Here is a 144,179-nt window from a genome sequence, read left to right as displayed (position 1 = left end):
TGGGGCATATTTTCTTGGACAGTCATAAAAATGTTAGATGGATAAGTTTGAATGAAAATGGTTAGCATTATGAGTTATTTGGAAATGTTGATTGACCCTTGTTTGTGATGGAAAAACAAATCTTGAAATGTAAATAATCAAGCATGGATTGGAACTGAATTCTGAGTCCCAGATACTGCATTTTGCTAATGCTGTACTCACTATAGGAAATCAGGATGCTAATGAATAGTGTTGTGAGGCCGTATAGAATTTTTAAAAATGGAAATGGAGAAAACCATGTTGTTTCTTATAATTGAACATAATATCTCAAAGACAACTGGCCAGCAGTACCAACATACATTGACCCAACCTCTGCCTGTTTTTCAAACAGTTTGTGTTGCAAAGCCTAGGGATGTTAAATGAAAATATTTACATGCAAAAGTCAGTCCCCAGCATTCCAACACACTCTAATTCCATCATCACACTCTAGAACAGAAGTAGCCCTCAAGATACTGTTGAACTCTATCTCCCATTAACCTCAGCCAGAATGGCCAATAGTCAGGGTTGAAGGGAATGATAGTCCAGCAACATTAGGATGGCCACAGGTTAACCACCCTTGCTCTAGAATGTCCCAGAAAACAGAGTCCTGGGTAGAACTACACAGATAGGGATCAGCTTGGTTCTCAGAGGCTTCTGTTAGGTTCTGCAGGACAAAGCAAATAGGATGGTGATAGGAATTGCAGTTAAGAGGGAGCAAAACTTAATCTTTTTGCAATGATAACATGGACATCGGGGCGGCTTTAGTCCCACCTAGTGATGAAGTGGCTCACAGTTTTATTTTCTCCCTTATAAGTGAACGGCTGCCATTGATTCCTAATGGGGGGAAGTAAAATTATGCCCCTTACTTGAGGAAATCACTGTGGTGGAAACAAAACCATCCATGATACTGAGTGGCCCAGGCAATGTTTTTCAGGGAAGCAGCAGTCCCTTCACATTCTCCTGAAACCAGCTCCATGAGTGCAAGGACTAGCTCAGTTGGTTAGAGCATGATACTAATAATGCCAAGGCTATGCAGGTTCAATCCCTGTATGGGGCCACTGCATTTTCCTGCATTGCAGAGGGGTTTGATGATCCTCAGGGTCCCTTCCAACTCTACAATTCTATGATTCTTTTGGACACATTCCTACCAATGACAATAAGGGATTGGAAAGAGGGGCAAGCGGAAGGGAGTGCAGAACTCTCCATTAAGAGTGTGTCAGGGATTTAAGAATATGTGAATGATTGGCTGCACTACCGTCAGGTCAATGAAATGTTTAAACAAGATTTTAAAGAAAAAGGATTTGATGAAAGTAGATCAAAGTTTGAATCAGAGATATTAAGTAATGATTGTAAAATTTTGTCTAAAATGTATAAATTGCTGCTTGAGTAGCATTTGAAAGATGAGGAGGTAAAGTCAGTTATGATTCATTGGGCTAAAGATTTTGGGTATAATATACAGCTGAGTGATTGGGTAAAGTTATGGAAAGAAGGTTTTAAATTTTTCTGCATGCAATGCCTTGAAAGAAAATGTGATGAAAATGATGTATAGATGATATATTACACCCGTCAAGTTAGCTAAAATGTATAAAGTTAGCAATAAATGTTGGAAATGTGAAGAAAAAGAAGGGACATTTTATCACATGTGGTGGGAATGTAAAAAGGTGAAAAGCTTCTGGGAGATGATATATAATGAGATGAAAAAAATGTTGAAATTTACATTTATAAAGAAACCAGAAGCATTTTTACTGGGCATTGTAGGAAGTGATATAAATAGAAAGGAATGTAAGCTCTTTTTATATGCAACAACAGCAGCAAGAACGTTATTGGCCCAAAAATGGAAGCAAGAAGAATTACCGACGAAAGAAGAATGGAGGATGAAATTAATGGACTATGCAGAATTGGATAAATTAACAGGAAGGATTCGAAATCGGCACGACCAGAAATTCACAGAAGACTGGAGTAAATTTACAGACTATTTGAAAAGTATTTGTGATGATCAGACTACATTTGTAGGTTTGCAAGAAGTTTTGTGAGGAGTATTATTGGAATTATTGCAAAAATGGATAAGGGGGAGGATGGTTAGTTAAGACAATTAAAGGTAATATGAATTTAAGAAATGCATAAGAAGTGGTTAAAACGGTGGATCATCAGAGGAGCTGATGCAAGTCCAAAAAAGATTGTATAAGAGATGAAGTTTTGTGGTATGTACTATAATTTATATGTTAAAATTAATAAAAATTATTATAAAAAGGAGTGTGTCAGGGATTCTAATGAACCCTAAATCCCAACCCCAAAACAAGCTGCTTCTGAGGGATTCAGGGGTTGTCCAAGGTGAAGTGGAATCTGTAAAAGGGACTCCAAATGAAAGCACCTCAGTGACTCAAGACACCAGAAGTTGCCAAGGGCTACCAAAAAAAAGTCCTCAAGGGCCACATTCGGCTCTCGAGCCTTGTGTTGGACCACCCTGATCTAAGACATTTTGGTGGCTGGTCACATGGACCAGTGTGGTGGCAGCTACCATCTCCATTATCTTTTCAGCACCTATTGAGGACCTTCCTTCGCCAACAAGCCTTTTAAGTAGAGTTGTTGTTTCTCTCCCAGTCTGCATTGAAATTGTCTTTAAATATGGTTTATTATTGATTATTTCATTGCTATATTGCCTTCAGGTGTTTTAGGAGAAGTGATTCATCATCAACGGAATTAGCACTGTTTCAAATGCCGCATACCGGTAATACCCGTTCCACATTTGTAAGAAATTGCTCTTTCAGTGTGGCAGCACCCACACTTTGAAACTCCCAGCCTATTGATATCAGGTAAGTGCCTCGACTGTACTCTTTTCAGCACCCGCTAAGAACATTTTGGGTTTAGGCAAACCTACCCAGGTATTTAAGGGACACGGGTGGCGCTGTGGTCTAAACCATAGAGCCTAGGGCTTGCCAATCGGAAGGTCAGCAGTTCGAATCCCCACGATGGAGTGAGCTCCCGTTGCTCGGTCCTTGCTCCTGCCAACCTAGCAGTTCAAAAGCACGTCAAAGTGCGAGTAGATAAATAGGTACCGCTCTGGTGGGAAGGTAAATGGCGTTTCCGTGCGCTGCTCTTGTTTGCCAGAAGTGGCTTTGTCATGCTGGCCACATGACCTGGAAGCTGTCTGCGGACAAATGCCGGCTCCCTCAGCCTATAGAGTGAGATGAGTGCACAACCCCAGAGTCGTCTGTGACTGGACCTAATGGTCAGGAGTACCTTTACCTTTACCCAGCTATTTAGAAAGTTGGTTTGAGTTTTGATCTGTTTTTAGTCTATTGTTATTTTAACTTTTGGAAAGTTTTAAATTATTGTTAATTTTTCTTCATGATAATTTTATAGCTTTATCGCTTTCTTGCAAACCTCTTTAAGGTTTTTTTACATTCAAGCTATGTATAAATGACGTGAAACGAATAATTAATAAATAAATAAACAATTAAAAGTGCAGAAAATCTGAAGAGCACCTCACCTTTACACTAAATTAATACAGGGCATAATCTACTGGGGAGCTTTTGAAATAAATGAGAATTTCTCTTCACAGCTCCCCCTCATTCCAACAGAGTTTGTATTATTTTTTAATAATATGACCTTTCATAGACACCTGAAGGCAGCCCTGTTTCAGGAGGCTTTTAATGTTTAATGTTTTGTTTTGTCCCTTTATGCTTTGTTGGAAGCCACCCAGAGTGGCTGAGGCAACAGTCAGACACGGAGTACAAGAAATATAGAATTACTGCTACTACTATTATTGCAGGAGGATATTGTGATTCACAGCTCAGATCATGGGTGCCATGTATGAGGGGCCTTGGGGGCCAACACCTCCGGGGAAAAAATCCCAACTCACAGGACCATCCACTGACTTATTCAGCAGCCATGCACACATGCCACGGGTTACCCACACAACACGTTATGCATGCACACACACCATGGGGCACACTGACATCACGCAGCCCCGAGCCCCCTCAGTCAAGGGGGCAAGGTGGCCTGCATGGCTCAGATCATTGATCAGGCCCTTTGCTGCCCTTAATGGCTCCCTCAGGCTCAGGTAGTGGACGTTGAGTGCCATTTAGAGCAGCAGCAGCCACCTTACCTGGCCATACATTAAGGGTGCCTCTGGCCATGCTTCCATCATATATGCTGGGATGGAGAATCTTTTCTAGCCCAAGAGCTGCATCCCCTTGTGGGCAAACATCTGCATGCCAATGGTGGGGACAACCAGGGGCAAAAGGGTGGAGCAATGGATATTACTCTTACCTTTCCTAGGTAGGCTACATTCCAGCCATGCAGAAATCAGAGGTTTCTACACACACACACCCTACGCATCTCTCCATCCACATAAGCAAGAGACATTATCAGAAGTCAGGGTCACAACCCAGCCAGGAAACAGCATTTCGGGAGCCACTGAGAGGTGTGGCTTGGAGAGAATGACCTCAACAGAGTCCCAAAGGCTGGATATAACAGTGGTGGAGCGTTCTCTGCGGCAAAGCAATCCCTGCCTTATGGGGGCAGCGCTGGGCTCTCAGGGTGCCTGGGCTGCTGTGTCCTTCTCAAGCGCCCTCCAGCTGGATGCCTCCCCCCAAAACTGTGCCCAGGGCAATGGTCCCCCTAGCCCTACCCCATGCTATACCTCTCCTCTGGATGTAGAAACCTCAAAGGCCTTAGTTGGCATCCAAGTTTGTGGTTCCCCACCTCTCAGAGATGGATTTAGGGGAGCACGACCTGTTTAGTCGCAGTGGGCACGTGTGATGGCCTGGGACTCAGGCTCGGACTCCGAACCGGAGGAGTCTCAGTCCGCACTCAGTCCTCAGGCGGCATCTGAACTGAGTCTAGAGCCTGATTCTGAAGAGTCCCAGTCTGCACAGGTTCCCCTGCAACAAGCACCAGTTGGGCCAAGTCAGGGGCCTGAGCCTGCCCTGGCTCCAGATGCGGGGATTACCTTGTTGCCCTCTGCTGGGCAATCAAGTACAGCTGCTCCACTACTAGTTGGGTCAAGAGAGGCTGAGGCGGCCTCTGGGTCTAGTAACCCACCAACATCTCCCATACTGCAGAGACTCAGGTCTGAGAAAAGGAGACACCTGAGTACTCTCAGGAGGAGTGCTCGCTTTCAGGCAAGACAAGGCTGTCGACCCTCGCCCCAAGTTGTGGGAGCAACATTGCTGCTTGCCGGAACCTGCCTGAGACCCTGTGCCCAACCTAGCCTGGTTTCCTGCCTTGAGACTTGCCTTGGCCCTGTTGGACTGACCCCTCACAGAATCCTTGGATTCGGGACCGCACCTGGACCATGTTGCTCGGGTTAACCCCCGGACCCAGCACAGCATGGACCCTCAGGAGGTGCCACAACTATGAGGTAAAATTGAAGGCGAGAGGTGGGAGCACCTAATTTTGGCATCGCATAGGGTGCCAAGGTCTGTCACCACACCTCTGATAAAGACATTATTCCCTTCTGGAAATGGCTAGGTGTGCTTGCAAGTGCTCTGATCTCAACATGCACATAGACACACACACACACACCTGCCCTACTCCTGACATCACATATTACACAAGGCAGTGATGGCCATCAGCTTAGGTGGTTTTGTGCTCTGCCTTGGAGAATGCTGTTATGCTCACAATTGTTCACAGGCATCTGGCTTGCCACTGAGAACAGGGTCTGGGACTAGATGGGCCATTCTCCTGATCCCATAGGCTCTCCTTATGATGTCAGGTGTGGGGCAGGTAACTATGCTTTAGGGATAGCCATAGCCTATGGAAAACCATAGTTTGACCTCACAGGCCAAACTGGGATCTTTGTTGGAGGTTCTGCACCCCTGAACTATGCCACGGTTCTATGTTCACAAGTGGCCAGCGAGATGCTTTGAGAAGAAGGCAAGCAGCACATCTAAGAAACCACAGCTCTGCCCCATTATTTACCTCCAACAGAACTACAGATTCTGAACTATTTAAGACCATGGGGACTTAAGAGATCAGACCAAGGAGCCATCTAGCCAAGAATCCTTTTTTGACTGTGGACCATCAGGTGCTTTTTGAGAAGCTTGTAAGGGGAGATAAAGGCAACAGCCCTTCTCTGTTGCTCATTTCCAGCACAGAGGTAGACTGCTTCAGAACATGGAGGGTCCATCTAGTTCTAAATGGCTCCCTGCAGCAGATCCATCATCTGTATAACACCCCCTCTCTCCCCAGACTAAATGTTCCTAAGGAAAAGACAATGAATCTTTTTTTCTTTGATTTCAGATCAACTCTCTCCCCCCCCCCATTAAAAAATAAAACAGAAGAGCTGGGCAAAGACCGCTTCCATTTTAAGGATATATTCTTGTGGGAGGGGTTGTTTTCCCTCTTGAGTTAGTTCCCCAGGCTTTCTGTCTCTCTCTTTTTAAGGGAAAAATAGTAGCGAGGATTGAAGCGAGGAAGCAATCCAACCCCCCTCCCCCAAAATGTGTAAAAATAAAAGAGAGGACCATGCTTTGACTAAGCAAATCACTATTATTAAGGCGCTGGCCTCCAAATATTGTTCCTGATCCACTCATTGATCGGGTTCCTCCTTGTCATTATGGGCAACGCCGGTTTCCCAGTCGATCCAGGCTCTTTTGGAATCGCAACCAAGAGCAGCAGCGACAAAAGTCCTAAAACCGAAGGAATGAAAGCGAGTGGGGTTGGAAGGAGGCACTGGTAAGTGGCAGGACATAATGGCTCCTTTGTGCTTCTCCCCGAGGGATTTGGGCTGGGGAAATGGGCCGACGTCAAATCTGATTGGAAAATTGATAGTCTCCGGAGAATATATTGCCTAAGTCCAAAGGAACCGCTGAGAATGGCTATTCAAGCCCCCTGCTTTGGGATTCCGGATTTTTTGGGGGGAGTTAATTGGGGGGGGGACCTCATTGTTTGCAGGTTTTCCTGGAGGGGGGGGAAGCGAGCGCCTCTGGAAACGCAGGACACATTTTTTTAAAATGAAGATCAAATGAACAGATGAACTAGGAAGGTAAAATCTGAGTCAGGGCTCACTCGCGTATTGGGGAGGGTTGAGGGATGAAGGGACGAACGCCTCCCCCGCAAAAAAATATGTTGTCCACAGCCACCAGTTCAGTCGCCCCCATTGGTGGAAGCCTCTTTACTGGATGAAAGAGCATTTCTCACACCTTCGGGCCAACCCCAAAATGCATTGTGCTCTCCCCAATTTATATACAGAGAGAGAGCGTTATATTCTTTGGGGAATCTCTTTTACAGAGGCGAGACTCATAAGCCCTCATAAATGCGAAGGGGGAGAATCCAAGCAGATACATTACCTTTGCCTCGCCACTGTGTAACCTCCACCAGCCCCGAGGCGTCTGAGATTAGCAGAAAGGTGGGGGGCGGTGAATTCTACTTAGGGGTGAGAGCCCCGAGGACGTCTCTGAGTCAGAAACCAAGCGCTGCCAAGTGGCCGATGATGACGATGAACTTTCCTTGGCAGCAGCCAAATGGAGATGGAGATGGAGATGGAGATGGAGATGGAGATGGAGATGGAGATGGAGATGGAGATGGAGATGGAGATGGAGATGGTGGGGAGATAGAAGCTCACCGGGTGAAGATTCAGTTTGCAATCCTATACCCACTTACCTGGGAGTGAGTTGCTACTAGACTTAGAACATAAGAAGAGCTTGTTGGGTCAGGCCCATCTTCTCCAGCGCCCTGTTCCCACAGTGTCCAACCACATGCCTGTGGGAAATCCACAAGCAGGACCCGAGCACAAAAGCTCTCTCCCCTCCGGTGGTTTCCAGCAACTGGCATTCAGAAGCATTGCTGCCTCTGACTGCGGGGGCAGAGCAGAACCATCAGGTCTGGTAGCCACCGATAGCTCTCTCGTCTGTGAATCTGTCTAATCTTCTTTTAAAGCCATCTTGGTTGGTGGCCATCACTGCCTCCTGTGGACGGGAGTTCCACAGGATAACTATGGGCTGCATGAAAACGTACTTTCCTTTATCCATTGATTTATCGAATTTTAAACAGACATATGTAGCGTTCCTCTAGCAATCTATATCACGGTCTGGGAATTAAATTATTCCCAACCCGGTTTGTCGTGAAGGGAGAAGAAACAGTATTACCGTCCCATGGATGGTCTCGTTGTGACTTAAACCTTCCCCTCTCTCTTAGCGCGGAATGGGCTTTTGCAAAAACATGCTTCTGCCTTGCTTAGTGCGTGGCCAAACAAATCCGACCCCTTGCTCCGTCCATCTCAGTACTGTCTACACGGACTTGCAGCGTCTTCTCTCCAGGGTTTCAGACAGGATGCTGGAGGTCGAACCTGGCACTTGGTGCTCCACCACGGAGCTGTCGGCCTTCCCCAGTAAATCCAGAAATTTAATCGGAAGGTCGGAAAGAATGGAAGATGCGTCTAGAAATTGGCAGAACATCTACAAACAATTCCTCGGGACTAGTCACACAATTGCACCCGCCATTTCTGTGTCCATATATCTTATTCCGCCCCTAGTGCGCCTCCCTTACTTCCGCGGCAACGCACACGTGTCGCTTCTAATATCAGAGCTGTTGCCCGTCCTCCCATTCCTATGCACGTCGGAATGTGCGCTTGGGCCGGCAGCTCTCAGTGCGCTACCTAGCCTGGTCTGACCAGCTCCTCTGAAGATTAGGATCTGGTTTCTGAAGGTCGCGATCAAGGCACACCTATGGATCAGGGCACATAAACTGCTCAGAGCAGTTGGAAAGTGAAATCGGAAAGCTAAGGCTGCGTCCCAGTGCTCGCTTACTTGAGAGTAAACTCCCTTGAACACTCGTCTTTAACACAGGCGGGCTCCGGCTAGTGAAGGTCCTGCGGGTGTCTACCCACACACGGCCCTGGTTATTTTAAATGGTGGAACTGGGCGACAGGATTAAGTGTGCTGTATTTGTTTTATGAGTCTATGGGGCAGACTTCCAGTCGGCGAAACCCTTATTCAGCAGACCTCTAAGCAATTGGGCTCTTTGGATTGCTCCAATCAGCCTAATGCTCTTTCTCTTTCTCTTTCTCTTTCTCTTAACAGAAAAAAAACTGTGATCTAATGCCCATTGAACAAGCTTTGGCCTCCCATCTGATTCCTGATTAGAAACTGGACGGTCCTGATACACTCCTCCCGGCGCTTCTCGCATCCAAGGGAAATTGCGCGCTGCAGGGACAAAGGCCGGTCTTCGGTGAAACCCAGCCCAGGGCATTGCTTGTTCCGTCGGCATAAACAGAACTGACTGCCGTCCACTTTCACTCCATGAAGGGGAAGGAAAGGCGGAGAAGGGGCAATCCGGACCCCTCTCAAGCCTCCAGGGCTTGGGAAATATTCTGAAGTTTGCCAAACACACACAAAAGGTGGGCTGCTGAAAGATGCTTGGCATACCAGCTGATGACAGTCTCTGGGTTTGGCAGCCATCCCTCGGGGATAATGGCTAGTGTGTCTATCAGAGTGGCGAGAGAGAGCTGCCCTACGCGCGCGATTGTGTGCAGTCATCACAGTTAGGTAATCTTAGACTCCAGACTTAATGGGCTTAAAGTGGGGGGGGGAGGGGGTCGCTCTCTACATGGTAATATGTATTACTTCACTGACTTCCAAGTGTGGTTTGGGGACTCTCCTGCTCATTCTGCCAAGTGAATCGGGGCTGACCGAAAGCCCCCCCCCCCCGACGGCACCACTTGAGAATCAAGGGCTTCCTGCGTGTGTGTGTCTCGAACTTCTCATAAGAACGTCAAAAGAGGCCGCTGGATCAGGCAAGCGGCCCAGCCAGCACCCTGTGTCCTCACCGTGGCCAATCAGCTGCCTGTAGGAAACCCGCAAGCAGGATTCTGGACCTCTCGCCCTCTCGCGGCTTCAGAAGCGTTGCTGCCACCAGCTGTGGAGGCAGAGCCCGGCCACCGTGCTAGTAGCAGCCACCATAGCCTGGCTTGTGCCACTCCCTGAATTTCCTCTCTGATCCTGAGGAAGTTCCCTAGCAAGTCGCTCGTGCGACTGAACCAAGGAACATCCCACCCAGGGGTGCCAACTTGAATAAAATATGGGGAGGCACGGGCCAGGTAAGCCCCGCCCCGCATAATCGACCGCATGAAGAGGTGCACACACACCATTTGAATGACAATGCCCATCAACTTGGGAGACACCCCTTCAAATATTTTATTGGGGGGGCGGAGACTCCTCGGCACCTAGGACTTGGCTCCTATATGTCCTACCACCACCTCTGCTTGCAAAAGATGAAATAGGCGGTGGATCCTGGAAATGAGACCCCCAAGATCAGTGGATCCCCTCCGCCCTTCTAGAGGGGCCCTTGGACGGCGCTGCCGGGCCACCAGCCAACCCTTCCTTCGCGCTGCCGCGACGCATCTCTTCTGGGCTTCGGATATGAGGGAATGTTTTTGCTCTGCGTCTCTTGTCCCACCCGTCGCACCCGCGTTTTAGCGAAGCCTCGTTAGGCAAGCGTCCACCAGGAGCCTCCTGCGAGACAGCAGCACGTCTGCCAGCGCTGGCCCAGCTCAAATACAGCTGCACGGGCTTTGTCTGGGGCTCGCTGCCTTCTCTCCACACACACACACACCAGCTTTTGTGTGCGCGCGCGTTTCGCTCTCCCTCCCTCCGGCCCTAGACAGGCAACGAGTGAGCGCAGCATGATAATGAGCTCTGTCAATTGCCCAGCCGGGAAGCGGGAGGAGGAGGAGGAGGCGCTCTCGCTCTCGGGCTCCGCGCTCGGCTCTGGTTTGCCGTCGACGCGCCCGTCGCAGCTCGCCAACTTCTCTCTCTCTCTCTCTCTCTCTCTCTCTCTCTCTCTCTCTCTCTCTCTCTCTCTCTCTCTCTCTCTCTCTGCAGCTCGCTCTCCCGCCGCCCCCCGACTACACACACAGACCAGCGACGGGAGGGAAAGGGAAGCGGGAGAAGATACGCCACCCCTTTAATTAAGGGTTCCCTCCCGAGAGGGGGACGGCAGCATTGGGGAGGGGGAAGTGATGGCTGTGTTTGCTGCAAGGCACAAACAAATAGGAGCCGGATTCGGAGTGGGGGAACCTGACCGAGGCGTTTACACTGTCAGAATCAACGGGTTGCCCTTACAGAGGAAGCGTTGGCACTGTCAGTGGTGTTGGGACGCCCGCGCACACCCTGAATTTTCATCTTGGGTTTGGGGAGAGTCCCCGTCTCCATTTTGGGGTGAAGCCCAACTTTCAAGGGCAGAAAGGCAACACTTCCACAGGCCCTTCAGTTTTAGAGCACATGTTGGGAACTGGGCTCATGAGAGAGCCTCCGTCCAGCAATTTACTCCCCCTCCCCACAAAGCAAAGTTGGCAGATCGGTCCGTCAGCCTGGGAGAGCTGCGTTTTGCTTTGCATTAAAGCGAGACCAACGAAGTGGATGGGAGTTTCTTTCTCTACGAAGTGTTTAAGTTGACCGGCCTAACCGTGCAGCTGCTTTGAGCTGGCCAAATGTAAACTCACCCGCCTTAACTAAAAGGAGAATGTGAGCATTGGCTGAGCTCCGAGACTTTCTAAATGCATCTTGGAACGAGAAGAGAACAAGTTGTTCTGTTTCTAGGCTCCACCAGAAGCCAACCCCGCTCCACGGATGAGAACTGGGATGTGCACAGGAATGGGATGGAATTTCTTCACTGGTTTTCCCGGGCGGGGGGGGGGGGACCTGGGCTCTTCTGCAAACTTCTGCCTTCATGATACAATGCAAAGCGCCTTTCTTCCACTGAGCCCTTCCCCAAATGCAGTGGCGTAGCGTGGGTTGTCAGCACCCGGGGCAAGGCAAGTAATTTGCGCCCCCTAACCCGTGGATTTGCGCCCCCTAACCCTAACCCCCAGGTGTTGCACCCGGTGCGGCCGGCCCCCCCTGCACCCCCCACGCTACGCCAATGCCCAAATGCACTACATTTAGGCGGGCTCGAGCCTCTTCCGTTTCAAAATTAAAATTAAGCCTCGGACTACTGATTCTACTTTTCCAGCCAATGCATTCTAGCACTAACAAGGCACACACGAGACACATACGAAAGTTGTTGAAAATGGACTCGCCTAGGCTGATTCACCACAGTAGCAGCTTCATTTCCACCGTGTTCCGATGAAGTGAGTGGGTGATCAGGACTGAAGATAGGAGGTGTTCTCCTTTGGAGGTACATTTCGACTCCGGGGGCTGGAGAGACAAACACATCAGCTTTCATTTTAGAAAAGACAAAAGACCACGTCTTTAGGTCTTTTGATCTCAGGGAAATGATGGTAGCCATCCTTCTGGCAGTCTTTTAGATCTACAAGGGGTTTCGCGCTCCTCCTCCTCATATCATTCCTTCCCCGCCACAACTCTGTGCACCCACATTTCACAGCCTTGAAACTTTCGCTGAAAACTTTACCAAAAAAAAACAAAACAAAACGGGAGATAGTTGTTGCAGAAGAGTTATTGGCTTTTTTCCTTGTTTTGCCCTATGCGGTTTACTTTGCTGCTTTATTTCTTGTTACTTGGTTTCTACCTGTGATTCTCAATTAGCTTGCTATTGGTCGCCATTCTTTTTTAAGGAATCAGTTGTAAGCCGCCTTGCGACTGGACTAGAGGAAAGGCGGCATATCAACTATCTATCTATCTATCTATCTATCTATCTATCTATTTATTTATTTATTTATTTATTTATTTATTTAGATGAAAGAAATAACCCCCTTCAGCCCCGCCGCCATAGGCTCTTACTCTCTTTTGTGTGCCTGGATTTGGAAATGTCTCTTGCCAGGGTGGCCTTTTTCTTCCATTACCTCAATTATTGAACCTGGTTTGCCAGCCACAATTGTAAACAAAGCCTTAGGCTGCCATCCAACCCACATTTAACTGGGATGAAGTCTTACTGAAGCCACTTGTGATTAGGCACGCCTAGGATTGCCCCTTAAGTAGAGTTAACTCGCTGCCTTTGCTCGGGTTCCTCGTTCGTTGGACTGACGCCCGACCAAGGAACTCTTATTAGAATTATCCTGCGACTTTGAATCGAACGATGAGTTCGTTAATCAATTTAAATCGGATATAAGGGAACGAACAATCGTTCTAAAGACAAACTTGTTATTGGTTTTTAGATGGTGTGGATTTGTGGAGCAGCGGGTATTGGCTTAGGAGAGACATGCCCCCTGTTTAAGATATAAGGTGCTCTTACCAATTACACATTTTTATAAGTACCTGAGATTTTCAAAAGTAGCTTTCGATTAATCTGGACTAAACTAAATGGACCAAACGTTGCAGCCGCGTACCTTAACCTTGCCTATCCTTTTCCTCCCTTTGCCCTCTTATTCTAATTTGAATTAGAACAACTGTCTCTTGCTCCTTGCAGATAAGAAGCAATCAGAGTAAACTGGGGGGAGGGCGTCTCGCCAGATATTTGTACTACCACCACCCATGGGCGTAGCCAGGATTTTTTTGGGGGGCAGGCCTTTTGTTAGGGGGCAGAACCTTAGTTTGCTACATATTTTTTATTGATTTTTATTGATGGGGTGCAGTTGCCCCTCCCCGCCTTGGCTACGCCCATGCCATCACCGCCAATCTGACCTTCCTGCTCCGATCCTCTGTGCTGGCTCTGGTCTCCGGAAGTTCCTGCCGGGCCTTTCATACAGCGCTTTACAAACCAGTGTTTAGCGTGTTAGTCCTGGACCCCAACGTCGTATTTCGCTACGGGGGAAATCGGGGCAAGTCAAACGCCTAAAAATGCATCCTTTAGGGGGCGCTGATGCGACAGAGGACAGGAAACCTAGTTCTGTGCGGAAAATTGAACATCTTTAGAAGATAGGCTTGGTTTACATTGCTCTGGGAGGCTAAGCAATATTGCCCTGGATTTTGCCCTAAAGTAACCGCACTCTTTGATTGCTCAGCTTTGGGGCCAGGATTCTCTCTCTCTCTCTCTCTCTCTCTCTCACACACACACACACACACACAGAGAGAGAGAGAGAGAGAGAGAGAGAGAGAGAGAGAGAGAGGCGCCCTCTTCAGGTGGTTATGTTAAGGCAGGGATGCCAATGCGGTGCCCTCAAGTACCACTATCACTGACCATCAGCCATGCTTGTTGGGGCTGATGGGAACTGTGGATAGTCCAACGTCTGGAGAACACCACCTTGCCTACTCCTGAGTTAAGAAGAATATGCGAGCGAGTATGCAGTGTGGTCTAGAGGTCAGAGTGTTGGACACCTGAGGAACTGGAGTTCAAATCCCATCTCAGCCATTAAAGTCATTGGGTGACCTTGGGCCCGTCACTTACTCTCAGCCTAACCTATCTCACAGGGCTGCTGTGAGGATATAATAATATAATTTTATTATTTATACCCCACCCATCTGGCTGGGTTGCCCCAGCCACTTTGAGGACTTCCGACACATATAAAAAAAAAAAACTTCAAACATTAAAAAAACTTTCCATACAGGACTGCCTTCAGATGTCTTCTAAAAGTTGTGTGGTTGTTTATCTCCTTGACATCTGGTGCGAGGCCGTTTCACGGGGAGAGAGGAGAGCTATTTAACCACCTCGCGCGCTTTCGAGAAAAGGTGGGCGATAAATGGAATAAATAAGTAAATATTTCCCCTTGGCCTCAGCCTTGCAGGCGAGTTCTCCTTAATTGTGAGCATAATTCCACATAGAGAACCTTGGGGTCAGCAGCATCAAGGGAACTAGTGCCTGCCCATCATCAGCGTTCAGATTTTCATGCCTTCCTTCCGACGCAGGCACGCACGCACAGCCATCACCACAAAGGCAATCCTTTTCAAAGAAAGCCCATTCACACGGTCAGCCGCCAGTCGTCACGTGCCGAATGTGATCAAAGGACGACGCGGGTTGGCATGAAAATGCGCCGGTTCCTGATGACTTGGGAAAAATCTCGGGTCTCTGAGGTGACAGAAAAGTTCCTTTCTGCGGGAGTTAGATTTGTGGCAGGTTCCTGGGCCACACACGCAGTTCGAGACGGAGTCCTTGCTCCCATGATGAATATGCATGTGTGAATGAGCCCACCTCGGGGTGTTGGAGGGCAGCCTGTGGGAAAACATGCCGGATTTCGCTAATATGTGCACCTAATATCCCAACGGGCGGGGGGCGGGCATTGCCTTCAATGGATATGAACTTTATCCTCGATGAATCTCAGGTGGTGCGTCTGGGATGATCCCACGCGGTTGGTGGGTTGATCCTGACTTGACATCCAATTCAGGTTGCAGTTCACTGTCTCTCCCATTCCTAGTCGAGCCATTGGCGCTACTCTAGAGCAAGTGACATTGGGACAGCGAGAAGCTTTCCTTTCTGCTCTTGCGAGGGAGAAAACTTGGACGGTCCTCTTTTCTTTCTGGAAAAGGAAGGGGGGGCAGGGCCGGGAGCCGCTAGGTTGTCCGGGCCAGAAGCCCCCTGCCAATTTTCTAACCATCTAGGAACCGACATCGTAGGCGAAACAAGGAGCTCGGCTATGGAAAGGCAGAGGCCCACTCGCCTCTCAGCCCACCCAATTGATAGTCCGCCACTTCGGACAAGCCAGAAAGAAAAATGTTTGGCAAAGTGAAAGGCCGCCGTTGCAGAGCGGAGGAACCCAAAAACAAAGTTTGCAGATAGCTGCGTCCTCCTACCTCCTCCTGAACATTGCCTTAAAACTTCTGGTTGGTCCTGTATGTTGAGCTTGGGACGGGGGCGGCTGTGCCCCCTTTAGAGAGCTGTGTGAGGGGCAAAAATACCCCCCCTTTTAAAAATGGTAATAATAATAATAATAATAATAATAATAATAATAATAATAATAATAATAATAATAATAATAATTAGTACCCCGTCCATCTGACTGGGTTGCCCCAGCCACTCTGGGCGGCTTCCAGCAAATATAAAAACATAAAAGAACGTTAAACATTAAAAAAAAAACAAAAAAAACTTCTCTATACAGAGCTGCCTTCAGATGTGTGATGTCTTCTCATCAACAGAAACACACACACATCCAAGAAAAGCCTATTAGGCAATAATTTAGAATAGCCTCAGTGTATTTTCCCAAACTTTTTGGCCTGTTTTATGAAATCATTTTGAACTGAGAAAGAGAGCGAGAGAGAGAGAGACGCTGAGGGAGCAACTCTCTAGGCTCTACTCGGAAGAAAGTCACACTAAGTCCCATGGGGCTACTCTCAAGTAAGCGTGCATAGGATCGAAGCCCTTGCTCAGTTTTTCTTGGCTTCGTTATACCGAAGAGCGTCAAGCTGACGGAAAGCTTTTCGGCCACTAGATGTCGCTGGTGCAGTTCAAATGAGCCGTGCTTCACCTGCGCTAGCCGAGCACTTGGGGGGGAGTTTTTCCAAAGCTTTGCAGAACATAAGCATTTGATTTGTAACAGATCGCATTATCATTTCCTGAAAAGAAACTTTTTTATTTCAGGTGTGTGTGTGTGTGTGGAGGGATGCTTGTGGCGTGTTTTGAAAGAATTAGACTAGTTTCCTCTCTGCTTCTATGGAAGCTTTGGTTCTGGTTGGTATCCGGGGTCTGATCTCCAGCTTCGCTCTCTTACGGCGCAAACCAATACACGTCCGGCACAAGCCTCAATGGCGCTTACCGCCAGATAAGTGGGTACAGGATTGCAGCCACAAATGAGTAAATTTAATATAAAATAAAAAAAACCAGCATGCGTGGTCTCTTGAAATATTCGCTCCCCTGGTAGGCAGAAAAGAACGATCCGTGCATCCAGGTCCTTTCCAAAGAAACGCGCGCTACTGTGAACGTAAAGAAGAAGGCGAAGACTCCAAAGCTATTGAAACACAACAGGCAAGACCTTCTGCAATTCTCCCCTATGTGAATAAATAATTGGGACCGTGGGGAGTGAAGCTGGAGACCGAGAGCTCAGCAAGCTCGATTCCTTGCCCAAATTTCCGCTGCTTGTGGGTGGGTGGGGACAGCGGGTAGAGGACTCGGGCTCCCTCTAGTCCTAGGAAATGAGGGTTGTGGGGAGGGGGCGCCTGGGAAATCACGTGGGCAGGATGGGAGTTCGAGGAGCCAGGGCTCCCTCCCCCGCCCTCCCTCCCAAAGTGTCCTCCCACCATCACCGACGCCCGCTCTGGCTCCCCCGCCCCTCCTTACCTCCCCACGTTGTTTAGCGTGCCTTGGGACCAAAGGCAAACAGCCGCGAGCCGGTCCTGGGAAAGGCTCCAGTGACGAGGAACATTTTTTTGTTGTGGTGTTAAGTGCTCGGGCATTAGCAGCCCGAACACGTAGAAAAGGGCTAACATCTGCGGTTTAATAAAATGCCGGCAAAAAATTATAGACTTGTTCGTTAAAAACGAGAGCCAAGGGCTTGGCTGATCAGACCCAGCTAGTACGCACAAGCACACAAAAAGGCAGGTTGTCGTTGTTGTTTGGGGGGGGGGGAATGCTTGTTAACAAGGACGCAAGGATTCGAAGAGACATAAAAGGAAGATGTGTTAGTTTAATGCAACAACCGCGTGGTCTTTTTCCTAATTTCGGTCGATTTGGAACGCTCAACTCTCGAAGTTTTCAGATAAAGGCAAACTGTGATGACATGGGAGGCTTTTAAAACAGGTCTTGGACAAAGTGTCTAAAACTTTGGGGATCGCTTTCAGATTTGCACAGAAATGTTCTACCTTCCTCCGCCCCAGTTCCTCTTTGTACAGGTTAATCCACTTTGCCCCCCCCCCCCGCAAATAAAAATTCACCCGCAAGCGAATGAAGCTTAGCACCATCAGAGGACATGCAAATCAATGGGACTTGATATGAAAAGAAGTGAAACCTCTAGGGCCAACCTAAGGTGTTTTATTTGGAAACGTCAAAGATCTTTGGGGGTTTTTTCCAGAAGAGAAATAGGAATTTGTGTTTTAAAAAGACCAGAAACTTTTGCATCCCAGAATTTCGTTAACTTCGAGGGAATCACGCTGAAAGAGCCCATGAAGGAACTTTACCTATAAAACCGTTTAATAACAATAACAATAATAATAATACTATTTGGAAACCCTTCAGAGTTCCAACCCTCCTCTTCTTTTCGCTGAGAAAACCTCAGTTCAGACCAGCTTCCAAATCTTGCAAAATGTGGCTAAAACACTACCTAGTGCTTTTACTTTCCAGATTGCAAATAGAACTAAAGGAGACTCATAGGTACAACCCGGCCACAAGCGAAATAAAATAATTTTCAAGCTGCTTTTGTTTTTGTTACATTCTGCTCCTATACTGTTTTAGTTCTGTGTTCTTATGCTTCCGAATCGCGGGAAATTAAACCGAGTTGCCGTTTTACGGTCAAACATCTCACACCATGAACTATGGGATTTGTAGTTTTTACAAAGACTCTAGAAAAGACAGACCTGCCTAAGAATCTTCCCCAAGTTCACCAACCGAACTATAATTCCCAGAGCTCCTTGAGCGGAATCGTGCCCATCAAAGCGGTAGCGTGGGTGCGGCTTACGTGCATGTGCACCTGTATGCCAGGGGTAACAGGGCTTTGCTAACTCCTCTATGAAATCTGTACTGTATTCGGTCGCCTTTTAAAAATGGGTAAGAACGTCAAGTGCCCGTATGCGCGTAAAAGAGTGTGATGGCGTGATTTAAAGCATCGACACTCAGGGTTTAACCTCCCTTCCCAGCCAGCAGTCCTAAGAGTCGTTAGAACTCCTGAATAAGACCAGAATATCTTTTTCTCCCCCTTCCACCCAAGCAAGTGTTGTTGCTGTCGCTGTTGTTATTAAACTTCGCAGATCCATGCCACAGACATGGGAGGGGCTTCGTACAATCAGATCTGTAGATCACGTCAAGTGTTAACAAACCAAGGCAACTCCAAAGCAAATATTGTGATCATTGTTATTTAGGAGCCCAATTTAAGGAGGAATATTAACATGGATGTGGGGTCCTTCTCGGTGATTGGCTGTAAGGGGGAAAGGATAGGGACCTTTCCCTGTAGGTGGCGTCCTTTAGGTAGTGACTAGCCGAAAGGCGCAGAGGTGTAGTCAAATCATTTCCCTTCCAATACACACCAGAGAGAGAGGGAGACAGAGAGAGGGAGAGACAGAGATTTAGTTGTTACAGAAAGGGCGGAAGGGTGGGTGAAAGTCATCGATCGCTCCCCAGCAAAAGTATGTTTCCCCCTCACGTGGTTACAAATAAAAACTGTTTGAATAAATAAGGTTTTTACCCCCTTCTTCATCCTGAGCATTTTGTTGTCAAAGTGTTAAATGTTCCCGTCATTTTTATTCAAACACTAACATGATTACGGCCAATTATATATTCACCAGTGTTCCTTAGTTTAGAGTAATTGTACTTGTCACTAATAAAACAGACATAATGGATCGCTCCTGCTCTGGATTTTCAAGCAATTTTCTGTAATTTGATTTGAATTATACTTTGTAGCTTTTTTAAAAATATATATTTTCTAATCCTATTCGCTGGGAAATTGCCGCTCCGTTCCTTTTGGGGGGGGGTGTGGAAAGGAACGTACACGTCCCTAACATTTATAAATAGAATTCAGCCCTTGGGGGGGGGATGGGGGGAATGCACCCCCTTTTAAAAAAAAACCTCTCCACCTCACACACTGAGATTTCGAAATCCGAAAGAGAAGCGCACGAACAGGTTTGTTTTTGTTGGGTTCAAGAAAGGAGAGCGAGTAAAAGGCGCAAACAGAAAATATTACATGCCTAATCATATGGGGTGACTATTGTAATGGGTTTGTTGTTCCTCATATTCTTCAAAACATAAGAACATGTCGAGACAGGCAGTTGAGGGCTTCTTTTTAAATATATATTTATCAAGGGAGAAGGGGTATACACACACACTGCTACAGGAAAATATAACGCCAATTACGTTCCTCGAAGCAATTAAGCTAATTATCTACATACTGTTCCTATGTTCTTTTTGGAGTCGATTACACAGGTAACGACCAACAGTGACTTAACTCTCTGGAGGCGGACAGCCTCGATCCAGAGATCCCAGCCCTATGGCTTTGTCGTGGGCATCCGACGTGCCAGCAAGCCAATCCAATGGGCAACTAGGGCATTGTTCCAAGTGGCCTTCTGTGTACTTCAATGGGACTTGCGCGCCCGCCCCCTTTGGCTTGGTCCACTTACAACTATGAACTCTTTAAGTCATGGATTGAGCTAACTATACCCCCCCCCCGCAAAAAAGCAGATTTTTTTTGGGGTGCCGGGTCCATCCGCTTTGCCCGGCCCTAGGAAGACGAGACGCACCATTAAGGCTGCGATCCTATGCATACTTACCTGGGGGTAAGCGCCTTTTGATGCTATACGGCTTACTTCTGAAAGGACACATACATGTTTGGATCTCTTTGTATTACAAACAACACACATACCTGGGTTTTCCCGAAGGCTGGCAAGACCCACCTTCGTAAGACTACCCTGAGAACTCTCTAGGTCCTGGATTCTGAGACTCACAGCTTCCAGCCTTCTTGAAGAAGCCGTCCATAAGTAGGCCAGGGCACCGAGGGCAATTCTTTATTGTTTGTGCCCAGGACCTGGGATTCAGAGGTAGACTTCCTCTGTACCTAGAGGTTCCCTTCCGCACCCATAAACCATGGCTAGGCCCTTCTGCCACAGATTTCTCCAACCCTTTGTTCAAGCCATCCACGCTTCTGGCCCCTGTATCTTTGTTATACAAGCGGGTGGACAAATTACCCTGATGGTCCCTAACATCCACCGTTTTAAGGCGGGGAGGGGGTGGCAGGGGGAGAGAGGTGTCTTCCTGGCAAAGTTTGTATTTTACTACTAAACCATCAGTTTCAGCAGGTGGGAAAGCCCCTCTTCTTCCTCCTCTTCCACTGCGGAAGGATAGAGGCATAACAGGCAATGTACACTGACGTGGACGTCATTAGACACACTGGGCCTTAATGCTGAGTGAGGTTTCTTCCCTTTCTTTACCCAACAGGGAAGTGATGATCTGGGATGGAAACCGATTTTGTACCAACCGAGAGGCGGCCGTCGAATTCGACGGCGCACCGACTCTGCCTGCGTCGATGTTCTGGCTACTCTTTCTGGGAAAGAGACGGAGGTTTCCGCATTGGAAACAGAAACACGCATGTAAACGAAGGGTCCATTTTAACCCCAAGTTAACGTCTGAGCAAGGGTCAGGTGGAGCTAGAACCGTGAGAACGACTCCTTCGCTTCGGGTTTTCACTCATAAATTCCTTCCCTTACCAACCCTTAGGTTCTAAGTCCTCATTTATGAACTGTGGAGCCAGAAAGTGGCTGGAATAATCTTCCCCCTTGCTGCTCTGTCCTAGACGCTCCTATACAGAATTCAGTCCCTCTGAATTAATAAAGACCGACTCCCGACTAAATGCAGACTTAAACGGCGTTCCAACGAATGGGGATAAAAACACGGCGCTTTGCAAAGCGGAGCGGCGACGCTTTCAGCCGGCATCACAACTCCATCTCCGACGCTTTTGCTCCTCAGCCAATTTAATTTAGGGTAGCGTGTTAGTTAGGAGTTGAGGATCGGGTGCAAATTCTCGTGATGAGGTTTCAACACTTAGAACTAGTCAGGCTGTCTCAGAGTTTTGACATCTACAGCTAACGCACCATTTCTCAAAACAAAGGGAGTCAACGAGGAGGACTCCCCCCCCCACACACACGCATACACACATTATTATATATCTCAGTAGGGAAAGCTTAAGCACATACGAGCAGCCTCACTGGAAACAATAGTTCTTACTTCCGAGTAAACATGCACAGGATTGCAATGCGCAATCCTTTTTAAAGTCTTCAGTCATACACCGCCCAACCTTTCTTAGTCCAAAGTTGTGCTAGAACCAGGGAGGCTTATTTTTTAAAAAAAAAGTTTTAAGGGTAAGAAATGAGCGAAATGTAAATGATGTTTTAAATGATTTATACACACTACGCAGAAAGAGAAAAGGGGAGGGAGAGGGAGAAGAAATATCAATACCCCCCAAGGATCGCTTTGTTTTACTTGGGTTTCCCGGGTTACAGGGTAATGTGGTCCTGGAGTTGCACTTTGTAGGAAGATCTCGAAAATAATAATCAATAATGTCCCACCCTCAGTGTCTGTGTTGATGTGCGTGAGAGAAACTGTTGTTATAATTGGCACGCTAAATAAATCCAAATACACAAAGGATTCTGGAGAACTCTGGATCTCTCTTCTCAGGCGTCAGTGCCCGGAAGGAAGGGCAGACTACAGGGACTTTATCCACCACTAGACGTAATGTGTGGCAAAAGAGGGAGGAAAGAAAGTGGAGCGTGGGTGGCGGAGGCGGCGGGGGAGTCTGCAAACTTTCCGTTCTCATCCGTAGGAGGGCAGAAGAACTTCTAGGGCAGACCTTTCCTTTCCTCCCTCCCTCCCGTTCTTGTTTTTTTAAGATTTTTTTCCCCCTTGCAAATTCCAAAGCAAAACAAATCGCATTTCTCCCACTGCGAGGGCGCGAGAGTGGGATTTTTTAAAATTCCATTTTTAAAGTAACATTCAGAAAAGATCAAGCTTTGTGTGTGGAAGTCTTGCTGGAACCGTCCAAGGAAGGAAAAAAGAAAGACAAAAAATAAAAAACTACCTGAACGCCCTCTTTGTTCTAAAGTGCCCAGAACAAGTTCGTTTAACTCTTTGGCATCCTCACCTCCCCGAGGGTGTTCCCACCCGAAGGCAGCCCAGGCCACCCCGAGGCTGGCCCCCAAGCAGAAGCCCCTGGACGGCTTCAGCCTCCCTCCGTCCATCGCCCGAGGCGCGCAAATCGCCTCCTTCCTCTCTTGGCGTCGCCAACCTAGGGCGCCCAAAAAGGGCTTCAGTGAAAGAAATGAAAGCTGGACGAGTGTTGTGTTGTCTTGTTTATCTGCAAGCATAGCGACACTCCGTTGCTTCGGGGCCCGAGCAGCCACAAGCTGAAGGAAAATGGGATCTCCTCTCCCAGTTTTCAAAGCAAGATCAAAACAGGTTAATTCGGAGTTGCTGCACTCCGGAGAGGTGGGGAAAGAACGCTTCGCTCTCGAGGTTCTGCTACTTGGCATGGAGAGGCTTAACCCGCTACAGGAGAGGTCCCTAATGGAGCTGTGCGTCCGCCCCGCCATTTTCGCAACAACTTTTCCTGTACTAGTGCGTCGTCACCATCCTCAGCTCCTGACAACGGAAATTCTGCGGAGCAAGAGAACCGACACCAGAGACAAATGTTTAGAACTGGGCCCCAGTGATTTCCATAAAATTAAATCGGTTTTGGTTATGGATGGGGAAGAAAATAGCCACACCTTATGAGTTGTTGTTGCTGTTGTTTAAAGGGAGGCGTTAGTGTTTGCCAACGATGGAAAATTAAAACTTCGTCTTTCTCATGCTCCAGAAAAGACGGTTTTAAAAAAAGGTTGGGCGAATGCAACTCAATTAGAGATGCCTCCAGATTTGATGCCTTAAAATTATTGTTATCGTTTTCATTGTTATTATCATGAGACACGGTCATCTAATATTTTGGTCATTTTGGATACCAGAGATTTAGAAGGAAACGTTAAAAACTTTTCCCTGAGTGGGTGTGCATTTGCTGACTAGCCACGGTTTGAAGTACAAACTGAACAACTTCAACTTCTTCTTCTTCTTCTTCTTCTTCTTCTTCTTCTTCTTCTTCTTCTTCTTCTTCTTCTTCTTCTTCTTCTTCGGAATAGTTCTCCTTTGTTATGTATATTGCCTCCGGAATCAGTCGGAGGGGGGGCGTTGTGGTTTTGGGGCTTTTTAAGGGTTTTCATAGTGATATCTACCGACCAAAAGTTTGACTGAAATATACTCCATAGGATTCATTTATGGAAAACATTTCACACGATCTATATGACTCTTAGGAGGTGGAGGGCCCAATCCCATAGCAATAACTCGCACAAATAGGTTTGCCATCTACTTTTACTGTTCACAGAACAAAAAATAACAATCTTAAAATGAAAGGGATACAGTTGATCGCCTAATCCCGCCATCTGCTCCGAAACAGGATTTGCCGCGCATTCCCTAGAAATCCTCAAGAAGACGCAGAACTGTACACCAGAGATCCGTGATTCCCATGCCCACAAAACATTTGCCAAAAGAACGCTCACCCTGGAGGGCAGATTTGGCTAGATCTCTTGGCATTAAGTGAAATACACACACAGGAATACACACGCCCGTACATTTGTGTGTGTGTAGGTGTGTGTGTAAATATTTCCTGTTTCTCCTACAACTCTAGAAGGGTCTTTCCCGACCAGGCACGACAGTTACTTGTTTTTTAGGTTTCTAAAAAAATAATAATAAGCAAATAGGAAGCTTCGATCGAAAAACGAATGCTTTAATATTCACACCCTTCGACGTAAATGTTGCGACACCGTGGCGCCCCTCCAGGCAGAGAATTAGCGCGTTGACGCCGTTCTTCGTGGGTAGTAGCTACTGCCTTACATTCCCTCGCTGCCTCGTTAGAATTGCAAGTGAGTTTGCGGAATGCCTTCGTAGGTTCTGGAGCGCGCCCGCCGTGGGAAAGTTTGATCACCCGGTCTCTGTCGCCGCCTCCTCTCCCCACCGCACCCTTCATCTCCCCCACCCCTTCCCTTAACCCTCACAACATCAAGAAACGCGTGTTGAACGTACACACACGCACTTTGACCGCCCCAGTTTTGGGGTGTTCTCTTTTACTAGCGATCCAGACACTTCGAACTCTGCGCCTGGGAGGTTGGAATGGAAGCAACCGGATGGACGGTCGACCCCGGCGCGCGTCTCTCTTCGGAAGAGAGAGCGAGAGAGAGAGCTCTGCGTGACTCGGCAGCTTGCGACGTTCCAATGGATCCGAGACCCAAGCGATGACGCCAGCCAAAGGCATCCTACCCGCCCGCCCCCGCCCTTCCGGAGTCCACGGCTGCAATATTTGCGCGCTTCATTGGGAGTAAGCCAAGGAGTAGCGTCGCGGGGGACTTACTTCCAAGGCAGCGTGCAGAGGACCGGACTCGCAGGAGGACCCAGACCCTATTCCCCTGGTTCGGGATTGCTTCTCCAGAATTGACTCTAGAAACCTCAGCATTTGCGCCCGGCCAGGACTCAGTGTTTAACAGCCAAAAGCAGGCGCGGGGGGGGGGGGGCAGAGATGGGTACTTAGTAGCCAGTGAAGTCAAGTGGTCGGGAAAGGACAAGGAAGGCTGTGGAGCTGAATCCGTCCCCCTAGTTTAGCTCCCAAGAGGGCCGCTCGCGCGGTCTTGGGCGCCGCGTGCGCCGCCGCCTCCTCCTCCTCCATGCCAATGAGCATTAGTCATCCGGTGGGAACTTGGTGTTCCATACAGCGCTAGCATTAGGGGGAGTTTCCCGAAGCCTGCTGGAGAGAAAGTCTGTCTGGTGGGCTACCCCCCCCCCCCAAAAAAAAAAAAACACACCACACACCCTAGAAATGATTTAGAATCTATTCATTCTCAACCCACCCCACCCGCCACCGGTTCCCATTGCCCACGTACCTGCTTGGAGAGAGATGTACAAAGAGTTTCCACCGTCTCTGGAGGCCCTTGGGATCTCGCCAGCGTCTCCTCTCCCTCCTCTGTAGAAGACAATCCGGAGCAAACAGTTCTCAAGCTCCAAGCACACTCTTTCTTTCTTTCTTTCTTTCTTTCTTTCTTTCTTTCTTTCTTTCTTTCTTTCTTTCCATCTCAGCCTAGGCTCTCTCTTCCACCGATTTTTTTTTAATATTATATATATATAGATATACATTAAAAAAAATTTTTTGCTAAGGGTTTCAAGCAAATTTCCTCTTGCCACAATGTTATGATGGAAGGGATGCTGAAATGACAGGCCCCGTAGACGCTTGTCTTCTTAATCATGTGCTTCTCTTAATTTAGTTTCAGCGCCGGGGCTTTGGGTGTGTGTGTGTGTGTGTGTGTGTGTGTGTGTGTGTGTGTGTGTACGCGCGCACCCGTGTGCGCGCCACGAAAGGAGAAGCCGCTGACAACCTGCGGCTTCCTAATGAGTGACGAGGCAGGGCTGCGGCGGCAAAGTAACACTTCCCTGGTGTGAAGACCTCTTACTGGGAAGTTTAGTTCACTACTGTTCTCGCCAACCTAATCGTAGAACCTGTAACCAAAACCCGCAGAAGAAGCCTACAACACGCTAAAGAGGGAAACTTCTAATCACTAGATGTTCGCGCCGTTCCCAGCTGCTAAGGGTGACACCAGAGTTGGCGAGGGAGGCAGGAGACCTCTCTGACAGCAGAGATGGGGGAGACTTTTTTTGGAGGGTGGCGGCACAGTCCTAGCTCTTTCTCTATGTGTGCATCTTGCCGTCGAGAAATCATTCTTTCTTCTCTGTCTAGGTTAATATCTAGCTAACGTCCCCCACCACACTCGTGGCTCCAATCATCCAACTATCTCCTTTGAATTTCCTTTTTCTTTCTACCTCGCTGGCATCTGCCTCTCTCATCTCCGTGCGCGCAACCACCATTCCTTATCCACCTCACCCCCCTCTAGTCCCTACGTTTCTCGGTGTAGTCAAGAGCAAGTTGGGAGGCGAGCTAGCAGGGGCAGAGCGAGGGGTCTCTCCGCCTAGGACCACGTCTAAGCACTAGAAAGCATCTGTTTTGCGTCCAGAAGGTCCCAGGTTCAATCCCCGACATCTCCAGGTAGGACTGGGAGAGGTTCTGTGTCTGAACTGGAGATATTGAGCTGGGTTTGACTTTGTAAAGGAACGTTTGCTATGTTTAGTGTAGTCTCTCGACTCTTCGGATCACCCCAGTGACACCGCAGCTTAGGCTACTCAATGCCTTTAGCAGTGAATTTAAGAAGCCTTCATTGCCTTCGCAAGTTAAAGGCAATGGAATCCCATCGTCTAACGCCTATCTTGACCCAGGGCAGGCTCCGTCACCCTTGGGGAGCCCCCCATACTAACAGTTTGCAAAGCTGTCTGCTTACACATTGTACATTTTAAAAACACTGTTGTCCCCAAATATTTTTGGGAACTGTAGTTTGTTAAGGGGTTGGGGCAGGGCTTTTTTCCAGCGGGAACTTGCCAGAACTCCGTTTTGGCACCTCTCAGTTGGGCGCCATTGCCATTATAAGAGAACAAGGGAGGCATTCATGGTGAGTTCCGGCACCTCTTTTTTTTCTAGAAAAATAGCACTGGTTTAGGGAATTGTTAGTCTGTTATGGGTAAGCTACAGTTCCCAGGATTCTTGAGGGGAAACAAGGAACTTTAGGTGCATGGCGTACAAGGCCCACTGAATTCCATGGGACTTGCTTCTGAGTTCTGTATAGGATCGCGCTGTCAAGCAGAGCAATGACGCTGTCTCATCATACTTTCGAATCAATTTAGTGTAGATAAGGTGATTGGTTTTCTGAAGACCTGGCCCTCCAGATTCATTTTTATTTCACCAAGATCGTGTGTGAAGAACCCTGGAAGCTAGTAGAGGGGGTTGGGAGAACTGTGTGGGGATTTCAATCCATGACCTGTTGTTGTTGTTTAGTCGTTTAGTTGTGTCCGACTCTTCATGACCCCATGGACCAGAGCACACCAGGCACTCCTGTCTTCCACTGCCTCCCGCAGTTTGATCAAACTCATGCGGGTAGCTTCAAGAACACCATCCAGCCATCTCATCCTCTGTCGTTCCCTTCTCCTTGTGCCCTCCATCTTTCCCAACATCAGGGTCTTTTCCAGGGAGTCTTCTCTTCTCATGAGGTGGCCAAAGTCTTGGAGCCTCAGCTTCAGGATCTGTCCTTCCAGTGAGCACTCAGGGCTGATTTCCTTAAGAATGGATACGTTTGATCTTCTTGCAGTCCATGGGATTCTCAAGAGTCTCCTCCAGCACCATAATTCAAAAGCATCAATTCTTTGGCGATCAGCCTTCTTTATGGTCCAGCTCTCACTTGCATACATCACTACTGGGAAAACCATAGCTTTTACTATACGGACCTTTGTTGGCAAGGTGATGTCTCTACTTTTTAAGATGCTGTCTAGGTTCCTACTAATTGCAAAGTGGGTTTTGCTTCCCTTTGGACCATAATAAGCAGGCGCACGGAGTTGTCTCCGTTCCAGAAAATCAATATGGGCAGCTGAAGGGACGAATCTGTGTCTCCAAGAGTTAAGGGCGGGGGCAGTTGTAGCCTTTTCTATTGCTTTCTTCTACCAGCCATGTTCGTTTGCTTCGGATCAAGCATCTGCTATGTCGTTCTTCTTCACAGGCACATTCTCAAGCTTGACGGGAAAGTCTCTTTTCTAGACTACCCCAAAGAGGCTGCAGATTCTAGAGCTGCGCTCTGCATCTCTCATCTAGAGCGAAGAGCCATACAACCTCCAGACGTCTTAAACCTGGAAGGGTGAATCTGTGGCCTTCCAGTTGCTGTTGGACTACAACTCCCACTATCCCTGAGCATTGGCCTCGCAGGCCAGGACTTGATGGGAGATGGAGTCCAGCAACATCAGGAGGCCCATTGGTTCCCCAATACCCGATACTAAAACCTCCACAGCCTTCCATCGGCTGTGGGACACAGATGCACTTCTGGTTGGGTTAGGAGGACACACACTAATGCCGTATTTGGTGGGAATTTTGTTGTTGTTCCTCTTAGTTCTTTGCAATGAAAGAGGGCGCGCAAAATAGCAGGCAAGGAGCATAGCAACCAATCTTAGGGCTCCATTGCTTTTAAATGAGAAAGACTTAAAGGGCCGGTTCGAGTCGCTCATTGAAATCGATGTGACTTAGACAGCTCAGTCATGTAAGAAGTGAGCCCCTTTGAGTTCAGTGCTTAAGTAGTTACAGGATTGCAGCGCCAGGGTGCTTGACTTTAGCTCCCATCGCCTCCCAAAATAATGCGAATTAATAATTCCTGCTGCATGTTAAACACTCTGAGCGATGAAAGGACGAGGGCTGTCTTTGTACCTTTTCGACTCATGTATAATAAAGACCAAAATTGGGGCGGGGGAAGGAGTCCTCATCCTTCCTGGTGTTTGCGACTGGGCAGCAGCCAGAGGAGTGATCCTTGGTTTAGCCCAGATTTATCAACCCCTGCACCTGTGACGCGAGGCTTTCCCATTTAGTTGGTGGGTGAGTCTTGGCGTCACAGCCATTCGCCTGTGACTGGCGTGCGTGATCAGTGGGAAATAAAACAGGCATTGTAGCATCGCAACCTCAGAGTCGTGGCTGGGGAAGGGGACCTTTGGGAAAGGGCTCCTGCTCTCTTTCCGGAAAGAGAAATCCACTAGGCTGGCCACTAGGCTAAGCTGACGAGATTCCTGCTTGTATAGACTTTCGCTCCATTCGGCGCCCGATCCAGAGGGCAGTTAAGGATGGCGCACAAATAGAGTAAAAAAATTGGGGGGGGGGGCGTTGAACCTCAATTGAAATCCGACCTCTTGACTTTCATTTTTTCGTTCTGGAGAGGTGGGGGACAGTTGATAGGTCATCTATTTAATGTCCATAATTTTGGAACAAAAGGGATTTAACTTGTCAAACTTTGACCAAGGAATAACTACTGTGGGCCGGCGGGGGCGTTCTGCTACTGTCTTTGTTTGTTTGCTTTTCTTTTGTGTGTTTTCCCTGCTTCATTTTCACGCCGGATCCCAAGGCAGTGTAAACGCAGCTCTGACCTAAGGAACACCTCGGAGCATTAAATTTTCATCAGGCGATGTAGTGTTACAATAAACAAACTTTCTCCTTCCGTTCTGTTGCAGAGCAGGGGCTTTGTTGGAGGGGGGGGACCATTCCATGTTAACAAACAATGCCCACGTCGGGCACTTTGTGTATTAAATGGATCAAAGAGCTTTGATAAGGCACAATGGCCCCGATTGTCAAGACCTGATTGAGTTAATATCATATCAGCAAATTCGACAGCCAAAGGAATCGGTTGCTCCTCTTTGTGTTCCACAACCAGCGCAGATTACAAATTTTAATGATCCGAAAATGTTTGGTATACAAAATCATGCTTATTTCAGTATTAGCAAAAACACAAGAATTTTTGCAACACAAACACCCAGCTGTGTCTATTTTAAAAGCAGTTCAATGACAGCTTGCACTTATGAGCATGCAATCAGCTAATTTCGCTTTTTTCCCCCTTCTGTGTTAATCAACACTTTCCTTCCTGCATATCATATAGTATCGTTGCTCCACATCAGTAAATGTTTACCTAAGCTGTCCTTTCTCCAGAATTCGATTTCAGAAGGGAAAAGGCGATTCAGGGGGAAACCGTGGTTTAAAAAAGCACAAAAAATGGTGCACCAACTACCATAGAGTAGTTGGTAGGAATAATAATAATAATAATAATAATAATAATAATAATAATCTAACTTTAAGACAGTCCTGCAACAAATAGTTGGTTCCAGCGTAGTGCTGTATGTTATTGAGCAAATAATATATTATATTTTGGAAAATGCAATCCCTTACTCCTTTTGGGGGGTTGTTTTGGTTGCTTATAATCCCTTTCATCTTTCCCACACCTCCCCCAGCCCACTAACAACTGCCTTTTGCGAGGTAGTGTATATAAATGCTAGTGAGGCAAGGTCATTCGAGGTTACCCCAACCCACAAAGGTCACGGCATCTCCCAACTGATAGGGTTGTTCCTACTCCCCCTCCCTCTTAATGTTGGGATCGACCACCACCCCTTTTAAGATATTCCGTGGTATGTATATCTTTTTAAAAATCGCAATCACTCTGCATTTGCAACAATGTACGTGGAAAGTACTGGTGGTGTGATGTGGATTAAACAGAAACTAATGGGACAACTTTGCTTTAAATTTGATCCGGATATTCCCCGCAACGCCCACCCCTGCTGACATTTTGCTCTCTGATTTTTGGTCGTCCCCCCGCACGACTCATGCAGCAAAAGGCTGCATGTCTCGCGCCTGCAGAATGGAGAGGATTTAATATGGATGAGTAACAATGAATTATCGTCCGCAGGAAATCCTCGCCGAAAGCTCTCCTCTTTCCGTTTCTATTAACTAAAAAAAAAAAAAGTGGGGGAGGGGCTGGGACCAAATCGCGGGACAAAAGTAGCCCCTTTATCTCCCACCCCCATCACCTAGCTGGTCTTTATTTCCTCCCCTCCCCCTCCAGAAACCCATTCCCACCAAGAATAAAAACAGCAAAATAAAAAAGAGAGCAGGAAGATCCCAGAAAAATACAAACAAAAACCGATGCACGGCATTTGGCATATATTCGTTTCCGTTTCCACTGCGGAAGACAGATCATACACAGTTGGAATTATTTTTCTGGCTTAAATTAAAACGCATTTTGTGCTCCTGAGAGGTTCCCAAACTGGCTCCTAGCTCGTATTTTAAAAGAAACACCTGAGGTTCTGCTCGCTTCTCGTAAAGCAAGCCCCGGTTGCACAAAGCGGATCTCAGTCCCGGGTAAACCTGCACAGGACCCGTCCGCGATGGCGGGAGCTGAGGTTAAGTCGGTCCAATTCCCCCGGTGGGCAGAAAGCGACCGGGAGTCCCTGGAAAGCGGCCCGAGAGCCGAGGCCGCAAAGCCTTATCAGCCGGCCGGTCGCCCGCCCCACCTGGCGCCTTCCCTGCGAGGAAACATGCACAGGACCCGGGGGCGAGAGGGAGCGCGCGCGAGGATCCGCGGGTGAGAAATCACAGCGCAGCAGAGGCAAGATTCGCGGGTGGGGAGGAGGGCGGAGAGGGTTGTAGGAGGAATGGGGGGGGGAGAGGAAACAAAGATAGATTACCTTGAGTGCATTTGCTATTATTATTTTTATTTATGGCCTTTTGACCCCCGTGACTGCGGAAAGGACAAACAAAAACCCAAGGAAATCCCGAAGCGCCCGCCGTTCTCTCTAGACGTCGTTCATCCTCTCTTTCCCTGGCTGTCCGTCCGTCCTCAGTTCCGCTTCCGAGACAGGCCGACGCCAGGAGGAGCGCAGGGCCTTCCCCGCGCCCTCACAAGTCCACTCTCCCTCCGGAACCGCCTCCAGGACAGCCGCCTTTGCCCTCGCCCGCCCTGGCCGGCCCTCCCTCTTCCGGTATTTCAGGCGCAAAACAAGCCAAGGAGACCCAACTCGGAACGAATCCCTCTTGGAAGCAGGAGGCCTTTCCCGCTTCTGCCGCCGCCCTCCCCTCCCTCCACAATCCCAACATCCCATAAAGCGGCTCCCCCGTGAGGAAGAAAACACCACGACGAGCCACTGAAGAAGCCAGAGACGGAGGGAGCGCGAGAGAGAGAGGCCTACAAAATCCTGCCTCAGCCAAGGCACCACGGCGGTGGGCTTGCGCAAAGTAGTGCCTCTTTCCCCCTCAGCCACCATTTCCTCTTCCCTCCTCTCTCTCTGCTCCCCTGACAGGAAATAAAATAAATAAATATTTTTAAAAAGAAAGCGTGTCAGAATAGATACCTATCACACCCAGTCATACATAGACACCTATAGACACAGACATCTATATATATACATATACATACACAGAAAGACATATACACATACATATATGGAGAGAGTGGTTTTTATGAGGAAACGTGTGTGTGGATTTGGGGGTGGGGTGTTGCCAAGGAGGGGGAGTGGGATTCAGAGGAGGGGAAAGGTAAGCTGCCGCGGTGATGCGCCTGCCCCCTTTGGTATCCCTGCGCTGCCGTCAGGGCTGCGAAAGGGTGAAAGGGAGGCGGCGAAAGAGAGAAAGCGCGAGGGGAAGAGGAGGAGAAAGCGCGCCGCCGATTGGCCGGCCGCAGGGGAGACGTTCCTGTACGCCGCGCGCTCTGATTGGGCGGCCGGTGGGAAAGGTTAAACCAAAAAATTTTTTACAGCCCTAGTGTGTGTCTGTAGCTCTGAAATTAATTGTAGCTAAAGCTGTCTCGGCTGCTCTGATCCACGGCCCCGGCTGCCGGTTTCCCCCCCGCCCTCCCTTGCTCGGGTGGACTAGGGGGGCTCCAGGCACCATGAAGTAGTTTTGGACAGAGGGGACTCGGGGTTCCGTTTTTTTCAAGGGGGGCGACCATCTTTTCCTCCCCTTTGGAAAGCCCCCTTTTTACCCTTTCTTTTTCCTCGAGGGGGGGAAACCTTTCCGCGCCCCCCTTTCCTCCCCCACCCGCCCGTTGCCTTGGCTTTCCTTGCCTGGCTGCTGGGTCCCTCATCTCTTTTTTTCCTTCCTTTTCCCCGACTGCTCCTGCGTCCTTGCTACATGCCTTGCCAAGCACGGGAGCTGGTGGTGCAAGTGCCTGGCTGCTGCTGCTGCTACTGCTGCTCCCGCTGCCTCGCTCCTGCTGCTGCTGCCCATCGCTGCTCCTCATCAGCCTCCAGCCTTCCTGGACGGACCGAGCAGCGCCCCCCATCATCATCACCAGCTCCTGCGGCCACCACCACCTCTTCCTGCCGGCTGTGCAACTTTCCCCCTCCGCCTAGAGTGTGATGTTGGACATGGGCGATAGGAAGGAAGTGAAAATGCTGCCCAAGTCGTCCTTCAGCATCAACAGCCTGGTCCCCGAAGCCGTCCAGAGCGACAACAACCACAGCCACCACCACCACAACAACCACCACCCGCACCACCACCACCATCACCACCACCACCACCACCATCACGGCCAGCAGCAGCAGCAGCAGCAGCCGCCCCAGAGGGCGACCCCGGATGAGGACGACGACGAGGAAGAGAAGAACCAGCTCCTGCTGCAGCCCCCCGGGGTGGGGGTCGGCGTGGCGGCCGCCGCCGCCGCCTCTGGCGCCGCCGCCACCTCTGGCCCCATGGAGGTATCCAAGGGGGACCTCTTGGGCGGCAAAGGGGAGCCCGGCTCTGCAGGCGAGCTGGACGACAGCAAGGAGAAAGGAGCGGCGTCCGAGGAGAAAAAGGGCCCGTCCGAAGGGGCCAAGGACGGCGGCAGCGACGGCGGGGGCAAGGAAGGCGAGAAGAAGAACGGCAAGTACGAGAAGCCGCCGTTCAGCTATAACGCGCTCATCATGATGGCCATCCGGCAGAGCCCCGAGAAGCGCCTGACCCTCAACGGCATCTACGAGTTCATCATGAAGAACTTCCCTTACTATCGGGAGAACAAGCAGGGCTGGCAGAACTCCATCCGCCACAACCTCTCCCTGAATAAGTGCTTCGTCAAGGTGCCCCGGCACTACGACGACCCTGGCAAAGGCAACTACTGGATGTTAGACCCTTCCAGCGACGACGTCTTCATCGGAGGCACCACGGGCAAGCTCCGGCGGCGCTCCACCACCTCGCGGGCCAAGCTGGCCTTCAAGCGGGGCGCCCGCCTCACCTCCACCGGCCTGACCTTCATGGACAGGGCGGGCTCCTTGTACTGGCCCATGTCGCCTTTCCTGTCCCTCCACCACCCGCGGGCCAGCAGCACTTTGAGCTACAACGGGACCACGTCGGCTTACCCCAGCCACCCCATGCCCTACAGCTCCGTCTTGACTCAGAACTCCTTGGGAAACAACCACTCCTTTTCCACGTCCAACGGCCTGAGCGTGGATAGACTCGTCAACGGCGAGATCCCCTACGCCACCCACCACCTCACGGCCGCTGCGCTGGCCGCCTCGGTGCCCTGCGGCTTGTCGGTGCCCTGCTCCGGCACCTATTCCCTCAACCCCTGCTCCGTCAACCTTCTGGCGGCAGGACAGACCAGTTACTTTTTCCCCCACGTCCCGCACCCGTCCATGACTTCGCAGAGCAGCACCTCGATGACGGGGCGGGCCGCCTCGTCGTCCACTTCGCCGCAGGCGCCCTCCACTCTCCCCTGCGAGTCCCTCAGACCGTCCTTGCCCAGTTTTACCACGGGACTGTCGGGTGGACTTTCTGATTATTTCACACATCAAAATCAGGGTTCTTCCTCCAACCCGTTAATACATTAACCTCCAAGGGGAAGTCAAGAGACTGTAAGTGAACATTTTACACACCTTTACCTTGTAAATGCTAATGGAGCGAGAGAGAGAGAGCGAGAGCGAGAGAACGAGCGAGCGAGCGAGAGACTTAAAAAATGAGCAAAACAGAAAGGAGGAAAAAAAATACTCACCCAGGAAAAAAAAAAGTCCAGGTATTTTTTATTAAGTTTCTTCCCCCATACCCTCTAACCCCCATTTTCTGTACGTTTGTTCAAGTCTTTAGGGTCGTTTCTTATTCCAACCAAGCGAGGCGAGTCAGCAAATGTGCAAAAATAATAATAATGATAATAAAATCAGAAGGTTACATTGTAGACGATGCAGTTTCGGGAAGGGTTTAAATAAATAAATAATATTAATAATAAGATAGTAGAAGGTATATCTAAACTAGTGACTGCTTTTTTGGCCGTTTGGACTCCGCTTTGACACCGGTGTGTTGGGGTCGTTGTTTTTTCCCCTCCTCACGCCGACCCACCAGATTTTCCATGTTTGCAGTATTATAAGTTATCATGGATGTGATGGTGGGTGCAGACCATGAGAGTAAAATTAAAATTTAATCATGATGATAATAAATTGATGAACGCCACGATGCAAAGTGTCATTTGCGTGGTGGAAGCAGAACAATTAGGCAGAGAAACTCAATAATTGCATTTTGGCCCTGGATTCTTTTGTTCTCTACTCCCTCCCCTTTTAAAAAAGAGCCAATTTTCTCCCCCTCCCTTTTTTGTTTTCCTTTTGTTTACTTTTAGACCAAAGATTGGGTTTTTAGAAAATGCACTCAGTGTACGAAATGGTTTTTTTAAAAATAAAATAAAATACAGCAAATCAGAACAAGAAGGATATCATTTCAGTTTTGCAGCACTGCCCGTTCAAATGAATCCGAGGGGACAAAAATTCATGAATTGCCTTCAGTTTGTGTTGTGTATATTTTGATGTATGTGGTCACTAACAGGTCACCTTTATTTTTTTTTAAATGTAGTGAAATGTTAATACCTATTGTACTTATAGGTAAACCTTGCAAATATGTAACCTGTGTTGCGCAAATGCCGCATAAATTTGAGTGATTGTTAATGTCGTCTTAAAAAAAAAATCTTGATTGTGATACTGTGGTCATATGCCCGTGTTTGTCACTTACAAAAAAAATGTTTACTATGAACACACAGAAATAAAAAATAGGCTAAATTCATATATACTCGATAGTTTTTTTGTCTTTTTTAAATCAAGAAGTTTTAGCATCCAAAGGACTTTTAAAACAATAGGAAACCGAAGCTGACCCATAATGTTAGGCCCCACCTCTCAATTACTCCATCTGCCACAATACCCGAGAGCAAATCTGGAGTTTAATGTTTAAGAGAACTGAAGAACTTCCCCTTTAGTTCCGCTTTCAGAATCTGACCCAATAAGAATAAAATACTCGTAGGTGTGTGAGAGTGGTGTTTTTTAAAAAATGGAAAATTTGGCACATGTTGCCTTGAAAACATACTTGATTACTGTTCTATGAGGGAGGGTTTTCGATAGTTTGTGTTGTGCTCTTTTGCGTTTGACTTATTCTTGGAAGGGTTAGTGGTGTAGCAATGCTGGGTTATTATTTAACAACAACATTTGCATGGTCAATTGAATGCGTGCAAGCTTTAATTCCACTCCTGGCCGTTTGCATTTCTATTTCAAAGAGTCCAACAAACCGCTCCAAAGCACATTGCCTTGGAAGCCCTTGACTTTTAAGAGCCTCATTCCTCAACGTATTTGCCCGAAAGTAAGTGCAACGGCCAGGCCTACATCCGAGTAAACGTGTTTTGGATGGGGCTGTGAGTTTCAGGAGTGGGGTGGCGGGTAGGAAGATGGCCTTCCCTCCCCCTTTCTTTTCTATGTGCTTGTGAATGTGTGCCTAAGTTACGGGTGCTCTGCGAGTGCGTAGCTCCACAAACAGCTCTCGCTGCTTCATTTTCTTGTGTTTTCAAAAGCGGGGGGCTGCTTGCCATATATATATATCCTGGAAAAAAGTATATTTGTCGCCCCCCCCCTTCCATTTAAAAATGAACTGCACTCGCGTGCGCCCAAGTTTTGATGGAAGGAATCGCTGGAGGAAATGAAGGGTAGGGAAGGAATACAGCAATGATGTCATGGGTTCTGAGGTGATGTGCAGAATTTGCCCTTTGACGAAGTGCACTGCACTGGAATATATATACATATATATATATGATAGAAGGATAGATAGAGATAGAGTTCTACTGAAGCCCAAGTGTCTGTTTGACGTAAGGAGCTTAAGTTTTCTTACTGCCTGGCCGTTCCGTTTGCTTTTCGCTTTGGGCTGAAGGGGTGGCGTGGCAGCGAAGGTTGGGGGGCTTTTTGTGTGTGTGTTTTTTTAAGGCATCCGGTTTGGGGAAGAATTTCGGGAGAAGGAGGGCAGCGATTCTTGCCAATCGCTTCAGAAAACCCGGTGCAGAGGGTTTCTCGGCTAATTGGATCCCGCAGCGAGTCCTTAGAGGACAAGTTGTTCATTTGTTACAATTGTGTAGTCGGCAAGGGGTTCGGCAGTAATGCAATAAGCCGGCTCCCTGCTCACAATGGGGGGATGAAAAATAATCTCTTTGCTGGAGATGCTATCGCCAAACGCTTTAAAGAGGATCTCTCTCTCTCTCTCTCTCTCTCTCTCTCTCTCTCTCTCTCTCTCTCTCTCAAAAAGGAGTTCTCCTCCCCCCAGAAGGAAAAAGGAGAGAGAGAGAGGAATCGGGGAATACTTTAGGCGAAGGATAGGAGAAAATGTTGACATTGCTGGGAAACAAGGGGGAGGTAGGGGGTTGCTGAAGAGTTGATGTTATTCACGAAGGAAAGAGGGATGGAGTGATTAAGGAGTAGAATTAGGGGTGTATGTGAGTGTAGGGGAAACCTGAGGAAACCTAGCCACCCCCAAGTTCTCCTAACTCTGTAAAGAAAGTGACTTGGCTGAGGTGAAAGTCGCAAAGGACGCTCTCTTGACGTGCCTGACTCCAGCCTCGGGTTATGGGGAATCGTTTGCAAAGCCGGAAATCACAGAAATGTTGGGCGACAATTAAAAAAACAAATATCCTGAGGTTAAAAAAAGAGAGAGGGTTTTTTTGGAGGGGGGAGTTGCAGGAACAGGTTATTTTGAAGACTTCCGATAATAATAATAATAATAATAATAATAATAATAATAATAATAATAATAATAATAATAATAATAATCTGTGCCGATTCCAACATGGAGTCTGTATCCTTTGCCAAAGCCGAGCAAACGAGGAGAGGCGTCTGGTGGTGCAGCTGACAAAGGGGCCGATGTATTATTTAACACTTGCCATGGGTTGCATATTGTGGGGAATCCAGCAGCAGGAATTAAACCTGCTATTTGCAGTGGCACTGGGAAAACAAAAACAAAAAAAACAAAAAAGACGGGCGGGGGAGGAATCCAAACTCTGACCCGATCCTGCATTGGAAGTGTGTAGACGTGGGGACAGCAGGGGGCTTGGTGATGGCATATGGTAGGTTCCAGATTTGCAAGCTTAATAGAAGGTATAGGGGTTCCCCACACCCCCTCAAAAAGCCTTAACTAACTAAACTTGATGCATGGTCATTCCTGAAGAAAAAGAGGTTGTGTGTCTCTCTCTTTGTGTGTGTGAAAGTGTGTGTCTGCGTAAGTTCCCCCTCAAAGGTGTAAACAGGCACTTGGCGTTTGCAACTCCGGGTTTCTGTCACGGGCTGGCTGCACCTTGAGGCGCTCAGGTGATTCCTCCTCACTTTTTTTTTTTACTCCAGGTGGAGGTAGGGAGGGTCACGGCAGAAGAGAAGAGGCGTCTCCTCTGATCTGCCAACTCCCGAGATTGCCTTTTGTTTTGATTACGGGGTTGTACACCGCTTCGGGTGCCATCGCGAGACCTGGGGTGTGTGTATGTGTGCGTGCTGTATATAAATCGGAAAGAGAGCAAGGCAGAGAAATAGCTCTCCTGTAGTTATATCATCCAGGCGTTCATTTATTTACTTTTACCTGGAAAGGCGGCGCTTCTTTTTGCTCTGTTTTTTCGGATCAATCGCTACAATGACCATTCAAGTCCTCCTGTACATATGTTAGTGTGTATCCCAAAGCCATCAATACTCTGGCCCTCATTTCATTTACTTCTGTCTCTCAGCAGATGGGCCACACCATTTTGCTTTCTCATGCACTTCTCCTGGTTTGCCAAGGAACTGAATGCTTGATGGTTACCACTTCAAGGTCTGGACATTACTTCCTTAAAGTTTTCACTTGTGAAATCCTGACGGATTGATTACTATCACTCCACCATCATGTCCGAATAATAATAATAATAATAATAATAATAATAATAATAATAATAATAATAATAGATATCCAACAAAGTCATACTTAGAGTAGACCCACTGAAATCAACCGACTTAAGTTACATTGAGTATAGCTAACGTTGGGTATCACCCCGTGATAATATCCTGGCGCTCTAGGCAACTTTTAAATTTAGCGTTTCTATATCCTTCAAGGCATGTTGGTAGAAAATACACTTTTTTCACTCCACGTGTATGTTTGGTTTTTTTTTAATTTTAAAAATACATTTATTCGTCGGTGGTTCTTTGGTTTAAATTTTGGGACTGTTTGAAAGGGAACGAGGGGTGGCAACAAATGCGCCAGCCTATAAAGGAAATATTGGATCGTAAAAGAACTCAGTAACAATACATTCCACGGACATACTTAATTTTTTGGAAGCCGCCCAGAGTGGCTGGGGTAACCCAGTCAGATGGGCGGCATAACAACAACAACAACAACAACAATAATTAATAATAATAATAATATGTCAAACGCCGTTCATACCTAAAATTCTCCCTAGAAAGTTCTTTTAGGGACATTTTTACTTGCGGAGAAGTTGGCACCGAAAACAGAGAGGCTCTCTTCTCACTATCAAAATAATCATAAGAAAACATTAGGCTTGGCCTGTCAGAAAGAGATCTGATTTGGCCCTAGAGAAAGAAGGGTGCCGGAGAGCGGCGTTCTGAGGCCTTGGGACTCAGGCAAGCACGCTTTTCCTGGGACTGATCGCATCGCACCGTCTGCATCAAACCCGGTGGAGCTCAAAGCTGTCCATGAGAGATTGATATAGATTTTCGAGGAACCCTCCCATTTTGTTTTAGTCTGAGAATCTGTGCTCTTGTTCAACCTTTATGGGATTGTAATTGCCGAAATTGACCTTCAGATGCCCCCTTTCCTCCTCCCTCTTTTTTTTTTTGTTAATAGTGAGCTTCGGTAACTTTAATCCACTCCTTTGTCAAACAGAACTCACCTGGCGTTTACACGGGAGCTATCTGAGTAGGGAGGAAGTTTAGGACAGGAAATTCCACGCTATGTCACACCAGCCCTGTCGTTTGTGCCAGGACGGGAATATAACTAGGATCCCCCTTTCTTTCCCTTCATTTTTTCTAAAATGATGAACTTCTCATATTCATATTTGCATGTGAATGAAGGCATCCCCCCCGCTGTATATTTTTGCAGTGGCTCCCGGGGCAGGTTCCCGTGCCTTAAGCTCAGCTCCTCTAGATTGGAGGCTGTGATGTCCTCGTATGGTGAAGGCGACTTGGTGCGGAAGCCATGGAAGATCCAGCGAGATGTTCTCCAGCCAGAGGCCCGTTGGGTTCAGGTGGTGGTGGTTATGGGGGTGGGGAAGAGGGTCTAGTGCAGGAGGCCTCTGCGGTGGGATCCCTGCGTCAAAAAAGTGGCGGAGCTCTTGGGTTAGCCAGAGGTGAAGGTGAAGATCATTAGAGGGTGTTTTTTAAGGGTTGGCTGGCTGTGGCTCTTTTGGCTGGCTTTGGGTGATCGTGCCCAGAGGGCGGAGTTGCTGCGATTTCCTACCTCTCAGCGGAGAACCTGCCCTCTCGACTCTACGGCAGAAGGACGGGACCTTCTGGGAAGGAAAACAGCTGGACGAAGGATCTCAGCGAGCCATCCTGGCAGCAGTAGCAGCAGCAGCAGCAGCAGCAGGGTAGGTGAAGTTCAAGCCAGCCAGCCCCCATTCCGCCTTCTCCCTAAGGGGGGTGAGGGGTTCAGGAGAAGAGAGATGGGAAAGCTTCTGTCTATATCCATTCTTCGGCCTTCACCCGGGAAAAATAAATAAATCAAATATTATGAATTCTCTCTCCCTCTCTACCTCCATTTCGATCTGTAAATTTGGACGGGCCAAGAATTGGATCGTCTTTTCTACACCGCACAATCCCCCACAATAGCAAGCCCCCCTTCTCTATTCGTTCTTCTTCAGTTTTATTTATATTTATTTGTTATTTTAAGAGTCATGACCTGGGTAAAATGTATCCTGCTTTCTTCCATTGAAACACTGTAGACCTTTGACAACTGGCGAGGAGAAGGAAGACTTTGCCTGCTTTTCAAAGGGGGAGACTCGAGCGACAAAGAGCCAAGGTGACGAAAAGCCAAGACGATTGCGCCGCTGAGAGAGCCTTTGTTTGCCTTTTGAAGCGGGTGGGAAGAATTACCTGCGGCGGAAAGGAAGAAGGAGCCCAAGGAATCCGACCTGCTTGGTCGCCGCCGCCGCCGCCGCCTTCTTCCTTCGGCCCTTTTCGAACTGGTGAGTGCACCTTTGCTCTCTCCTAAACTTCACAGAGCGCTGTTTATATTTCTTTTGGGGTTGCTGCTTGTTTTAATTGCCAGTTTCTCTTTCTTTCATTCATTTGTCTAAACACAGATTCACGATTTAGAAATAGAAGGGTTTTTTTTAAAGGAGTTTTTTGCAATTTCTATCTCTCTCCCCCCCACCCACCTTTTTGCTCTAATTTTAATGCGATACCGTGTTCAGGTGTCACATGTGCCTAAATAATTGTGGGTTTCCTAAATATATATTGATAGGACCCAGCCAAACTTAAGAACCCTTTAAGGCCCATTGATCGCTCCAGCATGAATGCTGCCGCCTCCCATTGAAAACAATGAGATATTAAGTTCCTACGTTTGGTTTGAAAGCGCCTGTGGTCTCTCTCTCTCTCTCTCTTTCTCTCTCTCTGTATATATACATCTGTGTGTATCTATTTATGCAGATCATTTTTTAAAAATTATTTTAATGAGGTTTTCTCAAGACAGCTTCCTTGTCTGCACTGCTTTCATTATGCAAAACGCTTTACTATCAGTGCAATCCTATGCAGATTAACTCATAAATAAATTGAACTGCATCAGTCGCTCTCTTTAGGAAGCGTGCTCAGAATTGTCCAGTGGCTCCCTATTTCATATTTAAGATAAAGAAAAAGTGTCGCCAGCAACATTTAAGAAAGGAAAAGCGATTTATGTAAAGGTTGCAAAAAAAAAAAAAAATAAGGAAAGGGATTATTATTCCTGGATATTGTACTGAGATGAGAAATTAACTGGAGTACTACAAGATAAACTTTTGAAACGGCTCTGGTGTCAAATTTCGGCGTGCTCCTCTTTAAGTGCTTCTATGCAGTTTCAGGACTTATTTGTGCTCGAAACTTTTCAGTCTTCCACACGAGCCCAATCCAGCCAAAGTGAAGCATCCCGAAATCGTTTGGCTGTGGGTTCGGGAGACTCGTTCGCGTGCTTTCAATTCTTTCCCAAGCGAAATCACTGAGCTTTAAGCTTAATTTTAGCTGGATCGCGCGGCCCATATTTCTTTGAAGGAGACCCTCATAAGTCGATGGAGTGAACGTCCAGTAAAGGCTGCCACTCCAAGTCTTGTGTATTTAACTCCTAGGGACAGATATGAGACTTCTGTGTCGCTCCTACTGGAAGGAACGAAGGGACGCTTGAGACGCAGTTTTCCTACGCATGCTTATTTGAGAACAGGATGCATTTAGGAATGGGCCTAAGTCTGAAATCTTACGCACACTTTCCGGAGCGTTAGTCCCGCTAGACATGATGGAGATTTCAAGCTTCCATGTTAAAGAATTGCAGTGGGCGAGATATCTGTATTTGCCTACATTTCGTTCAGTGAGGCTGACTCCCACATAAATTGGTACAACATTGCAGCCTTAACTGGGTGTGGATCGTGAAATCCACTTAACTTTTGATCCCCTCCCAGGTTTTATCTTTTTTAAAATAGTGATGTGATGCGTCTATGCTGGACTGTTATGTTCAGTGCTGGCTTTTTTTGGGGGGAAGGGTTTTTCTTTTCTTTTTAAATCTTCTTAATGGTTAAAGTTGACCCGCTGGGAAGGGGGAACAGAAGAACAATGCAGCGTGCGCCACACTGTAAATTATCTTTCCCCCTAATTCCCCTGTTCCTGTAATTTGTAATCTCAAGAAAATAATTAATTGTTAATACACCAATTTGAGTTACCCAAACGCAGGGAAGATAAAAACACCTGCTGAACGCAATCAGAGCCAACGGTAATGAAGTACTGAGAGGTTTATCTCCCCTTGCAGGAAATGGAAAGAGGGTGAAGTTCATTCTCCCTCCCTCCAAAGGCAATTTATATACAATGAAATTAGTAGTCAGGAGAGAGAATGGATCTACCGGTGACAGTTTTTAAGAAACCTGCCTATGGGATAAATGGGTCAATTTAGATTTTGAAGCGACTAAGAAAGAAAGAAAGAAAGGGAGTCTGAAATGCTGTTTTGGTTACTTAATTTTTCTCCATGGATACGGCACTGTTTCACCTTCCGCCTCTGTCGTGCAATGCTTGCTTACAGCTGATTGACAGAAATAGTCCCTAAGTTTAGGGAGATGAACTGGAGGTTGCTCCGGTTTGAGGAACGCGTGGAATGTGGGCATATGGGCAACGTTAAGGTTTATTAAGTGTGTTTATGCAATAGGATTTATGCCTCTGCTGTTCTTTAAACTGCAGGGCGAGGGCGCTCTTGCCAAGCGCAAGAAACCAAGAGCTCAGTGTTCCCTCCTCTGGCACATATGTTCGAATTTCAGGTGCCTAGAAAATTTGACTGCCATATAGATACATAAGCTTCACCTTCTGTGTGTGTGAGTGCATAGCTGGGTGGGTGGCTGGATAGATAGATAGAAAGATAGACACTGATTCGGATCTCTCAGTGCTACTCTTCTAGTGATAAATTTAAAAATTCTTTCCTCCCTTGTCATTACTGCAAAGGGGAATCTAATTCAGGCCATCTGCCCCGGCCCCAGGCTCCATAGCTTATGGTGTGGAAGGAAAGAACATTAAAGCCCATGGAAATCTCTTCCCCCATCCGAATGTACTGAAGCCAAGAGTTTCACCTCTCACCTTCAATTGACAGCCTTGCCTACACGCTATACTTTTAAAGCACATTCGAAGCACCTTTCCCCCTCAAAGAATTCTGGGCACTGTAGTTTCTTGAAGGTTGTCGGGAACTGTAAGTCTGTGAGAGGCGAGCTACAGTTCCCAGGATTCTCCGAGGGCGAGGACGTGCTTCAGATGTGCCTTAAAGGTACAGTGTCGGTGTCGCTGAACTCAGGCGCGACACTTCGTGGCAAACCACCATCGCGCACGTCGACAGCAGCGGACAGAGACTCTTACACTGAGAAGCACCGGCATCTAAGCAAGCCCCGTCCCCTGCTACTGTTGCCGCCGTCGCCGCCGCCGCTTGTTGATGCTGTTTTTGTTTATCCCCAACCACTTCGGCTTCACCGCGGATCACCCTGTAAGACAGTTTGGGCCTCTGTGCCCTCCCACAGCAAAGGCGATCTAAAGCTTTGTGGGAGGTTTGTGTGGCGTTTCCATGACAACAACGTGAGAACAGGTTACACAAACTCAGCCGCCGCCGCCACCACCTTCCGGTGGGGAGCAAAGAGCAACCAACCAGAGGCGGGGAGGGAAAGCAATAATGAGAATTATAAAAAAAAAAAAAGTTACTGTAATTTATCGCACGGTGCAAATCAATTCACATCCCCTAATTTTAGTTTAAGCTGCTTTCCAAAGCACCGATCACCACTAGTAACCTATTTGCAAATATTATGGGAGAAGATTGCCTCCCTATATATATATATATCGAGAGAGAGAGAGCGGTAGTTTTCTGGACGTGTTCAAATAAGGCACATTTCTACCACAGCTCTTAGATGCGTTTCTCGATTGTCTCGAATCTGGATTTTAATTGGCATTCCACCCCAGTTTGGAACAGATTTCCTTGGAAGGAAGTCTCAATAAACGAGCTTCTTTCAGCTGCAAGCCATGGGCACCACCAGGCCAAAGTTTTTTGTTTTTTTTTAAGTCCACTTTATTTCAGAGGGAGTTGGGGTCGCTTCCTTAACTTGCTTAACTTTCTGCGGATCCTTCCGATGACTTGGGCATGAGTCAAACTGACCTTAGTTGGCTTCTATTCAGACGTTTAAAGATGGCGGTGTGTGAGGATTTAAAAGTTTTATGCTCTTTGCTTTATCTTCATATATATTATGTAGGCTACAGAAAGCCACGAGTTAAACGCCAAAAAGCATTTTCTATATTATTCTGTTATGCCAGATCTGAGAACCATCTCAGGTTGAACCATATGATTCTAGCCAACCTAAGCTGACTCCTTGAAACCAAGGGGGATTTTGGTCGGCGCGAAGAAGGAAGCAGGCGGGCCTGTGGGGCGCACACACGTGTGGGAGAAGGGCCCGTCTTCTCCCAACCTGGTGGGAAGCGCTTGAATGTTTCGGATCTGTTCTTGGTAGAAATCTCGATCTCTCTCAGTTTTTTGCGAATTAGGATTTCAGTGTTGTTGTTGTTTTTAAAATAGATTAGTTCAGATACTTTCCAGGTTCTCGAGCTTCCCTTATAATCTCAAGAGGTAGGCAGAGGGAAAGGAGGGTTATACTTCTGACTTTCTTTGAGGAGTCACTTTCCCTTCTCAGGGTTGATCGAGCAGAAATAATTTCAGATTGTTGGATTGATCATATGGGATGGAAGAGTGGCGTGCAGGGTTAGGGGAGAGGAGGAGGGTCACAGTCCGACAGAACCCTTCAGAAATCACGAAGGTTTTCAGACAGGCAGTATAAGAAGCAACGAGGGGGGGAATGTACTTATTTATATGGGCGTTGTTTCTTTTGAAAAATCGCAGCTCTATATAATGAAAGAGTTTTGCATTCCACAAGAGGCTGCGATAATCTTGTTTAAAGTGGATGAGGGTGGGAACCACGATAAAGGCCCCTAAATGTTCTTTTGGGAGAGAGGGAAAATGTATATATATACTAGAAGAGAATTTCTTCTCCTTTTGGCATCCTTAGGCTCAATATATCTAAAAACGTGGGGGCAGCGAGGATTTGTATGAGAATTATAAGGAAGCGAGTTTACTGCAAGGTTGGTGTCCATTTCAAGAAGCTATCACCCGATTCCAATGTTTACATTTTAAAGAGAGAGCGAGAGAGTGACAGACAGAAAGGAAGAAACCGTGTTATTAAGGCTGATGTTTCTTCCAAGATGCATTTTTTTCGCCGTCATGTTTGAAAAAAAATACTCCCAATTTGTTTTACTACTGTAAAAGTTTTGCAATTGGGAGTGGTGGGTGGTGGTAATAAAACTAAACCCACACTCCCACGGCGGGCGTTTTCCCTCTTCTAATAGAAGAAAATTCCATCCAGGTTAAAATGGAAGCATTTAAATTATTTTATTTTTTGCTGATTAAAATCCGTGGCTTTCAAATCCTAATAATTACCTACAGAGTAGTTCGGAGTCTTGGTTGGCAGGAAGAGGGGGGTGGGATCGATTGTGTCCCCATCAATAGAACAAGCGCTGGCTACTTTGCTATCGATTGGTGTGTTTATTTGCGCCCGGTTTTTAAGTATTTATGTACAGATTTTCGGTCTTCTTTTCTTTTTTCTTTTGCCTTGATCTTATCTTAGCGGCTTGGTGCTTAGCAAAGGGCGGAGGGGATGCAGGCTTGGAAGAGTCCTTCTTAACAGCGCACCTGATTGTGGATTATTATATATCTAACAATCAACTCATACATGCTCTCTTCACGTTGCGAGAAATTAAGAAATCGTTTAGATTTCGCGTTTTTGCTCTCCGTTTTCTTTATATTATAATAATATACTTTATGTTGCGAAAAGTTTGAAAACCTTGAGAAATAATGCATATATGTATTATATACACATTCTCTCTCTCTCTCTCTCTCTCTCTCTCTCTCTCTCTCACTCACTCTCTCTCTCTCTCTCTCTCTCTCTCACACACACACACACACACACACACGAGAAAAAGAGTGAGAGCGGGAGATATTACATAGGAGAATCGAGTAAACATACTTAGTAAACACACTTAATATCAGAGGTTGGGTGGAAGGGATTTGAGCCCAGCGCTTCCTGAACAGCAGTGGCGCAATTTTCGTCCTGCAACCCGAATCTTAACTGGGCTCGGAATCTGACTGCGCGTTTGTTCCTTATAAAATCCCTCTCAGCGCTCCCCCCCCCCGAAGGTTTCCAAAAGCTTTGGCCAGCAAGAACCTTTCGGAAATGCATGATTCTCTATACTAGCGGATTCGTTTCATTTCCGCTGGTTTGAGTAAATGGGCGTTAGGATAGCGGCTTTACGGCGATCTGCCTTTCTTAATTGAAACCACAATATTCTATCTCACTGTGACGGGCGATATGTGACCTGTCCCTGTTAAACCACGAAGGTGAAAGGACACATTTGGCCAGAATTATAAACTCCTCCGGAGAATCGTTGGAAGCGCTTTTGTATGAAGTTCGTCCGTTAAAACCCCCGAACCCTTCATTAGCAGGCCGGCCATCCCAATCCTACTCTCATCGATCTAGAAGTGTGATGAGTCTTGCAGGCACCTTAAAATTTATTATGCCACAATAAATTGGTGAGGTTTTGAAGGCTGCCGGCAAAATTCTTTGCAGTTTTGGCTGCAACAGATTAGTGGGGCAACTTTTCTGGTTGTTGAGTTTTCTGTCCATGTGCCACAATTGAGGGGAAATTCTGACGTTTTAAAATCAAGATTGCTTTCTTCATAAATTCTCATTCGTCCATTTTTTTTGGGGGGGGGGGAAGAAGCAGAGTCTAGCCCCCGCTTCAGATAAAATTCCTGTAGAATAGAAATGCCGGTTGACTGGTGCATTTATTTATTTACCCTAGGAACCCCCTCCTCATTTTTCTACTTCAACCTCTCCAACCCAACTGTTGGAAAATAGAGTCATTCCGGGCCGTTTGTTTATGATCCTGCCGAGCTGTCAAAAGCTATCTTTAAAAGGTACTGTTTGTCCCTAGGTCAGTTCTGTTGGAGCCACTGGGGCAGATTTCCAAGAAATCCCAAACAACGGCATTTTGAGGTTAAACCCCACTGACATCCATGTGCCTTACTTCCGAGTAAACCGCGTCAGCATTGGCCTGCGGATTTATTTGGCATCAGAGAGCTAGACACCCGATCCTAAAACATTTACCTGGGAAGTTATTCCCTTGTTTTTGAATGCAACTTTGAGAGTCTAATGAGTTAAGGATCATTTCCCCCTGGTCTCACGTTAAGCCTGTGAACTCTGCACTTCAGTTTCTTGGAAGGAACCTGTGGATCTTACTTCCAGATAAACTGCGTTTAGGACTGAGGTGTCAGAAATATTATTATAGTTATTGTTGTTATTAGAACATCCGTTCTTTTACAAGTTGTAGAAGCTAGATACCAGCGCACCAGACGCAGATTTGAGGACGGTCTATGCTTGGATCCTATGGCGCTAAGTCTTTCCTGTGAATGAACTAGAAAACACTCGACAGGTCGTGAATAATCGTTTTAATGAGTGTGTAAAGCGTGCGACGGGGTGCACGGAGCTGTCGGGTTAAACAAACAACTTGTACCCTGACGAAATCCGATTGTTAAAGTGCAAAGTGGTGTCAGTCCAATTTTCATCCTAGCCCTAAAAACCACAGATCTAACTCGCGGGAGTCCAAATTTTCCCCATTAAAGAAAAATAACAATATTTTCCGAGCGTAAGTGTGATTTTCTTGAACGTTACTGAAGACCAAAAAAGCATCAATTGCAAGCCAAACAGGTATCTTAAGTATTTTTTAATGGGTTTCCTCCTCTTAGGGTGTGGACCCTGAACACATTTTGTTGCAAGAAAGTGCTATTAATTTTATGGACACTAACTCCCCACCAAATGTAAATGTGCTTGAAATCGAGGTGGAAGGTTTATTTTTTAATACCCGAAGCCTTATCTTAAACAGATTTACGTGGAATAAAAACATCATTGAAAGTAAGTTTCACTGAAATAATTAGAGCTTGGATACGTAGCTATGTTGACTTGTTTTTTTAATACGTTCATGCTATATTCTAAAGCACAGACTCAGTGTTCCCCTAAGCACTTGTTTGCAATCCGTTAGCAACTTTCCTGGGAGTAAGGCCCATTGGACTCAACGGGACTTACTTCTGAGTAGACTCTTCCAGTATTCCTCTGTCAGGCTGCTTCATTACATAGGAATCAACTGTAGCTGAACAGGGGGACGCCCTTTTGAATATACAGGAATGGTGTTGACCTGTGTAAGTACAGTAAAGTCATTTTGGAAATAGTTGTCTGTATTTTCAAACAAAACAGTATGGCGTAATCCGCCTCCCATCTTCTTCTTTTTTTTAATGTTAATAAGGGACAGCGTAAAGCTCGAGTTCCTATGGATCTCTGTAGCGCTTGCGTGCTTCGTTTTCGTCCCGATCCAAAGTTGCATCGCGTCCCATTTCTCGTGCGCTGCGCATGGAAGGCGCCAGTCAGAAAGACCATTTTCTTCCCAACGAAGAAAATGTGTGCCCACAACATAACTGAAAGAAAATAGAACTTGAAAGGTGTTTAAGGAGATGGCTTGGGAATCAGGCATTGTCCTTCGATTTCTTCTGATTCCAGAGCTATTTCCTGTTGGCATCGAGCATCTGACGGATGCGACACTTCTTACTCGCTGGGAAGAGGCCTGTAATGCATCACGTGAGGCTTTGTAGTAGGTAAAGAAAATAGATGGAGGCCCTCCCCCTCCCCGCCACGTATCAAAACAGCCGGATGCAAGTCTAGAAATGGGCTGAAACACGATGGGGGAGGGGAGTAACAATGCGTTCCTAGCATGCAGTTCCAAGCAGGTCTTCTCAGAAGTAAGTACCATTGATTTCAATGGCACTTACTTCCAAGAATACAACCTAAGGTCAGTGGCGTAGCGTGGGTTGTCAGCACCCGGGGCAAGGCCAGTAATTTGTGCCCCTAACCCGTGGATTTGCGCCCCCTAACCCGTGGATTTGCGCCCCCTAACCATAACCCCCAGATGTTGCGCCCGGTGCGGCCGGCCCCCCCTGCACCCCCCACGCTACGCCACTGGGTGGGAAAGAAACGGCCTCTGATTCCAAAGTTGCCGTTATTCCATTTCTTCCGCGTACGGGGTGCGAGGTAGTGAGCCCACATCCGCCCCAAGCCTTCTGCAAAACGCCAAGATACCAATGAAATCGGCAGCAGCCGCATCCACAATAAGGTTAAGAATCCGGCTCAGGAGCGCGCACTGAAGTCTCATAGAAACAAATTGGGGCATAACTCCAGCGTGGCAGTTTCTAGAGTGTTGTTAGCAGGGGTGCCAACTTGAATGAAATATTGGGGTGGGGGGGAGGGCAGGTAAGCCCCGCCCAGCATAATCGATCACATGACATAGTGCACACACACCATTTGAATGGCAATGCCCATAGGTTTTTGTTGGGGGGGGGGCAGATTGGTCAGTTAGTTAAATATTTCTATTGTTTTACTTGATGGGGGGGCAGTTGCCCCAGGGCAATGCTCCTCAACTTTGCGGGGGCCCAGCCCCCTCAAATATTTTATTGCAGAGCGGAAGCCCCCACGGCCTCTAGGGGTTGGCTGCTACGGTTGCAGACGTGAGTTGGAATTGGACCTAAGCCCTGAATCTTTCCATGATCTAAGACCAATTGCCATCTTTCGATCTAAACGGTAACAAAATGGGGAAGACTATGCACGCTCCCCCCGAGTTTCCTTGAAAAGAGCGAGTTAAAATTACAAAAAAATAGATAAATCATTTTTAAGTGGATTTTTTCTTTTGGGGGGGCAGAGGGGGGTGTTTACTGGCTATAGAGAAAATAATTTTAAAGACCCATGCGTGGAGGGGGTGGCGGGATGGATGCACCAATGGGACCAATTTAAGAAGTCTCATGAGTTTCAGATTTGAATCTGACGCGCAAGACTATCTGGAACAAGGCCCATATACTTAGACCTGGGTGGGCAATACGTGAGCTGCTTACGGAACGGTGCAGGAGGGAACGAATCCTGCACAACTGGATCCCTCCAATTTTCAATCCACCAAGAACTTCCAGAACTCCCAAGTGTCAGCCTAAGGAGATTATCATGGAAGGAAAGAAGCAACGCTCAAAAGAGCGACTGTTTCTTAGGTAGCCGCCTAAGTCGCAAGCAGCTACCCACTTCCCTGTGAATAAGCCCCATTGACCTCAATGGGACTTACTTCTAAATAAACGTGCTCTGTAAAGCTGAAAGGTATGCACGGAGGGCCGTAGAGGAGAGCAAGCCACTGTTGGATTCAGCGTAGATCCCTAAATCCACACTAGGATGAGCAGTCCTTGGATCCTAGTCTCTCCCTGGATAATGATGATGATGATTCAGTGGGGCTTACTTCCAAGTAACAGGGTATAGGATTTCAACCTCAGTATTCACCAGGTTCGTAATTCTCAAAGGGGCATTAATTTTATTTCACTGCCAGCATTTTGCCTTAGGATCTACGATTGGGAAAGCAGGTCGTTTGGTGCGCCGGAAAACCAAAGTTGATTCCTGTCTGCTGCTCTCATGAAACGCCTAAACAAACAAACAACAGCCCCCTCGAGGTTTCTGTTTTGTTTTGCCTTCCTCCCTCTCGCAACAATAGCGCGCCTTTCCACTGAGCTCCTATGGATTTCAAGAGAACTTCCCCCCACAGGGGTGCTGGCTGGGCCCCGGCTTCCTAATAGAACAGTGTAAATACTCCAAGATTGCATCTGGATCCCCCTCCCCTCCCCCTCTTCCCTGTTTCCATTTAAGGAAAGGAAGGCAACGCGGGTAACCATCTTCCCTGTTTCCACACGCGATTATGACTCTACCTCATCACAAAGGAGTCTGTCTGCGATCCGTTGGTCTTTTTTTAATGTTTCAGGAAGCTGGGATCTTGTCCCAGCTTAAGTCCATGTTAAAAAATGTTTAAAAACCGAACACCTCTAACGCCCGGAGGAGTTCCTCCAAGAATTGGCCCAGAAGTCAATGCTTCACATCTTTAAACGAAAGTACGCCTGGGCTGAACTCGGCGGTCCTCTGATTCGCACGTGAGAGTTGCAGTCCCAGCATAGGAGTCAACTCCTAGAGGCCGAGGTCCCTTCGCCCTTCCCCCAGTAAAATGTTTGATGGGGCTACGACTCCCCCAAAGTTTATGGTCATTGCCATTCAAATGGTGTGCTTGCGCCGATCGATTATGCGGGGTGGGGCTTACTCCCCCCCAATATTTTATTCAGGGTGGCACCCCTGTATCCCGTTATCGCAACCGTCTCAGTTAGCTCGTCTAAATGCGTGCTCTGTAACGGTCCAGCAAACCCGCATCTCAGTCTGCAACATCCGCCGGATGTACCGGCTCGGTGCTTTCTTCTGAGGCAAGAGGTTGTGAGGGTGAGGGTCTCTTGGACCCGTGTCTCGGCAAGGATACTGGATACAGCCCTCTCTTCCCGCAAAGGTTTTTGTTTTAAAGAAAAAAGAGCAGAAGTTGTGTCCCCGCTATTTTTGGGTCTTCAATGGATAGCCCCCCGCGAAACCCCCGTCTTAAAAAAAGCAAAAAGCGAAGAGGGTGAAAATTGTAGGTGTAACTTCAACGTGGTCCGCTGAAAACGCCGGGAAACGGAGCTGCGTTGGAGGTGGGAGATTAGCCCGTGGGGCCTTTGAGACACATCTGAGGCACGGCGGTGCTTAAAGGAATGTCCAAATCGGCAGAAGAGTGTAAAACCTCAGAGGTTAAGAACATAAGCTCTTTGCCCCTTGACAACAAAAGCATCAACGTCTCCCTCACCCCACTCCCTCCCTCCCCTCTTTCCTGCAAACACCAAAAAAGACCCCAGAGGCTCGGATCCTTCTTAGCTCTTCGGTATTTAGCCTCTTGACGTAAGTGGGACGGGCAGCAGGATTCAAAACTTGGCTAAAGGAGACCTTTAGAGCGATTCGAGTTGCACTGAAGTCAACTGCGCCTTCGCCGGGCTTGAAATCAGTTCATTCGGTCTAAAGTGGTTGATGGGTAATAGATTCACATAATCATTAGCTTAAAATGTTCCACGGCACGGGACGGCCGATCTGACTGGCTCTCTCTACACACACACACACACACACACACACACACACACACACACACACACACACACACACACACGTGGGTGGGTGGGTGACAGAGAGAGAGAGAGAGAGAGTCGTTCAACACGTGAGAATAAGAGCGCCTCTTTCGAAAGCGTCATTCCCATTTCCCCAAATAATGCTTAAGGTTGCCATCCTCATCGATTTTACTTGGGAATAAGCCCCATTGAACTCTGGTGGGACTTTCTTTTGAGTAGATTGCTCTTTTTTTTTTAACCTTTGCTTTGAATTGGGATGAAAAGCGTCCAATGGGTTAGGTGAGGGCGCTTTTAGAAGGGATGCTTCAGAAAGCTTTTAATACGCACCGGGAAATATTCTTGAAGTAGGACTGGAAAAGAATAGGAGGACCATTTGGAAAATGAGTTCCGGTATCAGCCAATGTTCGCTAGTCTGATTCTGTTTCCGAAAAGTGCTGCTTGCGGAACAATCCTATGTATGCCCGCTCAGAAATAAATTCTGTGGAATTCAACGGGGAGGCCTGAATTCCGCAGGTAAATGTGTTTAGTGCTGCCGCATCATCTTACAAACTTCCACTCGGAGGCTCGCCAAAGTCCTAACCTGAGCATCTTTGGGGAACGTTGAGAGACATATTTGTACTAGTATTCGTTGGCCAGGGCTGCCAGGTAAAGATGGGCCCATCTCAGTGAACTTGGTGAAATTTTGTACTGTTTTCATAAGCGGAAGAAGTAGCAGGAATCATGGCCGAGCCTTCTGAAAATATTTTAAATAATCATAATAATATTCACCAATCCCAGTTTTCAGTATAAACTCTGAAATGGCCAGCATATATTTTCAATTTTTTAAAAAGCAGTGCTTTTTTGTTTTTTTACAACTTTATTTCTCATTAAAACATTCAGAACACTATCTCGGATTGTAGTGTACACAAGTGCATTGTGTGTACACAAGTTGTTGTTGTTGTTGTTGTTGTAAAGCGTCCTCGCAACGTGTTTATCTTTGTTCCCGATACTAGACTTGAATGTGATGTTTTAGTGTAGTGCGAGATCTTTTGAAAGCCGATTTGAGGTATTTGTAATAAATAATCACAACAGTTACATCATTGGCCAATGTGCATGTCAATTCCAGGGGAGCCTGCCAGGATCGGCCAGTGTTCCCCACCTCTTGTGTACCTGGTGACAAATACCTGCTTCCGACTTTATCAGTCGCACCTGTGACACAAGGGACACGTCCCTGTCTTGAGTCTTAAATCCGTTTTACCTTAAATTGTTCTGTAAACCAAACGTAAGCCCCCACCATAGCCACTCAGAGCGGTTTTTAAAATGGCTCTATGCTTCCTTAGCCTACGTTAACACAATTCACACTAGTGAGGCAAAAATAGATTTGAGTGGAAGAACAACCAAATGCACTTTTGTGTCAGGTGTGAAAGCTCCCTTAAAAAGCCCGGGGCTTTCTAAAACGTAGCGAGGACGTTCGCACATGCGCCTGGAAAGGTGCTTGCAGGGTCACGTGGAAGCGCTCTTCCAGGAGTTTGCATCCCCTCCCCACCACACTTTAGGATGGCGATTTAAATTTAGAGCTCTCTTTTCGCTGTGAGTGCTTAAACATCCGCGAGCGATTAAAATCTGCTCTGAGCGCCGCTTACTGAACACCAGTTTACTTGTTAGATGTGCCCCCCCCCCCCAAGTATTGGACTCTAGGGTGCATTTCTGACGCCTTCCCTTTGGATCTCCATATATTCTGTTTCTCGGTCTCTACTTGGAAATTTATTGACTTTCCGGGAAGCGGCTCGTACCTTTCCTTTGTGGTCCATTCCTCGATCTGCATCCACATTTCTTTAGAGGAAACGCTGAGAAAGCGTGACCGAGTCGGCGCCCCGCTCCCTCACTCCCCCCCCCCGAAAGAGCATGCTCAGTCTAGGGCAGGCGTGCGCGCCACTTTTGGCCCCTCCAGGAGTTGCGGAACTACAACTCCCATCATCCATGGGCATTAGCCAGTTTTGCAGGGGCTGATAGGAGCTGTAGTTCAGTAACATCTGGCAGACCAAAAGTTCCACCCGCCTGCTCTAGGGAATATTGCGAGGTGCCTGTTATTGGGATATGTCCTCTCTGCTCTTTTCAGGTAACGCGGAGGAAGGAGCGACGATGTTGATGAGCAAAAAGCCTGATGATGACGCCCAAAGCGGAGGGACGTCAGGAAAAACGGAACGAAAGAAATGTCTTTAGCAGGAGAAGGCAGGAAAAAAAATTATTCCGAAGAGCGGGAAAGGCACTCAACGGCAGAAAGCAACAAACACAACGGACACAGATTTCTCCTGTTAGGAGTAGCGTGGAAGAATCTTGAGAGCGAATATAAAAGAAAACATACAAACTGACAAGTGTTTTCCCTCTTCTTTCGGGCGGAGTTTTTGTTTCTTTCTCTCTTAGCTTCCTTAAGTGTTCAGATGAAAGTCTTAAAGGGGACTGATTCCTAGTTTGTTTCGCTATTGTATTTTTATCCCACCTTTTCTCCCGGGAGCTCAAGGTGGCCTGCGCGGTTCTCCACCTCTTCATTTAATCCTCACAACCCCCCTGTGGTGTAGGTCCGGCTGAGAGCACGTGAATGGCCCAATGCATGGGCGTAGCCAGGGAGGTGCGGGAGGCAGCTGCCCCAGTAAACCAAATACGGTAAATAAATGAAAATACTTAACCAACTGAACAACTGTGTCGCAGGTAACTCGGTTCTGCTCCCCACAACATAAAGCCTGCTCCCCCATAAATCCTGGCTTTGCCCATGGCCCATAGTCTCTCAGTGAGCTTCATGGCTAAGTGAGGGATTGGAACCCTGGTCTCCCAGGTCCTAACCCAATACAGTACTCTCCAGTATTTCCCAAACTTGGGTCTCCAGCTGTGCTCGGACTACAATTTCCACCATCCCTGACACTGGTCTTGGTAACTAGGAATGATGGGAGTTGTAGTTCAAAAACAGCTGGAGACCCAAGTTTGGGAAACACAGACTCTTTGTCCTCTCCCGCCATTGCCAAATGAGTAAAAGGCAAAAAAGGACGGCTGGAAAGCGAGCTAGAGTCATAAAACAAAGCGAAGGACCCAGAGGCAGGCCTATTATTTTATCCTGACCTGCGTTTGTCTTTCAGCCCAGGTCTCCCCACCGCTCCCGTTTTAATCTCGGAACCGCTTTGTAAGGTTAGGCAACGAGGGATGCAATTAAGCGGCTTTGAGACTCTGTACTTGGGGAGGCCCCCACTTGAGATGGTTAAGGTGTATTACTTCGAAGCAGGCTGTATTCACCCTTTCTGAGAAGCGAGGCCCTGGACATCTGCCCCCAAAGCCCTGTCCCGAGGGCACCACAGATCGTGCCTGGTGCACGAGTCCCTCCAGGAATTTGAAACCTGGTCTTCTCCCGCAATGTCTGGCTGTCTATACCGATCAGGGGCCCACGATCAGGCCACACTAGGTAGACACACGCTCCAGGAGAGTCCGTAGGTCTCATTGATTTCAGACCCAGTGGCTGAGTGCTGCACTCACGCTCCAGAGCTGCCCCTCTGCCATCAGTTCGGACTTGCTTCAGGAAGATATTTTAGGGGGGCTCAGCTCTGGCGCGGAGGCTCTCAAATGGCGATGTGAGTGGTGTTTCCTCAGGACTCTCCATACTGGTCTTATAAATGCAGGAGGACGCGGTGGGGAAGTCGGAGGTGGAGCCTTCCTGAGATAGTAGAGCCGAGGGCGTTTAACTTCAGGTTGCAGGTGGGATACCAAGTGTTAGTGCTCTTCCACGTGATACTCTCCCTGCAAGTGAATCTTGAGAATAAGGATGGGCTAAAACCTTTTTCCACCCTGTATAAGTAAGGTTTGGATACTCGCTCGCTTATATATATGTGTGTGGCATTGTCCACCTACACATCTCTGTATGTGTAGGTGACCTACACATCTCTCGGACACCTCGAGACTTTACCCCTTCATTCTGCCGCGGGGGAAATCTCAAGTCAACTGAGTCCCCAGCAGCCTCTTTCCTTATCTCCAGAACGGGGTAGGATTGACCATGACCATGCTTCGTCCAAAGAAAGAGTAAAGACGCTTGCTATTAACTTTCAGTGTCAGATAACGAGAGAGAACAGAATCAAAGCCCTGTTGCATAACTTTGTCCAGCATCCCGTTATCACAGTTGCCAGCCTATGGGAAAGCAGCTAGCCGACCTGAGCAGCAGCCCTCTGACCACTTATGAATCCCAGCAACTAAATCCAGAGGCATACGGTCTCTGACAGCAGAGGTAAAAGATAGCCCCTGTGGCTACGAGCTATTGACAGCCAGAAAAAGAGAGGCGTGGGGTGGGTTTTGCATTTGCTTCTCAAGGATGCTATTAAGAGATGCGGGCATCATCTCCGCACGTTTCAGGAGTATTCAGAGCACCCCAAAAATGTCTGACCATTTATAAGTTGATAAATAGTAGTCTTTAAAAAGAAGTCTTTAAAACTGCATTTTAACTTCAGCAGATTTCCCATTTAGAAAACTCTGTCGTCCTGTACCCACTAGTGAAATGTGCTCCAGACTCCAATGGCATCGGGACTCTAAGGTTAGAGTGGAGTGGTTTAGGGAGAGGTTGTACGGCCATCTGCCATGCATGATTTAGTTGAGATTCCTGTATTGCAGGGAGTTGGACTAGATGACCCTCGGATTCCCTTCCAACTCTACAATTCTATGATTCCATGATCCCCATTTCAATGCAATTAATGATTTGGGAAGCTGGTGGTGGATTCTCCGAACTGGACACACTTACGAGATGAGGAAAGCAAATCCGCCTGCTCCTGCAGATCTTCGCAGGCAGCCGTTTTGTCCTCTTCTGTTTTCTCTGTTGACCTCACTTAAAAAAAACCCCTTTACCTCCCGCTAGGTGTGTGATGTTAAAGCGAAACTGTATTCCCGCAATCCCCCCCCTTTCTCTGGCATCTTAATGCCAAGTGAGGGTCTCATTTAGGCAACGCGTGTCCGTTTCAAATTCTAAGGCTGCAATACAGCATACATGCTTTACCCTTGGGGGGGGGGGGAAATGGGACTGACTCCTAAGACTTACGTGGACTCTAACATGTCTAGGATTATATTGTGAGGTTGCAATCCTGTGCACGCTGTCCTGGGAGTAGGCCCCAGTGAATCAAGGGGGACTTCTTTTTAGCCAAACTCGCTAAGCATTTGGTTAGGGACCATTTACATTTTGCACAGGGAACACCACCTAATTAGTTAAAGGCAAGGCAAGGAAACAGACAGTCAGGTCGTGTATCCATAGCAATGACCAGAGGATAAATGTCTGCTGGGAGAAGCGCAGAGATAAGTAAAGCTATGTTGCATCTGCAGCAGCACAACAGGACGCCTTCATCTGCCCCAGCTGCAACAAAACATGTCTCTCCCTTATCAAACTCTGCAGCCACAGCAGGCGCTGCAACCTCCAACAGTTTGACTTCACCCCCAAAGGCGCACTTCTCCATTGTTTCCCCAGACAGACGGATACCAACAAAAAGGAAACCCAATTTCCTAAGCAGATTGTTCCAAAGCTGGACCCAGGGATTAGACTGTGAGATGAAGTGTAATTTTTGCTCACATGGAAAGAACTCTAGATTAACAGGTTCTAGATATGGCACTGGGAGTACTGGTAGCCGAGGATGGTTGTTTTTGTCTGGTATCTCAAGCATGTTAAAAAAAAAAAAACACCACCACCAATGTTTGAATGGAACACATGCTTTATAGGAAAGGTGCTATGTTATATCTAACTGAGGCAGAGAGACAAAGAGCCATGCATGCCCTTTGTTCTCAGCAGGAGGCATACACAAAGCTGTCTCCTCTCCCAAGGTGGGGATGAAGAGAAGAAGAAAAAGTAGTACATGAGGCCAGCAACCACAAGAGCATCGGGAAGGAAGATCAATAGGTCGTCACAAGGAGGAGAGTCTCTAAAGACTGGAGGTTCCTCTCTACCTATCCTTCGCATGCAGCCAGGTCAGCCTACAGTGAAACCTGAGTTACATCCTAACACCCAACTGGGAGAGTATGAGGAACAGTGGTGGAGGAACCTCAGTGTCAGGACTTCCCTATTTGGCCTCCGAGTTTTCCTAGGACACACCTCTTTCCTTTTTTTTTTTTTATAATAATTTTTATTGCGTCTTTTTCCACATTACAGATATAACAATAACAAAAAGTAAACAAAAAAAAAGAACACGAAAAGGCAAATAAAATAAGAAAAGAAAAAAGAAGAAACAAGAACAATAAAACCAGACCATTTCATCAACTTATTTCAAATTTCTATCGAACTTCCCCGCGTCTCCCCATAATGCATTCTTGACAATAAAGTTATCAGCAAGTTATAACCTTGTTTCGTGTGTTTTTTGTATTTTCAATTACTATTCAAGTTTAAATCTCTTATATTCCAATTGTTTTAAAAATCTTACAATGTTTCTTTTTTACCCATTTAAACTTTGATTCTTCCATAGATAATTCAACTTTCATAAATAATCTGCTTATATTGCTGGGGCTGACATTCCAAATCATGCGACATCTTAAGATTCATATAATTTATAATACTTTTGCAAATAGTCCTTAAATTTTTTCCAATCCTCCTCCATCGCTTCTTCTCCCAGGTCTCGGATCCTTGCAGTCATCTCGGCTAATTCCATGTAGTTCATCAATTGCGTCTGCCAGTCCTCCAGTGTGGGCAAATCTTGAGTCTTCCAATGCTTAGCAATAAGAATTCTTGCTGCTGTTGTAGCATACATAAAAAAGGTTCTGTCCTTCTTTAACACCTTCTGGCCGACAATGCCCAGAAGGAAGGCCTCTGGTTTCTTAGGGAAGGTGTATTTAAACACCTTTTTTAACTCATTGTAGATCATTTCCCAGTAGGCCTTCAATCTTGGGCAGGTCCACCAAAGGTGTAAGAATGTCCCCTCAGCTTCCTTACACTTCCAACACTTGTTATCGGACAAATGGTATATCTTAGCCAGCTTGACCGGGGTCATGTACCACCTGTATACCATTTTCATAATGTTTTCTTTCAAAGCATTACATGCAGTAAACTTCATACCGGTGGTCCATAACCTCTCCCAGTCTTCTGACATGATGTTATATCCAATGTCCTGAGCCCATTTTATCATAGCTGATTTAACTGTCTCATCCTGAGTGTTCCATTTAAGCAGCAAGTTGTACATTCTCGATAATAACTTGGTCTTTGGTTCTAACAGCTCTGTCTCAAGTTTCGATTTTTCCACCTGGAATCCTATTTTTTTGTCTAGCTTAAAAACCTCATTAATTTGGGCATAATGTAGCCAACCTTGCACCATACTTTGTAATTTTTCGAAGCTCTGCAGCCTCCATTTACCTCCAATATTTTCTATTATTTCCCAATATTTCGGCCAGTAGGCCTCCATATTGGGTTTTTTCCGAGCTTTGGCCTCAATTGGTGATACCCACCTCGGAGTTTTGCTTTCTAATAAGTCTTTGTATTTTTTCCAGACCATAAATATTGCTTTTCTGACAATATGGTTTTTAAACATTCCATATGTTTTTGCCTTGTCATACCACAAATACGCATGCCAACCTAACGAGTTATTAAAGCCTTCCAGATCCAGGACATCAGTGTTTTCCAACAAAATCCAATCTTTCATCCAGCAGAAGGCTGCAGCTTCGTAATATAACCTTAAGTCCGGCAGGGCAAATCCCCCTCTCTCCTTTGCATCAGTTAGTATTTTAAACTTTATTCGGGGCTTTTTGCCCTGCCAGACAAATTTAGAGATATCCTTCTGCCACTTTCCAAAACATTCCCCTCTGTCCACAATCTGCAAGGCCTGAAACAAAAACAACATCTTTGGCAAAACGTTCATTTTTATAGCTGCAATTCGGCCTAACAAGGATAACTTCAGTCTTGACCAAATTTCTAAATCTTTTTTAACTTCTAACCAACATTTCTCGTAATTATCTTTAAATAAATTCAAGTTCTTGGAAGAGAGATTAACCCCCAGGTATTTCACTTTTTTAACAATGTTTAGTTCTGTTTCCTTCTGAAACCCTTCTGTTTCAGTAGCTGTCAAATTTTCCCCTAACACCTTAGTTTTTTGTTTGTTCAACTTGAAACCCGCCACCCGACCAAATTTCTGTATCAGTTCCAGTACTTTTTTTGTACTAGATTCTGGCTCCTCTAATGTTAAAACCAAGTCATCTGCAAATGCTTTCAGTTTATATTGTTTCACTCCGACCCGTATTCCTTGTACCTGCCGATCCTTCCTTATCATATTCAGCAAAACCTCCAGGACTGAAATAAACAATAAAGGGGACAGGGGGCACCCCTGGCGTGTTCCTTTTTCAATCTGGAGTTCTTCTGTCACCACATTGTTCACTATCAACTTAGCTTTTTGTTCGGAATAGATTGCTTCTATTCCGTTCTCAAACCCCCTTCCCACTCCCATCCCTTCCAAGTTTTTCTTCATAAATTTCCAAGAAATATTGTCAAAGGCTTTCTCCGCATCAATAAAAATTAACACTGCTTTAGTGTTAATATTTGTTTGTAAAAGTTCCAGAATATCAATAATATTCCTAGTGTTATCAAACAAATGTCTACCTGGGAGAAAGCCTGCTTGGTCCTTATGAATTACTTCATTTAAAACCTTCTTAAATCTATTTGCCAAAATGTCTGCAAATATTTTGTAATCCACGTTTAGGAGTGAGATGGGACGGTAATTCTTGAGTTGAGTCTTTTCAGTTTCCACTTTAGGTATCAGTGTGATGAATGCTTCTTTCCACGTATCTGGTGCCCTTCCTCCCTCCATAATCTGGTTGCAAACCTCCATTAATGGTTGTATCAAATAGTCTTTTAACGTCTTATAGTACTTGGAGGTAAGTCCTAGGACACACCTCTTTCCGATCCACAATCCCTTCTGGTGCTTTTGCCTGACTGGAATGTGACCCTGAGGTGTGATGAAGCCAAGCTGCTTGCCTGGGTGAGATATGTGTGTCTGTATGTGGAAAACAAAGGTGAGAGTCACACCTGTGGCTCCTCTGTACTTCTGACAATGCCCACAAGGGCCACGTTGCCCCGGGACAGTTTGCCCATGAGGAAACGCTGCCCTTGGGGCTGAAAAAATTCCCTCCCCAACCCTGGTGTTGAAGATCTCCCGAACGTATCCTCCTTACACTTCTGAAGTAAACTGAGCGTATTTTCAATGGATATGAGATTGCACGTCCCCAATAGAGCTTCCGAAAGAACAAATCCCGTTCAAGTCGGGGGAAGCGCTTCTGAGTTATTATGCTTAGTGTGGCATGATTTCAATGGAATGGCCAAAGTCGAACAAAGAATTTGGAAATTTGATACACACTTACTGTGGGATGTAAACACAGCATTCCCACACTTACTTGGTACCAAGTCCCATTGAACTCAACGGGATTTACTGCTCAGTAGACACGAATAGGTTTGTGCTATATGGAACATGAACGATGCACTGGATGGTGGCCATTACAGTTTCTAGTTGGAGAATTAGTAGGTAGAGTTGATCTGCTCACTTCCTTTACACTTGTGATGTTTTGTTGACTTTTTTTTTCATTGATGGGGCTATTTCTCTTTTAAGGTATTTATCTACTGGGCTCCAAAAGCCAAAGGAGCCGAGGAAATAAAGAAGCGTCAAAAAATCCCGCGTTGTAAACACAAGGAAAGGGGAGTGGATCAGACGACTGGAGGCATCTTCTCTGACGGTTCTGTACATATAGGTGTTCTTTCATGAGAGTAGCAGATTTCTGCCCACATTATGTAATCCTGAAAGCGCAAAAGTAGAATAATACTTGTCATAGCTGGCAAAATAAATAGGTTTATTTAAAGCGTCTAAAAGAATTCACCGACGCGATCTCATTCCTTCTCCACAGCAACCTGCCAAGCACATCAGGATTGCAGGTGAGGTGCTGACTGAGACAGAGATTCTGGCACCAGCATGGCAGCCCCTTGTGCATGTTACTTCTGAGTAAACTAAGAAGTAAGTCCCATGGTGGTTGGGGCTTCCTCTCAGACAAGTGCGCGCACAGGATTGCAGCTTTACAGTGCTTGCAGCTCGCAGCGCATGCAAAGGAAACCTGAACACTTACCGGTACATCCTCAGGCGCGGCGGCTTAAAGTCTATGCAGGTAGCAGCGGAACTTCCTTCTCAGTAAAAATGGGCATTTCTTCCTGTATCCTCAGTGGAGCGAGGGAACCTCTCCCTTGCTGGAAGGCTTCAAAGCAGAAGTTGGACTGTTTGTGGATATTGTAGTTCTGAATGTCCTGCATGGAGCAGGGCGGTTGAGGCCCACTCTAATGCTAAAACCCTTTCATCCTATGATATGGGACCAGTGAACACTTGAACCCTCAGTAGACCTGAATGGGAGTAGCTCCCTCCTGGATTTCAGAAGGATTCATTTTGAGGGTGCCGCCTCTGCACCCATGTGGAAATATACTATTAGAGTACCAGGTGCTAAGTAGGAGAACTCTCGGCAAAGAATTCTGCTCCAAACCGAAATTAAAAAATAAATCCGATTAATGAGCTATAATTGGTCATTTATTCCGGTCCCTGGCAACAAAGGGAAAACTATGAGAAAGGAATGGATTTCGGGGCCCTCGTTTTGGCATGGAAAGGAAAAGCTTTCCCTCGGCCTTTTCTTCCCCGCTGGCAGTGGGTGCAAACTGACCGCGCCGAGCTATTTTGCCCGCGGTTCGCACATTTTGCAGGCTGACGTCTAAACAAACAAGGATCAACCTGCTAATAGGAGCGAGAGTCGAGATGTGAGTCCAGAAGAGGCTACTCTGTTTGCCGGCAATCCGGAATTAGTGGAAGCAGCCGGTGTAAACGAAAAGATAAATGAACCTCAACAGAAGAGGCGCACACCTTCCCGTTGGCCATCAATAGAGAGGCCGGCTTCACAAACAGATACGGGCTGCAAACAGCAACATGAAATCGATTTCCTAGTTTGAGGGTGGTGGCGGCGCAGCGGGGTTGCGTGCGGAGCAGGGTCAGCCGGCTTTTTTTGGTTCTCCGCTGTGCTTTGTTGATTTCATCCGCGCTGGGGTCTCGGTCACCTTCCTTTGCACGACTCCGGCGGCTCCTTTAGCAGTATCGAGGGTTTCATTCTGGGGGCAAAATGAAAGGAAAGGTCGTTTACACGAGCCGCAGTTATTTATTTATCTGTCTATTGGATTTATACCTTGCCCTTCCTCCACAAGAAAGTCCAGGGCGGCCAACGTAAAAAAAATGAAAACAAAACAAAACATTCTAAAACGGATTAAAGCGTTCCAGAAACAATTACGATTCGAAACATCCAAAAGCAGTTACAGTTAAAAGCGTTCTAAGAGCAATTGCAATGACAAACGTCCTTCCACCCAGTGATCTCGAGGTTGCCAATAACAGTATGTGTGCGTGCATGTATGTATTTATTGCATCTATATCTCATCTTTTTCTCCAAGGAGCTCAAGGTAGTGTACCTGGTTCGCCCCCTCCTCATTTAATCCCCACAATAACCATGTGAGGTAGGCTAGGCTGAAAGGCAGTGATTCGCTCAAGGTCACCCAGTGAGCTTCATGGCCCAGTGGGGATTTGACTTCCCGGTCCTATTCCGTCACTCTAACCACTACATTACACCACACTGGCTCTGAGTGTATTTTTCAGCCACCAAATGTCTGGGTAGATGCGTCGGAATGGCGTGGCTGGACCTTCTTGACTTGCCCTCAGCTATTAGGAGAAGAGTGTGGATTTCGATGGGATTTCTTGCCAAATAGTGGTGTTCACGATCCCTTAAAACGAACGGGAGCATGGTACAGTGGTACCTCGGGTTACAGACGCTCCAGGTTACAGACGCTTCAGATTATAGACTCCGCTAACCCAGAAATAGTACCTCAGGTTAAGAACTTTGCTTCAGGATGAGAACAGAAATCACGCAGTGGCAGCGCGGCGGCAGCGGGAGGCCCCATTAGCTAAAGTGGTACCTCAGGTTAAGAATGGACCTCCAGAACGAATTAAGTTCTTAACCCGAGGTACCACTGTACTGTCTTTCTCTAGTACGTTTGTTCAGGATTGGAGACGGAACAATCTGAGCTGTTGCCCTGGAAAGCGAAGGCTAGATACACCATCCTGATCCTATCTACGCTGTGTTTTAATTGTTGTAACCCGCCCTGGGACCTTCGGGTGAAAGGCGGGATAATAAGAATAAGAACAAGTGTTTACTCGGAAGCATGTTGAGTTAAGAAATATATCTTCAGAAAGAAAATGCTTGCAATAAGAGGACTGGATCTGTGTGTCCAGTTTGATTCGTCCTAGAAAGGAAGGATAGCAGATCAAAAGCAAAACAAAGGAAAACAGGAAGGGTTGAATCAATATTGTTTTGATCAAGTCCCCCATTGGAGTTCATCAGGGTCCTGGTATTTCCAGGTATTGCCCACAGTCACTTTGGCCAAAGGAGCAATTCGCTCTAAAACTTTTTGAAAGGTAATATAAGGCTTTGAGCTGATTTCAAAGCCCTGAAGAACAATTGGGAAGGAACAGAAACCACAAACCAGTAAGCCTAGATCTGTCTAGTTTTCTTGAGGAACGTGTCATAGGCAGATAAATGCAATCACCGACCAAGATTTCTTTCAACAGAGTTGCACCAGCACTTTCAGCGGAACACAGTATGTTCCTTTAGAATCAGTGGAATTAATTCCGCCTGCAGGAGCCCTAACAATACTTACAGTCCTATCCTACGAAGCCAATAGAAAGCAATTGGTTTAGGGCCGGACCGCCTAACTTTAAGGAGGATCGAGCTGTGACTTGACAGGGATGATCCCCTGAAATTAATGGGGCTTACTACCAGCGAGGTTTAAGTGCAGGAGCTCTGATTTAAACCGATGGGGCGCCAGACTGTTCCTGTACCTTCCTAACTTCCTCCAACTGCGAGTGTAGAAGCGCAGGGCTGATTCGATTTAGTTTAGACCAGCGCGCTTGCTTGTTTGCTTGCTTAGTTTAGTAGTTGTCCTCTAAAAAGGCTCTCAGAGGGGCCTGTTACCCCCAACTCTCTCCTCACTCCAGCAGCAAGTCATGCTTCATCTTGACTGGCTTGAAGGTCACAGCTGCCAAAGTCACCCGGAGGGATCGCTTCATTCCGACCAGGGCTCTGTTTTTCCACAGCTTTTCCCACCGCCTCACCTTCCATTTATCTACCCACCCCGTCACTGCCAACCGAAAGAACAGGGAAGGCCACGCCAAAGAAATCATAAATAAATCGGGAAAGGGGGTTGCTTTGATTAAAAGTTGGTTTTCTGAAAGAAGAATGAGGTGTGAAGTTGCTGACACTTTCCCAAATATTTCTGAACAGTGTATTATTTTTATTTTTGAGGGGTGGTGCTGAAGCTGCCCTTAAAAACAGGCAGTGAAGATTTAGTCGCTATGTATTCTGAGCCAGAACTTTGATTCTCCCACGCCATTTTCATTTGTCCTGAGAGGAGAAGGTTTCTTAAGCGAAGCGCTGGAGAGAAAGGGGCCGCGGAACGGCGCATTTGTAGCCTGGGCACCAGAAACCACGAGGGCCTCTGCGTGGAACTGCAAAATTTATCCAGGCTACGGCGGGTCATTGCTGGGAAAGAGCTCAACTGACGTCCCTGCTTTCAGTTCAGCTGTGTTGTTCTAAAAAAAGAAAGAAAAGAAAAGCAACATCAACCAAACGCTTGTCCTTCCTCACTTGACCTGTCAATAGATTTCCCCAGACCAGAAACAGAGTATAATTGATTAATCATCTGCTATTTAATCAATTTGGGCACATTATCCAAGCCTCAATAGAGATGCCTTTTCTGAGATAAGGTGGGAAAGAAAGAAAGATGTATTCTTTCTCTTCTTTCCCAAGAAGAGCTTGGTTCCCCTGCTTCCAGAATAGTCTCCATCCTCAGCTGTTCTACCTGGCTGTTTTCAGAAGGAGAGGTGAGACGGTTTCTCTCATGGTCCTAGGCTTAGTTCCTGACAGTACAAGACACCTGCCCCAAACCCTGCAGAGCCATTGCCAGACACTGTGGAGTCTACATTGGAGGCAATACTGAGTTAAACATACCAGAGACCTGACTCAAGTTCTTATCTTCTTCTCCCAGAACTCCTGCATGGTTGTCTTTCCCCCTCCCCCATCTTTCTCCTTTCAATATATTTTTATATTATAAGCAATGATTTTAAACTAGGAATTGGTCTGTGTGCAAGGTGATACATAAAAGTAAAAAATAAAACAGCTTTGTCTCAAATGGTAGGATTTGATAGGCTGTCTTTCCCATATAAATCTGCCCATTCTCAATGTCTGCTCCAGCTATCCCCACCCTTAAGATTATGGATGACTGCCTTTCCCAGAGAGGTCCAATTGGCATCACTACTTTTTATTCTTCCTGGCCTTTCTAGGAATGCTGCTGAATCCTTCACTTTACTGCTGGTTGTTTATATTTGTTGTTTGCTGGATTTTAATTGTTCTGGGTTGGAGTCAGAATACATGACTGCACATCATACTGAAATCAATGGGACTTACTTCTTAGGACACATGCATAGGCTTCAACTGTTAGTCTGGAGCCAGCCCATCTTATTCAGCTTTTTAAAGCATAACCCTGTGTATATTTACTCAGAAGAAAAGCTCCTTTAGTTTCCTGGGGCTTATTCCCAGGAGACTGGACATACGTTCATGGAGTTAATGGCTCTTATTAATGAAAATACCTTCCTTGGAAACGCAGGCAGGAACATTTTAGATGAATAAGCTAAAGGAGAGCTATGGTAGAGCCATTTCTTAGGCACATTACCAATTTAATCTTGCCCACTTTGTTAAAGTTCATGTACTTGTGATTATTCAAACAGGTACGGATTTTTAAATGCTAAAATCTTGATACAGGCAGATGCAAAGCATAAGAACAGAAGAAATATAAGAACATAGGAAGTGCCTATTTGATCAGGCCAATGGCCCATCTAGTTCAGCATCCTGTTATCACAGTGGCCAACCAGATCCTGGTAGGAAACCAAAAGGCATGGTCTGAGCACAAGAGAACTCTTCCCTGGTCCCAGTGGTCTCCAGCAACTGATACCTAAGAAGCATTGCTGCTTCTGATTGTATAGGTAAAGCATAGCCATTGAAGGCCTTCTCTTCCATGAAAGGAAGCATAGGTGTCAGTTATGTCAAATGAAACCCAGATTTTTCTGGGATGTGAGGGGAAGGGAAAGCTTGCTATTGAAACTACTTTAAATGAATTTCAATATCAGGAAGTTAAAATTTATGCTGAAACTCAGAATTCTAAGTCTGAAAACTTGAAGCCTCAAAATAACACACACACACCTCCATTGTTTTGTGGAGTTTTGCGCAGCAGTGATTTGAATTTCAAATATATTGTAAAAGATTTGTGTCAAGTCTAATTCCTGGAAACTCTGTATTGAGCTTTTCTGAGCTGTGGAGTTTGAAACTAACATTCCTCCGCTCCCAAATGTTGGTTGGCTAATTTGTATTTTGAAATCATTACCTCCAAAAAGCAGGGCCCCTCAGCCTAATAAAGAATTGTGTTAAAAGTTGCTAAGCAACTTAAAAGGACGTTTGCTTTCAAGAAGCTCACTTGTTTGTTTAAATCCCGAGTATGTTGCATATTATTAGCTGCATTACATAAATCAACAAAGGAATCTATATTGGCAAGGGGAGAGGACATTCCTACCCTTGGCCTTTTTGCATTATGCAATTAAAATCACTTGAATTGCATGTTGAAGTTTCAACAAATATTCAACAAACATTATTTATCTTGAAAAATTCTCCAGATTATTAAGTACATAAAAGCACCAGAGGGGAGAAATAATTAAGCAGGTTTGTCATATCGTATGTGTTTATTTTAACCTTTCTTTTTAAAAAATCTTATCTACTAAGTACTTTTACAAGACACTAATTATATTCTTTCTGAAAAGAATTCTCCAACACCCTTCAGTGCTTACACCCTTTAATCATATCTCATTACATCTACCTAATCCATCTTTTTTCACATTGCCAGTGCTCATTAACAGTTTTAAAAGCCAGTCCTGGACGTTATCATCCTTGATTTCAGAATCACAACTGGTACCAATAATATTTTATGCTTAAAAAAGGAAATAAGAGATGATTCTGGTTTGGAGATCACTTTCCCCTTTCCCTCCTTCTTTTCTGCTTTCCCTTTTTTTGTATCTATTAAACAAGATGCTGTGAGTGATAATACAAGAGAACCGTGTAGCGTTCTTTCCCCCAAGAAGAAGTTAATTTTATAAGCTGCTTCGATGGTGGATCAACAATTCCTTTGAAGGTAAATGATCCTTGACTAACATTTAGCAGATATTGTGCTTCACAGATGTTTGATTGGCAATTCATGTGACATCTAGTAAACAGCATGGGTAATTCATTGGCTCTCTGCATGTGTGCAAGAGGGGTGGGTTGGGGTGACACAGAGCACTGGCTAGCAAATGGCCCTCTTTCATTCCCATGCTAAGTGTATGCTTCTCAGGGCTGAGAAATTCACGGAAAATACTGTAGCGCCAACATTTGTTAACCAGAACTGATTGAATAATTGATCACCATTCTTTCTTTCTGTGTTCTTTCTCTTTTTAACATGATAGGAGCAGCTTGTAAGCCTGTGTATACATTCTCAAAGACTGCAGAATCGCTTTTGCACCAGGAGGTATACATATCGTGCATGTGTGTGCATGTATAGTAAGGTTGCTGTCACGCCGCAGTTTGCGTGGCCACCAATAGGTGGCCATGTGAATTGCAGTATGATGGCAGAACTGCAGGTGGGTGGCCCAGGCAGGCAGGCAGAGCAGGTGGAGTGACGGGCAGACATGGGAGGCTTTATGTTGGGTGGGTGGGGAGAACCTCAGTTAGTTAAGGATTTTGTATTGATTTACTTGATTTAGGGGGATAGCTGCTCCTCTCTGCTCCCTAGCTATGCCCATGTGGGCAGAGCAAGCAAACTGCAGAGGAAAGTGCAGGACAGGCCCCACCTTGACCTCTTTGACCTCTGATGCCTCCACTGGGTGAAGGAGGTGAATGCTCAGCCTTCCCCAACTGGGTGGCTTCCACATGTGTTGGACTGCAGCTCTCCACATCCCTAACCATTGTTCATTCTGGCTGGGGCTGATGGGAGTTGCAGTTCAAAAATCCAGAGGACACCATAGCCCAAAGATCTTTGGGATGATCCATAAGTATGTCATTATCAGTTCTGCCACATGATGATAGTAGATGTATTCTATTCTTTAATCCCTTGGTACACTGGGACATGGGTGGCGCTGTGGGTTAAACCACAGAGCATAGGACTTGCTGATCAGAAGGTCAGTGGTTTGAATCCCCGTGATGGGGTGAGCTCCCTTTGCTCGGTCCCTGCTCCTGCCAACCTAGCACTTCGAAAGCATATCAAAGTGCAAGTAGATAAATAGGTAGTGCTCTGGCGGGAAGGTAAACTGAGTTTCCATGCGCTGCCCTGGTTCACCAGAAGCGGTTTAGTCATGCTGGCCACATGACCCGGAAGCTGTACGCCGGCTCCCTTGGCCAATAAAGCGAGATGAGCACCGCAACCCCAGAGTCAGCCACGACTGGACCTAATGGTCAGGGGTCCCTTTACCTTACATTGGGACATACTTCACTGTACTTAGTCTCTTGGCCTTATTTGAAACATTGTACATTGTATTGTAGTGGCTTTTGAAAAGAAGATAGATTAGATACATTTAAAAATATAGTACTTCTGAGAGTAGTTTACTCCTTTTTGTTTAAATCAGCAAGTGGTTATGCCCCTGTAGATGGCAAAGCAACAGAACACAACAGCCCAATCCTCATCCCTTTTAAGATGAAGTATTTGGATTGAAGCCATCATTGGCTTGTATCCAGGTACATCGGGTGAACTAGGCAGCAGCGTTGACTGCCTATAAAGAGCCAAATGAACCTCAGATGCCATCCAGCTAGTTAGGCAAATGGTCAGCTAATAGTGGCTTGTATCTGCCCCCTGAAGGATCCTGTGGGAATCAATGCTAAGAAAGGAAAGCAAGAGGAAGGGAGAGGGAGAGGGAGAAAGAGAGAGACCAAGCAACCAATTCTGGAACGTGAAAGGGTGTGTTCAGTTATTTTAGCTTATTTTTGTTAATAATATGTTGAGTTCTGAATAGAGAGATCATGGGAAACTTTATTTATTCAGTTGAATATTTATAAACCATGCTTGCATAAAAATACAACAAGGTGGTGTGCATTAGACACCATTACAATAAGTGCAATTAAAAATATCAATGAAGACATTAATAAATACTGGTTGAATAAAAAGGAATTCAGATTTCAAAGGCCTGCCTGAATAACACTGTTTTTAAGAGATGTCAAAAAAAAAAGAAGCAATAATATTCCTGCTGAAACTCTACTAGCAGAGGGTCCCACCCCCCCAGGAAACATGTGTAGGAGAGTTGATGCAAGTTTATTTGGCAAAGAGCAACAGCCGTTAGGGAAGCGACCAAGGTGACACAGGCTTATATAGAGGTATTTCCTTTCCTTAGTTTTACACATGCATAGAAACTGAGTCAGGTACGCAGCGAGAGATGAAGAATGAGATGTCTGTCTTATCAGGGCTGAATGCCAAGTTCATCATGACTATACCCAAGGATGAGCCCTATCTCTCCCCTGCATTCCACATCCTTAACCCTCCAATGGCATGGGGAAAAGAAAATCGTAAGAAGAGCCTGTTGGATCAGGCCCATGGCCCATCTAGTCCAGCATCCTGTTCTCGAAGTGGCTGCACAGATGCCTCTTGGGAAACCCACAAGCAGTGGCGTAGCATGGGGAGTGCAGGGGGGGCTGGCCGCACCGGGCGCAACATCTGGGGGTTAGGGTTAGGGGGCACAAATCCACGGGTTGTTGTTGTTGTTGTTTAGTCGTTTAGTCGTGTCCGACTCTTCGTGACCCCATGGACCAGAGCACGCCAGGCACTTCTGTCCTCCACTGCCTCCCGCAGTTTGATCAAACTCATGCTGGTAGCTTCAAGAACACCATCCAACCATCTCATTCTCTGTCGTCCCCTTCTCCTTGTGCCCTCCATCTTTCCCAACATCAGGGTCTTTTCCAGGGAGTCTTCTCTTCTCATGAGGTGGCCAAAGTATTGGAGCCTCAGCTTCACGATCTGTCCTTCCAGTGAGCGCTCAGGGCTGATTTCCTTCAGAATGGAGAGGTTTGATCTTCTTGCAGTCCATGGGACTCTCAAGAGTCTCCTCCAGCACCATAATTCAAAAGCATCAATTCTTCGGCGATCAGCCTTCTTTATGGTCCAGCTCTCACTTCCATACATCACTACTGGGAAAACCATGGCTTTTACTATACGGACCTTTGTTGGCAAGGTGATGTCTCTGCTTTTTAAGATGTTGCCTAGGTTTGCCATCGCCTTTCTCCCAAGGATCAGGCGTCTTTTAATTTCGTGACTGCTGTCACCATCTGCACTGATCATGGAGCCCAAGAAGGTAAAATCTCTCACTGCCTCCATTTCTTCCCCTTCTATTTGCCAGGAGGTGATGGGCCCAGTGGCCATGATCTTCGTTTTTTGATGTTGAGCTTCAGACCATATTTTGCGCTCTCCTCTTTCACCCTCATTAAAAGGTTCTTTAATTCCTCTTCACTTTCTGCCATCAAGGTTGTGTCATCTGCATATCTGAGATTGTTGATATTTCTTCCGGCAATCTTAATTCCGGCTTGGGATTCATCCAGCCCAGCCTTTCGCATGATGAATTCTGCATATAAGTTAAATAAGCAGGAGGACAATATACAGCCTTGCCGTACTCCTTTCCCAATTTGGAACCAATCAGTTGTTCCATATCCAGTTCTAACTGTAGCTTCTTGTCCCACTTAGAGATTTCTCAGGAGACAGATGAGGTGATCAGGCACTCCCCTTTCTTTAAGAACTTGCCATAGTTTGCTGTGGTCGACACAGTCAAAGGCTTTTGCATAGTCAATGAAGCAGAAGTAGATGTCTTTCTGGAACTCTCTAGCTTTCTCTAGCTTTCTAGCTTTCCACGGGTTAGGGGGCGCAAATCCACGGGTTAGGGGGCGCAAATTACTTGCCTTGCCCCGGGTGCTGACAACCCACGCTACGCCACTGCCCACAAGCAGGACTCCAGCACAAGAGCACTCTTTCCTTTGGTGGTTTTCAGCAACTGGTATTCACAAGCATTGCTTGTGGAGGCAGAGCATAGCCATCATGGCTAGACGCCTTCAACAGTCCTTTCCTCCATGAATCTGTCCAATCCTCTTTTATAGCCATCCAAGTTGGTGGCCATCTATATGCTGTGTGGAGAAGTATCAGGCTTAGACCTCCCCCTGCCTACAAGGCCTGCCACACTAAAGGCTCAGTCTCTAGTAAAGACCGACTGAACCTCAGAGGTGTGGGGAACCACAAGAAGCGCCCCATCAGAGGATCTCTGTGATCAAGGAGGAGTATAAAGTGCAATGGTACCTTGGGTTAAGAACTTAATTCGTTCTGGAGGTCCGTTCTTAACCTGAAACTGTTCTTAACCTGAAGCACCACTTTAGCTAATGGGGCCTCCTGCTGCCGTCGCATGATTTCTGTTCTTATCCTGAAGCAAAGTTCTTAACCCGAGGTACTATTTCTGGGTTAGTGGAGTCTGTAACCTGAAGTGTCTGTAACCTGAAGCATCTGTAACCCGAGGTACTACTGTATCAGTTTGAGGTTTGGCACCATCACGAAGCATGCAAAAAATGCATTACTTTACACGTATTATGGCAACACAGAGTTAAGCACACATACCCACATGGATGCCACTGAGCTGTAACTCTATAATTCATCAACAAACTCCTTCAGAAACATTTGGCTACCTTGAAACAGATGCCTGAGCCGTGAAGATACAAAGTCTTGTCTAAGCATTTGGAAAGGATACATTTCATTAAACAAAGCACCCATTTCTGATGTTCAGGCTTGTGTGCCATTGCTTATGTAGTCAAAGTAGCACTACCATAGCACAGGAGGGAACTATCTTTGTGGAGTCTGAATGAAAACAATGCTAAGGCAGAGGGAGACTAAAAATTACTTGTGGGGGGACGGCATGTGCTCAGTGGTTACAGAATGCCAACTCCTTGTTTGGGGCAGGGGATAATGGTATGCCAGATGAGAGGATGGAGAAATGTGGGAGAAAGTATGGCTGGCTGGAACATGACAGGACTATTATGCTCTCCAACATTTGGGTTCATATCCCACTTGTTGGGATTATTGATCGTCATTCTGGAACAATGCAATTTATTTGAGCATTTGTGATATAGCTCACTTCCTGCTAACAGAGACCTGTTCCAGGCTGGCACTGGAACCCTCCAGTTGGCACACAGAACCCAACCCAATGACTATTAAAACCCGTGAAAGGATAGAATGCTGCAATGCCAATATAGTGTGTCTGCTTTTTCAGATATCCATATCTGGGCACTGTTGAGCCATGTGTGTCTCACACTTATCCAATCCAGCACATAACGTCATTTGCATCACTCTCTGCTTGTGTATAGCCTGCAGCTGTGAAATGTTTTGATCATGGGTTTTGAGCTAGAAATCTAAATATGCCTCATTTATATAGAGATTTTATTCATTATTCATTATTAGATTTATATCCCACCTTTTCTCCAAAGGGCTCAAAGTGACATATATTCTTCGCCACCTCTCCATTTCCCCTCAGAATAGGTATTCAGCTTTCTATGTGGTGGGAACCATCTTCACAAATTTGATCTTCTGGGCAGTATCACATCCTCTGTATGCCTCATATATGCCTGGTCTCAACAAATCACTCCCCTTAAGCATTTCATAGAATCATAGAATCATAGAGTTGGAAGAGACCACAAGGGCCATCGAGTCCAACCCCCTGCCAAGCAGGAAACAATTTTTTTCCTGTAATATTTGAGATTAACAATATAGACCATTCAATGATAAATCTGTCTGATACATCTTAAAAACAATTGTGCTTGATGGCTTGACATGCAGTTGGAAAAGCAGTGGTGTACAGTAGTTAGAGGGGGGACCTAGGAAACAGATGGAAGCTGACCTCCACTCAGCCCACTTTCAGCCTATCTCACCAGGTTGCTATGAGGATAACATTTGTGAGGAGGAGACCAATATATAAAGAAATACTACCTAGATCTCTGTTCAGAATGCTGAGGAAAAAGAAATGGGAAACTAGCAATAGCCCTTTCATGCCTGCTAACTGTTACTTTCAAAGGACCCCATTCCTACAGAGAGATAGGAACACAGGAACATAGGACCCCACTGCCTTATGCCATCAGACCATCTAACTCAGTATTGTCTACACTGACTGGCAGCAGCTCTCTAGGATTTTAGATGGGGTTATCTTCCAGTCCTACCTGGAGACGCCAGGATCGAAACTGGGACCTTTTGCATGTCAAGCAGTTCTATGTTTGCCTTGAAACATGTAGCTCTGCCATTACATTAAGGTTGGCTTAATAGAGATCAGTAGGACTTATTTAGGGTCAGAGCATAAAAGCCATAAAATATCTCTCTCCCTCTCTCTCTCTCTCTCTCTCTCTCTCTCTCTCTCACACACACACACACACACACACACACACACACACACAGAGAGAGAGAGAGAGAGAGAGAGAGATATCTAGAAATTGTTTTGCTTCTGTCATCTGTTCTGCTGCTAAATTGTGGTAGTTCTTTTCACTTGCATTGGTCATGATGTCATCTTTTGTTAGCGAATCATTTCAGATTTCCAGGAGCTTGGTTTAAAGACCATTCCCTTAAAAAAAGAAGAATCATTCTAATTTTCCTCCATGCTGCTATGTGGTGGGTTTAGTGCTTAGCATCTGACATGTTTTCTCAACTACTGGTTTATAATGAAACTGCAAACATGAACATACTCAGGGGAATGTGATAAAAGCAACAACATCAACAGCATCCCATGATCTCTGCAAAGTAAATGGCAGCTCTAAAATTGTCACATCTGGATCAAAAATATTTCATCTGCTCACCTAAATAAACAAAAATAAACAGAGATAATTAGGATCAAAACTCAATGAATGTTTATTTTAACAGCTTCTTGTTTCTCATTAATTATTGGAATGGGACATGAAGACCTAAATTCTTAATGTTTGCTTTGCATAGTGTAAAAACAAGAGCAACATAAAACAGATAAGACAGATTGGTAGCTTTCTTACCAGGTAATTTATGATTAAGTTCTCTTTGTGAAACACGAGTGTCTTCCACACTTCTACAATGATGAGTGCAACTCCATAAATCCAACAGATTGTACATGGGGCTGCTGGGAGTCAGGTTCTCTGCATGGAGTTCAATGTGACTGGTTGCATTCATGTTAAAATAAAGAAAACCCATTGCCATTTTTAAAATATAACTCATGATAATCATAGCAGTGTGTTCAATACAGTGCACATAGATAGGATTTATCCATCTGCCTGACCATCTAAGATAGCTATCATACATCTGAAGGAAACAAATATCAAAGTTAACAGTGAGCACATGAAATGTATTTACCCAAATGTGTTTCTCTAAAAGAGGAATGGGGGTGGAAGAAGAATTTAGGAAGAGATGAGTCATGATTAAAGCTGGTCATGCAGGAGGTGGGACTAGTGACAACTCTCATCACCTCTGACCATTGGCTATGCTGGCTGTGGCTGATGGGTTTTGGAGACCAGCAACACCTGCAGGGCCACAGATTCACCATCTCTGATATAAAGGGACTCAGATTTAGCATTCTAGAGGCATGATCAAGCCAGTCTCCCTCCCTTTCCCTCCCAAACACTCTCTCTGGCAAAGGAGTTATGCCTTTGGAAGGTGACCACTGATAAAGGTGGTCCACAGAAGCTAATCATGTGCAATGTTGAGTGGGAGGTGCAACAATACTCACACTGGGAGGCCAAGTCTGTGGTGCATCCCTGTTCCACTGGCTACTGCTGATACTGGTTTTCAATTTTGTTAGCTTTAAAAAACAAAACAAACAAACAAAAAAATCACACACCATATCCTATGTAAACTAGTCTCACTGGGACTCTAGAAGAAGCATGTAATATAAATCAGTAATTCAATAAAACCATTTACAAGTTCAACTAATACAGAAACCTGAAACCAAACCCTCATGCAAGCAACATTGTGACATAAACCATCAAGGTACTCCTATTTATTTTGTTGTTGTGTATTTTGAAGCATCCCCTAATTTACATGGGGATTACGTTCCTGGCCCCTGCACACATAAGTGATATTGTGTGAAGTGGGGGAATACCCTCTAAACAACCTTTAAACACCCTCTCTGCCAATCTCTCTCTAATACCTACAAAAAAAATACTGTATACAAAAATATCCACAACTAGAACTGAAGCTCTCAGGCTGGTTGGAGGCTGGAGGATGAACTGGAAAGTGGCTGCTGTTAGGCGGGGAAGCTAAGCAGCATAAACAAAGCCTTGCTGTGCCTCTGGTCTCTTCGGGGCTTCTTCCACCTTCACTGACATCCACTTCAGCCTCCAGGGAGCGTCTCCTTGCAAGCCGCAAGGACTCTCTCCAGCTCTTTCCCACCATTTTGGGATTTGAATTGAATTATTTATGTGTTTCCCAGCACTGTGTGGGGTCGCATGTAGGTGGGATGGGTGACACCTGTATCTCTCAGGGCACCATGTTCCAAAGAGTAGAATTAGTCACCCATCCTTTCCAAAAGGCAATCAGTTCATACAGAGCAGAAATGTCAGTCATCAATTGGATGGCTGGATGTGTACACAGCAGTGAAAGAGCAGTGCACAAATTAATGGACATTTTTCTAAAATTGTGGTCTATGTGCTCTTGCATATGGCAGCATGTTGAGTAGCCTCTGATGCTCCTCAGGGTTCCCTGGCTCTATCTAGGACTGTGATACCAATTAAAGAAGCCACCGTCTCCTTGTGGAACTTCCTTCACAAAGAGATTCATTGGCCAACCTCTCATCACTTTTAGATGGTGGGCTATCGCGATGATTGTGTGCACTGAGATTGGTCTGTGAAAGTTACAAAAACAACAACAACAACCACTAGATGTTTGAAAATCTCTACTTTTAAAATAATGTCTGTTGGACCTGTTTTTACTACTGATTGAAATGGTTTTACGCTGATTTTAGGGCTATTTATGCAACATGTCAGCCACCATTAGTCTTATCAAGCATCTACCGTGAGCACATGAAGAGGGCTGTGGGGCCACATCCCCAAGCCCAGCCTTCAATATATCTGCCTCCAGGTGTGCCAACTTGAATAAAATATTCGGGGGGTGGAGCAAGCCCCACCCCACATAATCGATCACATGACATGGTACACACACACACCATTGGAATGGCAAGGCCCATCAACTTTCCCCCCCACACTGAGCAGAAAGGTCTGAAGGGGGATTGTAAATACATTTGATTAAGTGCATGTAGCCTCCATAGCTCGAAAACCCCAATCATTCAGGGTTCTTAATTGCTGGGAAGTTGAAGGCACTTAAACTCCATCTTCAAACCTTCCTGCTCAATACAGTAAGATCCAGGGTAGAGTAGGCAGGATGACTGGAGGGAGGCTTGTGTATGTCATCCCATGCTTTCTGCAAAATAAGGTAGTGGTGCACTTGGTCTAGCCAAAGTTAAGCCCTCTGAAGCCCCCATTGATTCCAAAGGCAACAATTTAAGAAAAGGCAGAACTTTCTCACAAAATTCAATGTGATTCCAAGTGCTAAATTCTGACTAGATTGTGCATATGGGTTACAATAATTTATTAAAGTTGCACCAATTTACTTAAGATACATTCTCCCTGTCACAATAAGCCTTTGTTTTAATTGACAACCAATTAAATATTAGAAGTGATAATTAAAAGAGAAAGTTATGTTTGAGCTATCTTAATACTGCCCTGCACCCTGAATTGTATTTTTAAAATAATAATAAAAATAAGGAACAGGTTCGCAATATTTGGTTAAAATTCCTGTCACATGTCTTGTTTCAGAATTAAGCTAATCATACCTTGTGGAGCTGAGCGTGTTTTCTTTCAGATTTGGTCACAGGTCCTAGTACTAAATTAATATAATCATAGCCTTTTGTTCTGCTGGGAATAAAATAGTTGTTTAATTAAACATGCCAGTTGTTTATAATATAATGTTTCAGAAAAACTTGTTTGAAAGGAAAGATAAAGATTTATATCAAACATTTCAATCTGACAAGTAAATTACATTTCCTCTGCCATAACGAGAGGCAAAGCAGAAAATAATGATTACAACATCTGTAACTTGCGTTGTTCCTCAGAGGAACGGAGCACTTGTTCTCATTATTCAGAGATGTGATATGCATTTGCCTACAAAGGTGACCTTTACACTCTAGAGATTAAAGCAGCATGTTTTTCCACCTTTAAAATAGAGCTCCATGGTTGATCTTCAAATTCTTTGCATCAACTTATAACCATCTCTTTCCAATGAAATATTTCCGGGGGAGGGGGTGGGAATACACACAAAGAGATGAGTAAATGACTGTATTAAAAATGCCAAAAGATTTATTTTTTTGTCTGTGGATTTTCATTTATTAAAACAGAAATCACCAGTATAGCACCGACAGTGTGGTGCAATGGTTTGAGTATTGGACTAGGGTTACATTCACACCATACATTTAAAGCATGTTTAAAGCATTTGGCTTCTCCCAAAGAATCCTGGGAACAGTAGTTCACACCTAACAGAGCCACAATTCCCAGCAGTCTTAACAAACTCCAGTTCCTAGGATTCCTTGGGGAAATGTGGCCCAAGACTGAGGAGACCCTGGTTCAAATACCCATTTAGAAAAAAACCCCAAAAACCTCACACAAAGCACACTAAATGTGAAATTGTGGTTGAAATATACAGGTCAGTGGTACCTCGGGTTGCATACGCTTCAGGTTACATACGCTTCAGGTTACAGACTCCGCTAACCCAGAATTATTACCTCAGGTTAAGAACTTTGCTTCAGGATGAGAACAGAAATTGTGTAGCGGTGGCACAGCGGCAGCAGGAAGCCCCATTAGCTAAAGTGGTGCTTCAGGTTAAGAACAGTTTCAGGTTAAGAACAGACCTCCAGAACGAATTAAGTTCTTAACCCGAGGTACCACTGTACTAGGACTAGAGCTGCTTAGAATGTCTGTATCTTTTCTCCAACTCAAATAAAATGGGTATCCAATGCACCTGTTGTGAATTACTGAGAACTGTGGGAGACATTTTACTGGTTTACTGCAGTGAGCTTTGCCTTTTGACAAGCATTTATTTGACATATTGTATTTGTTCGTAACGGAACTAAATTAGAATACTTTCGATCACAATCCTAAACCATTGATCTAGCTCCTATTTTTCCATTGCCATCATAATAATATGTTTTGTGACACTGTGCTAGCAAATATTTTAAGCTATCATTGTGTAAAGGAGACAGGAGATGAAGTTTCACAGATGTTTTGTTGAATCCAATGGAGCTACAGCACTGAATACCACCCCTGGAGTTAAGAGTGACCAAGTAAGGTGCCCAAGTTTGCTGATGACATTAAATTATCCAGGGTGGTAAAAGATAGTGGAGTTGTTGTTGTGAGGGGCTCAGAAAGAATCTCTCCAAACTGAGTGAATGGGCATGAAAATGGTAAATATGGTTCACTATAAATAAGTGTAAAGTAATGCACATTGGGGAAAAGCATCCTAACTGCACACATACAGGCACATAAATCCTGATGGAGCCTGAACCGCTGTTGGCTGACTAGATAAGAATTCTTAGGCCATGGTACATGGTTCAATGAAAACACTTACCCAGTGAGAGAAAAGGAAATGCAACCTCCAAGTTAGGAATTAATAGGTAAAGAGTCAAAAATAAAACTACCAATGTAAGGTTACCAGATTTTTTTCAATGAATCCAGGGACACTTTAATTAATTAATTAAATACTACATGTTCAGGATGTTGATGCTGCAGCGATGGCGGTGGCAGAGGAGCAGCCCCCGCCTTGACCTCAACCTCCACATTTCCCCTTCCTCCGAGGCTTCTATCTCCTTTCTCCATGAGCCTGGGTAGTCCCTGAGTTGTTGGTTCTTTGGTGGTAGTGGTGGTGGGGAAGTGATGCGCGGTGGGTCAGGCATGGAAGGCAGAGAAGGCAGGCCAAGAGCGGCGGCGGTGAGGCTCGGGCAGTGCGATGCCTCCCTTCCCTTTGGAGCAGCCCCAATCCCATTCCTACTTGTGTGCAAGCAGGAGGGGGCGGGGATCCCTCAGCTGGGAAGGGAAGCTTCCCATTGCCTAACTGAGAGATCCCTGCCCCCTGCTGCTTGCACGCAAGCTCTGATAGGCAGTGTGAAGCCTCCCTTCACAGCTGAGAGATCCCCGCCCCGAACCTGCTTTTATGCAAGTAGGAGTTGGGAGGCTGCTCTGATAGGCAGCATGAAGCCTCCCTTCATAGCTTAGTTGCTGGGGTCAGGGAAGGTGGAGGCAGCCCAAAAGCTGCATCTTAGAGCCTCTGCACCAGCATCATATGGGGACTTCCGAGCATCTCCTGAAGCCAGCCAGAGCCAACTGCTCCAGGCTGCTGAGACTACCGCTGCTGTGTTTCCCAGGGACATTAGATGAACTCCGGGGACATTCCGGGGATGGCATTTGACCGGTGACTTATTCACAAATCTGGGGACTGTCCCCGGGAAACTGGGACGTCTGATAACCCTACCAATGCCATAATGGCTTTATACAAATCTGTGATGCAACCACACTTGGAATGCATGTACAACTGGGTTGTACTCAAACTTCTTCCTCTTCCATTCCTCATGTGAGAGATATAAAAATATCCCATAGTACTTAACTCAAGTACTATGGTCATTGTTTTAAACCACCACTTCCCCCCCCCCCTTTCACTGTTCCTCTCTTCTTGCTCCCATGCCATGTCCATTGCTATTGTGCAAGCTGACTTCATGTAAATTTATGGTTGGGATGGGGCACCACACATCCGCCAATAGGGGCTGCATGCTGACATTCTCACATTTTTATTGTAAATAGAGAAAAAAAGGTAGATTTACTAGTTGAAATTCTACCATGATCTGAAAGTGAAAGAAGAGCCAAGTGGACCAAGAACCTTTAAAAAGTGTGTGCGTGTGTGTTTGTAATGAATTTCAGTGATATATTTTGTCTGACGAATGAGGTCGTACTACTTCAACACAATCTTATCACAATAAGTTCATTTGTCAACATTCAAGTGTAGAGGGGAGAGCACGTGGCTTAGAAATAATTTCTAGCCTTGACAATGTGTGTCTGTCACTAAAGCAGTCTATTCCAAAACAGATACATCACAGCAGTAACGAGAAAAGAAAGCCTGGTTTAATTTGAACATGCATTTATCTTCATAAAACCCAAGTGGTTCTCCAAGGATGTCATTTTACAGATTTGCCTTGGACCGATTTAAAATCGGCACATATGCTTTATTTTCTTGTGCACAACAGGAGTGAAGATGGGTATGATTTTCCCCCTTTTGCAGGGGTGAAATAGGTTGCCTGTCAGTTGGATTTAGGCGACAGTCTGTCTGCAGGCCGTAAGATGATCTGCATAGTGCCAGAGGAAAGCGGGCAAAATTCCTGGCTTGCAAGTACAGATACTGATCTACCTTAGCCACCTAAACAATGCCTCACCTGTTTGCCTTGTCCATACCTTATTTTACGCAGTCTAATGCTTGTTTTGTTTGACTTTTCTTTTATTTCTGTGGATCTGAGCTTTGATACACTTTGGGGACTACATAAACACAGTGTTGTACTTGAACATCACCATACTTCAGAGTACTCTGGTGGCTTAAGACCACCACCCCCTCAGCAAGAACAGCACTGTTATTGAAAATTATGAGCCCAGGACTAAATAAGTAGGCCACATACGCCAGTGTTTGATCTACCAGACGAGTGTCCAATGACATTGAATGTGAGATTCTACTAATTACTGCACTGTGTACCCTCAGTTAAAATTTCTTCCACTGGAACTAGTAAAAGGCTTTCTATTTTTATTAATTATTTTCCAGTGGCTGATAGCTAGGAGATAAGTTACTATAGCGTTTAGAATTCTATCCACTCGTTTTCCAGACAGAAGTATGTCGCTGTGTACAGCCTCTTTCACATAGGAATGAAATAGAAAACTCAGTCCACTTTCTCAGTAAAGTATAATATAAATATTTTACCACCATTCATTATTGGCTTGCTGATAGCTAGTCCAGCTTTGCCAACAGGAATCGGAGGGGGTTGTGTGTGCCTTGTAACTATATTTGTGCTGGGAAGCGTGGAGACAAATATCCGTGCAAAACAAATGAAGAAAATGGAGGCAAACACACACACACACATCCTCAATGGAAACTAAACAAGCATTTCTCTAAAGTGCTGACACTTGGTATTATTTAATTTGCATACAGCACATTTCACTTGGGCTGGAGAACAATTAAGTTAACAAATAACGAAATCATCTGTACTCTTAGGGGTAATTTAACATGACTTGATTTTAAACTGTTTTACTTTGGCGTTACAAGGAACAGTCTCTATTTCATGCCAAAGCTCATCAATTTAAATCAATGGAAAACACTGAGACTGTAATGAATTGTGAGATGAATGAAGCAGGACTGAAAGTAAATATTCTGGCGACTCAAAGGATTGGCCTGAATCGGGCTGTTATTTGAAATACAGTTAAATATAAGAGGCTGGCTCTTCATTTATGTTGTCATATGAATAAGAAGTATTCACCTTCATAATCAGTGGTGCAGTGGTAAAATCTGGAGTTCAGGCACTCATGGAGTAGTCCCCAGGGCCACAACTGACCCCCAAGGAGAGTCTAGAAATCAAGGAAGCTATATTGATTTATTTTATATGTGGGGTGGGTGTAAAACACACACACACACACACACACACACACACACACACACACACACACACACGAGTGCTACCACGTCAAAGAGCATAATACCTAGTTTATAATGCCTGTGGCATAATGCTACACTCCTGTGTATAAATTGCCTCTGAGGAAGCTCCACTGGTTTCACTGGTGCTTACTTCTGACTACATAGGCTCAGATTTAAAAAACTTGAACAAAATATCTTCAGCCAGCTGCAGTACATTTGACTTTTAACTGGAAATGTAAACAGTCTGAAAAGAATTGCTACTATTTAGACTGATAGTGTGAAGAAGGAACACCATCAAAGAAATGGAAAGATGTATCCAGCCTCTGCTTGATTATTTTCTTCATTCTCTGACTTCCTCTGTTCTAATCTGTCACAAATAATAGTAAAACTTGAAAGTGTCATGATCAGATCATTCACTTGACACAGCAAGAAGGATTTATTCATTACCCTGAAACTCCGGCAGATGACATCATTGTTCCTGCTCAAAAAAAGCTGCACCCCCTCCCCCCAATGTCTTCTTCACTACACCACTCTTCATAATGTTACAGAGGTGACATTCATCGCAAGAAAAATGTAACTACAGAGTCTGGAAGCACACACGTACAGAATTCTCTAAATTATCCCGTGAGTCTTCATTTAAGCTAGTTAATTTGGAACACAGTGCAACTAATTTACCTTAAAGTCATGGAGGACATTTAAAACAGCCATCTAATCAGATGTTCTGATAAAATGGGGATGCATCTTCTATTGTTTGCATAATTAAATAACCACATTGGACATGAAGAGTGAATCTGAACCATCAAGACCTTAAGAAATGTCCATATACTTCTTTAGGATTGTGGTGTATGGATCCAGTGCATGACTGATAGAAGGTTAATGGAGAGTGTAATTAGAAAGCTCTAATATTGATCACTGTTTCAAAAATTTATTCACTTGGGAGCTGCATACAGACAAAGATCTGAAGCAGCTTTGGAAGACTGCAGCTCACAAACCACTTATTCCAGTGAATAGAATCCCTAATAGTCTGAGCAAGTGGACTGCAAATGGTCCCTATGAATTTTAATCCTGAGCATTGACATGAGAAAATCTCATTCACTAGTTGACACTTGTTCAAGCCCAGACTATAGATTGTTCATGGTAGAGGTGCATGGATGGATGAATCAGGTTCCAACCTGTGTCACTTTCAACTATATTTTCCCCTCAGTCTACGCTGTTCCATTTTTTGCCTGTCTTTGCCACTTACGTTTTTAGACCTTCCTCTTTTTTTACACAGACACCCACCATTAATCACAATTTTATAAGGGGGTACTAGGGATTCCTTTGAAATTTGCTCTTCCTTTACACAGATAGCAGCTATCTTTCAGTCATCTTTTTATATCCAAGTCTCTGGGAGACACTATGTAATCCAGTGGTGTCCAAACTTTTTTCAAAGAGGGCCAGAGTTGAAGAAGTGAAGGGCCGTGAGGGCAGACCAAAGGGCCAAGTTGTTGAGCTTTTTAAAATGATTTTACCCCCAAAGTTGTTGAGCTGTTTTTAGGATTGAAGTTGTTGAGGTTTTTTATAGGATTCTACCCCAGAAAATAAACTGCTACAGAGGCCAGATTAAACCGACAACCGACTGGTGGGCCGGATTAGGCCCCCGAAACGGACTTTGGACAGGCCTGATGTAATCCTATCCCAATCCCTTGCAGCCACATTTTTAATGCCAGTGTGCTGGCTGCTGCAGCAGCTGGGCCTTCTAGCAGTTTGCAGCAGCTTTTACCAGTGGAAAGAAAGCCTTCAGACTTCAAAGGCAGCCCTTGGACCACCTTGTAAAACCCAAGGACTGCACTACGAAAGTTCAGAGAACTGCAGAGTAAGCTGGGAAACTATGTTCTCATCTGCAAAGTGGTGCAGGAGGAGCAGATCAGGTCAACTAACTCCTAAATATGGTGAAAACAAATTTCTGTCACATACCTGGTCCATGGTGAACAACTTGGTCATGTGAGAACATTGTTTGAGTCCAGATCACCACTATTCCAAAAGTAACACCTAATCTCATCCTAGGCATGCCATTTCCATCACCTGGAAACTGAAATACAGGATTTAGGAGGCATCTGAGAAGCCTACCACCCAGAAAGCAGGTGAAGACTGAAGGGCTCCATAGCAAAATTTTTGACATTGGTTTGGACTGAGGCATGATCCTGCACAGACAGCAATTCTGCATGTGCAACTGTCCCACACTTTCCTCCTCTAGCTTCAGATCCTCACATCCAAACCTATGCTGTTATGAAGGGTTCCCCAAACTGCAACATTACATTTTCAGGGAGCGCAGAGGAGGGTGTAGGAAAGCTCTAATCACACAATTTAAGATACTAGTCTTTGTCCTCTGAGCTAGGTTTTTTTTGGTGAACGCATGTTGATTTTCTGCCATATTACCATGCCACAGGCTGAGAAAGTTGCTTCACTGCCAACCAGATGTGCTGAACTCTGTATGAATAGACTTTGGCAACCACAATTTCTTGAGCAGCTGGAGCCTGCAATCAGATTTAGAATAAGCCAATCTGAGCCGAATGCAGCACACATAGCTGCCAGTCAGATGACTAGTTCATCCTGTGGACACATGTTCATCACAGGATGATCAAACACAGTGGCTGCTTAGTGTTCAGGATCTCACGGGCATAGATCCCACTTTTCTGTAGCATAGGAGATTGGCTTTGTGTCATCCATCTCTGGCTTCAGAGAACTGGTCAACATAAAGATCCAGACGTATTTATTTCTGAATCAATTGTATTGTTTTGAAAGCCATTAAAGAGGCATGTTTAAGAAAGGAGTCTTTCAAAGGCAACACTTTCCTGTTGTCAGTAAATAATGTTGTCAATTGTCTCTTTTGCAGAACACACAGGCTGAATCTCATCTGCAAGCAATGAAGCAATGATCTGTGAGCCCTGGGAGCACTAGTAAAAACTAAATCTGTGGAGGGACAGAAGATTTCAGCTCAGCTTTTTTTTATTGTGAACTGTGAGATCATGTCTATTTGTGGATCTTTGTCTTCCATAACTGACAATGGGAGTTGTATGATGATCCCTTGAACGAGGTCTCTGAATACTATTCTGTTCCAGTCTTTACTTCAGATCAGTTTTTTCTCTCCAAGATTATGGACTATTAATAGTTTGCACATATGGGAAGCATCATTTGGTGAATGGAGTCTTATGAGGTGGGGTTCTGCCTCACACTTCCTACACTCCTGACAGGCATGCAAGCAAATCTTTACATCCTGGATATGTTGCTATCAAAATCAAGAGAACCATCTAGAGAAACATAAAATCGCCTTTAATGAGGCTAATGGGATGACTTGGAAAATGAAAACTATTCTCAGCTCTTCTGTGCTCTTCATTTGTTTCATTTCATTTCAGATTGCTGCAAATCATTAAGGGGTGTTTGTAAAAAGTAACCAGGCTAAGTGATTTAGTTATGATACTTAGTGGAGCTTCATGAAATCAGATGAGTTTCTTTCCAATTTCCCAGAGTGTTTGCTATTGCCTTGTGGAAACAGATGGAGTTAGTGGGCCTTCACAACTGATTTGTCTGACTCCTGAACTGAATCAGGCTGTATTGTACCCATTTTTCTTCATTTTGTACTGAATCTGGATCAGGTTGAGGTAGTTACAAATCACCACAGAGTCGAAACTATTTGTAGTGATTTGAGCTGATCTGGAGCTCAGCCACGATGCACAGCCTAACAATCACCAGGGGGTTATTGTCAAGATAAAATGGGAGGGGATACAAAGACCCTCCTGAACTACATGAAGGAATGGTAGGCTGAAAGAAGACTTAGAAATAAATAAAAATTATAGAAAGATAACTCTCCCTAGTTATGCAGGTGCATGGTTTGGGGGATGCACCTGGATTGGGAAGTGACATAGCTCAGTGGTAAAGCAGTTGCATTGCATACAGAAGGTCCCAGGTTCAGTCATCAGCATTTCCAGGTAGGAATGGGAGAGACCTGTGTCAGAAATTCTGGAGAGCTCCAGCCAGTCAATGTAGACAATACTGAGCTAAATGGACCATTAGTCTGACTTGGTGTAAGGCAGCTTCCTCTGTTCCTATCCAGTTCTACCACTAGTGTGAAGATAGTTATGGTGTTCCTAGACTGGGTTAGCTTGACCTCAGTTGTCCATGCATTGGTAACCTCCAAGATGGATTACTGCTATGCACTCTATGTGGGGCTACCTTTGTGTTAGTGTATTGCAGTAATCCACAGGGTGGCCCACAGGGTGTATGTGTATGTGTGTGGGGGGGAATAAAGATTTAGTCCACTGGATCAAAAAGATTCCCCACCCTTGCCTTATATACTTTGCAGATCACCGCAGTTTGCAGCAGAGCTTCTCCTTCAAGTTCCAAAGATATCAGAAACTCACTCTATGGTAACTCAGAGCAGCGCGTTCTTTTAGTGTGGCTGCTCCTGTTCTGTGGAATGGTATTTCTGTTGAGATACAACAGGCTACGACTATTTCTCATTTCTAGAAACGATTGAAGATATTTTTGTTCAGTCAAGCTTCTTCCATTGGATTAATAGGTTTCTGTCATGGGTGTGTATTGTTTACAAATTCATTTTCTGTTTTTTGTGCGCTGTTTATAACTGTTTTATGAGCAGTTTTTGTTACATTTTGTACATCACATGGGGATATATCTGGAAGGCGATGAATAAATAACAGTAACAATCATTTATTTGGAAGATATCGAGAAAGCCCATGCAAGGTCTTTAAAGCAGCTGCCCAAAGATTGCTAGTGAATTAAGTCTCCATCCATGAAATACTGACATTCAACAAGAGCTTAGAGATGTAGTTTGACCTCTCTTAGATCTGAGAGTATTACATTGTTATGTTCCTTTTTTAAAATGGTGCATGCACCCACCATTTTCTAGGTGTAGAAAAATATACTTTTTAGAGTATAATGAGGCCATATCAAGGTTTTCCATTCTAAAGGTAATGTGTTTTTTCCCCTTTAAGACAACATACTTTACCATTTTTAACTTTTCTCATCATATTTTTGACAGCAGGTTTTCCAATTTTGACAGGTTTTTAAAAGTAATTTTAACAGATGAGTGATTTCTCCTCCAGCAAAGTCAGATTATGTGAAATGTCAATGTAAAAACCATATACTGTGACACATAATCATTTTTAGCTGAATTTACTTATTAATTTTACTTGCTGTAGCTAATAAACCCTAAGTGCTTGGCTAATTGTATTGCTTATTTAAATATTTTAAAGGGTGTATTTTAAAATTGCATTTCTTTTTCTGACTCCAAATTTTTTTCAAGGCCGCCATGATCTGTCACACATTCATTATGAGTCTAGGAATCAGCATCACAACTGGGAAATCTCAGTTCAAAGAACAGAGTCAATGAAGAATCACAATGCACATTCTCTTTCCTTTAAAGGCCAAACATATTTTCAGAGCGCTTCCAGTGAACCTCGTCCACATACCACATCAGGTTGGTTTGTACCATCAACAGAATAAATTAGTATATCACTTCTTGGTCTTTAGGCAGCAGGTGGGGATTCAATGTTCGACAGCTTTCTGCACGTAGAACACTAACATGCCAAGAAGAAAGAATTGACATAGTCTCCTTGAGTGCAAGGAGAATTTCCTTTTTGCAGGAACTTTTCCAAACATGCAAACTCCACCTGCGTTTTGGTGTAGCATACAGCAGGAAAATATTTACCACTTGATTCTGCATACACACACACACACACACACAGAGAGAGAGAGAGAGAGAGAGAGAGAGAGAGAGAGAGACTATATAAATAAGGATTTAGAATTCCAGATCTGGAAAGAGGTGGCTTGAGGACTGATAGGTAGATGTTGGTCTGCCGTAGTCGAAACAGAATAAACAAAAAAATAAAAAAATTCTTTCCAGTAGCACCTTAGAGACCAACTAGGTTTGTTATTGGTATGAGCTTTCATGTGCAATGCACACATCTTCAGATACACTGAAACAGGTTGGGCCTGTTAGACTGCAGAATCCTTCTTTAACATTTGATGTTGGTGCTATTCATATTGCTGGTTTCGAATACACCAATACAGAGATGGGGAAGCTCAGCCTGGAGGCCAAATGCAGACCTCCAGGCATCTTTATCCTGCCCCTACAACCTTCCCTGTCCACATCTGCACCCTCCTTGGCTGTCATGTGCGCTTGACTTGTGATCATGCCTTTCGCTTGCCTGGAAAGGAAGAATTGAGGGCATGCTCAGAAGCACTGCTGGTTCTTCCTTTCTTCTTTTGTGGGTGTGGCCTGAATGTGTCAAAGTTTCCCATGGGATGGGGGAATTTCTGGATGTGGCCTGCCATCCAAATCCAGTTCCCTACCCTGGACTCTGTGCCCGGAATGTTTGTGAGCTGCTGCCAGGACTGTTCTGTGCTGAATGCTTGGCATGCAGAATGAAGCTCTTTCTTATGTTCATATATGGAAAGGCAAGCAGTAATGCACTGGGGCTCTCTATCCCTGCTCCCAGAACTGTGTAGACAATATGGGATGTACGTTATATGAAGCTCAGTGAAGGGAGGGTAGTGTGTGATTTGCAAAAGCAAAGAGAGAGAGAGACAGACAGACAGAGAGAGAGAGAGAGAGTGAGAGAGGGGGAAGCAACAGCTACATCCATGTTTAGCTCCATCAACTTGAAGTTAAGCCAATAATAATAATAATAATAATAATAATAATAATAATAATAATAATAATAATTTATTATTTATACCCCACCCATCTGGCTGAGTTTCCCCAGCCACTCTGGGTGGCTTCCAATCAAGTGTTAAAAACAAAACAACATTAAATATTAAAAACTTCCCTAAATTTAGAGATTTGGGCAGACTTTACCTTTGCAGAATTTACTTCCTTTTCTTGCTAGAATGTTGAGTGAGGTGTAGCAGCCAGAGCCAACTGCAAAATAAGGGGGGACATATGTTAACAAGTAAAGAACAGGGTGCCTCTGAGCATATTCACAGCCCACAAATTTGTATTCAGTACCAAAGTGAAGCTTGCAAGTTCTTTCACACAAGGATCCTCTTCTTGCTAACCCCGCTGAGCATTCTTTCTGAGCAACCTAACCGAGACGGGAAAAGCTTTTCAATTGTTGCCATTGCCATTAACTAAATATATATTGTTAAACAACTGAGAATCAGAAACCCTCACTGACAGGCTGCAAATCATCTAGAGCTCTACCTATATCTCAGCCTACCTTCTGCCCATCCCCTCATTTAGACCTCCTATGCCCTTTTTAAACGTGTTTTTTTGGGGGGGCATATTGGGTTGTTGTTTTATTTTGGGGGGGGGTGTTTTTTTGTTTTATGTCTTGATTTTATTCTGTGAACCGCCCTGAGACCCCCAGGTATAGGGTGATATATTATTATTATTATTATTATTATTATTATTATTATTATTATTATTATTATTATTATTATTACAGTGGTACCTCGGGTTAAGTACTTAATTCGTTCCGGAGATCTGTTCTTAACTTCTTAACCTGAAACTGTTCTTAACCTGAAGCACCACTTTAGCTAATGGGGCCTCCTGCTGCTACCGCGCCGCCAGAGCACAATTTCTGTTCTCATCCTGAAGCAAAGTTCTTAACCCAAGCTACTATTTCTGGGTTAGAGGAGTGTGTAAGCCGAAGCGTATGTAACCCGAGGTACTACTGTAATAATAATAATAGACCAGTTTATTATAATGTCTCAAAACTTCAGTATTTTGCGGATGAGGTTGGGAGGTATCATCATTTCATTTCATACATTCAACTAGAAATGCCATGTTCAGTTTCCATGGAATCATCATTGATTCTGTCTGGGACTGGGTCATCATAATAAGGGTTTTTTTAAAAAAAATAAATCTTATGAATGAACTGGTGGCCTAAAGAAAGCATACAGCCTGTTTCACCACAGGATGCACATTTGGATGCCAGTTTCATCAAAACTGAAAGGACAAAGGTCGCCTAGAAGGCGAAAGGGCACAGCACCGTTAGCAGGCATCTTGGCCAAAGTGCAGAATTGATACTGACACTCTTTGAAGGCAGCCTCATTCAGCCCGTATCTTATGTGATGCGGAATATTTGAAGACTTGAGAAGTAAGAAATTTCAGGATGTCGCATGATAGGAGTCTAATAAATATGTCCCATTTTTGCCTCCTAAAATTAATATGCTGCATTGTTAATACAGAAACAGCCTAGTTTCCCACCTGGTATAACAATAAAACAATGAACAGGGTGGTGAAACTATGGCTACTGCAATCGACACAAGATACTGTAATATTACCAAGGCAACTATCTGTAAAAAAAAAAAAATAAACGTCCATAAAAATGGCAAAAGTAATTTCTTTCCCAAATAGGTTTTATCTTAAACAATAGTAAACACAGTAAATAAAGAGATCACTTGTAATATATCAGTGGTTCAGTGCTCATTTCTTCTCTTTCCAAAACCAATTATATCTCGAACAATTGCAAACGCAGTAATAAAGAGTCTACTTGTGATATACCAGTGGTTCAGTGCTTGGACGTTGTTCCAGTAATCCAACGTTTCGTCGCTAAAGAACTTCATCATCGAGCTTTGTAGCAAATAATATACAAGAGTAGACAGTATGTAAACAACTTAAAGCAGGGGTATATCTGTCCCCATCTGCATGTTTCCATCGGCAGGAGCATAGAAAGAGGACGATGAATTAAATCTAGCTGAATTAAATCTATTATCAGTAGCACATATACATTTGGTTTGGTTTGGTTTGAAACATAGATTGTAATCTTATTAATATATTGGTGGTCTCATTTTTTCCTTTGCAACTCTGAGTTTGAAAACATGTCATATGTAAATTGCAAGGAAATGAGGATTATGCAAAGAACAAACATTTCCTAAACACAATGTAGAATTTTATCTCTATATAGTCGTACCTTGGTAGTCAAACTTAATCCATTCCGGGAGTCCATTTGACTCCCAGAACCGTTCGAAAACCAAGGTGCGGCTTCCGATTGGCTGCAGGAGCTTCCTGTACTGAATTGGAAGCCACAGAAGCCGCATCAGATGTTTGGCTTCCAAAAAATGTTTGCAAACCGGAACATTCACTTCTGGGTTTGTAGTGTTCGGGAGCCAAAATGTCTAAGTACCAAGGTGTTCAGGAACCAAGGTATGACAGTATTTTTAAAAGTGAAAGAATTTTTTAAAAATCGTTTATAAAATTGATATTCTACCCTTTAACACAAGCAATCTCAGGGCAGGTCAAATTCAGATAAAAATCTAAAAACACAGAATAAAACCTGTCATTAAAACTATAAAAACCATCTCATAATGATAACAGAAATGCATGGTACTTTTTCTTACTTTTTGGACTTGGCTAAAAATTCAATGTATTTAATGTGGGAAGGCGAGATTCACCCATATGAATGCAGACAGGATGTTTTATAACTTCAACCCAATTGCGACGACAGAATTTATTGAAACATTAACAGAAAATGACATGTAAATAGAACAACACTTCCTTGTAGCCAGATCTTATTTCAGAGTCTGTTTTGTCTCGTTTCCATTTAATTATGATTTTGTATTGTACATCTGTAATTCTGAGCATAGCTATCACAATGAAATATATGCTTTTTATGGCACTAATTGCAATCCTTGCAAGTAGTCTCAACAAAGAGGCCAAAGACTGAATATGTATGGAGATTGAATTACTGTCTTTTGCTGAGATGCATTCCTTCAGGTTAGGACTGAAACACATTATTGATATAGTTTGCAGATCTTGGTCCAGGCTAAACTTGTTTTTTGAAAGGCTCAGCAACATAGAGATAGTTCTGTAAGGGTGGCAGCACATCCCATGTCGTCTGATACTGCTCCTCATAAGGGCCTTCTCTCCACTGACTGGATTCCCTTAGCATCACAGTGATTACTATCAGTTGGTGCTAGAGCCATTTGCTTTTCCCCTTGGCATTTTGATAAAGAATAGCAGAGATTCCATGTATCACGTGGCTGACTGTCAATGAAGAGTTATATCCAATACTAGTCCTACTCAAAGTAGGCTCCTTGAAAGTAATTGACTCAAGTTACTCATATTCATTAGTCTTGATGGGTAGTACTTGCATTGAAAACAAGATGGTCTGCAAGAGCCAATGCCATTCTGGCTTTGAGAGAAGTTTATAATGAAATAGAAGGAATGTCTGAATTGGAATACGTAATCAACCCGAATGAAAATTGGGATGAGAAATGTTTAAGGAAAAGGAAGTTGTTTTTTTAATGAAGTTGAAGACAACAAAACTGTTCTAGAAGGGAAACAAAAATTAGTTGTGGAAACTGCTAACACAATTTGTGATGAATAACTTTTACAACTGGAAAAAAGAAAATATTCTACAAACTCAAATTTGGACTTATTCCATGTACTTTTTTTAAAAATAAAGAACACTGATGAGGCAAAGACAGGCAGCATAAAAAATGACTCAGAGGATATTGATTTTGTTGTTTTCGAAGATGAATTGTGACACTTTGTCAACTTTGCATTTTGTCAACAGTAAGAACTTTAAATCATTGAAGTCTTCCACTGTACTTTACAAGTTCATTATTGGTGGCTCAAGTGCCACATTGATGGTTTGAGCGCCACATTTCCACATCATAGAATCATAAGGCTTAGTTTCAAGACCCTTGATAATCTTGGTCGCCCTCCTCTGTACATGTTCCAACTTGTCAATATTCTTCTTAAATTGTGGCACCCAGTACTGGTCATAATACTCCAGCTGTGGTCTGACCAAGGCAGAATAGAGCAGTACTATTACTTCCCTTGACCTGGACACTATATTTCTGTTGGTGGAGCCTAGGATAGCATTAGCTTTTTTGCTGCTGCTGTATCACACTGTTGACTCATGTTATGGTCTACTAAGATCCCTAGATGCTTTTCACATGTATTACTAGCAAGCCAGGTGTCTTTCCATCTTCTATTTGTGCAGATGGTTTTTCCTGCGTAAGTATAGAACCTTACATTTCTCCCTATTGAAATTCATTTTGTTAGCTTTGGCCCAGTTCTCCAATCTGTTAACGTCATCTTGAAGCCCATTTTGTCTTCTGTAGCATTAGCTACCCCTCCCAGTTTTCTTTCATCTGCAAATTTGATGAGCATCCTGTCAATTCTTTCATCCAAGTCATTTATAAAGACATTGAACAGCAACAGGCCCAGGACAGAACACTGTGGCACCTACTTGTTTGTTTTTTCTAGGAAGATTAGCAACCATTCATGAGTACTCTTTGGGTTTGGTAAGCCAACCAGCTACAAATCCACCTAACAGTTACCTCATCCAGCCCACATTTTGCCAGCCTCTCCATAAGAATATCATTTTTGAAAGAATTTCTTTGTTGAAAGAATTATTGAAATAAAGATACTCTATGCCCACGGCATGGGTTTTGTTTTTTCACTCTTTTGAAGATGAAGGCAACATTTTCCTGCCTCCAGTCCACAGGGACCTCACTTGTTCTCCAATAATTCTCAAAGATTATAGACAGAGGCTCTGAGACTACATCCACAAAACCCTTTAGTGCCCTTGGGTGCAGTTCATTGGGCCCTGGAGATTTGAATTCATTTAAAGTAGCTAGGCCTTCCCTTACCACCCATTTTCCTATCTTGGGCAGCAGCTTCTTCCTTGCATCATTTATTTTGTTATCTATGCATCATTTGTACATGGTGCAATCATAACATTTACTAGGTGAGAATTTGTACATTTCATGATGTAACATGGCTTGTGCCTGGGTGAGTGCAGAGGTTCTGCTGCTTTCGGTTCTATGGGTATCTCCTATCAAAGATATATAACGGCCTGCATACAGGTGATTACCCACAATCTCAGGTGGCCTCTATTTATCAGTTGCTAGAGATTCCAATGATTGATACAGTTTATCATAGCCAAACAGAGAAACAGTGTATTTACAAAAACTTAAATTAGTAATTGATGGATACCCAGTGCAATTTCATTGACAAGCATAAGCACCACACAACTTAGTTTATGTTCCTCTGCTCCAAACTTGATACCAGAAGCTTTTGTCTAGGAACAAATAGTGGTACTAATGACTTACTGGAGGAGGCAAGAGATGTGAGAAGAATATGCTAACCCTCTTTAACACCTCTTTTAAAGAGAAATTAAGAACTGGAGAGACTTTGCCATTCAAGGAAGTCACATGCTTAACATATTTCAGAAGCATGTCCCCACTGCTAAAGGGTTTGAAAAAACGAAACAAGAAATTATAATTCCCTCTATCAAAAAATCTGAACAGGGAGGGGATATTTTTTGCTGTATGTGAGCTGAATCAAGTTAATGAGGCATCTAACACTGCAAAAAAGAGCGTTGCCTATAAATAAATCCCATCTGATTGGGATATATTAGTCTTCTGATAGAGTTATATAGCCTACAGCTGCTTTGAATAGAATGTATATGGGTACAGATACAGGCCCCCACTTTCCAAAGTACTTGTCCATCCTAAAATCTATACAAGGAAATGCAGCTCTTTTTTTGGAGAAAAAAAAATCTCACCAGCATCTACAGATTACCTTAATTCACCATATGTAGAGCAACTGTGAAACCATTTAACAGAAGCTTTATTGCCCAGTTCCTGAGTGGTATTTGTAAGGAAAAATCAACAAAGCAGGAGCTTAAGCACAAACAGAGATCTCAGAATGAAATACAATGGGATGGTGATCTTCCACAGACAACCTGTGAGTTTCTTAGAAAAGTATGGAGACATATTCCTCAGGAAAATGAACCTTCTGATTGCAGACAACCACTAATAATGTGGTTTTGAAGGCCATGCTGTTGCACCAATGCAGAACAAGGGACCCCCCCCCCTAGCATTTGCCAAAGCAGAGAAATCTTGCCACATGTATACTTTTTTGCAATCTGTTTTCGAATTTCAACTTTACAAGAACCATTCTGGGTCTGGAAAAATAATCCACAAACACAAATATAGAGAAAAATGTTTGCACAAATCTCTGAAACCAGTTAATTTGATCCAGTTTCATTACGTTTTCCTCTGAAGTACATCATAATTTAGCTTGATAATTGGAGAGGAACAAAGGGACTCAAATTTAACCACTTATATTGCTATTTCATATCTTAAAAATAAAGCAGATGTAGCTCTGGAATGCAATGCCTAATATAGTCTCCAATATTATATTCTGAAAGAATAAAAATCAAAGTGAGAAAATCCATTGTAGCCCTCCATCTCTGTCCACAGAGAATTTGACAATACAATTTGAATGCAAGGATTTTTAGAACTGTCGGTGGGGGGCGACAACATCTGTTTACCCATCAGGTCCAGTAAAACCTAAGATCTGATTGCTTGATCCCTGGTTTTGCATCATTAAGAAGTCCCCACACACTCACCAGTTATTAGCATTCCTTGAAAAATGGTTTGGTTTGTTTAATTTTGTGTCACAAGAAGGTGCCAAGCAGGTACCACTAATCTGTGTCCAATGACAACCACCTCCGTTTTATCATAATATTCAATTAGTTCTTGTCACAGTAGGTTACTGGGGTTGCTAACAGTCCACAAAGGCACACCTGAATATGAGAGAGAAGCAACCTTAAAAAATGTATGGTAAATAATTTATTTGCTGGTAAGAGGGTCCATTTCTACCTTTAGGGGGGGGGGAATCCTTTATAAAGGCTATCAGAGGGGAGGAAAGCACTTGCAGCAACAGAGTTTGGGAAGGAATTCAGATCCTCTCAGCCATGCAGTGTTGTATAAAAGTAGACACATACATGACTGGGGAAAAGTGAGCAAGCTCTGCCCCTTCCGATTCCTGACTACTGTGAGAGCAGTCATGGTATGCTTCACCCCTGAAAAAAGTCAATTTAAGATATGGGCACTTGAAGCAATTGTCTCTGTCCACCTTATCAATTGTTGAACAGGAGGGGTTGCTTCTTACAACTGGAATCCTCTATAAGCTGGTGGATTGAAGGCCACCATAGTTTAGTAGGCAAGTATAAAAATAACAATGGACAGGCTTTAGGGAATCGGCTTCCTCCCCCTGTGGCAGTAGATAAGCAGAACAAAGGAAAAAGAGTCTTCTCACCAGTTAGAAGCTTTAATAACCACACCGAGAGAACAAAGAACCCATCTCCTAGAAATGGCGGTGTTCCTAATTAAAAATCCCACCCCCTTATGATCCTATTAATCGACGTCACTGCTCCATCTTGTAATATGAGCTTGTCCCATTTGTGCTTTGTGTGCTTTCTGTTATGCCACTTTCTCAGCTCTTCTTGACCTTGCAGAGAGCGGATGAATGCTTTCCAGAGACAGTGAATCTGTTAACCCTCCCAGTGTTTTCTCCCAGTGTTTCTTCTCCTAGCTGTTTCCCATCCAGTATTTCCCAGCTTCTGCCTTCTGAACTATGCCCCTCTGCAAACCACTGTTCCAAATTTATACTGTCCTCCTACTCCTGGGAAGATTCAGGATCTGGATCTGGACCAGGGGGGTGGGGAGGCTCCCACCATTCCTCCTCAGTGCAGCAGATTAGGAGCATTCTCTAAAGATTATTTAGAGTATTATCTCCACCCATGTGGAGTTGGAAGAGCCATAGGTCAGTGGTAGAGCATCTGCTTTGCATGCAGAAGCTCCCATGTTCAATCCCTGGCTTCTCCAGGTAGGGCTGGGAGAGACTTCCTGCCTAAAACCAGGGGTGGGCTTTGGTTATCTTTCATAATATGGTGCCCTGGGCAAGGCCAAAATTTGGCTCCCACAAATGGATCTTTTCAATTATGGATCTTCTCAGTTTTGCTCCCCCTTGGCTCAGCACCCTGTGCAGGGACACTGCCTACACCACCCTAGACTTGGCACTGCTGAAATCCTGGAGAGCCACGGCCAGTTATTGCAGACAATACTGAGCTGGGTGGATTGACTGTCTGACTCAGTACAAGGCAGTTTCCTATGTTCAATTCTAGTATATAGAATGGATGACCTTAAAATGGTCTTCCATTTGTTTATTCTATAATGGTTTATTATGGATAAGCAACCAATTAATACCAGGTGCAGCTCCATACACCTTGCCACAGAAGAAACGTTTCCGCCAGATTACTTTATACTCCAGAAAACCATTATGATTATAAACTTTAAGAACCAGGAAAAAATATATTGGGGAAAGGGAAAATAAATGCAACAGAAGAAGATAAATATACATAGTATATTTTGAATATTTAATATCTGAATGCTTATTTTAAAAAAGACATCATGGAAGCCTTCTTTGGAATACGTCTTTAAAAAAAACATTTTGCTGTTGTTCACGTGAAATTCATTGCTATGATTACAACATATGCATTGCAAAGCACACATGCTGCCTGTGACATCAAATTCTTAACTCTCATGCTTTCTAACATTTTTTTTGGGTCTCCTACAGACATACCGTGATTAACCGCAACAGATCTTTCCTATAATATCTGCCATTTTTGGCAACTCAATTTTTGTCCCCTTTAACCTTTCTCATTCAAAAGTGAAATTTGTTGTTAGAGGAAAAATGGAGCGTGGAGATAGAAAGCAACAGTGTGAATAAAGGAGCAAGTCTGTTTTGACTGGCAGCTTTCTGTTTGGCTGCGTTTGGGGGGGGGAGGTGAGGTGCAAGAGGAAGACAACATATTCCCAGCTGCAAACAATGTTCTGCTAAGCTATATGCTGTAGATCAGCCTTGCACAACTCGTTCAGCACCAAGCAAGGGCTGCAATGAAAATATATTATGCCAGAATGCCACAGCTAATGTGTGCATTTTAGTTGCCTTTAATTAACATAATTTGCATATCATTTCCATGAACATGGCAGATGCGCAACTAAGTGTCAGGCACGGTGCAATTATTCTGCAATATTTTGGAGCTGCTGTCCTTGAAAACCATAAAAGATGAATACTCTGGGGGTCTCCCCCCCTCCCCCCCTTATCACCTTCTTTTCAAAATTATTGTGCTCAGCAAAAGTTTTCTTCTGACATGCAAGAAAACATACCCTAAAGTTAGGGTAGTTAAAAATGTAATGGCCCGCACTGTTTTAAGAGTCAGAAGTCCAGATTCTGAGAACCGCAAGCTATGCAGAAAAGGGTTTCATACGTGCTGCTGTGATCACAGAAACCTTCCTTCCTTCAAAATTTTTACTAGAACAGCTAAAGCTAATATAGTATTGATTGCCTGATGGTAGATGTGAGTAGGAGAAATAAGTCCTTGAGTCCAGTAGGGTGCTCATCCTCCATTTAACAAGTCTTTTTACAGCAGTGTTTCCCAAGCTCGGGTCTCCAGCTGTTTATGAACTACAGTTCCTATCATCCCTGACTATTGGTCCTGACAACAACAACAACAACAACACTTTTATTATTTATTCCCCACCCATCTGGCTGCATTTTTCCAGCCACTCCATGTGGTTTACAGCATATATAAAACATAGTAAAATATCAAACACTAAAAACTTCCCGATATAGGGCTGCCTTCAGATGTCTTCTAAAAGTTATGTAGTTCTTTATCTCCTTGACATCTGAAAGGAGGGCATTCCATAGGGAGGGTGGGAGGGTGCCACTATTAAGAAGGCTTTACCATGGAGCGGCAGCCCTCCCCTAGCTATAACTGTAAAACAGAGTTTCCCAAACTTGGGTCACCCCTAGCTAAGTCCAACAGCTTCCATCAGCCCCAATCAGCATGGCCGATAGTCAATAATGATGGGAGCCAGGGCTGTCTTACCCATAGGCGCTAGGGGTGTGGGATACCGGGCGCCAGGCTCTCAGGGATGCCAGGCTGAGAGTCCGGGGCCTGAGAGTTGAGTCCGGGGAAGAGCCCGCCCATCAGTTGGAGCACTGTGACAGGCTCTTCTGCTGCGGGCAGCTCTGCGCTGCAAGTTTGGGGGTCACTGAGCCAGTAGGATGCTGAGGCAGCCAGCTGGCTCCGCCCTCCTGCGCACCTGGGACTGGGCAACCTGGGGTGGTGGGGTGGTGCCGGGCGGATCTTTGCATATGCTTAAGACAGCTCTGGTGGCAGCTGTAGTTCAACAGCATTTGCATGGCAACCAGCCAGGAGAAGATGCTTTGCTCAACTGCTGTTGGGCTAGTTCCCTATTCCAAGCTTTGACAGAATTACCAGAAGCAGTGGCAGGAAATTTCCCAAGACCAGTCAGGAAACCATCCAGACTGATCAGACTCCAGGTTTCTGATCTAATAGGTCCCCATGGCTGCAGAGGTTTGATGTCCATGTTGTAGGCAACTCTAAATCCTTTGAAGTAGTAACTTGACAAATGAATCACATGCTGCCCCTCCATACTCAGATCACCATCATACTATCTAGACCACCACCACCACAGGTTCAAAGTATGTCCTCATATATAACTGGGGTCTATTCTCATCTGGGAAAGCTCCACAGTTGCCATGAAGTTCTAAGTCATTCTGGGCAGGGTGGTCTCTACAACAATGTTGAAGCACCACCAACTTAGGAGACACCATCCCAGCTTGTTCAGTTATAGAAATTAATAGGAAGTAGGGTGACAAGTATACCAGCAGAATCCCTATTCTGCCCTGGCCACCAATGCCCAAGAACAAAGACTCCAGCTGGAAGATTGGTGATTGGTCAAGGAGATGGAATATTGATTGATCATAATAACTTTAACTTCTCACTCTCAAACTAGGCTGAATCCTGATGAGCAAAACGGGGGACAAATTCACGCCAGCCCCTTCCTCTTTCTTGAAAAGTCACCTTCCTCACCCAGAATCAAGTCCTAGCTGGGCATGACATGGGCATAGCCAGGATTTATATGGGGGGGTAGGCGAGCGGGCTTCATGTTGGGAGGGGCAACATTAAGTATTTTTATTGATTTACTTGATTTAGAGGGGGGCAGGGGGCAGCTACGCCCATGGGGCATGATTTCCCCATCAAATAAGCTAACATCATGCATCACAACCTTTAGGCCAGGGAGTTGTAACTGCAATTTCTAGGACCAAATGATCCAGAAGGAGTAGTGTATACCACTTACCACCCTTTCCTCCTGCAATGACCAGGCTTATTCTTGCCATCCATCTCCTTGCCCACTCCCATTTCTCTTGTTTGTCCTGGATCTTCTATCATTCAGCTTCATTTGCTAATCCCAGGTTGTGATATTTTGATAGAAAGAGGGAAAAAACTTTGTTCTCCCCACTTGCATAATTTAATACCCCTTTATCATGGTCTCCCTTACTCACTTTTTCCCTAACCTAAAAAGCCCCTGGTGGTGTAACTTTCCCTCATAGGGAAATTACTCCAGCAACAGCCTGCCATTTCCCACCCTGCAGCTGCTGATGTTTACTTTGAACTGTTCCTCATATCTCAAGGTATAATCATGTTTTTCTAGTTTACCTGTAGCCCAAACACTGTCTTGCCTTTTACAGCCAATGAATGTATTATGTGGAAAACTTGAATATAGCCTAAAGCAACATGCAAAGCATCCCTGACCATTGGCTAAATTGTCTGGGGCTGATGGGAGTCATTGCTCACAACATATGGGAACCTAAGGTTGAAGAACACTGCTTTAGTGCCCCTGGGCATCTGTTTATCAGAGATTGTGGACTGGGGACAAGTTGAATCCCCATACAGAGAGACAAATCTGTTTTCTGATCTGTATCTCTGTTTATTTTGGCTCTTTGGGATGCCTTCTGAAAATGCTGTCAGCATGAGGTGCCATAGCTGTTGTTCTTCAGCACCCTCCTTTAGCCTCTTGCCTTCAAGGATGGGGGAAGTTGCTGAAGAAAACCACAACTACAGTAATGTAGGAAGCTGTATAATTCCCAGGTAGACTATTAATTCACCTATGTATTCCAGTACTGTGTACTTTGATTGCAGGTTGCTTTCCATAGCCTTTTAGGGGCTCTCTTCCACCACCTGTTCATTGATGCTTCTAACTTGAGATGCCAGGGCAGGGATAGTCAATGTGGTGCTCTCTAGATATTGCTGGGTTACAACTTCTATTTACCATGCTGGCTGAGACTAATGAGAGTTGTGGTCCACAACATTTGGAGGGCATCACGTTGGGCCAGGGAATGAACCTTAGACCTCCTGCATGGAAAGCATGGGCTCTGTTATGAAGCTATAATGCCTCTGTCTTCAGAAATGCACACTAGTAACATTCTAAGATACATCTCTCTTAACCCAAAATATAGTTTAATTTGGAACAGCAATTTACCAGGGACAGTGACCAGAAAAGGAGGACAGCTGGAGCATAGGCTCCCTACTGGAGGAAAAGAATTCACCCTTCCTGTAGATGACAGGTCACCAACAAGATACCATCCACATGTTGCTGGACTCCAACTCCCATAAGCCGCAGCCTGGATGGTCAATGGTAAGGGATGGTTGGCTGTAGGCACTTTTCACACTTCAGGTTGTGTGTTACAGTAGCCAGCCAGAGTGACTGACAGCTGCTATTTAGTTCAGCAATGATAACCACTTCTATGGCTGCCAGTATATTAAAGGTGTAGGACTACAGAAGGCCTACTTGGGTTTGCTTTTAATATAAACACATTGCTTGCTTTGCATCAAAATACAGATGCTTTCCCCATTGTCTCATTCCTTACCCTAAGCAGGAATGCAATATATTTCCATGAAGCATCAGCTTGGGAAGGCTTTAAAATAGGATTTGAAAGTGCCATACATTTCAATTAAAAATACATTTGTGAAGACCATTCATTTCAAGTTTGTTTCAGCACTTTCCTAAATAGTCTGCTTTCCTGAACTGAGGCCAAGAAAGCAATTACTTTGTCAGCCTCTATATTCATGGATATGACTTTTTAGGCAATCTGTAGATGCAGGTTTACTGACAGAATTATGAAAAGCCTTGGAAGGAATTCCGCAAACATTTCAAAATAGCTTTTCAAGAGCCACAACAAGATGAAAGTAACAGCAAGACAGATTCGAAGTACTCTTGTTGCATATTCATATTAGACATTACTAGCTGTCTAGCCATCTTCTATAGAAAAGGCCTTACAATCCTGACCAATGCCTGTGCTGCAGCTTTCTTTGGATCCTTCTAAGAAAACATCCTTCCTAGGTTATTTATTCTGTTGATTCTCTAATGATTAAGATTCCCCACCACTGATAATGAAGTTCAGTTTGGACTGATTCCCTGGTCATACCTAGTTCTTTTATTCACCCTTAACAACATTTCTTTCATATACTCTTTAGCAACCACATCGCTCTCCCTAGTACCCATTATAACTTACCCATATCCTGAAGTGCAAAATCTCCAAAATGGAACACTTCTCAGCAGTGGTGCTCAGTACTATTAATTTGTATGTATTGGTAACAACAGTCCCATTACTAATACCTAAAATTTAAAGACCCTTTAGGTTGTAAAAAGGATGAAGAATATGTAGACCTTCAGATGTTGTTGAACTATAACTACTGCCAGCCCTACCAGTATGACCAATGATCAGAGATGATAAGATCTGTAGTAAAAAAATATCTGGAGGGCCATAGGTTCCCCATCACTGGGATATAGTGCCCTATTATTGATTAATGTTCAGTTATTATCCAGGATATGTCTCAAATTGTTCTCTAAAACACTGTTGTCTAATTAGTAGATGTCTTCCTTAACATTCTACCTATCCCCCATCTGCTCATCCCTCCATTTTCACAAACATGTTCTCAAGTACATAACCATAAATATGGCTGTGATCCAAATGATCTGCCTGCATATGATTAGCAGGGAAGACTACATGCTCTCAGGGGTTTCCTCTGTATTTTTGTTTATCTTGGTCTAGCTCCCCCAGCTTACCCAGCAAGCTGCTGGTCTGGTTTAAAAAGTAGCTCTCATTTACTGTGGGGACCTGCAATGGCAAAAATCATAGTAGGGGTGGGTGGGGAGGAAATCAAACAAACTAGCACACTGTTCTCTTGTGCTTATATAAACAGCTCCTTTGGAGCATGGCCTCTGGGACTGCATCTGTTTTGAGCAGCACATAAATGGATCTGGCAATGCTTTAAATACACACACACACACACACACACACACACACACACACACACACCAAGGCTGCGATCCTAAGACTGCTTACCTGGGAGTAAGCCCCATTGCAATCAATAGGACTGACTTCTGAGTAGACATGGCTGGGCTTGCGCTTTGCAAAACAAGTTGCAAAGAATCAAAGGCACTGTTTAATATAACAAATTGCTTGCACCAGCTCCTCTAGGTGCCTTCCAAATCCTTATCAGTTTACAGCTGTAACCTGAGGATATAATAAGAGACTGACTCTTGCACAGGCAAGGAAACAGATGATCAAATTCACAAGGGACCCACTGTCAGGCTTTTTCCAGCACCAATGAAACATATTAATCCTTGTCACTGTTTTCAGAAACGCTGTGACAGAAATAAACCTGTACGGTAACGTGGCCTGTTTAATGAGCTTCTGGAGTGGGGAGAGGGCTTTCCATTCAGCACCTGAAAAACACAACAAAACACCTTTTACATTAAAGATGTGAGGTTTGCTGCTGGCTAAATATGTACACAGAAGACCATAAATCACCAGCGCACAGACAGCTGGGAAGGCAGAAAGCAAATTTGGATTCTGAGATGAACTTCACAGACCAATTATCTACTTGGAATCATGGGAGTTTAACAAACAAATACCAGCCCCTGCTGAGCCCTTTCAGCCAGCCGCTTATGGGTGATTCAGTTGCATCCGAGGCTTTTAGACTGATCAATTCTTAATCACAAAGCACAAAAAAATTATTCCTAGGCGCTTGTCAGTTTCTTTGGACACCTTTGTTAAGAGTCTGCTTCAAAATCATTTCTCTCCCACCCACCCCCCATCCAAGAAGTGCAGACACTGTTTTTATTGACTGTCTACTTGTAAAATGTTTATAGCTTGTTAATTTATATTTACCCCTTTGCTTATGCCTGCAAATCAACATCACTTAGCACAGTTTGGTTACACTTTGTCCAAAGGAAATTACAGGAGCCTGCTATGGGGCTAAAATGGAGGAAAGCTGAGGAAAATCGATACACTGATGATTAAATAGATCGTAGCAAATTCACGTCTGTAAGCTGCAGCCTGGAGACATCACTGTGGCACCTATCTGGCAGCTAATGCGCTTTCAGGCAGTTGAAGAACATTTGAGAAGAAGGCAAAATACAACAGAAGAGAACAAGCTATTCTAAAGCAATTTACACACACACCCAGAGAACACATACAACATGCAACCTTCATTTCACTATTTGACATCATGTTTGCCATTTATTGCTGTGGAAAGAAAGCTTTTATTTTTTAGCAAAGTAGGCATTATTGTTATGTGATGCTTTCTTTATGAAGTGCTGAATACTGTTCACCTTGATGCATAATTCCACCTCTCCCACTACTGCCTCCTATTTACAAATATTTGAACACATACTGTTTTCTCTGGGTAAATCTCAGGTGTATGGTAGTTCACTGAATACCACCAGCATTAATTAGAAGACAAGCAGCTATTGACACATGTTTCTTAGACATCACAATTTTAGAAATGAAAATATTTAGTAGAAACCTCACAATATTTAAAAATGTGAGAATAGTCTGTCCTTATTAATTTTTACAGAGCCAGGATAAACTTAATACGTTAAAAAAGAGCCCCTTTAAGTGGCTCAGATATTGTAACTGTTCAACATTATGGAATAAATATTCAAAAAATGGATTTGTAAGTGTGAATCTGTGGGATTCTAGTTGTGAATCCACAATCCAGTTAATTGATAAGGAGTTGGACTCTGACCCACCTTCCAGAAGCAAGTTGCCAGGACTAAAATGGGGGGATTGTTTTCCCTTCTTCGAATTCAGTGGCAGGGGGCCACCACAAACTACTTCTGGGCCACATTCATGGAGGCCCCTCCTCTGACTCCCCCAAAGTCCCCTCAAAACAATAGAATTGTGCAGAAGAAGATTAAACTACATTGGCTTTAGATGTAACTAAGATACAAATAAGTTGAAAAAGAAGTTGAAAAGACCAGGCCGTGCAGGGCAGCTCCAGTGTGAAGTACCAGTGCATAACTACATGTGATATCATAAACTAGGGTTGGATGAATCTGCCAGCTTTGGTTTCCCCCAGCTTTCCAATCTTAAGTTCTGTTTACCATATTTCCACATCAGTTTGTGATTCTTTATAAAAAGTCCTCAATAAAATATGGCAACATTTTCGTGCACATTTCTCTTAACATACACATTTCTTAATGCAAGTGTGTCTGATATATTTTTGCAAGTGATTCCTCATAATATAATGTATTTATTTTATACCATGCCATTTTCCCAGTGCAGGACCCAAAGTGGCTCACAGCATGAAGTAAAACAAATACAGCTGAAAACATGCACTGTGTGTGTGTGTACACACACACACACGTACAACACTCACACTTAGAATACCCTGCCACAACAACCAGGCAGTGGCCTAAGTCCTGTCTGAACAACAACAAAAATTGCTTGCTGGCAAGGGAGAGGGCAGGCCTAGCCTCCCATAGAAGGGAGTTCCACAATCTGGGAGTAGGCACCAAGAAGCCCTTCTCTATTGTCTTCAACAAGTGTGTCAGTGAAAGTGATGGGACCAATAGAAAGGCCTCCTCAGTAAATCACAAAGCCTGGGAAGGTTCATATAGGCAGATATAGTCCTTCAGATAGCCTGGATATATAGGGCTCTGGAAACCACAACCATCACTTTGAATTGTGCCCAGAAAGCAGGGGTGCCAACTTGAATAAAATATTGTGGGGGCCCACATAATTGATCACATGATGCAGTGCACACACACCATTTAAATAGGAATGCCCATCAACTTTGTGGGGGCCTGGGCCCCTCAAATATTTTGTTGTGGGCTCAAAGCCCCCAAGGTCCCTAGGAGTTGACTCCTATGTCAGAAATGGACCTCTAGCCAGTGGAGCTGTTGTAACAAGGTGTCTCTGTTCTCCCTGCCTCTGGTCAGCAATCTGGCTGCAGCATCTTGGACCCAAGTTGCCAAACACTTTCCTCTAATATATGCATTCATGTACACAATTTTTTTTGGTTGAAAAACTGCATTGCAAAATTCAGAGAGGTGTGAATTTTGAGGAATAACTGCATTTCAGTTCACAAATTGTTTCAGGAAATGTGAATCTGGTCGATTCATATTAGAAGAAAAAATGAACTGATTTTCTTCCCTCCAGCCTTAATCTAAAGCCAGGATTCCAGTGCTGAGTTCTCCCCTTCCAGTAGTAAAACTTACCGTCATAAAACGTTGCATTTCCTTGCCCCTGCCAGCAGCGGCCAGAGAAGTGAAACGGCAACAGGAAAACACGTAACATCAGTATATCAGGATAATGTGGGTTTTCACAATTTTCAGTAGTAGCGCTCTGCTTTATAACATGCCACTCTCGATTGCAAGAGAAAGAAAATGTATGTTGTGTGAACCTAAGCATAATACATGTTTCGAGGATTGCTTTGGCAGAGCCAAATACTGCACTGGATTAAATATATGACTCAATGAGCCCTAGTCATAATTATACACACAGACACACCAGGTTCACATGCAAAGAGGTCTGATCAGGAATCCTCATAAACGTTTCCCACACTGAATATCTTGAATCCTTTCACAGATGTATTCAGGCAATCAGTTCCCCAACTGGGTGCTGACTTTGCAGTCAACCAGTTGAGGGAATGAGATGAAATAAGATTGTCTGAAAGGATGCAGTATTGAATGTAGTAACCACATACAACTGAAAGTGTGTTAAGCCATGCCATGGCGGAATCCACTGCTAGTTGGATTTAAATCTATGAAGAAATAGTACATATCAAGCCATAAACTGTATAAATGTTGACATTTGGCCATCTACAAGTCTTTTACAAATTGAAATAAATAAAACTGGACATACCGATTTCAGAGGTGAATAGCTTTTTCCAGCCTGAGCGTATATATGACACGTTTCAGCTTCAGGTTAATATTTATCACTGCTGTAAGTTATAAACTCCTGGAGAACAGGGCTGGGGGAAGTATAATGGAAATGTTAACAGACCCTTAATTATAGAGGCTTGAAACATGGAACATAACAAAAACCCTTTTAAAGTAAATATACACTGTTAACCTCCAGAAGAATGAACTTTTTGTATTCCATGTAGCAAATCAGAGGAATGAACTCGAGTAAAAATAAAAGTTGCTCTAGAGCATTTTCCATTTGTAGAAACCATCAAAAGTGAGACAAAATGATATTTGAAAGATTCCATTAAAAAAACAACAACCTCGAGCTGAACGCAATTCTAATGCAACACAAAGTGAGCCTTGCTGCTCCTCTTGTATGTTGCCTCTAATTACAGTATGTATTGAGGTCCTTAATGGATTTGGTAAAACAAACATTAGCAAGTAGTGTAGCTAAAAAAAAAGAAGCAGTCTACACGTAACAAATAGAATAAGAAGTGAAGTAATGTTGGGAAAATGTGTGCGCAGTGGATGGCGTAGAGGAAGGATCTATGCCTGTTGACTCCTCTTGGATTTAATTGTTTTCCTGAGTATGCCGTTTTCAAGATTTTCTTGAGTTGTGGCATTGAAGGAAAAGTAACAGGAAGTGACAGAGCAGATTAGAAGGCGATAATGAAAGGGAAAGTCTGAATAAACCAAGTGTAAATGTTTGATAAGACTCCACCCCCCACCCCTGGTCTTACTTCTTGTGTGGATTTTTCATTTCTCATAGACTGGACCAACAAGATGCTGATGGTGAACTGTAAATATTATACTAGGTTCATGCTGAAGATTATGAAAGGCCATAACCCAAGGTGAAGACATTAATTTTATGGGGAAGGATTGGCCATTGTCAGAAATGCCCTGCCGTGTCTAAAGATTCAAAGTGTGCAATAGGATTTTCATGAAAAATATTTTGCTGCCCATTCTGTTTCCCACACACACTTGTCAAATGTTAGGACTGAATTATCACTAGGCAAACTGGTAATTGGTGTAGCTCAGTAATTGGTTTCATTATATTATGCAATGAAAAAAAAGATGGTATACTCTACCTATGTGTTTTAGATAATACGGCATTCGCAATGCAAAGCAGCCCTTTGTTGTGTTTAAGGGGAACGGCTAACTAGGCTGAACTTGCTTGAAAGGCTATTGAAAAGATTTCTGTCCAATTTAGTAAACCTGATTATCTCAGTAATGTGCAGATCAGGAGAATTGTCAATGGGCATACCGTATTTACATGGGTTTCTTCTGATAAATACAAAATTTCATTTATGAATTAATTGCTAGCTCCTCATTTGTTAAAAAAAATGTCACACCAAGTGAAAAGCAATCTCACTAGATGTGGATTTTACACGGCACTAGATCAATCCCAATACCAGTAAATGGATATTATTAAACAGCATGGGGTAGTGCAAACTGGGAAAGAAAACTTGTAGTGTACTGCCTTTGAGCAGACCTGGCTTGCATGCTGTGACAGGGCAATTGTCGACATGCTTTTTCATGCCAATCTGCAGCTTTTTCAACTCTAGATGCTATGGCAACCAGGGTTTAACAGACTAAGCAGCTAACAAGCTTCCCTGATGGAATTGTCTGCTAGTATGATTGCCTTGTCTTACTGAAAATATAAAATAGAACGAAGACGCTTGTGGACATTTGTCAAGCTGATTATAATTTGGACACTTGAATCATAATTGCCTGTTGTGTATTGTACAGCACTGTCCAGTGCTATTTTCCACACTGTCTGCAGAGGACACGAGTGTGTTTTCACAGCCTGTTTCTTGTGGAAATGAGAGCTTCTGGTGATTCTGAGTTGGTACATCATGGTTAGCACAGTTAAAAGAAAAAAATAATGACTAAACAATGGCAATCCCTTAACCCATGTGGATCTACAGGACTAGTTTTGATTTCTTCTCTTTTATTTAGATAGATTGTATTATGATTGAGAAACAACAAGCTTCTATACAAGATTCGATTTTCAAGATGCAAAAATTGAATTTGCATTATCACCTTTTGTAAACCATGTCAATTTTTATTTTTCTATTGAGATGTTTATTTTGATTTTTTCAGAGGCTAAATTTCACTCCCCCTGCTTCCTATAGGTTTTAGTGCTAAATGATAGCCCTAATGCGGAAGAGGCACAAACTGTAGCAGCAAGAATGCAATTAGCCTTTATTTCTCTTCAGACTGAAGATTGCAGCTTAAGGGTAAGAAAAGGTACCATTGATGCACATATGCTTCTCTTACTCAAGTATGGTATTTGAGTTTGGTGTGAGCTGCCATCTCTAGCTCCAGAGAGGGGAAAGCCCAAATGTAGGCCTTCTGAATAGTTGGATTAGATCTATTAATACTGCCCTCTGGTGACACTATGATGTGTGTTGGTGGTAAGCATCACTGGGCCTTGGATAGCGCATGAACAAAACGAATGTGAGCAGCAATCTCATTTGCGATGAGACTACAGCTGGAGCAAACATTTACCCCCCAAAAAATTTCTTCACAGTTCTTCTGTGCACATTTAGATGTTCTGTGCTCTATAGATTCTCTGAACATTCAAATATTTGCTGAATGTCTATCACATATTTGATAATGGCATTTCACATCCAAAGATATCTCTAATTTGACTTTGATATTTAACTGTTCATGAACATTCATGTTAGTGAACCATGCTTCACTGTATCTGATAGCTGACGTGTAACAGTGTTTAACATTTATCGCATGTCAGCTATGATTAGTTCATGTCAGCCTTCAGAGACAGTGAAATACTAAGCATGATTCATGAATGTTCACTTGACTTACTTTTAATTTTAATGAAATGTTTAATAACAGTTACATTTCAAAGTTGCATTTGAGACATTTGAGCAAATGTCTTTGTATGTGAAATACAGATATCAAATATCTAGTGACTACTCATGGTCTGTTTTATACTTTATGCCTGTTGAAATGAAAACAAGACACAATTCTTGGTGTCTGACTTACTTTCAGTCTCATCTTGAGCTGAACATTTGTTCACAAATATTAGGAATGTGGTGAATTTTCTTTTTTTGTCATTCAAATTCTGAATGTGAAATTTTACCTCAAAATTTTAAATTTGACTGCTCTAAAAAAAATTGTGAATTTTCACATTGAAACATTTATTGGCAAAAATTTGAAAATTCTCTACATTGCCAATACTTATAAACATTTGCGTCAGCTCAAATGAGACTTGGGACATATTTTCATTATAATCAGTATGCCAGCCACTAGAACTCACTGCACACCAATGTAATCGGTATCAGGAAATGGGTGATGCATCTCACCACAAGCAATACTGTATTTTAGAACTCTAAAATGCTCTACCATTTCCTTCTCTATGGTCTGTCTCTTCCCTGTAGGAATCAACTGCCACTTTAACCCTTCTCTTTCCATATAGCATTGTTTCTCTTTCAGTCTTCCTCTTCCCATTTCGGCAGGGGGGGGGGCAGGGGCAACCAATATTATAAGCACAGTGAAAGGGAAGGGTTATTTATCTGTTTTCCCATGCCCAATGCTCCCAGTGAAATTTACCTCTCTTCAAACCTGAAACCTGGAGAAATGTTTCTTTAATGCTGATGGCACTGCTGGCAGGACAAGGAGGTGGGACAACGAGCAGTAGCACCTGAGGAGAAGGGAGTCCCATCTTGTTACCTAAGTGGATGTCAGATGTTAAGAAGAAGAAGGAGAAGAAGAAGAAGAAGAAGAAGAAGAAGAAGAAGAAGAAGAAGAAGAAGAAGTGAAATAACAAGAATCTGTGTACTTATGTGAAGCTGCCTCAAAAAGAGTCAGAACATTGGTCCATCTAGCTGAATATTGTCTATGTCACTGGCAGCAATACTCCAGGGTCTCAGGCAGAGTTCTTTCCCATCAGTTGCTCTCTCATTCTCTTAAATGGAGATGCCAAGATGTTAACCAGGGACATGCTGCCTGCAAAGCATTTACTCTACCCCTGAGCTCTGGTCCATCCCCAGATATTTAGCATCCTTTACTGAGTAAGACATATCTTCTGAAATTTCACTGCTTGCATTATAGGTGTGTGAAAGGATGCATTACAACTGGTGCTGTGTCGTGTGTTCTCTGGGGTTTTCCATGTATATATGAAGCCGCTAATACCTGTCCTTTTGCAATGCATCTTCAGAAGAATGCCAGTGAAATGCCTAATTTTGTTTTGACATTGCCCAGGAAGTAACAAGATACATTTGTCTCCTAGTCTTATCCTGTTTACTGATAAACATTACAAATAAAGCTTTGCATAAAACAGTTCTCACTAGGAAGAAATGCACAGCTAAGTAAAACCTAGCCGATTCTCTTCCAATTATTAAAAATGGGAAACTTTAAAATGAAATGTACCCCCCCCATTTTTCTATCTTGAAAGCTACCTTGAAAGACCCAAGGGGTGTTTGAACCACAAGCCTAATTTGCCTCTTCATCTGATAGTGTCAGCCTTCAAGACTGAAAACTAGGGGTGGAGAAATGTGCTCCTCTCAATACAAACAAGGAAATGTGCATCGGGGTCTGCATATCCAAATGGCACTTAGAGTGAAACTTTAAATATGGCCCCAAATGTTAACACAGTGTCTAATTTGTCCCTCGTCATCCCTGCTGCTTTCCCACATCCTCACCTTGTCTTGCTGCATTTCCTTACTGTAACCAACATGTTGTTGGCATCCGTCTGTTTCAAGGGACAATGGAGTACACCTCCAGGGGTGAAGTCAAACTGCTGCGTTAGTGCCACCAAAGTGCACAAACCTGGGCAGTGTGTATAGAGGTCCTTGGCTGCCCAGAAGACAAGACCTCACTCTCGGCCTCACTGATGTGGTCCAAAGGAAAGCAGAGCAATACATTTGGCACCAGCTTGGCTGCAGGAATTGTCAGATGTGAACAAAGTGCCAGTCAACTGTCTTAGGGACTTCATTCTGGATTTATCACCAACAGCAACTCCAATGACATGAAGTGAAGTCTGAGAAATGCATTGGATCACTATGCCAGGACATGGGTAGTTTCACTGTACTTTGTGAAGATGATCAGAGTCCTCTTCAAGCATTGCCCATCATGTGAGTACCAGAGTTCTAACTTACATGGGGAGGCTGTTTGAATAATTTCAGCTATCAGCACGTGGAGGGATGTAGGAGCTTAAGGACTGCTAGACTCCTTATAGCCCTGCCCAATCATTGAGGTCTTCTGTGGAGTGTTTGTGGTCCCTATGGCTCATATCTACCAGAAGCCACGTGTTCAGTATTGTGGACCAAGTTTTGGGGAACTCCCTTCCAGCTAATCTCAGCTGAACCATTCCCTGTCAAACTTCTGGAGTTTAGTGAGGACATTTTTATATTATTATTTCAGCAGGCATTTTTTTCATCATTCTGATTTTATAGTTAGTTTTCAATTTCTTTCAGCTCTATTGTATTTGTTCAGCTTATTGTACACCGCTTAAAGACTACTGCAATTAAGCAGTATATAAACTGTCAAAACAATGAATGAATGAATGATTGAATGATTGTCATGTCTAGTGCCAACCTGGCAGCAGACTTTGGAGGACAAATCAGATGCTGCACAGGTCTCTGGTGCCTGGTTTTCTGATTCCTTAGTCCTTGGTCCTGATTGTCACGGTCTGGTTTACGGGCGGTTGAAGTCCCAGCTGAGGACATCGGAACCGGGGGCAAGACGGCGTGGTTGGAGAAGGAACAGGAGTCCTGAAGCCAAGGGTACGAGGCTCAGAGATCCGGGAGTCAAGAAGCCAAGGGTCCGAGGGTCAGGAAACCAGGAGTCAAGGGTCCAAGGATCAGGAAGCAAGGAGTCAAGAAGCCAAGGGTCTGAGAATTCGGAAGCAGGGAGTCAAGAAGCCAAACGCAGCAAGGCAGGAAGCGTGTTGCTGTGGCAAAGAGCCAAAGGGAAATACTGACCTTATATCCCTTTTGCCACCAGGTGCTGTGAGTTACCAATCGGCCTCACCTGTGTGGCCGCATCTTGCCTCTTCAGAACAAACTTAGGAAAGCCCCAGTCCTACTGGTCACAGGGCATGGCTCCTGCATGCACTCCTGACACTGATTCTGGTTCCCCTTCCTTGCTGTGTTGTGCCTTGTCTGAACACCCTGCGGTACTGACATTGGACTGTTGCCTGGCCTGGCCTCTCAATCCCCATTCTGAACGAAAGACTGATTCCCTTGGCTTTCCTTGAAACTACACTGCACCTTGAACCTCACTCTCTTGGATAAGTGTTTTGCTAAATGCCTTTAGCGTCTTATGACTTATCCCTGAGGGCATGATAAGTCCTTGCTGTTCTCCTCATGTGAGGGGAAGACTGCCTGAATGGGACCAGGATGTAGCATTCTCTGGAACATTTCGAGATTGCACTCAATCCTTACACCACCAAGGGAATGTATTGTGGATCTTCACAGAGTAGGAATTTGAACAATGCAACCTATTCAAGGAAATCTTCCCCATGATAGTATTGCTAAGATGATTTCACCAAAAATGTAGAAGACCCACAATATACGAACCACAATATACAAAGTTGAGGAAATGTTTTACCCAAGACTCAGTTTGTTAATTACTGTATTAACTTATTCCTACACTAGTAACACCTGACTCATGCATTTTCAGGTGGCATTAAATGTTGAATTACACACACGCAGGTAGCGAGACAATTTACAAATTTCTTTAAAGGGTATTTAAATTTGTCTGCTATAGTATAACATTTAGGTTTGGCAATAAATATTGCCAATTAATTAGACCACACTATCTCACACAAAAAGGGGACATTTTACAGATCATACATTGTAGGGGGAAAGGTGTTGCTAAAACAGTCTATAAATAGAAAATGAAATTGGGCATGCCTTCTTGACAACTACTGCTGAACAAAGATTCAGTTGAATTTTGTAATTTTATATTTTGTAATGTATTTTGAGTTGTATCTTGTAATTATTGCAATGGGTCAGCTAGTTGGGAATCTACATATATTAAAAACAGCTGCCTAGGATCTCCCACTTTAACAAAGGGACAAGGAACCTCAAGCCCAGAGGTCAAGTGTGGTACTTCAAACCTCTCTATCTGGCCCTTGAGACTCTCCCCAGCCACACTCCCTTTCCTGACTAACCTTACTAACATCCCTTACTAACCCTTACTAACCCTGCCTTAGTGTTTTTGACTGGCTAGAATGTGTCCTTGAACTCCAGTCATGCCTCTTGCTTGTCCTGACAGAGGACGGAGATGAGTGTACATAGAAAGCAGTGTAATGCACAAAGCTATGGGGTGGAATCAGAACTGAGCAAAGCAGAATGGATGTTCCTGTAGGTGGAAGTGGGAGAGGTTATTTTTGTCTATTTCCCCTCCCACTATAACTCCCTGTACTCCTGAAAATCTGTTTCAGGTGTTTGGAGTATGGCACAGTTCTGGCCAATCCCCAACATGCCTCTTGAATAATAATAATAATAATAATAATAATAATTTATTTATACCCCGCCCATCTGGCTGGGCCTCCCCAGCCACTCTGGGCGGCTTCCATAAAAACCAGAAATACAGTAAAATGTCACACGTTAAAAACTTCCCTGAACAGGGCTGCCTTAAGATGTCTCCTGAATGTCAGGTAGTTGTTTATCGCTTTGACATCTGCTGGAAGGGCGTTCCACAGGGCGGGCGCCACTACCGAGAAGGCCCTCTGCCTGGTTCCCTGTAGCTTTGCTTCTCGCAGTGAGGGAACCGCCAGAAGGCCCTCGGCGCTGGACCTCAGCGTCCGGGCAGACTGATGGGGGTGGAGACGCTCCTTCAGGTATACTGGACCGAGGCCGTTTAGGGCTTTAAAGGTCAGCACCAACACTTTGAATTGTGCTCGGAAACGTACTGGGAGCCAATGCAGGTCTTTCAAGACCGGTGTTATATGGTCTCGGCGGCCGCTCCCAGTCACCAGTCTAGCTGCCGCATTCTGGATTAGTTGTAGTTTCCGCGTCACCTTCAAAGGTAGCCCCACGTAGAGCGCATTGCAGTAGTCCAAGCGGGAGATAACCAGAGCATGCACCACTCTGGCGAGACAGTCCGCAGGCAGATAGGGTCTCAGCCTACGTACCAGATGGAGTTGGTAAACAGCTGCCCTGGACACAGATTTGACCTGTGCCTCCATGGACAGCTGTGAGTCCAAAATGACTCCCAGGCTGCGCACCTGGTCCTTCAGGGGCACAGTTACCCCATTCAGGACCAGGGAATCTTCCACACCTGCCCGCCTCCTGTCCCCCAAAAACAGTACTTCTGTCTTGTCAGGATTCAACCTCAATCTGTTAGCCGCCATCCATCCTCCAACCGCCTCCAGACACTCACACAGGACCTTCACCGCCTTCACTGGTTCTGATTTAAAAGAGAGGTAGAGCTGGGTGTCATCCGCATACTGATGAACACCCAGCCCAAACCTCCTGATGATCTCTCCCAGCGGCTTCATATAGATGTTAAAAAGCATGGGGGAGAGGACAGAACCCTGAGGCACCCCACAAGTGAGGGCCCAAGGGTCTGAACACTCATCCCCCACCACCACTTTCTGAACACGGCCCAGGAGGAAGGAGCGGAACCACTGTATAACAGTGCCCCCAGCTCCCAGCCCCTCAAGACGGTCCAGAAGGATGCTATGGTCGATGGTATCAAACGCCGCTGAGAGATCCAGCAGAACTAGGAAACAGCTCTCACCTTTGTCCCTAGCCCGCCGGAGATCATCAACCAGTGCGACCAAGGCAGTTTCAGTCCCATGATGAGGCCTGAATCCCGACTGGAAGGGATCCAAATGGTCCGCTTCTTCCAGGCGTGCCTGGAGTTGTTCAGCAACCACTCGCTCAATCACCTTGCCCAGGAATGGAAGATTTGAGACTGGGCGATAGTTGGCCATCGTGGCCGCATCTAAAGATGGTTTTTTAAGAAGCGGTTTAATAACCGCCTCTTTCAGCGGGTCTGGGAAGGCTCCCTCACGGAGGGAAGCATTCACCACCCCACGAAGCCCATCGCCCAGTCCTTCCCGGCTAGCTTTTATAAGCCAGGATGGGCAAGGATCCAGGAGACAGGTGGTTGGTTTCACTCGTCCAAGCAGCCTGTCCACATCCTCGGAGGTAACAGGTTGAAATTGATCCCACTCAACTTGACTAGACAGAACTCTAGCACTCTCCCGCCCCGGCCCTGCTCCCACGGTGGAGTCTACTTCTTCCCGAATCTGGGCGATTTTATCTGCAAAAAACTTTGCAAAATCATTGCAGGAGAACATGTGGCCCGTACTGGGCCCCGATGTTGCAGGTGGTTCCGCTAAATTGTGAACCACCTGAAAAAGTCTCCTGCTGCTGTTTTCTGCAGATGCAATAGAGGCGGTGAAGAAATTCTTCTTCGCCGTCGCTATCGCCACTTGGTAGGCTCGACGTTGAGCTCTAACCTGTGTCCGGTCAGATTCGGAATGAGTTATCCGCCACCGGCGCTCTAGCCGTCTCAACGATTGTTTCATTGCCCTCAGATCCGTGGAAAACCACGGGGCTGTCCGGGCTCCATGCAATCGGAGAGGGCGCTTCGGAGCCAAACAGTCAATAGCCCTGGTTAACTCCACATTCCAGCGGGCCACCAGGGAATCGGCTGAAAGGCCATCAACATGGGATAAAGCATCCCCTACCACTCTCTGGAAACCATTTGGATCCATTAAGTGGCGGGGGCGGACCATCCGAATTGGTCCCACCTCCCTGCAGAGGGGATGGGTCGCAGAGAAGTCCAGTTGCACCAGGAAGTGATCTGACCATGGCACTTCTTTCATTTCGCTTTTACTTAGTGTCAGATCACCAACATCCATAGAGGTAAACACCAGGTCCAAGGCATGTCCACGGCTATGGGTTGGGCCAGACTTATTCAGGGACAGCCCCATGGAGGCCATGCTTTCCACGAAGTCCCGAGCGGCCCCTTGTAAGGTCGTGTCGGCATGGATGTTAAAATCCCCTAGGACGACCAGGCTGGGTGTCTCCAGGAGAACATCCGCCACGACCTGAAGCAGCTCGGGCAGGGAATCCTTGGTGCAGCGGGGAGGTCGGTACACCAAAAGGAATCCTGTACTGCCCCTATTGCCCAACTTCCAGAACATGCACTCAGAAAACTGGGTCTTCCCAATAGGACGCCTGGTGCAAACTAATGACTTCCTAAAAATCACTGCAACCCCCCCTCCCCGCCCACGTGACCTGGGTTGCTGTGCGTAAGAGAAACCTGGTGGACAAGCAGCGGCAAGGACAGGCCCATCTGCTTCATCCAACCAAGTCTCTGTCACACATGCCAGGTCAAATCCTCCATCCATGATCAAGTCATGGATGGCAGTGGTCTTACGAATCATTGACCTGGCATTGCACAGCAGCACCTTCAGGTCACGTGGGTATCCCTTGCTGATTCTAGTATCCATCCGGACAGGACCAGACCCGGAGGCAGGGATAGTCCTCAGACAACGACTAAACCTGCCTCCTCTGTAATGACATGGTCTGGTCTTAGCGTAACTCCTCCTCCTACCCGTGATCACTGAGATCGGTTGTCCCAGTGCATCCCCCCCTGTGGAACATGCCCCAGCCATTTTGTGGGCTGGGGCCCACTCCCCGGCAGCCCTGAACCCTCCCCCTAAAAACAAAATAACACCTTAAACAAACAAACAAAACCAATAAAACAATACAAACAAAAAAATGTAAAAATTACAAAAACATCAAAATAAAAAAAATAATAATTCCCCAAGCCCAACCAAACATCCATCCCACCCCCACCCCCCACATACAAAAAATCCAAAGAAAATTTTTAAAAACATTTTAAAAACACTCTGTGCCTCTCCGGCAGTAACAACTGTCCTAGTGAGGCCTGTCAGGCCCCGCCCCGGGCCAGGTGGTAAGTGGCAGGGAGGAGCAGGGCCCTCAGGCACTCACTCAGGGGACTCCTCCTGGGCAGCAGGCAGCAAGCAGCACGCAGTCCTTGTGAGGCTTCAGGCCCCGCCCCAGGCCAGATGGTAAGTGGCAAAAGCAGGGCCCACAAGCACTCACTCAGGGAGTCTTCCTGGGCAGCAGGCAGCAAGCAGCACGCAATCCTTATGAGGCCCCAGGCCCCGCCCCAGGCCAGATGGTAAGTGGCAGAAAGGAGCAGGGCCCACAAGCACTCACTCAGGGAGTCTTCCTGGGCAGCAGGCCGCAAGCAGCACGCAGTCCTTATGAGGCCCCAGGCCCCGCCCCAGGCCAGATGGTAAGTGGCAGAAAGGAGCAGGGCCCTCAGGCACTCACTCAGGGAGTCTTCCTGGGCAGCAGGCCGCAAGCAGCACGCTGTCCTTATGAGGCCCCAGGCCCCGCCCCAAGCCAGATGGTAAGTGGCAAAAGCAGGGCCCACAAGCACTCACTCAGGGAATCTTCCTGGGCAGCAGGCCGCAAGCAGCACGCAGTCCTTATGAGGCCCCAGGCCCCGCCCCAAGCCAGATGGTAAGTGGCAAAAGCAGGGCCCACAAGCACTCACTCAGGGAGTCTTCCTGGGCAGCAGGCAGCAAGCCACACGCAGTCCTTATGAGGCCCCAGGCCCCGCCCCAGGCCAGATGGTAAGTGGCAGAAAGGAGCAGGGCCCTCAGGCACTCACTCAGGGAGTCTTCCTGGGCAGCAGGCCGCAAGCAGCACGCAGTCCTTGTGAGGCCCCAGGCCCCGCCCCAAGCCAGATGGTAAGTGGCAAGAGCAGGGCCCACAAGCACTCACTCAGGGGAGTCTTCCTGGGCAGCAGGCAGCAAGCAGCACGCAGTCCTTGTGAGGCCCCAGGCCCCGCCCCAAGCCAGATGGTAAGTGGCAAAAGCAGGGCCCACAAGCACTCACTCAGGGAGTCTTCCTGGGCAGCAGGCCGCAAGCAGCACGCAGTCCTTATGAGGCCCCAGGCCCTGCCCCAAGCCAGATGGTAAGTGGCAAAAGCAGGGCCCACAAGCACTCACTCAGGGAGTCTTCCTGGGCAGCAGGCAGCAAGCAGCACGCAATCCTTATGAGGCCCCAGGCCCCGCCCCAGGCCAGATGGTAAGTGGCAGAAAGGAGCAGGGCCCACAAGCACTCACTCAGGGAGTCTTGAAAAGCATCCATTCATTCAGCTTCCGTTCCCCAAAGCCTACATAGCTTTGTTATGTTCAGAACACATGCTGAGCAAAACTGCTGTGTAGCAGGGAGCTGGGAGTAGGTTGTTACTCTGTCAGGCCCATCTCCCCCCTTCTCAAAAGCTGGTAACAGCACATTCCCTGGCCACATGCCACACAGCCTAGTGGCTTGTAAGAGTCATGCCTCAATGAGAAGCCCCTTTGATCAAGAGCCCTTGAAACAGTATGTGATCCACATTCCATTGTCCTTCATCATCCATCTCACCACCCTGAATGCTGTGTTACTTGTGACTGTCCATGAGTAGCATGGCGTTGTGGTCTAAATCACTGAGCCTCTTGGGCTTGCCGATCAGAAGGTTGGCAGTCTGAATCCATGCGATGGGGTGAGGTCCCGTTGCTCTGTCCCAGCTCTTGCCAACCCAGCAGTTCGAAATCATGCCAGTGCAAGTAAATAAATAGGTACTGCTGCAGCGGGAAGGTAAACAGTGTTTCTGTGCGCTCTGGTTTCTGTCATGGTGTTCCATTGCACCAGAAGCGGTTTAGACATCCTGGCCACGTGACCCAGAAAGCTGTCTGTAGACAAATGCTGGCTCCCTCAGCCTGAAAAGCGAGATGAGCGCTTAACTGTCCAGGGGTCCTTTACCTTTTACCTTTACCATGAGTAGCTGCATAGGGTAGATAGAAGATAATAAGATCTTTGCTGGATCAGGCCTAACGGTCATCTAGTCCAGCATCTTTCTTTTACAATGGGCAATCAGATGCCCATGGAAAGCTTGCAAGCATCACCTGAGCACAACAGAACTCTCCCCTCCTGTGGTTCCCAGCAATTGGTATTCAAATCTGCCTCTGATGGTGGAGGTAGAACATAGCCATCCCTTCTAAAAGCCATTGATAGTCTTCTCCTCAATGAATTTGTCTAATTCTCTTTTAATGTTATCCACGTGGGTGATCACCTTTACATCACATAGGAGCAAATTCCAAAGTTTATCTGTGTGCTGTGTGAAGAAAGGTAGCTGTGATCCCAGAAGGACTGGCCGTTAGCTTTCCAACTAGTTATTTCACCCCCTCTATTCACAATGGCTGGAAACCCTGGAGAACTGCGACTTATCAGCAGACAATATTGAGCTTGCTAGATCAATGGTCTGACCTAGAAAGCAGTTTCACATGTTTATATTTATTATATTATTATTATGTTTATATTTATCCCTAAGTAACGCCCAAGATGGCAAACCTACAGTGGTACCTCAGGTTACAGATGCTTCAGGTTACAGATGCTTCAGGTTACAGACTCTGCTAACCCAGAAATAGTACCTCGGGTTAAGAACTTTGCTTTAGGATGAGAACAGAAAGCGCGCGGCGGCGGCAGCGGGAGGCCCCATTAGCTAAAGTGGTACCTCAGGTTAAGAACAGTTTCAGGTTAAGAACGGACCTCCGGAATGAATTAAGTTCTTAACCCGAGATACCACTGTACTTGGAGCCTGTTTCCAGAAATCAGAGCTTCACATTTATTGTCATGGTGGAGCAAAGGAGGTCCTTCACTTTGGTAAGAAGCACAGGGAAAACCTTCGCAGTGGTAGGATGAACCATTTCCATTTCTTCCCTCAGTTTTGAAAAAGAAACTCACAGTGGACTGAATGACATTTACATGGAGTGCGTCTCTCCATTCCTATGTCTTGCAGTGGGATGGTGTAAAATTATGCTTTGAATTGATAATCTAAAGCTGTAGCTCCTTGCCTGCTATTGAGATTTCTAAGGTATGGGAACAAGAGATGTTGGCAATTTATCTGATAGTAGCCTCAAACCACTAGAGGGTTAAATGAAAATCAGGTTTATTTATTTATTTTTAAAAGCATTTTGATTGCATCATTTTTGGAGAAATAAATTGACAGAACGTTTGCAATCGCTGTACAGTAATCAGGACTCTTTTTCTGCCGCACAAGAACCTTGCAATGCTCATAGCTAATGATGTATATAGCACAATACATTAACGTTACATTAATGTGTTCAGTGGTACAGAAGAATGCAGTAATTAGGCACTGAGGGATTCTTTTTGGAACAGTTTGATGAGGTGGTCAATTACCTGTGCAACATGACAGCAAGTGGTATGACTGGTTTAACTTAATAAGTACATTCATGAAAGAGGCCACTGTGGTGTGCATTAGTTGCACTGGAAAGGTTCTCTTTCGTTAATACAAAAGTAAAGCCTTAAATATCAATTAATTTAATATGTTTGGAATACTTTATGCTTTACACACCAGCAGATTATTTTGCCCACTATCACCCACTGTAAATTGAGTGTACATTGTAGGAACTGTAGGAACATGGTAAATGTTTCACCAAAAATTCAAGCAGGGGAAGGACATTTCCGGCTGCTTAACAGGAAGCCAGATAAGATACCATTTGGATTAACTGGAGCTTGCCATGGGATCAAGTTTTTCAATAAAGATGGATAAAAAACAGTTTCTGAATAAATAATGCACACTGAATTATAAAAAGCTGTTGCTCGGTATATTTTTCTTTTCTATATTAGATTTAATGAATAGATAGAATATATATATATATATTCTATGTACCCTACCATTAAATGATACCATCATTCTCCCCTACCTAAATAAATTCACATTCTTGTCACCTACGAAGCATACAGAAAGATTTGAAACATTATTCATAATTGAGATTTTTTTTTACTAAATATCTTTTAAAGATAAATTTGTTTTATTCTTTCATCCCACTATTTAAAAGGATTTTCACATTTTTATCTTCTAAGGAATTGTCAATGAGAAACTAAACTGCATAGACTATACATTAAAATCACTTTAGTTTTTAAGCTGTCACGAACTGTTTCAAAAAATGCTAAGTTGCTATTGTTTAATGTCTGTCATTTTATAATGCTTTAGAAGTTATCTATCCTGTAAAATTATTAACTGATGCTAAAATTGCCTTGTAAGTATTAGGACAATAGCAATTTTGTAGCAGCTGGGACACTGCCAATGTAAGATAAGTACATTTTGCTCTGTAGATTCATAAAGTGCTTTGAAATGGTTTGTAACTGATGGATGGATGCATTTTCTAAGTGTAGAAAGCAATATTTTGTAGAAGGAAATGGCTTGAAAGCTGACACACATGCATGCAAATGCCATTCTCTTCAGTAAGTAATTTGCTTTTTCTTTCAAAAGCATAAATGGCATAGTTAGACACATTATTTTGTATATTGCACATAACAATACAAGATGCACAAAAACAGCAAGTACAAAACATTTCATATTGATAGAGGAACCCGTGGCTGTAGTATATGATTAGCATAAATGTATACACACTGAAGTAATGCCTTCAGGATTAAAAAGTGAAGCTGGAAAAGAAAAGTTCTCCTAACTTCAAGAAATGAAAATATTGACTTTCATTTTTCTGGGGTGGTGGGGTGATTTAATGCTAACTGATTTTAAGGAAGCCGTCAGCCCCAAACCCACTAAAGTTGATGCGCTGATTCCAATCAGATTAAGAGGGTTTTTGGAGGGGGGTGTAGATTAGCTGACAGAATCTCTCTGATCATGCGATGAGCCATTATAGATCCTTTTCTCGTACCATCTTCAAGCTTGACTTCCTGTCTGGGCTGCTGATTTGTCAGGGTAGCAGGTAATGTTATTTATTTATTATAACATTTATATATTGCCCTTCATCCAAAGACCACAAGGCAATGATGGCTCAAATCAAATTTTATTAAACGGTCACAGACCAGATTAACTCGTACAGCTAGTCAACGAAGCATAACACCGGAAAAAACAAAGAACAGTTTCAATATAAATTAAGCCATAACAGCAATTTAAAATTAGACAACATACATAAAATTGAGTATTTGCCTTCGCCTGCATATTGACATTGGAAAGCTCTTGTTTCCTGCGCCTAATAGCGGCTACACAAAATTTGGCCACATTGGTCGTAATTTCAGGAACCTTATCTTCTATCAAGGCTCTCAGACGTTGGGGTTCTGGTTCATTTTTACGCTTTTGTAAAGCTGGGGCAATAAAGGTCAGGCGTAGATCCTCGTAGTATCTACAGTGCAGCAATACATGCAGACTTGTTTCCACTTCCGATGAGCCACATGGGCAAACGCATGACGCATATGGTTTGCCCTCATATCTGCCTAGCAACAGGGCAGAGGGCAGAACGTTAAATCTGGCCAGGGTAAAAGAGTGTCTGTACTTGGATATTTGTAAATCAGCCAGATAGTTTGCGGGTGAGAACCCTCTTCCAAAGTCTCTAATTGTGGCATGTTTATCCATTTTGCCCATATGACATTGCAGCAAGGCAATGATGATTTGTGGTATCTTACTAGGTGTTGAGTTAGAGTCAACGCAACCGCTCAGAGCAGCATACTTCGTGGTCTTCAGAGGACGGTGTTACCTACAGAATTGCATGTGAAGGATGTGAGGGGTGCTATGCAAAGCTAGCACATCGGGAAGGGGCACTGAACGTAGACGTCACCTTGATGTGTGAGATTTCTATGTACAGATCAATTTTGATGTGTGGATAAATAAAATAAATATTTATCCCCTTGTCTATTTTGTAGGGCACTGTTATATGTTTCTCACATTTACAGTACATACTTTGGACTGTACTTCAAAGGGGAATGTAATGAAGAAAAGAAAAGAAGAAAAGAAAAGAAAAAAGAAAAGCTGAAGAACATATTGTGAAAAGAAAGGGCGGTGGGCAGGTAGGGACTACCTTGGCGTGCTTCTTGAATAATGGAATTTTGAAAGAGAGATCTATGCATCTCATGATCTCCATCTCAACTTTTATTTTTAACAATATACACAAATACAGTGGTACCTCAGGTTAAGTACTTAATTCGTTCCTGAGGTCCGTTCTTAACCTGAAACTGCTCTTAACCTGAAGCACCACTTTAGCTAATGGGGCCTCCCACTGCTGCTGCGCCGCCGGAGCATGATTTCTGTTCTCATCCTGAAGCAAAGTTCTTAATCCGAGGTAATATTTCTGGGTTAGCGGAGTCTGTAACCTGAAACGTATGTAACCTGAAGCGTATGTAACCTGAAGCGTATGTAACCCGAGGTACCACTGTACTCTGCTCTGTTAAATCATGTTTCAATAAAATATCTCAATGGACTTAGCATCAACTTAGGCTGTGTACTCTGGCTCCAGTACACTCCCATTGCTGGCTTTTGAATTTGTGTATGCACAATGTTACCCACAATGCAGATAATACTACTGTTTGATGCCACGTAAGGCATATTCACTTAGCATTTAGGCTGAGGTGCATATTTTTGGGACACATTTTATGACAGTGAATGCACAGGTGATAGCTTCATCAATAGAAGTTTAAGGAGGCTGCAGGGACAGAGAAACAAAGCAGGCAATGCACACCAGGTGAGGACATCTCTGCCCCCTTCCTGATTTGTACAGCAACATAGATAAGCACAGCTTGGAAATGAAACAGCGTTACCACCCCAAAATGTTTCCAGGTGCAAAGAGTATTGAAAACGGGATTGCATGTGACTGTTCCAGTAGTACCATGAACACAAATCATCATGAATGCACAATATAAAGGACATCTGGGGGGTCCCTTAGTCTATTTCCTCTGTTTACAGTCAAAATGGCTGTTGCTGTGTGTCCACTCTCTTTTTCCTGCATCTGATAGCTTCTGAGATACAGGGAAAAAGGCGTGCATTCAGCTTGAAGGTTGAGATAACAAATGTATTAACCAATATGCACATTTGTACAACCCTTTCTGTGAGAAGTTTTTTTTTTAACCCACCTGAAATCCTGAGACTTTGCAGTGATCTTTTAATATATATATATTAATGTCATGTCTGAAACAGCTCTGAGCAGAGAAGCTACAGTCTAATAGATTAAGGTTTAAATTGCATTGACTTTAATGACTGTGTACTGAATAACTCAGAAGTCACGTCGCTTCAAACAAAATAGATGGTAAATGATCAGCACAAACACTACATCTGGTTCAACTGGTAGAAATAGCAGCAAACCTTCTGTTAGTGAGATTTAGCCTGTGCTGAAAGATCTACATTTGTCCCCACTAGGTCTGGGCATGGTTTGAGGTGCTGGCTTTGTTCTTTTAGGTTGTTCTGTCTCTCAAATCAGATTGAAGGTGGCTTGGGAGGAAACGCATCAAAATGCAGAATAGATACAGGCTAGATATGGATTGTGGCTAACATCACTTCCGAAACCAGGAATGGGAATGCACTGGATGAAGAGTCAATAGGAGTGTGCACACAGCTTAAGACTTAAATGATTTAGGGTGTAGATGATTGCAGAGAATATCTTGTCCCCCTATCCATGAAGTGAAGACTCATGAGATATGTTTCACGTGTTTATTGGGAACCAGGCACTCTGCTTTAACGGGTCTGAATACTGTGTATATGACCCAAGATTGCAGAGCTGGACATTGCTAGAAAAGAGAAAAAGAGAGCACCCATTGCTATAAGAAAAAATAGGTGCTAGAAACTACCTCTTCTAGGCACAAGGATACGAGTATCTCTGAAGGAGCTAGGACCAAAAAGTAGGAATGAATTTTCCATGCCTCCAGGTTTGTATTGTTGACTTTTGGTTTCACTGTAGACATTTTTCAAAGGAGATAACCATGTTAGTCCCTGGTAGAAAAACAAGAGAATTGTGTGGGTTGATGTTGCACAGACTTAATTTTCCAGCAGTGGTTGTCTGCGGAGACAAAACCAAGATTTGTGGCACTTAAAGACTAACTAATTTGTTATGTGCCTGGCGTGCTCTGGTCCATGGGGTCACGAAGAGTCGGACACGACTAAACCACTAAACAACAATTTGTTATGGTGTCATGTACTACAGTCTACTTCAACAGCTGTCATAATACATTTGTTAGTCTTTAAGGTCCCATTTGCTGTATTTGTCGACAGTAATTTCATTTCATCTTTGTGGCCTCTTGTTATGTTGGAACAAGATTGCAGTCTAATCCTAGGTTCTCCAGAGTGTGGCACCTACAGGTACTCGCCAAGGTTCCCTGCCCCTCCCAATTCTTAATTTTTAAAAAATTGATTTCATTCCTTCCTTCCTTAACCATGGGTGGAGCTGGGCTGCCTGGAAAGTAAAGTACAAACATTACCCTACCACCTCACCCTTTTCTCTCCCTTCCACCAGAACGCTCCTAATTTGTAGCCTCCCACTGAAATTCTTTCCCCTCCCAGGGTGTGTGCTTTCTAGGATGTGGGACAGGTTTCATACCTGTATTTTATTTGCATTGATTTTTAAAAAAGATTTTCATTGGTTTTTTGTTGTAATTGGCTTTAATGTTCACACTGTGTTGTAAGTTGTTTAGAGTCACTCTTCTGAGAATAGCAACTAATTAATAATAATAGTAATAATACGTTTTGGGCTTTTTTAGCATATGTGTCTGTGCCTACTTTCTGTGTTTGTTTGGATAGCACATTTCTTGCTTTGTTTGCTTATTGGGGCTGGGAGAGCTTTGCCTGCTCTGCTTGTTTGTTGTGTGTTTTGCCTGCTTTTTTTTGAGGGGGTTGCCAGCTTTTTTCATTTGGCTGTTTGTTTTTCCTGCTTTTTCTTTTGTTTTGCCAGGAGTGCTTTGCCTGGGTTTGTTGTTTGATGACGGGGGTTGCTTTTGTCTGCTTTTTTGATGAGGGGAGGGCTGCTTTTGTTTGCTTGTCTGTGAGGGTAGCCATTTTCTCCTTTTGGGAGGGGGTTCTGATCACCACCTGTGATTTCGCACTAAAGACCATATTGTCTTTTGTTCTGTTTCACACAGTGGTTAGGCATACCATGTAATGTAGTGGCTTGGCTCAGATGGCAACCCAATATGCTAAATGCTGGGACCCACCACCCCATTACTCTCCTAACGTATCAGCTTCACTCAGTGCCAGATTTACGTATAAGCTAAACAAGCTATAGCTTAGGGCTCCACTCTCTTGCCTCCCCCCAAATTTCACTATTAATATAATTCTTCTTAATTGTATTTCAGTTCAACAATTACTTTGATAAAATACATATTTAGTTATGTGCAAATGGCTTTGGATACCTATTAGGTCCATAAATTACCATATAGCATATATTCAACACAAAAAACAGCGACAATTTCTTGTTGACAAAGGACAACTGGGCATATGAAGGGCCCAGTACCTTCAGTAGCTTAGGGCCTCATCAAACCTAAATCCGGCCCTGCCTTCACTATATGTGCTTAATAGTAAGGGCTTCAGTTCACTAGGCCAAGTATGACGTGGAGCTGTTTCATTGGCTCATCTTGTCCAGTCAGCTCCATCTGGCAGCTGTTTTCCAAGGCCACTGAGGCGGTTGTGAGGGACTTTTTTCACTTCAAGGGCCACATTTCCTTCTGGGTTTCTAAGGGCCAGTGGTGGGCAGGGCCAAAGGAAAAAGTAGACAAGAGCAACGAAGATACATGTTTCCATTTGTACAGCAGCCTAGCATAAACTCACACCTCTATTCCCCCATCCAGACAAGCAAGAGGCACAATGACACATCCCAGCCAGGCAAAAACACTCAGGGTGTGAAGCAGGGCAATAAAAGGTACGGCCAGAGGGAGAGATCCAAGGGCCAGTCAAAGAGCCCTGGGGGCCACACTCGGTCCCCTGTCCTAAGGTTCTCAACCCCTTGAAAGAGATGTCCTTTCAAGATCCACAATGATCCTTTTAACTGGAGTTGCAGGAACTGAACCTGGGGTCTTGTCCATGCAAAGGATGTGCTTTGCCACTGAAGCTGAAATCTGATGCACACTTACCCATGAAAAAGCTCCAGCTGAACACATGGGACTTATGCCTGAGTAAACATACACGGGATCCATCTTCACATTATAAACCCTTCTCACAAGATAAGTATATGCATTATGTACACGGTCTCTGCACATTAGGTATGCTACTGCTGATTCCCCCTCCCCAGCACCTGCCTTATTTTTAATAGTGCTGCTGTTGTTAAATATGCATTACATTTTATAGCTACACCCGAGATGAGTAGATAATAACTTACATTATTAGACAGTTGTATTTTGCAGGGGTTGAGTTGCCAAGTTTATTGCTGGGTTGACACTGTGAATAATTTGACACTGCTGCTTTGCTCATTATGTATAATGTATTATTTACTATTCTGTATGATTGTACATTGCTTATTATTATGGATTGTGTTTATGTACCTTTTTAATTTTTTGTATTGTATAGATATTACGTTATGTATTTATATCATGTTGTTTATTGCGTTACTATGTTGTAAACCTCCCTGAGGCCTTTTGACTAAGGCTGCTATATACATTTCTTTAATAAACACATACATAAATAAAAACTCTAGGTAACTTTGGGCATAATGAAGAAAATATTTTTTGCTTCTCTCTTCTTACATATAGTCTTGTCCATTTGGTCTTTTTCTTCTGTCCTCCTCTGCTGTTCATTTCTCACTGTTTCTTTTTTCTTTCCGGTTTCCCCTCCTAGGCTCCTTTCTCATTCAGTTGCTTTTCTCCTAAATTTTAAAAAGAACCCTATAATTCTCAGTCCAAGGGAGCAAGCTACAGTAGGTAGGCTCTCAAAGAATCAATATTTACCGCATGAATAACACAGTAAAGCTTTAATTTAAGATTTCTGTGGTTCCCTTGAAACTAACAGGTATTATTCCGTTAAGCCTCGTGGAAGAGGAAAAACGGGAGCTGAGCAGCTGTTTCGGATGGATAATGCGTCTCGGGCTAAGTTGGAGTAGCAAATCCTAGCAAGGTACAAAGTAGCAGACATAGTGCAGCAGCAGGTGAAAGACTATTATAAAGCAATTTTCAGGAGGTTTATTATAGGCCTCCAAACTAGAAAAAGGGCAAAGGATGGAAAAGGGCATTACAACAGGTTGTATATTGTAGGTTATTGTGTTTTCAGCTGCAATGAACCTGATAATGAAATCAGCTGAACGAGAGCATAAAGGTCCCACACTGATAGGAAAAAAGACATCCCTGAGGCAAACCAACATCGATGTTGTAACAATAACGACAAGTACAGTAATGTAGTCTAGATTGTTACTACTGACACTGGAGAAAACAGGGGAAGCAAAAAGGAAGTTTACACTACCCAAATATAGGTTCCCAGTGTCACTGAAAGGGAAAATAAGTAGGGCATTTAAGTTTAGGATTCGGGGAGAAATAACGGGGATTTACAAGAAAGTACATGCTTTACCAAATTACAGCATGCTGGCACAAACTACAACACAGAAATAAAAAAGTATTTTATCCAATGCAAAATTGCATAGGCATTAGCGACCAAGGTTAAAAAGAAAAGAAAAGAAAAAAGACCAATAGGTAGCACAGGAATAGCGAACACAGATTGGCTTCCAGAGGGCTGGGCTTTTTCTGCCTGAAACTGGATGGGAAATATTTTGCTAATGGAACTTCCTCTCTATGCAATCGCTGATTAAAATAAGAAGGAAATGAACTGAATGGTCAGTTTTTCAGCCTTCTTACCTTGTCCCCCTTCCACAAATGATTCATGAGGTAAAGTCTCATATATTGAAGAGCCTGTGAGAAATCCCCAAACATTAGCACGGAATCTTTTTACATCAGTTCACATGCAATGGGGCTTCTTCTGCTTCAACAATTTCTGGATTCTTAATTATTTTTTCTAGTGCTAATGATTGCTGTGTCTCCAGCACTTGTTGATTAAACTATTTCCCCAATGGAAAAAAACCCCTCTTTCCTTGAGGAAAATATTGTGACTGGAAACTGTTTTCCCCAGCTGAAATATTCACAAATGATATAAGAACTTATACCACAGTTTAGCTCTTCTAATGCTTATGAGTGTGTGTTTTGATTCAGGGAAGGATGCTCATGAATGAAACTATTTCCCAGTGGTCCATCCAGCTCAGTACTATGTACAGCCTTGGGTCTTCAGCTTTGAACATTGACCACCCCTGAACATTGACTACATTTCCTGGAGATGATGGCAGTAGGGAGTCCAACAACATCTGTGGACCCAAGGCAGAAGAACACTGATGTATGTTGCCTGGTAGTGGTTCTTCAGGGTTTCAGGCAGAAATTTTTCATATCCCTGCTTGTATTCAGTCGAGACCTTCTGCATGCAAGGCAGATGCTGTCTACTGACCTATGACCCTTGAGGGGCAAAGCTACATTGCCCTGGCACAAGGAGGAAAATAGAAAGTATCCTGGCACAGCATGAACAAGCAGGTTCTTCCCTAGTGTGAGTACTAGGACTTTGATCCATTGAGACCCTGTCTTCAGTACAGAAGCTTAAGGGACCTGGCTGTTTGCCTACTGTTTAAACCAGCCTCTCTCAACCCTGGATCCCTGGATGTTGTTAGATTCCAACTCCCTGCAGCTCTAGTTAGCAGTGGTCAGGGATGTTGGGAGTTGTAGTCCAACAACATCCGGGGACACAAAGTTGAGAAAAGCTGGTTTAGACTGTTCACCTCTCCTGTCCATCAGAATGGAATCAACATGGCTGATTATGAAAGGTTGTAAAGGGCCTGAAACTTCAGCAATATATCACAAAAGCAGCTTCCATCTGTCTGATTTTTCTTGTTAACATCTCATGTTAGAGATCCCTGGCACATTTAAGAGGGAAAACATTTTTATTTTGTTAATATTAGAAGTTTTATAGATATTTTTGAGTTATAAAAGCGTCTCTTGGGGTTTTCTTCAGTACTGGGAAAATGCTGCAAACTACTTTATAATTGGATCTTTCTGAGTGGGTGGCTTGAACAGTAATTCCCCCCTGCCTTTAACTTATAAAGGGTTTACTTTTAAAAGCAAAATGAAAATCCAACATACTTAGACTGAAACCCTGTACACACTTTCCTGCAAGTAACTCTCATTGGACTCAATGGCGCTTACTTCAAAGTAGATATGTATAGTATTGCACCGGGGTGGTATTCTACTAATGAAGCCCATCCGTGCAAGGATTTTGGCTTGTACAATGGAATTCCCCCCTTTCTTCCTCTCCCCAAGCACTCTACCCCCTCCCCAAACCTGTTCTGGAGGGTTGAGGGAAGAGATGGGGGAGAACATTCTACTGCAGATGCAGAAATCCTGACAGGGTAATTGCCTTGGCACAATGTTGGATTTCACTCTGACTGTCCATATAGTATTTATCTAATTCACTAAATAAGGGAGCAAGCTTGAATTCATGTTGGAAGGGGTCCAGATAATCCACTTCTTCCAAGAGTGTCTGAAACTGGACCACACATTACTTGTACTTCTGCAAACCTTGGGTTCCCACATGCATGTTGATACCTCGTTCTTGCTTGTCAGTGGCCTTCTTTTGACACCATTTTTGTTGGCACCACATGAGTTAGCTATTAGAGCAGGGATGGGGAAAATCAGGCCTGTGGGCTTAATTAGGCCCATCAGGCCTCCCCATTTGCCTCCCCAGGTCCTTTTGCCCAGGCCACACACACCCAACAGATATGATGTCAACTGTGTGGCAGGTAAAGTAACAGGCCCTTTGGAAGCCACTCTGAAGCCTCAACAAGCTGGTTGCTGGGCTTAAAACGTGCATCTCGAGGCTCTTTAAAAGTAAAGGCAATCAGCTGATTGTTGATGCTTGAAAAGAGCCTTGCTGGTTTTCAAGCATAGCACACACATCAACATTCCTCAGATGAAAATAAGGACATTTCTCACTCCCTGCAACAGACCATCCTCGAAAAACACATACCAATAAATAAATTTTAGAGAGGGGCAAGATTAAATGCAGACACACAAAGCATTTTTAAAATACAAAATCAAGACCCCTTGCTCTCCACTCCTGTTTTCTTCCCATCCAGGGTGGCCCTGCAATCTGCCTCCATGTCATGCACGGCTGGGCCTTGGTGGTGGCAGCCTCTCCTCCCCCAAGAGAGAAGGCCAGCAGCAGTGCTATGGAGAGGCAACAGGGTGTTTCCTTGCAGCCTCCACTGCCACTGGTACTGCCCAGGAAAAGCACTGGCTCACCCTCTTCCCCAAGCCTGACAATGACGGCACTGGTGGGGGAAATAGGGGCATTCTGGGATCAAATCAGAAGCTGGGATGACTTCTGTAATTCTGGGACTGTCCTTGGAAAATAGGAGAGTATGGCATAGCTGCCATAACCTGCTTGGATTGGCTGCACTAGGGGACTCCTTGCTGAGAACTCCCTGGTGCAGCTGAAGTGGTTGCAGGAAGTGGTTTGGATTCAAAGCACTTTCTCCTATACTTTGAATCCAAGCCACTTTCCCTGGAGAGAGCAATAATGCTCCACTTAAAAAGTCATTATGACATCAGGTGATTGACATATGTGTAGTTCCCCCCGTCCCACTGTTGAAGCTGGCCTGCGGATGGTGGGCACATAAAGATGTGAGCCACTGTATGGATCTAATTCTCCATTCATGTATTGGAAGGAATGAGGACCATATACACCTTTGCATAGTCAAAGGTCAATGGATTGCTTTAAATTCATTTGCGGAACATAATACTTTGATACAAGTGACTCTTACAGTCTTTAGTTATTTCAATTATATCCCACCTTTTTCACCAAGGAGCTCAAGTTGGTTTACATCTCACTGAATTCCCACAACTGGCTCAGGGTCATCCACTGAACATCCAGTGACTGAGTGGGAATTCAAACCCTGGTCTCCCAGGTCCTAGTCTGACATTCTAACCACTACTCCACACTGGCTTTCACCTACTGTATGTATGGAGACATGGAAGGACATGGATGTGAATCCATTATATAGCTGGCTAATGCTATGAAAAGTGCCTTTCCTTAACTGATGACCATGGTGCCCCTTTAGGTGAGCCCAAGTGCTTGCATGTAAAGCTTCCATCTTCTCCTAACAGCACTTCCTTATGTTTCATTGAATGCGCTTTTGAAAGCTCAGCCTTTTAAACAGCTGCCTTCTGCATAAACTCAGCAAGGCCCTTACTGGAACCAATGTCATGCCTATCAGTCTTATCCTCCACTCACACCTCTTCACTGAACTGTCTTTTGTGAAATACAGCTTGATTGTCAAGAAAGCTCCATGTATTAATAATCTGGCTATCATAAAAGTGCTGATTGCTTGCTGTTTGTTTTCTGCTATTGGATCTTGGCTGCTACATGATATTTTCACAGTCCCCATAGCAGTCTTACATGTTGTGGGGAGGATTGCATTTTCTTTATTCTCCATGTTATTCATAGTAGAGGATGCACCTTTGCTATTACTTTTCCTAAATTTCAAGAGGGAGAAGGCAGGGCAATTAACTTCCCTTCAAAATCAACCCCCTTTCAATATATCTACTTCCACCCAGAATATCCCAAATAAATTCTTCAAGTAATTTACACTTCACCCCAAATTAATATCCCACCTAGACAGGGATGGAGGAGAAATTCAATTTTGCTCACATTCAAGGGCGAGTCTATTAAATCCATACTTTCCGAAATAATATGAGAACCTAAAGTCAGCCATCTTTTAAAAATTCACACTTAACTGAATTTTGTGATGCAGTTCTCCTACCAAACAAAAATGCAAACAATATTAAGAGAAAGGGTGCATAAAACCCAACTTATTAGTGAAAACTTGTAAAAACGCATCATACTGGGGGAAAGTGCTTGTAAAAATGTGTATGTTAGTCAAAACGGTAGACAAAGATGTGTTTATCAGGGGAAGTTCACACTAAAATGTTGGTGAATTTTCATGAGGATTTTTTTTTGCTGCAGAAATATGGGGAACTGAATTTAAGTCTGGAAAAATGAGAAACTGAAGCAAAATTCACAGTCTTCCATCCCTACACCTTGATCACATACCCCAACTCAGTTGCTATTTGGTTGCTATTTATCCCCAGTTAATTTCCCACCCAGATATTCTTCAAATCAATTCCCCTTAAATTAATAAACTCCATTCAGGGTTGCCAACTAAAGCTGAGCAAATGTCTCCCCCCACTTCCATTATACCCCCATGCTTGTTAGACCAATGTAGGTGTGGTGGGGACTTCAGGGACATTCTTTGTTAGTGAAAATCATTTGACCTATGAATGGCAGTAATTAGTAAGCTTATACTTGCAAGGTAGTCCAGTGGCTTCTTTCTTTCCTTTTAATTTTTTTATTAAAGGTAAAAGCTTAGCTTTCATAGCTACTTGCAGATGGTTTCAAAATATTACTACAGTATGAGAACTTTCTTCAAAGCGACTGAAAAACAGATAAAGATACATCCAAATAGTAGCATAATGTCATATGCTTGTCTAAGCACAGGTTTAGCTTCCTACAAATATGAAATACTATTTATAATCAGAACTGACAAACAGATCCCTGTCTCTCTTACAGACTCCATTAGCCTGCATTCCAGCCCAAGGCTGCTCCTCCAAGAGAGGCATCATTAGCACACCTTTGTCTTGGGTGGATTGAGAGAACAAAAGACTCTCACACTCAAAAGGGTAATTTGCAACTGAAATACCTCTCACATGAGCTAAAGTTAAACACCATGTGAGACCTAGCAGAAATATTTCAACAGTTAATTATCAGTCTGTTTAGGTACCTATAGAGCCAGTGTGGTATAGTGGTTAAGAGTGGTATACTCGTAATCTGGTGAACTGGGTTCGCATCCCCACTCCTCCACATGCAGCTGCTGGGTGACCTTGGGCTAGTCACACTTCTCTGAAGTCTCTCAGCCTCACTCACCTCACAGAGTGTTTGTTGCAGGGGAGAAAGGGAAAGGAGAATGTTAGCTGCTTTGAGACTCCTTAAGGGGAGTGAAAGGTGGGATATCAAGTCCAAACTCCTCCTCCTCCTCCTCCTCCTCCTCTTCTTCACTTCAATAGATTTTCCATTCCCTTTTAGCAATACACATTGAGTCATTTTCCATTTCAATGTACAGTTAAACAATTACACTTAACATTCATTCCCTTAGAACCAAGGAGTCTTCTTTCTTAGAGGTTGGGAGCCTGAGGGAATAGAGCCAAGGTTTATCCATGGTGGCACTAGGGAATGATTTCTCCTGGTGGGATTCATGCAGCCCTTATCTTGATGACTTTTCAGCACCAAATAAGGCCCTGATTTGTTTTTTTCAGGAGGCATTTCCTACCAAATTACTGCATATCTTTTAACAACTTTAACTCTTATTTTCTTGCTTTGTTAATGACAGTTGATATTTCATTGACATTTTAATTATCATGGGTTGTTGTTGTTATCGTTTAGTCGTTTAGTCGTGTCCAACTCTTTGTGACCCTATAGACCAGAGCACGCCATCACTCCTGTCTTCCACTGTCTCCCACAATTATCATGGGTATCACTTGTTTAATGGTGAAATCCTATGCATGTTCAGTTGGAAATAAATCCCATTCAGTTCCAGATTTGTTGCAGGGGGAAGACTTCAGAATTTGTATTTTATCCACAAAAGCTCATTTTTGGCTGCAACATGCCCTCCAAGTACTCTTAATACGATTGGGAAGAGCCTGCACAGATTTCAACAGAAACCTGTGGAACTGGAGAACTAGGCCAATAGTTCTTCAAACTGGGTGTCTGCAGTCTTCTTTGATATTTTAATTAAAACAGAAAAGCAAGAATTGAAAGCATTAATGAGTGATGGCAGAAAATGTAGAATTTTTATTTTGTTTTAAAGTGATATTGTCTTTTATAGAAGGAGGCATCAATAACAGGGGGAAAGTGTCAGTTACGATGCTTGAAAGGTAACCTTCAGTCATGAAGGAATAAAGCTAACCACCTGTGATCCCTTAGGAAGATATGTCTGTCCAAAGCTTTCCAAAGTAGCTCTCCAGCAAGCAGACAGCTAAAAGGTTCATTGTACTTGACAGATATTATCAAGTACCAAATTGGACTCTTTGTATGAAAGGGAGTGACAATTCACTGCCAGTTAGTGTCATAGATGTGAAATATGGCATATGCATCCCTGGAGCAAAACCGAATAAACAAAAATTTCTTTGTAGGGAAAAGTTGTGCAGTTTTTCTACAATACCAATGAAGTAGCCTATGGAAACACCTGTCATCAAATCCCTCTACATAAAGTGGTGAGTCAGCTGTTTGGTAGGGAGATGGACTTTTTGGTGGTGGCATCCTGATTATGGAGTTATTCCAAGGGAAGTTCATCTGACTTCATCCTGTTGGTGCCAGGTAAAGATGTTTGGATTATGTCAAAAACCCGCAATTTTTTGAATGACTTGTCTAAGACCCAGGACAAAGCACAGCCTTTCGAAAATCTCCCCAGATGTCAATTCTGCCTTTGAAATCCCGGTAATGTCTGGGAAAATCTGGATGTATGGCAACCTTAGGGAAACCATTACGGCTACTGCCCTAAACTCCGTGAAAGAAGAGTTAAAATGTTGTTAAGCGCAAAAACTATCCAAATATATGGACATTTAACAAAGATATGAGCATCACGTGTATGGTCAGTAGGCAACAGCCCCCTACAGATGGGCAGCCTCATAGTAAAAAACTAAAAAATATGAGTCTGCATTTTTAATGCAGGGACCTGAGTTATTTTGAAACCGTAGTAAGAGATACACAGGAAATAAATATTATAGTTCCATTTCTCATTCAGTATCATTAAAAAATTACAAAATGCCTTGGCACTTTCACACATATATCAATTAACAACCTCGGAAGAGTGAGCCCATCCCCTTGAATATTTGCAATTGTAAATTGCTAATCCAGGTAGCAGGGTATAATTGGAACCCTTCCTAGTGTGAAATGGTGATGTCTTCTTTTTTAGTCCCTTGTACCTGTAAATCATAGCAGATAACACATCTTAAAACTGAAGTGACAGGACTGACGAATGAATTCACACAGGCTTAGTGTAACTCTTCACACTATGCTCCATCGAGTGTTGCAATATATGTCAATTAATATTTGCTTCTTTACCTTAAAATGGTTTGAACACATTCTGTTCCTTTGAAATCATTTTGAAGATGCTGTCATAGAACAGGAATAAGAGAAAACCAGAGAGGTATCATTTCTTTTACATTTTTAGCAGCGGCTAACAACATACGCAGGTGTCGCTTCTTAGCTCAATCAAAATGGATTTCCTATAATGGGCTTGCTGAAAAGACTCCTATTTAGTTTTGAGAAGCCTCATCCTCAAACACATTAAAACAACCGGTGTTTTTCTACCCAATGTTTGGATAATTTAATATAATCCTTCAAATGGATTTTCTTCTCTTCTCTACACTGATATTCACCATACGATTAAAGATGAATTATTCGTTCATTCCTGATGCACACATTTCATAATTGCCACATGGGTTTTTGCAAGGGCTTAAATAGTGGAGATGACTTCCTCTTCCTTACCATGTCCTACCATTTTATTGGACAGGACATATTGCAGGATAGGGCATGGTGTGAAACATGTTATCTGCTCAGCACACGAGATCTACCCAGCTGAAGTCCAACATCCTTGTTCCACTGACAGCCAGCTTTATATTCTATTGGTTGTTAAGGTACTGAAGTTCATAGCTGTCAACTTACAGATTTGAAAATAAGGGACCAGCAACCTCGAAAATATGGGATCAGCAGCCAAAATAAGAGATCAACAATTACTTTGATAAAATACATACTTTGTTGCGTGCAAATGGCTTTAGATACCTATTAGGTTCATAAATTACCATATAGCATATATTCAACACAAAAAACCAGCAACAATTTGTTGTTGACAAAGCACAGCTGGAGATAGAAAGGGCCCTATTACCTTCAGTAGCTTATTTAAGGGATATCATCAATAAGGGACAGCAGCGGGACATGGCGCTGGGATAAGGGACTGTCCCGCCAAATAAGGGACGCTTGACAGCTATGCTGAAGTTCCCAATTTCATTTGTTTATTTAAAGGAGAAAAGATCCCATTCATCCAACGTGGTGTCGCAGTTAGAGTGCTGGGTGAGAATGTTGGAGGCCAAAGTTCAGTTTCCTGCTTAGCCATAAAGTTCTTCGGGTGAGCTTGGACCAGTCACTCTCTCAACCTAACATACAGGGCAAAATGAGGAGAAGAACCATGCATGACACCTTGAACTCCTCGGAGGAGTGGGGGCAGGGTATTCATGTAATAATAAATGAAATGAAATGAAGTAAATGTCAATGAGAGTGACAAATCCACACTCTATGATATAGAGTAGGGCTGCCCACCTAATTCGTTAATTATTATTTATATCACCATCTGAGTTCAATAAGGCTTATGTCAAAGTAAGGAGGTCTAGGATTGCACCTTAGTCAACAGATTAAATTTCCATTATTTAAAATATAGCAAAGCCCATAGCATGGGTCCCCTTTTGAGGAATTAACTTATTTCAAATTTCATTATCAGAAGGAAAGGCAGTGCATTATCATTGCTGATTACAGTGATGCTCTACAACCAACAAGCTTGGTCTTCAGTCTTACCTGCATTTTTTTTAAAGTTGCACATTCTTATTAATCAGTTTGAAATTTAAGAGGAATGTTATATACACCTGCGTGCAAGTTTCATTTGAGCAGTGCACAGGTTGGCACTGTCAGCTGATGCAATCCTATATATGCCTGTTCAGAAGTAACCCTCAGTGAGCTAAAGGCGACTTACTCCTGTGAAAGTCAGTCTGCGTAGGACAGCAGCCGGAATGAATAAAAGCAGCACGCATAGGGAACCTTCCACAGAGACCAGGCTTGCAGGAAGCACTGATGATTACAGATAGTGTCTCCAAGTACTTCAGGTGTCCTCTGTGCCATCTTAAATTCTGCATGCCCAGACCTGTAATCCTGATGGGACACACCTCTATATTAGTGTTTAGAATATCCACACGCCTCATTTAACCCCTGCAGACTGCAAGCTGCCAGTGCTAAAGTATAATAGCATTTTATGAATATGTTGGGTAGGAAAAATAGTAATAAATAGTAATATCCCAGGCAAGAATCCATATCTTTCATTCTGTGAGTACAATGCAGCAAGCAGGGCACTGATAAAGTTTTTATAGTGGCTCATTTTTTAAAGGATCATTTTAATTTAAAATGTATAATCATGTTTCCCCATTTCTGATACAGCTGAGAGCTAGTTAGGTTTCTGAAATGAATGTAAGGCTGGGTCGCTTTTGCAGTCTGACCAAAGCCTCAGTGGCTTTCCGGTGGGGAAGAAATACAGTTAACAGAGCTATAATGGTCTTTAAAAGGTTTCTCACAGTGAAATGGTAGTCACATAATTTACCAGCAAACTACTCAGCATATATCTAATGGAAACCCCTTGAAGTAATTAAGCGATACAGCATGCAACTTTTACAACATTTTTCCGTATGTGGTTGGGTCCCCTCCCCCCTTGTCTTGTTTGAGGGTATATTTTATTATTTTGTTTTTCATATTGTTATGACTTTCCATGCACAGAAATAATTAAATTTTGATTTGTTCAGTAATAAATATTGTTGGAAATAGCAATGGGACTCGAAAGGCAGTTCGATATGATGCCTTTTTGGGTTCCTGCTCCACACAATCAACTGCTCTGCGTACACTCAAAAATGTTTGCTCTCTATCCATACAACAAGAACATCATAACAAAATTCAAATACAAGGGAGCGCTTCCATGTACGACGAGAGTGCAACCCACATGTGTGCCCATTGTGTGTGACAATCACACAAGTGTATAAATCACTGTGTATTGTACAGTATACAGTACTTTAAATTGTATAAGTCATTAATATACACAGGGTGCAATAAATGGTATATCCTTGCTACACATGAAAATCAGTAATTGGATTGCAAGCTATTTTGCGTAGCAATTCTGTTATGCTTGAAGTACCCACTAGATCAGGAATCCCCAACCTGCAGCCCTCCAGATGTTTTGGCCTACAACTCCCATGATCCCTAGCTAACAGGACCAGTGGTCAGGGATGATGGGAATTGTAGTCCAAAACATCTGGAGGGCCGAAGGTTGGGGATGCCTGCACTAGATACTTCAGAATATACCTGTACTGAAGAAAATACCTATAACCTTGCTACTTAAAAGTGCATTGAAAACGTCTTTTTAAAGCTATTATCCAAAGACATTAAATGGAAGTTCTATAAGATTCACTGTTCAAGCTAAAATAAAGTAGGATAATGTGAACAAAAGTGAATTTTGTATATCTTCCATATGTTTTCTGTGTATCTCATCCATTTATAGATAAAACTAGATTTAAATCATCAAAGCCAGCACAGTACCTAACATTTTCAGCCAAACATTCAGAACTACGAAAGGCTTTTTAAAATACACACCATGTTTTAAGCTGGCAGCTCAATGACAGCAAAGTAAGAATTAGCCAAATTTCAGAATGGAGAGAGTTCCATTAACTGGGGCCTAACCCAGACTGAGATGGGTCTAAATTATGGATCTACCCCTAGAGTGTCTGAAGTTGGCTGGCCACACTGTCGATATCATTGTGAGCTTCTCAGCAGAAGACTGAGATAGAAATCTGATTGGATAGGTGAATAAATGTCTGTCCGCAGTGCCTGTCATTGTGTGGTACCTGACATGAGATAAAATGTATAGTGGTAAGAGATAGGTAGAAAAACAGATGGATTAGTACATTTTTAGAAGATGGTTTCAGTTAACAGTATTTTAAGAGGCTTAGACTTCCTGGGTAACATGCACAGATACTCACAGGACTCTTACATTTCACTGTTTAAAAAAGTTAAGATTCCTGCCTCTTTCTACCAGTGAATGCCAGAAGTGTTGTCCATCTTAGCGGTGGCAAATCTTATCCTTTACTGGTATGGTAAATGATGAAATTTGGTCATTAATGCAGGGCACTTGCCTTGAGACTTCCTAGTAAACGGCAGAATTTTCTGAAATTTTTCAGTGGCCACCTAACATTTTTTAAAATGACAAACCAAAGTCATCTTGCACCCATTTCACACATCCCATAACATAGACTTCTCTTTGCCCATCCTGCCAGTGTCTTCTGAATAAGGATGCTCAGAGTTCTGATTCAGCATTCGCATTCTGGTGCTAATCCAAGAGTTGGCTTGGAACCTGACCTTGGAAAAACACCCACCACTTCCCACATCATTTCAAAATGGTGGCAAGGTCATGAGACTCATGATGGCTCCTGTTGTGCTCTGCTAAAACAAGGATCTATTTTCAAAATATGTTTTCTACTCTCTCTGTTTATGCAATTTGCTTGAGTTGCTGAGGTGTTTACAAAACAATAACAGTTTCTGTTCTGCAAGAGAAAAAACCACCCTCACATTATTTTTGCAGCTGTCAGTGAGTGTTGGCTTGTGCTCTGATTTGGTTTTCCCATCTTCTCACAGATCTAATGATAACCAGAGGGATTCATTTGAGTAACGCTTCAAAACCTGATGAAACATGGCTAATAAGCAATTAATAGAAATCGCTTTGTGCATTTGATTGTTGCTGAAGGTATAATAGCCCTTATCAAATGATGCAGTTATCCAAACCCAGCATCATTCATACTGATGAACATGTGTGTGTGTGTGTGTGTGTGTGTGTGTGTGTGTGTGTGTGTGTGTATCCCTCAGATAATACATTAAGGAATTTGTGCAAAATATACCTTTCAACTTGCAAACTGATTGCAACCCTGACAGTATAAGAAAAACAATTTGAGACATATTGGTCCAAACCAGGACCACATTCATCTACACAAACACACCCTACATGGGACAGCCGCAGAAATGTGCCACATTATTTTTCCTAAGGCATAACAAACAGACATGGAAAAGCATTGCTCATCCAAAAGTTGTATAGATATCCAGACAAAAAGTGATGTGTTCAACCCAACCACCACAGATGGCTTTAGAAGATGATTAGACAAGTTCATGGAGGAGAGGGCCATCAATGGCTACTAGGCACGGTGGCTATACTCTGCCTCCACAGTTGGGAGGAAGTAATGCTTCTGAATACCAGTTGCTGGAAACTACAGCAGGGAAGAGGGCTGTTGTGCTCAAATCTTGCTTGCAGGTTTCCAGCAGGCAATTGGCTGGTCATTGTGAGAATGGGTTGCTGGACTAGCTGGGCCATTAGTCTGATGCAGCAGGCTCTTCATATGTTCTTAATACCTTTTCACACAATCTATTCATACATTCAGCTACTAGCTCTCTGATTATTCAAGCAGTAAGAAATCAAGGTGTACACATGTATGTGTGAATCAGACAGGTGTCTTCTAAAAGCAAGTGGGGAGTAGCCCTTAATTTAATACCTTTATTTCCCCCTTTTAGTAGGAGCGGTTGTATGCCGAGTCAGCATTAATTTAATTAAAATGTAGTTTTGATTGATAAAATACACATTTGTGTTTACCTTTTTATTGATAAAATACACATTTGCGTTTACTCCTCCTCCTCCTCACTACCAATTTTCCACTCTCAAATTTTGCCCACTTTTTCGGGCTTAAAATTGGAACTAATTCCTTGTGTACTTATTAAGCTCTGTATTTAACAAGTGAAGTGTTTTCCCTGATATCCTGTTTTCTGTTTCAA

General features: G+C 44.3%; 1 protein-coding gene and 1 long non-coding RNA gene across 8 annotated transcripts; one reads left to right on the top strand and one right to left on the bottom strand.

The window, feature by feature from the left end:
- The first annotated feature begins 32,461 nt into the window (after nucleotides 1-32,461).
- Nucleotides 32,462-87,162, top strand: FOXG1 (forkhead box G1). Of its 7 annotated transcripts, XR_014011983.1 has the most exons (4): nucleotides 64,265-64,353; nucleotides 69,128-69,230; nucleotides 70,926-71,024; nucleotides 86,674-87,162. XR_014011983.1 is itself a non-coding variant. In XM_081209302.1 (2 exons), the coding sequence occupies exon 1, from the start codon at nucleotides 33,244-33,246 to the stop codon at nucleotides 34,687-34,689; it is 1,446 nt and encodes a 481-aa protein (XP_081065428.1). In that variant the 5' UTR covers nucleotides 32,462-33,243; the 3' UTR covers nucleotides 34,690-34,713; nucleotides 86,674-87,162. The 7 variants fall into 7 exon arrangements, 2 of the variants coding, with proteins under 2 accessions (XP_081065428.1, XP_081065429.1); XR_014011982.1 differs by lacking the exons at nucleotides 64,265-64,353; nucleotides 69,128-69,230; nucleotides 70,926-71,024 and adding exons at nucleotides 32,462-34,713; nucleotides 41,064-41,306; XR_014011985.1 differs by lacking the exons at nucleotides 64,265-64,353; nucleotides 69,128-69,230; nucleotides 70,926-71,024; nucleotides 86,674-87,162 and adding exons at nucleotides 32,462-34,713; nucleotides 41,064-41,306; nucleotides 55,065-55,320.
- LOC308596178 lies at nucleotides 59,012-63,907 on the bottom strand. The gene is made up of 3 exons (XR_014012384.1): nucleotides 63,820-63,907; nucleotides 61,826-62,720; nucleotides 59,012-59,048 (listed from the first exon to the last, which is right to left on the bottom strand). It is a non-coding gene; the product is annotated as an uncharacterized lncRNA (long non-coding RNA).
- Nucleotides 87,163-144,179: the final 57,017 nt, after the last annotated feature.

This window comes from Podarcis bocagei (genome assembly GCF_964188305.1).
Source record: "Podarcis bocagei genome assembly, chromosome: 1".
NCBI classification, from domain to species: domain Eukaryota; kingdom Metazoa; phylum Chordata; class Lepidosauria; order Squamata; family Lacertidae; genus Podarcis; species Podarcis bocagei.
This window is presented reverse-complemented; position numbering and strand designations above follow the sequence as displayed.

Excerpts from the sequence above, each read along its gene's own strand:
- FOXG1 (XM_081209302.1), top strand. The coding sequence starts at position 33,244 with ATGTTGGACATGGGCGATAGGAAGGAAGTGAAAATGCTGCCCAAGTCG.